The sequence below is a fragment of the Theobroma umbraticum genome, unplaced genomic scaffold, assembly GCF_002168275.2.
Source record: "Theobroma umbraticum cultivar Fairchild unplaced genomic scaffold, ASM216827v3 scaffold_95.0, whole genome shotgun sequence".
NCBI classification, from domain to species: Eukaryota; Viridiplantae; Streptophyta; class Magnoliopsida; order Malvales; family Malvaceae; genus Theobroma; species Theobroma umbraticum.
The window spans coordinates 8341931-8478220 of record NW_018397257.1 but is presented as its reverse complement, the minus strand read 5'-3'; the positions used below and the strand labels follow the sequence as shown (position 1 = coordinate 8478220).

The following is a 136290-nucleotide window of genomic DNA, read 5'->3' as shown; positions in this document are numbered from 1 at the left end:
AGAGAGAGAACAAAAGGGGCGCACCAATTGGGTACAAAAGTCTACCACGAGTGCGCCACCATCTAATGACGTTAAACCAGCATTTGATTGGACCAAGAAAATAGTTGAAGAAAGTGAAAGGGAAAGGGATGGATTGGATGATGGGCATCGAGCCATCGATGCTTTTGATAAAGACGAAAACGTTTTCAGGAAAAAAAAATTAGCTCCACCCTATCTTTACTTCAAAGGAAGCTAATATTCATTAAGTTGGTAGTAATTAAATAAGCCGAAATTTTGTGGCTGAGAACTGATTTGCGGTGGGAAGAAGTGGACACTTGTCGACTGCGCAATGCACTCTGCTAGATATTTTTCTGCCGATGTTCCATTGACATTTCTTGCTATTATAATTCTAGTAAACACCAGTATATTATAATTAAGCTTACTATTAGAATGTGATTGGGGCAGGACGTCTTTGAGCGAGTGCGACGCCCCTTATCTCCATGGAGCCATTTTTATTTGACGCGTACAGATAAGGTTTCTTTCACTTTGGCACTCACAACCCTTTCGCTTTTTTCTCGTCTAGTAACCCCGTTTATCGGAACAAAAAACACGTGGATTCTTTTATTTGAAAGGGCCAACTGTCGACGTACATTTTCATTTCTTTCAGTCTCGGATCATTTAGTATGAACCTTGTCGAGGGACGATGCCGCAAATCATAGAAGGCTGAACCCCAGCGCTACAAGGATTTCCGCCCTCGTTGGGGGTGGACGAGCCATTTGGGCCGAGCCCTAAGTTGATACAAGTTGAGATTTCATTACCCTATTGTCAAACATGGACACTATAAGAAAGTTTTCTATGTTGTTTCGCCCTTTTTTTTTTTTAGAGTATTCGTGTTTAATACATGATATATAAGAATGAAAGTTTGATCCTTTAAATATATAGGAGAATTTTAAGAAGAAATTGAAATATTCATATTCAAAACTCATTCCCAGAGTTGAGTAACATAAGTATTTCACAGGTCTAATATTTTTAAAAAATTTAAATTATTTTAAAAATATAAATAAATACTTATTTTTTATTAAATTTAATCAAAATTTTATATTTTTATTTTACATTGTATAATTTATTTTACATTAAATAAACTTTATAACTAATAATTAATTAAATATTATTAATTAAAATATCACAAGTAATTTTTATGTCACATAATGTTTACGTAAAAAAGTAAAAATATTATAGGGTCACGTACTTATATCATATCAACATGTCACATTATTATTTGTTATGATATGTCAACATGTTTCATCAATATTATGTTACATAAAATAACAAGTGACGTTTTAACTAATAATTTTTAATTAATTGTTAATTAAAAGGATTTATTTAATTTATAATAAAAATATAGAAAATTTTCAATTCTACTGTAATTTTTTTTCAGGTAGAGTCTTACTATCGTGGGACTCTATTTTATTAATAAATTCCTTTTGCTATTCAATATATATATATATATATAATTGAATATAATAAAAAGGTATAAACTTATTTAAATTTTTTTGAACAATTGAATACTTTTTTCAAGTATTATGCTTATTTAGTGTTGAAGCAATTGACTATAACAAAAAACCAAATCTTTGCATCACCATAATTTGGCATAAAAGTGCTTTAGAGTAAACGTGTGTATATTCTCCCCTGCATTTTAATTAACTCTGATGCATAAAGACAGTCTTTCTGTAAAATCTAAATTATAAAAAAAAAAAAAAAAAAACTTCCACAATCAGATATGGTTCTGGAGTGGAGATATAAGCACATGGCTGTTTAAGAATTTTACTTGATAAGGAAGCCTTGGAAGTAAGTAGGGTCCTTTTTCTCCTTCTATTCTGAGTCTGTAAAGAAACAGTGAACAGGGCCTTGTGGGATTAAACCACCGGACAGGAGTCAAAGAGATTGATTAATTAATAATCAAGTTAACTTAGCTGACCTAACAAGAAACATATGCACCGGAGAGAGGTTTTTCGTGACTGGTTACCTAAAACAACTTGCTGCATACTGTTTTGTTACGAGTTGGAATATAGTATTAGTATCATTGGAGTTTTGCTCTTTTGGAAAAGATGCAGCACATATATAATGGCATTACATAAGTTAGCTTGGTTGTCTCTGCCATGAAATAATATTCTCAGAATTGGGAAACTATTAAAGAAAAAAAGCATTGAAATGTTCCTTGTTAAAGCAAACAACCGGAAACCTTCATTTTATGTTTAGACTGGCTAATGAGTAATGACCTTGCAACCTGGTGGCAGGTCTGGGATTCGTGTCTAGGCATTAGAGAGACGGTGATGAAGAATCAGGAATTTTGTAACTCAGATTATGATTTCCTCTTCCCTGTTTGGCAGGTTGTACTTTATCTTGACACTAATGCAACCAGATCTTTACTGGACATAATGTAACAGCACAACATGTCAGAATTGGATTAGGAACTGGATGAATCAAAATATGGACCTAGTTGCAAGTTTCTGACCTCTGAGTGGGATAAATTGGAATCGAATTCTTGAAATTATTGACCAAATTTTTATGGTGGCACATCTCTTTTTTGAGTTAGATAGGTGGCTTGCTGACAAACACATGAGCAATTCACTATGCAATGGTGGCTGAGCAAGCATATCCATACATTCAGTACAAGAAAGTTGACCTGTTCAGTGACAAACCTGCTCAGTGACTACTTTCCTAGATCAGAAAACTTCCCATGAAGAACCAGTGAAAACATGGACAGAAACAATAAATGTACCAAACATCAGAAACCTGGGTCTAATTACAGCACACAAAGCAGATCATGTAGTTGTAGTCAGCACAATTTAGTGAAGGGTTTCGATATTTTTGCTCAGCTCGTCCAGCTTCTTCATCCTCAATTTCTCACTTTCACTCACCAGCTAAACCAGCATTTGACAGAAAGGAGAAAAAAAAAAGAAAAGAAACATGTTAATTAGAAATTGTCAGAACAAGATTTGATCAAAGTAAATTAATGCTCCTATTGAACCGTTAAGCAGAACAAATATTCACCTCCATTAATTTGCTAACCAGTTGAGCTTTCTCCTTATTCTTGTCATTGAAGGCTTCAAGGGCTTCTTTGTATTCTCTTTCCTGTGATTACCAAAACTCTTGAGGGGCTAGGCACCAACTATATCTACTTGAATATATATATATATTGAACTGTCATGCTGTTCTTATAAAATGATAACAAAAATTGCAGTCATAGAACATGTAAATTCTCAGCTTCAAGAAGCATTTAGATGTCCATTTGGTTGCATCAAATGATGAGAGGTTATACCAATAATCATCAAAATTATTACTAACTAAGCCCTCTATTGCCATTTGATACACAGTGTAATAGTTCATAATGAATATAATATTTTTCACCTTCTTCTGGCAGCTCTGTCCCAATGGTTTCAGCTCCCGGTTAACGGTGTCTATCTTCTTGCGTACATTTGCAACTTCCTTCCTCATTGGATCTATGAGTGAATCAAGCTCCTGGAAGATTTTATCAATTCAAAGAATCCACCATGTGTCGCATGAACAAGTATAGTGCAATAACATGTACCATATAAAAGGAAGATTGAGTTTATAGATATTATAATTCTACTTAGATTCTCGAAACCTTCTTAGAACTAGTAAAAGAAGAGATGAATTGATGATCAAAAACAACCATTTGAGCCAACTTAGCTGTACTGCTTCACTCTTTTTCAGAAATTAAACAAAAGTATTCTAGAGCTAAATCAAGAACAACATTATGGGATGTTGTTCCTGTTCAGATTTCTCCATGTTCTAAAACAAAATGTCATGTTGTATAATATCATATAGATTCACTGTTTTTTCGTTAAAAACTGTTTCTCTTTTAGGCCAGAGTAAATATATACAAGATGATGATCTCATTCGAGTTGCTAAACCATGATCCGATCCTTTTATTTTTTTTCTTTTTTCTCAGGACTTACTTCTCGAATGTCAGCCAACCGCCTAGTTGCTTCTTCGACGCGTCCCATGTAAGCCTGAACCTTGTCCCTCACCTCCATCTTCTTTCTCTCAATCTCTTCTTCTTTTGCTCGAAACGATGCCAATGCAGATTTCGCCATCTCCTCTTCCTTGTCATCTTTTATCGGACTCCCATTGCAACTGGTAATTCCCGAGTTCTTTACTCGCTGCATCTGCGATTGCTGTTGCTCCCATATCTGCTTTGGTGTTGCCATTGATGACTCCTTGCACACCCCCACCCTTCTTTTCTTCCTGCAATTCTCTTTTACCCCTCTCTTTTCCTTGCTCTTTTTCTTTAGAATGATGGCTCTCTTTCCCTTGCAATAGGTTGTTATATGCAAGGCTGGCTTTAAAGGCTTGAAACCAACTAGCTTACTTTAACACAAAACAAATTAGAATTATAAAAGATACAAAATGACCAAAATGTCTGCTCACTTTATAATCATTAAGTTAGAGAGGATTTTTCACCTTTCTTCAACAAAGACTTTAATCAAATGTTCTTTCCATCTTCACTTTAACCCCCACTTAATTAACTTCAGTAAATCTATTTTTTTGTATTCAAATTTTAGCTCAGAGGTAAGTTATCAGCAATCCCATATTGTAGAATACATTCTTGTGCACCTTCTTTCCAATTGTAAATTTTTTAAGCTTGGATTAGAGGAGGATCTAGGTGGATCATGGGCCTCCTTTGGTAGGCAAGCTATTTGCTTAAGTTGGTCTATTGACAAGTTCAGTTAACTACTGCTTTTCTTCTCACTTGTGCACCTATTTTTTAAACATTTATGGATAAAAAATACAGATGAAGTATATAAAACTTACCATCTGCTAGTGTATATATGAAGAAATATATAATTATTGGTGCACAAATCATTTTCTCACATTCCAAAATGTAAAGTATATATAATAATATTGCTATCATTTAAACTGATATATATTGGTTGAAAGGTCCTAAGGAGTATTGGTAAATCTTCTTTTTCCTTGACGAGGAGTGCTTGGAGCAGAAGTCTTACTTGAGGAATGGACAACAAGTGGTCACCTTACACAAGACATGGTGGGGGGAAAGCCTTGAGTGACAAGACAGAGCAGGAGAGATTGGCAGCAGCCTAGCTGCCCTTATTATTATTATACATACTATAATTACCCTTCCAGCTTGGACTTCTTTTAAAAAAAAAAAAATAAATAACAAAATCTTTACTTTTAATCTTCTGCGTTTTCCTTTCTTATTTCACTCTAGGATGAGCAGATGAGAGGTTGAAAGGCTAATGTTGATGTTAGGGAAAGACGTTTGAGCACAATGACACCATATGCTCATTATTTCATGTCAAATTCACTGGTGTGATATCTGAATTGTAGGCTTGAATGCACTGGTCAGGAAAAATAGTGTTCATTGTTGATTTACTTGATACAAGTATGGGTTTAATATATAATATATATTGTCTAATTGCTGACCTTCTAAAACAGTTGATAAATTGTTATGGTGCATAAATAGGATAGATTCTTTTCTTCACCTTACAGAAACCAATTTGCTGCTAAGCCCCCACATGGGTTTTTCTAGTATTGATTCCAATTTCAAAATCCTTTCATTAAATTTCTGCAAATGTCAAAAGATTTGGGTTAAGGTTGGGGTGTGGCAAAATGTCAGAATCATATGCTTTGCTTTGTGCTTTAATTTGGTTTAGGGGGGGCGTAATGTCTTTTAGCGCATCCTTGATTTTTGAATTATTTATTTAATCTTTTTTGCATAGTAGAATGACAGGCCAGCTTGGTCAGTTAATGTACTCAAAATCTAGGCCCTTTGGCCTTTACTAGTTCAGCTTTTTGGGGTATGTTCGTAGGTATAAACTCTAAAGGCCCTTTAGAAAAATTATTAGGTTGGAATTGGTCAGAGTTACGGCGGGCTGACTGGCCCACTTTTGCCTTGTTGGGCCCCCAGGTGGAATCATTTCAAGTCAAGGAGTCGCCTACATTTCTTGAATAAGTAATTTAAAATAGAAAAAATGTTTGAAAAATTCAAATGTGAGAGAGAGGGAAACTAAAAATGATTCCAGTATTTGCTTTTTATAGTTATTTCTCATGTTTCATCTTAATTTTTTTTATAATTAGAGAAGAGAAATTCAAACTATATTTTTTAGATAATAAATTTATGTATTAATCAATTATCTAAATACTCGGATGAAATTTTAATTTATTTTGATAAATAAAGAATTTTAAAAGTTATTATTATATTTTTATAATCTTTGGTTAAAGGTGAAAATCTTAAATTATGAGTTTTTTTTATAAGTAATGCCTTTTTTGCTGATAAGTACTAATTTAATTCCAATTTGGTTTTTGTGCTCATTTGAAAAATGTAGATTTTTTTTTAATTTTGGTCTTGGTAGGATGGATGGTAAAATTTTGTTGGTTGATATTCTTTTAAATGAAAAGGAAGTTTATATATATATATATATATAGAGAGAGAGAGAGAGAGAGAGAATACAGTGAAAGAGAACTAAAGAGTTATATTTAATGTATTGTTAGTATATAAATTTATAAATTATCATTAAATAATAAAATAATATAGTTTAAACTTTTAAAAAATGGAATATTTTAAAAATTTAAATTTAAATTTATTTATAAGCCAGATGATAACAGTTAATTTATTAATATAAATAGATGCTATACATTATATGACATCAAATATATGTTTCATAATTTAATAAAAATTAAAATTTTGATTTATGAGAGAATAACTTACGTTCAAATTATCTAATGGAGATAGGATAACTAATTATCAAAGTAAATAATTTACTAAATTTATTTACTGCACATAATGGTAAACGTGCCACGTGTCACATCGTTCTACCTCCGTTGACACCCAAATCTCAGACCTGATTCCCCGCCCAAACTCCGTGGCGTGCTCCACAAGCGTCTCCAAAATTTTATGACTTTCTATGTCCCCCGTCTCTGTTTTCCCTACGGTTTTAGACTTCAGAATCGCAACTTTTCCCATGAAAGCTTAAGCCCTTTTTTCTTCTTCTTTTCTTTTCCATAAACCCTTCCGTTTTGAACTCTCCAACTTTCCCGCTTCTACATTAAGGGTTCTTTCGTTGTCTCCTAGGTTTTCTACGCGCTGTTTGGGCCACGTTTTTTTTTTAACTGTTTCTAGTCATGTCCTCGTCGATGAGAAGGGACTCAACATATTCAAAGACCAGAGCCCGGTCTCCTCCGCGTCGTTCGCGAATTCGGGACCGGTCTTCTGGTTCGAAACGGTCCGAGGCGGAGCAGTTATCTGGGTCGGAGGATCAACAACAGGGCAAGAAGAGTAACCATGTAGACGATGACAGAGAAATCTGCACGAGAAAACTGTCGGAGTTTAACGAATCATTGCGGCGGCAAGGACGGTCAACCTCCACCAAGTTCCAGTGGGACCATCTTTTACCCTATAATTCCGGGAAGGCCGTGGCGGCGGCGACTACTTATAAGCAGGAACTAGCCGTGCGGAATGAGAGAACCACGAGAACTTATTCGATTAGTCCAGTGGGGATTGTTTTAACAGAAGAAAACCGGTTCATCGATTCAAAGCCGCCACCTTTGAAGGAAACGAAGTGGGGTTTTAGCTATAATGGCGAAGATTTCCGGTATCCAGAGGTTGGAAACAGGGGAATGACAAATGAGGCGGTTGGTTTTAGTGGGGAAAAATTGGGTTTTGATTCTCCATCTGTGATAGCTGAAATGGCTAGGAATAAGATCAGGAAAACTGAGAGAGTTACTGAACTTGCATATAGGAAGATGGAGAGTGTGAGATCCAGAACCAGTCTTGTCGATTCTATTATCGATAAAATTGATGCTGCAGGGGAAAACAGGCCATTGGAGTTGGCCCGACGTTTTTCTTTACCTCAACAGTATATGACAGAACAAAAGAGAGAAGGTTTGCATGGGGAAAGGCATCAGCCGAGAGAAGATTGTAGCCGTCATGCTTTTACTAAACGATATCTGGGTTTTAGTGGACAAGGAGAGGACGTTGTGGGCTTTAGGATGAATCATTCACAGAGCGCAAACGGCGCTTTTTTCCATGGTGCAAGGGAGCAGTTTGAAGAAGATTGTGGCCATCTTTTACCTCAAATTTATCCTGACTTAAAAGAAAAGTCACATGGGAATGAGACGGAGCAAGGAAATGAGGTTCTGGGTTGTAGGATGAATCATGCTCAGAGCCAAAATGGAGCGGGTTTTAATGGTAAAAGCCAGCAGTTTCAATATTATGTTCATTTAACTGGAAAATCACATGAGATGGAGCAAGAAAATAAGGATTTGGGTTCTAGAATGAATTGTCAGCAGAGCCAAAAGACCGCTCCTTTGCTTGGTAAAAGGCAGGAGTTGCCAGAAGATTTTGGCTGTTCTTTACCTCAAAATTATCTTAATTTGGCCGGAGAATCACATGTAATGGAGCAAGCAAATGATGCTTTCAGTCCTAGGAGGAATCGTCCTCAGGCCCAAAAGAAGGTGCTTTTGACTGGTGAAGGCCAGGGCTTAACAGAAGATTACGGCCGTACTTTACCTCAACATGATCTTGATCTTAATGTTGAATCACAGGAGACGCAGCAAGAAAATGAGCTCCTGGGTATTAGGATGAAGCATCTTCATAAACAAAAGGAAGCGCCTTTGCATGGTGAAAAGCCAGAACCGCTAGAAGATGGTGGTCATCCTTTACCTCGAACTCATTTTGGTTTAAGTGGGGAATCACTTGTGATGGAGAAAGAAAATGAAACTATGGCTTCAAGGATGAACCATCCTCGGGACCAAAAGGGAGCTAATTTTAATTGTGAAAGTCTACAGTTGCAACAAGATTGTGCCTTGGAAAGCAATTCCCTGCCAAAGCAGGATGATTATGTATATACAACTGAAGGCAGCACTGAGCAAACTTCAGTAACAGAGGAGATACGCATCAATAGCCGGTCTTTGAAGACACATCCTAAGAAACGTATTATTGACCTGAGAAAGATTACAGAGAGTCGAATATGTGCATTACCCCGGAGTTCGGATGCCTCAGATGATGAGATTCTTGATATTGGATACGGAGGTGAACAATGGAGTAATGAAGATTTCGAGCAAACATTATTGCTAAGAAATTCAGGACCTGAGCGCCCCCAAGATGGGAGGGCTACTCTGCTTGATGAGTTGCCAAGTCAAAGGAACGTTTTTGACTGTGACTATCAGTTTTCCTCTCCTCATATGCAAGAATTTGCACAACCTTCTAATAGGACAAGTGTAAAGCAGCGTTTGGGGCCGCCTTCTCATGTTCATAATCCATATCCTTCTACTAGGAAACGTATAAAGCAGCGTTTGGGACCGCCTTGTCATGTTCATAACCCAAATTATATGCCTCGGACTCAAAGACATAAAATGAGGAAGCTCCTGAAGGAAAATGTTAATGATTTTCATGAAGGGGTTCAAGCTCGAGATGTTGATTTGCGTCATGTGAAACGTGGAAGGACTGAGCCACCTGAGGACTCTAAGGAGTTTGAGCAGCAAATACGTGGTGCTTTTGTTCAATATGTAAAAATATTGAATGAGAACCCAGCTCAAAGAAGGAAATACACAGAGAAAGGAGAAGCTGGTACCTTAAAGTGCTGTGTATGTGGCAGGTATGCCATATATCGTCAGTATTTGCTTTCGAAGAGAGCCTCATTGAATTTAATTTACTGTTTATTCCATGATCAATAGAATAATATATAGGTTAAGTGGTTAAGTAGCAGTCTTAATGACATGTATCTCTCTCTCTCTCAGAACCAAGTTTATCCTTTGACCTTCTAATACATTTCCTTGGGAGCTCTCTTGAGCAAATTTCTTGGTTATATGTATTTATTTTGAGCTACGTGTTTCACTATATGTACATCTCTTTGAACTTAGGATAGTGCCCTCATTTAGAAGTACTACCCTCTAGGAAAGTATTTATCTATAGCATAAATTTCTCAATGCCGCTGCTTTAGTAGCTAACAGAATACCCCTAATCTTTCCTTATTTGAGCTTTAGAAGTCTTTTATAACTTTATGATCTGCTTAAATGCAGGATTAGAATGATTTCTTTTCATGGGCATATTACAGATATAGGGACAAATGTCTATTAGTACTGTGCTAAAAATGATTGTCATTTTATTTATATGCATCTGATTTGTGAATAAACTTTTACATGATTTGACACAAGTATTGACTCTTTTGTCCTCTTAACTCCCACAAAACTTGTTGAAATGATGCTTTCATTATTTTCTGTCTTCTGATTTTTGTTTCAACATGCTTCTTTAATGAATTGTTGATTTTCATGTTTTGTCAGTAAATCCGAAGAGTTTGTCAACACACTAAGCTTGGTAACGCATGCTTTCACATCTCGAATGGTTGGGCTTAGAGTAAACCACTTGGGTTTACACAAAGCACTTTGTTTTTTGATGGGATGGAACTCAGTGGCAGCTTCCAATGGTTTATGGAGGCAGAAGACATTGCCTGATGTTGAAGCCTTGGCTATGAAGGAGGATCTTGTTATCTGGCCTCCAGTTGTTATCCTGCACAATAGTTCTATAGCAACTACTAATTCCGATCATCGGATTATAGTAAGTATTGAAGAGATTGAGGCATTTCTCAGAGGTAAGTTAACCTTAATGATGATGGTGGGTGCCACTGTAACTGTGTTTTACTGATTTTAAAATACCCTTTTTGGTAGTGGATGCTGCATGTGCATGGTTTCTGTCAGTCCTCATTTGACAAATAACATTTTTTTACATCACAGCTCTTATTCGACTATTTTCTTTACAAATTATTCTGGAAATTATTGTTCAGATTTGTACTACCTTTGTTTTTGTAACATTTCATCATTTTTTCCTTCTTTGTAATTTTAGAAACCAAATATTTGGATTTTTTACTTGATCACTGTGATTTTATCTTGAGATGTCCAACAAAGAATTTGAAGGATGTGTACTCTAGGTCCGTATGCACAACCAGTGTGCTTGTCATTTGGCAGGTCATATGGATCTCTTGCTTCAAAACTCACTTATACTTCTCCCCTTAACAAAAAACTTGCCTTTCAGGATTACCCCAAATTGTTGGGGAAGCTTTTGCAGGATTTATTTGTTTTTATGTGATATGCTGGTTTTTTCCTCTCTGTTTCCTGCCTCTGTTTAATTGCAGACATGGGATTTGGCCGGGGAATATCCAAGGTGTGCCGCGGGAAACCTGCAAATCAGAGTATTATGACAGTGATCTTCCATGGAACCTTTTCAGGGCTGAAAGAAGCAGAGAGACTTCACAAGCTTTATGCTGAGAACAAACATGGGAGGGCTGAATTCCAGCAAATCAATTGCAGCACTGGAGAAACGAAGAAAGTGCCACTAGACAAGGTTGAAGATGTTCTATATGGCTACTTGGGAATTGCAGGTGACTTGGATAAACTTGATTTCGAGACAAAGAGTCGTGCCTTAGTTAAAAGCAAGAAGGAAATCTATGCCACTGCCGATGCCCTTCTCGACATTGACTGATAAATTTAAGGGAAATACAAGTAAATACTTAGGTGAACCTTCTCTCTCTTGCTATTTTGCAAAGGGCACAGGCATATGTCCAGGCCTACTAACTCATGCTGTCACGTTTGTTAATGATGAAACTAACTCCAGTTTCATCACTAAGAGGTTAGGGTCTGTTTGTTCACCACTAAGAGGGTAGGGTCTGTTCTAGGAAATGTTAGTTGGTAGAGAGTTTGTTTTCAGTACAAACTGCGTATGTTATTTTGAGATTAGCTGTGTATGTTTTATTGTTTACCTTGCTAATCAACCTCCATGCTGATGTTACCAGACAATGTAGACAAGAAAGAATAACTTTAATATATCAAGCATTCATATTACCAGAACAGATTGCATTGTGCTAGGTTCAAGTTCAAAAGCTTGTAACTTTCATTTATTTTTAAAATAAACATACCATAGTAACACAACTATGCTCAGGTGTTAAAATAAAAATGTATAACATAATAATATAAATATTAGGGAAAAGAAAAAAAGGCAAAGCAATGTTGTTTTGGTTTATACCTGCTAGAAAGTAGAAGTGAGAAGGTCAAAAGAGTTGGGTGTAAAACAAAGAAAAATTTAGATGGAAAACTAATAGAAGATTAAAGACAACCATTTTCACTGCAAACTTGCAGACATTACAGGGAAAGAATTTTCTTTCATATATTCTACAAAATACAAAAGGAAGCGTAAGGGGGACCCAAACGCACCAAAACCTACTGAGCATAACTAGTAATTACCATGAAAAACTTGAATGTTGAATGAAAAGTGGCAACAGTTCTCTGTTTCACCCTTACCATATATATATAAAAACATTGCAAAATCAACAATTTCATATATACATCTTAACATTCCAAGGGTTGTCCACAATTCAACTAAACTTCTCTCATCTCCTTTGGAAGTTAAAGCGTTTAATGGCATAGGCGAAGACGAAGAAAAATACCAAGACCCAAGCAAAATGGCCAAGGACAATATATTTGAGAAAGTCCTCCTCAAATCCCAAGTTATCCTTTAGGAATTTATTCACCGGCATTGTTGCATCATTGGAGAGCTGGAGGGGGGTGTCCTTGTCTCCGACTTGAGATGTGAAAAGACCATAGATTGTCCAAGCAATTGGAGAACCCCAGTAATACCACCTCCACCACACAGGGATTAGCTGCATTTATTTCCGAAGAAAGGTTCAGATATTAGAAACCATCACAACTAAACATTTAGGGACTAATATTGATGCAACCTTGCTTCATGGTCATTGGAAAATTTGTAGTGTTAAATTTTTATCTACTGTGTCATAAATGGCATTAAATGCCATTGGACAACAAGAATTATTGTGCTGAAATGTACATACCGGTCTAGGGATGAGGAAACCAGAGAACAAGTTCCAGAAACTGAGCAAAAAGGATGAAACAATAGCGGCAATTTGATGACCAGGAGTAAGAGCAACAACCATCATCCCATACATTGACATGTAGGTGAAACACATGAATATGAAGAAGTAGAAATAGAAGAATTTGTCTGCCTGCCATTCAAATCCGATCATCGAGTACAGAAGAAGAGCATATACAATGGTTTGGAATGCGACATAAATTGTCTCTATGGCGACCTGGCAGAAGAGAAAGAAAGTACACGTCAATGTGAGAAAGAGAATAGCTAGCTTTTTGCATTCACCTGACATTGTAAAATGATGCACACAGGCTTATACTAAGAAGGATAGAAACTGAAACAACCAGAATAATTTGATTTCCTGTCTCACCTGAGCAAATGCATAAGGCAATTCTGAGTACATCCCGGCTGCTCTTTCTCGGTAGAAGACCGTCCTTTCAATTGACACTACAGGCTGCACAGAAGTAGCATTGGTAGCTCCTAGGAAAAGAACAGCAGCATAGATAGCTCCTAGAAGATTCATCAGGTCCTGTTGTTGTTGTCTGTCACCAGCGTAAATATGGCCATGTTAGAAGGAAATTAAATGTTGGATCCTTTTTCTCTGCTCCAAAAAACTTACGCAAGAAAGACATGTATGGAATATTGGCTCAATATAAGACACTCAATGACTTACAATTTCTCTCCTTTGTTCCAGAAGATGACACCAAATAAAATACCAATCATAACTGTCATGAAGAATCGGACAGCATTATACTGTGAGTTCCTCCAGTATGACCAGTACTGTTTCCAGAAACAAGCCTTGCATTGCGTTACAAAGTCCTGGGAATATTTAGTGGGGAAGTAAAGATCCTTGGAACCAGGTTGTGGAGTGCTAAGCTCTTTGATGAGCTCCTGATTTCTCCTGAGAAAGTAAGAATGAGATCAAGAGAAGGTCAATCTTCAAATGATAATTAAGGATTTGTGAGGACTTTGTAATTTGGAAACAATTTTGTCTAGTGCTACTAACTGGTATAGGTCAGAGTTGGCGTAAATGTCAGCAAAATCAACATTGAGCTGAGTCTCAACTGCCGTGGAGCTGACTTCCAACATCCAAGTAGCAGGATTATAGCCTTCTTTGATCTTGGGAACCCCTGGAACAGCCTGCACGTACTTTAGATGTTAACCAAACTGTGAATTTGAAAGTATTAAATATTAAATACATTTTAGGCCTAACATATATGTTTAATACAGAAAAGAATTTTCAGAAGAAAGTGGCATGGGCGGTGATGTGCAAGTATAAATCCTGACCACTAGAACTTCTGGTTTTAAGGCTCAAAGCAGAATAGAAGTCCACTAATGAATAGAGAAGGCACACCTCAAAATATTCAACAAGTTTGTGAGAATGGTGGCCAAGAGGTCCAGCATATATCACTTGTCCTCCTCTTTTCATCAACAAGAGCTGCACATGGAAAATTATCACAAACATATAGCTCATTAATAATGACCTACAGAAAAGCATGTATGAGAACATTATACAGGTTTGAAATTCAGTAATACCTCATCAAATGCCTCAAAAATATCAATACTGGGTTGATGAATTGTGCAGACGACAGTTCGTCCTGTATCCACTGTGTTCCTCACAGTACGCATAACAATTGCAGCAGCTCTAGCATCAAGGCCTGATGTTGGCTCATCCATAAAGATGATAGAAGGATTAGCAACCAGCTCTACGGCTATGGTTAGCCTCTTTCTCTGCTCAGTAGAAAGACCATTCACTCCTGGAAGTCCAACTAGAGCATTCCTCAATGGGTTAAGCTCAACCAACTCCATTACTTCCTCAACAAACATCTGTAAAAAAGAATGGTACAGTTAGTTGCATTAACCAAGAGGCCAGGTATTCACAGAATCTAGTAATTGTGATAAAACGAAAATTACTGATTTAAACGATAAACAAAAAACAATATACATAGAAGAACAGTTTGCATAGGAATTGCATACATCTCGTGTTTCCTTCTTCACACTTGAAGCTAGACGCAACCAGGCAGAATATAACACTGATTCATAGACGGTAACATGAGGTGAATGAATGTCATTCTGTTCACAATAACCACTGACACGAGCAAAAGTTGCTTGGTTCTTTGGGTAGCCTGAAATGCTTATACTTCCTTCAATGTACCCACCAGTCTTTCTTCCGGCTAAGACATCCATCAAGGTCGTCTTTCCAGCACCACTAACACCCACCAATGCAGTCAGAATACCTGGCCTGAAAGCACCACTCACATCTCTCAGCAGCTGTAATCTGCTTTCTTCAACCCCATGACTCTTCATTTCCTGGTAATTCAAAGTAAAAAATCAATCAGTTAAATGTTTGTAGGCATCTAAATAGATATGTAAAAAGGATGCTGAGAATATTAATTCTTCAAGAGAGCAACTCACTGCTGGCATATCAACGTAGTAATTTATATGGTTGAAAGCAAGTGAAAGGGGCTGGAAAGGCAAAACCATTCCCTTTTTGGATTGACTGTTTGCAACACTAACAATAGAGCCAGAACTAGCCTGAGCATTTCTCACTGGCATATCAATCCCTGCAAAATACAATTAAACATTGCAGGATCAGCACTTATTACAATAGGAGAACGTAGATAGAAGAGAAATGCTGCATTAGTGGAAGAACAATAATTTCTTTTGTGAGTGCTCCCAAGCTTGGAAGCATGCTGTGTACCCATATTTGGCATATGCCTAACTAGCTAACAACAATTACGCAAATCATGCACTTTTTGAAAAAAAACTTTTGTTAAAATTAATTGATGAAAATCAAGCTTCTGAAATTGATTCATATTGATAAAACTACTAACCTTCTGCATTGGAGGTTACATGCCTATTCTGATTGCTTTTTGAATCATTATCTGAGATTACAGGTTTAGAATCTCCTAGAGCTGAAATTGAGTCAAAAGAAAGCAGGAGTTCAGTATATTACTTCTTTTGCATGAACCAAGATACTAAATAAGAAATTTGAACTTACGATTCAAAAATGTGAGTGCTGCAATGAAAAGAACATTGAACAGAAGAGAGAACCCTGCAAGTGCTCCCACGCAAATCCAATACCAATGTTCTTCGGTGTATAGGCCTCTTTCCTTGAGAAGTGTCTTTCCAACAGTGGAGTTCAGGTGAGGCTGCACCAAAAATATTAGGATCTTTAGTTTATATGATTGAGCCAGGATTCTTAATCTAAAGTTTAGGCTTCTGTAAGGAGATGTACTGTGCTCCATCTGTCAGAAAGAAACTCGTTGATGGCAATGGCATTTTGACCATACATCATAGGCGAAACATAATAACCCCATATCATCCATGGTTCAATGTCACCTGCATGAGGAAAAAGGTGTTCATCTTAGTTTCATAGATTATCCTCTAAATGAGACAAGAAAATCGAGTTGCTTATCAACATACAGATTAAGACCTGAAAATACAAATGCATAAATCATCAAACGTAAAAGTCCAATTAACTTGGAAATAAAATGAATTAAACAGGAAAACAATATTTTCACCTTTGGCTACAATGAAACCTCCCAGCACAAATACTAATAGCAAGGTAAAGGAACCAAAGGTGTTTGCAACCACTTCTGTTCTGCCCAGTGCTGCAATGAAACGGAAGAGGGAGAGAGCCACTTGATGAATACCAAAGAATGCTAATAACTGCTTGAGGAACCTGTACATGTGGTAAATCTGTCAACTGCTGAATCTCTCATACTTGATGCATTATTGCATTCTACTATGATATTAGAACACCATCAAGCATCATCAGGCAGAAAAAGTGAACCATGCAAGTAAAATATTCACTTACCTACTGGCAGCAGGTGCAAACCCAATCGTGTAATAAGTAAGAATTATCCAAATTCCAGATTCAATCAGGGAGACAGGAATTCTTGTGAGCCAAATGGGCAGGGCAAAAGCCCATGCAGGGTAGAACATGAAATCCCTTTGCTTAAAGAACACAGGAAGCCTAAAAACTGTCATTGCCAGCTCAGCCATCCCATTAAACATAACGTTAATCAAACTGAAAAACAATGCTCCCCAATATTTTGATGCATCCTCTATTTGACCAGATTTCATTTCTGTTCTGAGGAACACTGTAAGGGCAACTATTGCCATAAATGTTAGCTGGAAAGCCTTGAAGATGTAAACAAAGGAGTTGCGCTTCATTAGAAGCCATTCCCTGGAAAGGCAAGCCTTGAAGAGTTCCCTGTTGGAAATACCATACTTCTCAGTCACTAAAGCAGCTGGATGAGTTTTCGATTTATCATAAGGAACTCTAAGAGCTTCTGAAAGCTGTTGGCCAATGTGAAAAGAGTTGAAGGCTTGTGCAAATTCAGTTACCGAGACATATCTATACGGTTGGTTCTCTCGGAACCAGTATTGTTCTTGGTCCTTTTTGGAAGTTACTTCCTGCAGAAAGTCTGCTACCCCTTTCCTTTCAGGGCATTTGAAGCCCATATATTCAAAGAACTCAAGAATGTTCTCACGAGGTCCTTGGTAGACAATTTGACCCTCAGAAAGTAAGATAATCTCATCGAAGAGATCAAATGTCTCAGGTGCAGGTTGCAAGAGGGAAATGATCATGGTTATGTCCATAATATGGACCATCTGCTTCATAAACTTGACAATTTGGAATGTGGTGGAACTATCTAACCCTGTTGATATTTCATCCATGAAAAATGCTTTTGCTGGCCCAACCAACATTTCTCCTACACTCAGACAAGCAGTATAATTTAAGGTTTTGAGAAAACATTATCAAAACTGATCCATCTTTATAATGACTGCAGATGTAACATTTACACATACCAGTTGTTACACGCTTCTTTTGTCCACCTGAGATGCCTCTTCTCATATCATCTCCCACCAAAATATCAGCGCATATATCCAGTCCAAGTATCTGTTACAAATCCATAAGATGATTAGGTATGTTCATTGAATCAAGAGAAAAGACATGACATCAAAATAGAGTCGAAAACCTTGAGGACGTAGTCAGTAATCAAACTAGTTTCCTGGCCAGCCATTGCTGTGGCTTTCATGAATGCATCAATCTCCGGATCCGGCTTAATGCCTGCTTCCTTCTCTCTTCTTGATAGCTCTGCCAACATTTCATACCTTGTTCCCACTCCCAAACACCGTCCTGAGAAATCTAATGTCTCACGGACAGTCATCTCTCCATTGTGAAGATCATGCTGGCTAATATAAGCACTTGTTCTCTGAGGTATAAATTCCGAAAATTCACAGCCACAGTAGGTGACTTTGCCAGTTATCTGTTTATTATCCACAATCCATCAGTACGTGGAGATGGTAAAGAAAAGTTAAACGAATTCATGACTAATAGAAACAAACCCTTAGATCATCATTTGGTTTCGCTGCAAGTGTCTGCAACAGTGTTGTTTTTCCGGAGGCAGGAGGCCCAAGAAGTAGTGTCATCCTAAAGTAAAAAACACAACAATTAAATCATGTGAAATCAGTTCCAAGCAAGATATAGCATTTATCCATTAAGATTTTATTTGTAAGAATGTACCTTGATGGTTTTAGTGCTCCAGTCACGCTGTGAAGGATCTTGACAACCCTTTTCTTTGAAGGGGAGAGTCCAACATATCCAAGAATTGCCTACTCATGTTTGAAATTGAAACAACAATTAATATTCAGAATCTTCGAAACTTGGATATTAGATGATATGGAAACCACAAAGATCACATGCTCTTGATTATGTCGATATCAGTTTGATAATAAAGACAAGGCACTCAGTTATGCTTTTCTTCACCCATTTCCAAGATCTAAAAGTTCATCAATATGGAATTTGATTAAGAAACAAAAGGTTAGTACCTCGATTGCATTTAATGTGGTATTCATCAAAGTTGGAAGTGCTCTAGTCCCAACAAAAGCATCTCCTTCGACTGATAAATTCTGAAATCTAACTTCAATCTTAGGGACTTCAATTCCCACCCTGTTTCCACCAAAGCATACAAGTTGCAAGATTCAAACTCAACATTCCTTTCATAATTCCTTCTATTCTCTCACATATGTACCCAAAAAGAAAAGCATTCTATAAAGAAAAAAAGAATTTGTATTAACCTGTCAGTTCTGTTCCTCAATCTCGTCAAGAACCTCTCATTATCATCCTCAACAACCTTAAGTATACTCTCCATCAACTGTTTCTTGGCTTGTGGTCCAAGCTTTGTAACATCAACCTCATCACGCACAACATTACCGTTGCTGGTGACCTGCATCAGCATCCCTTTCCTCAGCCTGTCATAAGTTGGCAACCTCTCTATTGCAGCCCATCTTAACTCCTCTTCATCATTAACCTCCTGCTGCCTGCTGCTCCTTTGAAACACGTCTGGTGCATTAAACATCTCCCTAACACTCGAAGCACGCCAGCTTCTCCTGCTACTCGTACTCGTCTGCCTCGACAAGTCTTCTCCGGCCAACGAAGCCGCCATGTTGGCAACTTTGCTAGCGTTCTTATACCAACAAATATATCTATATATATATAGCAAGATTATGCAATGAAAAAATTAAATGATTCTCGGAAGAGTGTTATAGGCCAGTATGCAACGTTTGATGAAACCAGGATATCCCGGCTCCCTGAAGAGAAAAATGCTAAAAAGAGTGATATAGCCAGTTCCTTTATATGGAGTTTGAAGATTAAGAGAAAAAAAATAATATTGCACTTGACACGAAATTTCTCTTTCTTTCACTGTTGTTGTTGGTCAAAATTGACTACTCGAAGTTATTCCCATATTTTCCAATGGCTCAGCTTTAAATTTTTGTTGAAAGTTCAACGTGTTATGCTATGCTTTGCATTTTTAGCATGATTTAACTAACAAACTGAGGGGCCGACAGCCAAAAAAACGGTAAGTCTCATATGGCATACTTCTGTTTTGCTGACCAAAGGTGAAGAAAATTCCCTGGACGAGGATGCTTCTATTGGAGGACAAATTTTTAAGTAAAATTCTGGTAGTTATGACAGTAAATTCTTGTTTCAGACTTTAACCAAGCAACTGTAAAATACCATCCACGTTGACTAGTTTAATATTATCTTTAGCTTCTTTTAGCAATGAAGCCTCCACAAAAAGTTTGTATGTCCAAGCCAGTTGTGGACCCACTTTGCCAAACGTGACAAGGAGGAAATTCCTGGAAAATTGCTGCATTAACCCTCCCTCCTTTAGAGTCATTTCTGTTGGTATGAAAGGAGAGAATTTTGAAGCGTTTCAATATACTTTCTACCTCTTCTAGAAAGTCAGCTGCCAAGAAAATCATTAGCTCTACAGTTGGATTTTTTTCTCTTGTTTTTATTTTGCTTTCCATTGAATTATTCTTCAAGTTGAAAATTTTCCATACGGTTTGCATCAGGTTGATGTGTGTCTTAATTGATATTTATCAGCCTTTCACACAAATTTGCTTAAATATCTTGACAAAATGTTAATCATTGTTCCTAATTCTCCAACAATTGCATCCCAAAACAGAAAAATTAAACAAAAAATACAAGGAAGGGACACAACTTTTTAAGATCATCATCAAATATGAAGATTATTTTTAAGGAATGATATCAGTCTTGACAGGGCAGTGCTTGCTTTACAGGCAGGGGTTCAGCCACCAGGCATACTCTTTAAAATTTATAGGCCATCTTTCATATAAAATAACTCAGAAAAGACCATCTTCTTTGAAGTTTATAGGGACACTTGACTCACGTTTGCTTAATTCCATATTTGCTTTATCATTAACTTATCTTTTGTCAACAATCCCTTCTGTACTTTCCCCTCGTTTTTCTTACTTTTTTCATTGACCGGAAAGAGAAATCAAAGCAAAGGGCTTCAGCCTTTCTATATATGATCCAGAGGTCTTCCCTGTGGACTGTTCTTTTAAGGCCCCATTAGCCTCAAAAGTCTTTAACTTAGAGCACGGATCACCTGAATTCATACTTGTTTTCAGTTCCATAGTTTTCCCATTCGCAGAGTGATTCTAGAAGTGCGGCAACCTTAAACGCAATTTAAATTGGTTTTGTTCAAATTTTCAAGATTCCATAACCGGTATTAAAGACCAAATTTGTAACCCCAACCCTAAGACCAATACTACTTCTAGATTGGCTTGCCTTGGCTGGCTTATGGATCATATTTTTCCTCTCTGGTAAAAGTCATTGATAATGACATAGGTGGGACATCTCCCAACTTGGAGGAGTTGGGATTTCAACGGCACTATAACATTGGTTGGAATCCGATACCCATGTCAAAAATTAGTAGAAATCCGACCAGTAACTCGTAAAATCCAAAATAATTGCTTGCAAGCATTAATAAATTGGATAACAGTCTTCTTGGCGGAATTGATCATGGAGAATTAGCTGTCAATGAATAGCTAGTAACATATTATTACCTTATTCTCAAGTCAAGCCAAACGATGGTTGGCGTTTTTCTGTTTTTGTCATAGTATCATATAAACAATATGGCTTTTTCTTCTTTTTTTGGCTTGACCTTTTTTTTCTTCCTCTTATTTATTTATCCTTACTTTTATGGTCCCTGGCCGTTGCAAGTAGACGGCAATCTTTGAATATTAGTCTGGAATTGATTGATGGACTAGATAGGCAGCAAGCAAGAATTTGAAGCCCTGGTTACATCAGGCAAATTTTCCAGCACCTTACTCACTTGGGCCCAAGAAAAATTGAGGTAGAGTGCCTAAAGATCAAACTTATAAGGTGTATAATCAATGTCCCAACATGCAAGACCAAAGGGCTGTTTGAAAATTGAATGAATGGTACACTAACATTATACATGTGAAAGAGAGAGATTGAGAAGGGAAGAAAGGGAAAAGGAGAAGACCACCCATGGCATCACCAGTAGTCACAAACTCCCAAATCATGTTGCTACTTCTAAACCAGAATCAATCTGCAAGATTGATGATAATTTGATTTACTGATATCCAACAACATAGAGTATAGCCGTTATGATTAATAATCCAATTCTTTGAATGAGATGTCTCCAAAGATACTTTCTTAGGCGTTATATGAGAAAATGAGGATGTTCAGAATTAGGATGGTTTTCACAAATAGCTGACTAGATATTTGATGTATCGAGTGATCCTTAATGTTTGGATAATTCGTACATAAATTCTACGCATGCACAGTTTCCGTTGAAAGTAAGCTTGAATGCAATCCCTGGTGGTCATAAGTCAGAAATACCTTTCGTATTATAGTTCAGTTGAATGTAACAAACATCCATTCTACATAAACCACAAATAAGGTTTGGGTACAAGATATGCAAATGCTAAGTTCTCGCAAGAGAGAAATATTATACCTGGAAAAGTCAATCAATCCCCACTAGCACAGCCCCTACATCCACAATGCACACACTCCACTACTTTCTCTTCCCTTAAATGCTGAGGAACGCGGCAAACACAAGTTGTGCTGAAATTGTGATCCCGTGGCTGTATGCAACGAAGGCAACAGAGACGTTCATATCCAAGCTGCATTAACAAAAGAAGAGGGAAAAGAGATTAATGAAAAGTATCTGCAGATACTGCTTTCTCGTAGCATGTATTTATGAACCATATATCAGAAGGAAACAAAACCTTAAGAAAACAGAAATGTCCAGCTCATGCATTTTTGGAGCTAGTAAAAGTTTGAATAAAGTAGCGATGAAAATAAAGACCTCAAAAATGCATTGACATCGTAATTTCATTTGAAGATTATCTATAGTCACTTGGTGCTCTTTTAACTTTAAGGCTATGAAAGAGGAAATTAAAATCAGAAGAGTGAAGGATTGGAGAGTGATAGGAATTTGGAAGATGACGGGGTTTTGGTTGTAACGATCTGCAAAGTATGAGATGTCAAAAGGACTTGCAGCTCACTTCAAATTATTCAACAACAAAAATTGTGGCCCAATGCCCAAATTATTTTGTAAGGGACAGTTATGTTAAACCTTTTTCCACTTAGCAATTAAGTTGCGGTCTGCATAGCCTTGTTCCAAGCAGAACTCATACAGCTCTTTAGATATTTCGTTTCTCTTATAGTGAAGGTCGAAAATGTAGCGGCTCCTCTGATGTGCAATTTTGAAAATAGGCCACAATCCTTCACATTTCCTCTTGCCATCGTGTGGATCAATTTCAGCTGCCAAGTGCCAAATGAAGATCAAATTACAGCAAGTTCCTTATGAGAAAGCTTAAAAAGAGAATAGTAGAAAACTTAATTAATCTTCAATATTGCAGCCCCTGAATATATTGTCATTTATAAACCTTCTCTCATTTTGGCATCCAGCTCCCTAAGAGTAGGCTCAATCAATTCCCATCCATCTGGATATTTGATCCGATTTGTCCTCACCTTAGGCATTTTTAAACTGCAGGAAAAATTCAACCATGTCAGAAAACCAAAAGCACATAGCTTTATATCAAATTTCTTTGCCACCGATGTTAACTTCATAATAACGCTTTGTGAAAGTGACATGCAGATATTCATGATCAACATTCAGTACGCAGCTTTGACATCAGTCTATAAGGATCTGATTGTTCAAACTCCTTCAGGTACCCTAAGAATTTTGTTATATTTCAGTTGCACAATCCATGTCCTATTTGAGGAAGAAATGAACTCTTTATGTTTTATTTATCCTATTAAAACATGCAAAAACTCCTATAGGACAAAAACTCATGCTTATGGTGATGATAAAGTGAGACCTTTCTTTGTCATAATGCTTATAGTACCATTCCAAGGCCTGCTCCATCATTAGCATCAACAACCCAAAAGTTTGCCAAATGCATTACCATGGTGCATGTACAATGGCAGAGACAATAAAAACCACAACACCTAATGCCAAACTAATATATACGAATTCCCGAGTTAAAAGTTATACCTTTCTTCTTCTTCTTATGATGCAATAAATGTGCTATTCCCAAAATTTTTCAAATGTCAAAGCAAGAGACTAATCCAAGAGACATTACTCAGCAGCAAATAACTCTTTTAATAATCAGTACAATTATACTACCCCTAGCACATCTCGGACAATTTACATGGACGAATGTGACAATCACGCAGGAAAACAGTAAAACATGCATTGAAGAAGTAACTAAAGAAGCACCAAAAGGAGCTTCACTGCCAAAACCCCAAAGCTCGTGTCTTATCTTCAAATAGGTTCACAAATTCCGCTCTTTGAGTCTCTCCAGCATTTAGCTTTGGACTTCCAACCTTTTTTTTTTTCCTTTTATTTCAGGCCAATGGCGTCAAAGGTCGGAAAATAAAAAAGCTTTTAGAATTTGGGGTTCTTAACTGGACCAGTTATAGTCTATAAGAAGCCTCGAAAATGGCAATAAGGTTTTACAATGGGATTGCCTTGTCTTCCAAATCCATAACCAAACTTAAAAAGAAAAAAGAAAAAACAAAGGGTGAAATTTCTTTCTGGGTTTCTAATCTGAACTGTGCTAAAGCGGCAGAGCATTATTTCAGAAGTAAACAAAAAGCAATTAAAGAAAGTGGAATGAAAAAGGAATGGCATACCAGCTAAGTACCCTTGTCTTGAGATGAGTGAATGTAATGTAAGTAACTCTGCAAGAGAACCTCCCAAACTACGCTTCCCACCAACTAGGGAAGAAAATTACGGAACCTCCGCCGGCCTCTCCCTAAAACCCAGCAGTCGACCCGACCCTTTTATAAATTACAAAACATATCGTGGTTTGAAATAAAATAATTTATTTTTTAAAATTTAAAAATTTGATATTTATTTATTTTGTCTATTGAATATTTTTAATTTTATTTTCAAAATTTTTTAAATTTTATTACTAATATTAATTTTAATAAAATAAGTGATGTTCCGATTATTTTGTTTTTGACAGTGTCAACAAAATTTAATGAAAAAAAATGCAGATTAATTAATTAATTGTCAGACTTTAAATTTCATGGAACAATTTTATTTTTCCACAAATTACAAGATACTTTTTTCGTTGTTTACTTTTTTTTAATACTATTTTTAAGGCCAAATCAAAGGATTAGTGCTATTTAATTATTTTTATCAAATAATAATTGAGCTATGAGTGGCTGCACGATATCATTATCCTTTTATTTTCACTTTATAAATTCGAACCATCTAATATGTCCTTTACTATTGTCACACCCCTATTGAAATCAGAATAATAAATAGCTGCTTATGGAAAACCATATTAAACTTTAAGGTTTGTTGAGATTGGCAAGATATCGCTAATATTGGTTCCTCTACAAAGACCAAATTTTTACAAGGAATATTAAGGAACACAGACACCAAATTATTGAGCATAGAAAACATTAACAGCTTTGCTGAATCCTGATATCACATCATGTAGCTTTCAAAAGAATCAAAATCAAACTGAGAAAAGCCCATCAAGGTAGCTTTAAAATTTCCATTGGCAGCAAAAATGTAAGCAAACCAAACAATTATTAGAGCTAATAAACAAGCCACTTCATGCTAAAAACCACAGAAGTCCAGGAATACATTGTCTCCCAAGCATGAGTAGCCTCATTCTTTCTTTCCGATCCCGTGAGACATGTTATAGATCCCTCGTCCCTGGAAAATAACAAGCACAACGTGAGCATTTGTTACATCACTCAGATGCCAAAAAGTAATTTCTCAAATCTTTTCTTTTGACAAACAGAATCTGAAAATTGCTGAAGGAATGTTTATAAGTAGAAACAAACTCACAATTAAAAACAAAGAACTTGCAGCCAAAGCAACAGGAATGGCAACAGATGTGATCTTATCATAAGGTCCTTTCAGGTAAGTGTGTTTCTGGATGCTTTGAAAATATTTCTGCTTCTCCAGAAGCTTCTCCCTAGGTCTGAATGGTGGCTCTGACATCCTGCATCACAAGTTAAAGATCCAATTAATGATCATCTAATCAAAGTAGCTTCTCAAAGCTCCCAAAACACCTCAACCTCACTTCTTCTCTTTTCTCAAAATGGCATATTCATGTGCTTCCTAGTTATTTCATGTCTCACTCCCTCTATTTTTTGGTCCAATGGCTGCACTGCCCTCCCCTTTTCAACAGACATGTCCCGCCCCAACCCCCCAAAACAAGAAAAGATGGTGTAAGTGGGGTTTGCTCCTGAATTATTAGTACAACCAGCGAAACACAAAACGAGCTAACATTTTCTTTGTTAAACAAGACAACGGTTGAAATTTCATGCTCCGCAGAATCCTACATGCCTACTATTCTCCCACAACCCATAACTTTGAATTTGCATTAACAAGCAGACGTCACTTGCACCTACAAGATTCATGATTTCATGACAGTTCCCCTTTTCTATAATATCTCCATAAAACATGGCAGCTGATCTTAACACAATATCAGAAAGAGCAGTACTGATCATTTTCAGCAGTTAAATATATTTTCACCACAGCACCATGGTCTATGAAGTGAAATTTAGCTTCAGTTCAAATATAGAGAAAAGAATTCTAACTCATAGAAACTTCAAAAACCTATAATACTCCTAATAAACCTACTCTTTTGCATAAGAAAAGCGAAAATGAAATGAAAAAACAAAAGGAGGAGTAACTAAACGCAGCTGAATCTCATTCTACATTACATCAACAGGATGATGAATTTTATGAATCTAGAACGTAGCTTAGATGGTTTCAATAACTCGTACATCTATAATCTTAATCAAGATTTCAAAGGGCTCTAAATAAGATTCATTTTGCGCAAAAAGCTAAATCATTTCATTTGTTCTAAATAATAAAACTAATTAACCAAAGAACCCCAAATCAGGAAAACACTCCCCCCTTCCCCTCCCCCAAAGAAAAAAAATCAGCAGATTCAACCGACAGCTAAACAGAAAAAAAAAAGAAATTTTCCAGATTAAATTAAACATCTCTCAACACCAGATTCAAAGGAGGAATCAGAAAGAGAGTACCTGAGAGTAAATTGATGCTGCTTCTATGAAAACCCTAGAAATTCTCGACGAGTATGACGCTATCGGGATTAAAGTAGTACAGGAAACGGTCTTTATATAATTCCGGGAAGACAACGAAAAATAGCCCCCTCAATAAACAAAAGTTACACGGGCCGGATCTATGGGCCGAATTCGGCCTGCTAAATGTAATTTTTAGTCGGAGTTTGTAGCTCGTAAAATTAGAAAAGAAGCCCATATAAAGCCCAATGGATAAAAGGGAATTTATAAGATTATTACTCGTATATTAAATTATTAATTAAAAAATTAAATAATATAATTATTAAGTGCAAATCGATATGCAGTAACTCCAATATCGATGTGTAAGACAATAATTTTAAGACTGCATTTGAATATCCCTGATTTAATCCCATTACCCATATCATTATAGAAAGGCAATAACAAAATAGTTGCTATAATAGTAACATATACTAGTACTAGCAATATTCTCATCAAACGACAGCGTTTGCAAGAAAGTGCTACATGGTCCCAGACCACCATCGGATCCAATGCAGGTCTAGCTACATGAACCTGAGAAGCACACAACTATTTCTCTTGTCTGCTCTCTCTCTGTCTCTCTATCTGCAACTCTCGAGCTCTAACAATGGCGAAATCTTCGTAGCCAAAGACTTCACTCTCCCTCCGTACTCCCTAGCCTTTTATTTCTTTCTTGGTCTCTAAAATGCGTCCAAAGGACAAAATAGCCTACTTCTACGACGGTACCATCCTCTCTCTCTCTCTCTCTCTCTCTATTTCTCTCTTTCTCTCTCATATTCACAATTCATCTCCCCTTTTTCTTTCTTTTCCTTTTAATTTTCTCCTAATCAATTTACACTTCTTTCTTTAATTATCTCCTTAATTTCCCTATATCTTTAAAAACCTAACTCTTTGGTTAACCCAGAAATAGATTTTATAGTAATTTTTTTTTTGGTAATTTTGCAGGAGATGTAGGGAGTGTATACTTTGGACCTAATCACCCAATGAAACCGCATCGGCTTTGTATGACTCACCATTTGGTTCTTGCCTATGACCTCCATAAAAAAATGGAAATTTATGTTAGTTCCTCAAATATAATCAAACTTTCGTGTAAATTTCTTTCTTTTCTTGATGATGTTTTGATTTTTCCTTTGTTTAATGCAGCGGCCTCACAAGGCGTACCCCGTTGAGCTAGCTCAGTTCCATTCAACTGATTATGTTGAGTTCTTACATCGAATTACTCCAGATACGCAGCACTTGTTCTCGAATGAATTGGCAAGATGTATGTATCACATGTTTTTGCTCTATTCTTCTTGTTAAATCCCTTAAAACAGATAGGTTTACTATTACTAGTTACCCAATATATTCTATAATGAAAATATAGATTGTTTAAGCGAAAAAGCTTGTCAAGGTAGGTGTGCAGTCTGGGAAAAGTTAATTACCTAGACTATTTTTTATGAATGTTTGATGCTTGGGAAAGTTCTGGAGTTCAACTTTAGTTGGGATATGATTTTCTGTGTGTTGTGCTATCAAATTTTAGACTTAGGAATTATTTTGTGAACCTATTTACTGTTTTTAGTGCTCTGCTCATTGTTGTCTTGTTTTTCATTTGTTAAATTAATGAAGGCTAGATTTGAGTTGATATGGTGCCCCTATTGTGCGGTTGGCTAAGTGTCTTGTCTTGTGTAAGTAAGTGTGAGAGAGAAGTCCCATGAATTGCATTGCTTGAGATTGATGGTAGAACTGGTCTTAAGATTAAAACATATCTATTGATTTGGCATGAGTGATAGAAATCATGTAGTGTTTCTAGCAATGATTTTGTTTACTTTTCTCATTTCACTCTCTAGTCAGCAAAGCTGTTTGCATTTTTTTCTTACTTATAAGCTGTAGATTGCCATTGATTATATACCATCTGGTTTCATACACATGCAAATGTCATTCTAAGAAGGACTAGGGTTCAATTTAGGTTTTACTTTCATCTGATGTATTTGGGTTTTATACTTTCATATTCACCTTATTCTCTTTTCTTCTTCCCCAGACAATCTTGGAGAAGACTGCCCTGTCTTTGAAAACTTGTTTGAATTTTGTCAAATTTATGCTGGTGGAACAATAGGTAAACTTAAATTTGGTAATCTGTTGCTGTTGAACTCAGTCTGTGCTTTTTCAGCCCTAATTGATTGGCATTGCTGGCAGATGCTGCACGAAGATTGAACAATCAACTATGTGATATTGCTATTAATTGGGCTGGTGGTTTACATCATGCCAAGAAGTGCGAGGCTTCTGGCTTTTGTTACATCAATGACTTGGTTTTGGGAATCTTGGAGCTTCTGAAGTATCATGCTCGTGTTTTGTATATAGATATAGATGTACATCATGGTGATGGTGTTGAAGAAGCCTTTTATTTCACTGACAGGTAATTTGCTTTTGTTATTGGATTATGAATTTAGCTTAGGAACAGGATTATACATCAATTCAAAAGTTTGAATCTCATCAAAGGAGCCAAGATGCTTTTGTTGGTGATTCACTGCTAGAAGAATTATATACTTAGTGGGTTATGTTTGTATGAGCATTCGCAATGGTTAAATCAGCTTTGCAGACTGTTTCTTTATGATGCCAAGTTTATGAGTCAATGCATCTCTTAGTTTCTCCAAATGTAGAAGAGATTTAGTATTTTCATGTATTTCTGAAATTCTATTTTAATTATTGAACTTTCAGTAATATGGGTCGATAACTGCTATCTCTAATCAAATTGTTGAAACTCTATTATGACAGGGTGATGACTGTTAGTTTTCACAAGTATGGGGATATGTTCTTTCCTGGAACTGGTGATGTGAAGGTTATTTTCAATGCTTTGCTAGTTTTTTTTTCTTTTTTGCAGTAACGGTGGGTAAATTTGTTTGTTAAAATAATTTTTTCATGGCTGACTCTGATAGCTGCTTTTACTAATATTCTCTCAAACCTGAATTTATTGATTTTACCTACTCTATTTCCTGATTTATAGTTTTCCACTCTTTTTAAGTCCCATGTTCAAATAAATATTTTTAATCCTTCGTATATATCGCCTTGCTAAGAGGATTCAGCCCTCTACCATTATTGTTCTTCAGAACGATACAATTGGTCATTGAAATTTTGAAATGAAACTAAATCTTGAAATTTATTTCCTGGCATTTTTCTAAAGTAAATGATCTCTATTAGTAAATTACTTATCATATTGTTCTACATATGCTCTTATTGAGGAGCCAGACATTCATTGTACTAATCTTCTTCTTTGCTTTTGCATTGCAAATTTATGTGAGACCATTACCTACTGTATCGACTTTCCAAGTTAAACCTGTTTATTAGAGAAAGAAAACTATTATAGTTGCTGTGTTCCTTACTGTTATTCTCACCTATTTTTTTTTTAATGCAAGGAAATTATTATCTGCTTCACTTACAATATCCATTCCTCTGAATAGCGGTTATTGATAAATGCTAGTATTATGCCCAGTTGAAATTGGGGTGAAATACTGATACAACTTGTATTGAAGGATATAGGAGAAAGAGAAGGAAAGTTTTATGCCATAAATGTCCCACTCAAGGATGGAATTGATGACACTAGCTTCACTCGATTGTTTAAGACAGTAAGTTCTGAGTTGAAAAAAAAGAAGAACATGATAGAAAGATAATTACTTTGTCTGCCTCTTTACTGTCATAGTATCTAAACATTGTGTGCAAATATCTACTTTTTGTAGATTATTTCCAAGGTTGTTGAAATGTATCAACCAGGTGCGATAGTTCTTCAATGCGGGGCAGATTCTCTCGCTGGGGATCGCTTGGGCTGTTTCAATCTCTCAATTGATGGTACATGAATTGATTTGCTAATTAAGGACTGTTCTCCCCCTTAAATTATTGATGAATATTGAAGTTGTGATGTTATTTGCAGGACATGCCGAATGTGTTAGAATTGTCAAGAAATTCAATCTACCTTTACTGGTATATTTTTTGTTTGATCTACCTTTTAACTGCTGCAAATATGTCATGTTTAAAGTACCGAAAAGAATCTTTTATCCTACAGGTTACTGGAGGTGGAGGATATACAAAAGAAAATGTTGCACGTTGTTGGACTGTTGAAACCGGAGTTCTTTTAGATGCAGAACTTCCTAATGGTATGCTAAGATAATCCCACTTTCTTCTTGACATGCTATGATGAATTTGGCATTTTCGCACTCAGCTTGGCATGAGAACTGGGATGATATAATTTGGTTTCGCAAAGCATCTAAACTTTGATATTTTGTGCAGAAATCCCAGAAAATGAGTATATCAAATATTTTGCACCAGAATGCTTGTTGAATATTCCAAATGGGCACATAGTACGTTATTGCACAATTAAAGTTCATTCAAGAAACTAAATTCCTTATTTCGGTCATTTGATTGACAATTGTCAACTTCAATGCAAATAAATTGTCTCTGATATAGTATTATAGGTAGCATTGTGCAACAATGACCTTGAAGAAGTCCAGAGTGCTCATAGAGGCCTTTGTGTTTTGGTTGATTATGCAGGAGAATTTAAATAGCAAATCATATATTAGTACGATCAAAATGCAAGTGTTGGAAAATCTTCGTTGCATCCAACATGCTCCGGGTGTACAGATGCAAGAGGTGAGTAGCACACAACTAGGTGCCAACTACATCCGACTCTTGATGAGCCAGATACTTGTCTAGGTGGTTGGTTTCTGATTTTCGATGTTAGTTAGAACCATGCCCCATCCCAAGGAGAAGGGACACAGAGAGAGGGAGCTTGTGGTTTTGTTTGAGGGTAAACTTCAGTATACAATGCAGTCAAAATATTGGTATTGTAATTGGCTATCCTTTCTTGCAGGTTCCGCCTGATTTCTATATTCCTGATTTTGATGAAGATGAGCAAAATCCTGATGAGCGCATGGATCGTAAGTAGAACTCGACCCAGGAATAACGTGTATCCTTGAGCTGTGGCTCAACACTTTGGGCACACTTTCTGCCACTTGATTTCTGGTAAAACCTTTTCCTTCAGCATCTAATACTGCTTCATTCTGCATTTTAAATTACAGAGCACACCCAGGACAAGCAAATCCAGCGTGATGATGAATATTATGATGGAGACAATGATAATGATCAAAACATGGATATGTGAAGTTACTCGTAGCATTTTTGTTAGGTAGAATTAGCTTTTAAATGTGCAGAATTTGCTGTACTCAAAATTCCAGACGTGTGGCTAACACCTCATCAAAAAAAAAAAGAGGCAAGGAACGGCACTATGATTGCTCATACATTGTTTCCAAAACTGTCTGTAGCTGTCATCTTTCACCTCAAGGTGAGAAAAATTGGATCAATTACAATGTTTAACATCACATCTTATTTTATACTGCAAGTTTAGATTTTAGAATTGTCTTCAAGGGGATATTTTAGAGGGTAAAATTAATGAAATAAAACGCTATTTGTGTTTTCACTAACACCAAAAACAGAGGTTTTATGAGGACATTCTGGTATTCGTCGTAGGAACCTGCCAATCAGTGCTTTTTTCTTTTCCCTGCAGAATAAACAAACTATTATTTCATTCTCAACATGGATATGAACATGTAGCTGTGTTTTGCTTTGCCACATTGTCTCAAATTAACCCCCCACCAAAGGCCATGAAAGTTTTAGATTCAGCATCAGAGTTCAGCCTCTTTGAACCTCATTGAAAAATAATCAATAATAACAACAAACTCCCAAGGACAGTATTCCAATGGTTCTCGTTCGTGTTTGGAACTGTATTATGCTGCAAAAGAGTCCACCTTCCAGTCCTAGGGAATGCGGTTGAATACACGGTTCCTTGATTTCCAGCCATTGATGGGATTCTCCGACTTAATTCTTATGATTAATTCACACCGTAAATAGCCGAAAATTAGGTACAGATTTACATATAAATACCCACATCATTGTAAATGTTTTTTGTATCGCAGAAATACACCATTTTCAGATACTTCTTCTCTTTCAACTTACATATGTCCCAGTTAAACTATGCATGGACGAAATGATAACTTAAATGTGAAATTAATCCAAATATTAAACAGGCATGAAACGACGGACCAAAATAATTAATAATCCAAATTTGGCAGCATATATAAAGATTCTCTCAAATCAAAAGAAATGGTATATTTTATTACAATAAAGGGTCGAAGTCAGTTCTTTGTCTCTGGAATCAGTAATCGCAAATCATAAAGCAAATAAAGCAATGTAAAAAAGTCAAGAAGCATCAAATTTGAAATGTTCCTCTCCTGTGTTAGAAGGAAGGCTAGCACAGTTGGCGTAAACAAATATCTGGTGCACGGTCTCACGTGTTTCACATCTCCACTTCTTCACAGGTAAAGCCCAGAATTCTTCAGCTTTACAATTTCACTCCCCAATTCGTTTATTTGTGCTTTTCAGCTTTATAATGATGGAATGATAATTTCCTTTCAAAGTACAAGAATTAAGCTGAAGTCTTTGTTTGGATTGTTTGATAGAAGCTTTTTAGCGAAGGGTTTAAGGTAAAGTTGGAACTTTTGGGAAAAAGAATCTACTTTGGAATTTGAGCACACCAAGAATCTTGGAATCCTCGGTTTTTCTTGGAAAAGATTCTATTTTAAGTTGAACCCAATTTAGTTCTTGGACTGAACTCGACATTAGTGGAGTTATTATACACTGTAAAAGAGCAGCAACGAGAATTTCCGTTGCAGCAGGGGAACACCGTTTTACCATGTTAAGGTCTATGCATCAAGACCCAAATGTCATTTTTATTGTCAGATTGTGCTAGAGTTTTTGTTGATTATCATGCTCTGTGAGAGACTGAGAGTCCATGTTTTCTTCCTTCTCCTTGTGTAGATAGATGTGCAAGTATTATCCAACATAAATATACTTATGATTGCACGATGACTAGAATTTGGTGGTTTCCTGCCCAAACTGTTTTATTTGTAGCGCCTGATGAAACAACTGTCATTACATACCTGATGAAGATAGTTAAATTTTGTTTTATGGCAGCCTTGGTTCGATTTTTCAAACTTTTTTTCCAAATAGCAATATGTGTTTTCTTTCTGTTATGATATTGTGTCTTGGCAGACTTATCCCACTTCACATCGCTTTCTAGGTAGACGTAGTTTTCTCTAGTCTTTGTTGCAATAGGCAGTTAGGCATTCAGTTAAGCAATAGTTTTCTCTAGTGTTTGTTACAATAGGCAGTTAGGCGTTCAGTTAAGAGAACTGCTTCAGGAAATTTTGAGTGGATAAAATTTATTTCAAATTGCTTTATCTTCTGATGTTCTAGGGTATTTTGTATTTGATTCGGAGGTCCTTCAGCAGCGCAGATATGTCTTTGAAGGTGGAGAAGAGAGATGTGGACAACGACAAACCCATCACTCGTGTTCTCTTTTGTGGACCGCATTTTCCAGCTTCACAGAATTATACTAGAGAATACTTGGAGAAGTATCCTTATATCCAGGTACTTTCATCTTATGCACTTATTTGCAGATTGATTCATACCTATATAAACATTAAAGCATTATCATTAACCAAACACACAATAACAAACATACGCTAAATCCCTCCAATTAAATGCAATTTGTCAAAAGCGACCTAACATTTTTTTAGGAAGTTGAAGTTTTCGTATTTCATATTGAGCTTCTCTAGCAATTGAACTTCTTGTAGGTTGATGATGTGCCCCTCAAGGATGTTCCAGATCATATTGGGAACTACCATCTTTGTGTTGTGAAGAACATGCGGTTAGATTCAAATGTCCTATCTCGTGCAAATCAGATGAAGCTAATAATGCAGTTTGGTGTTGGCCTAGAAGGTCCTCGTTCTTTTATATGTTAATACTCCGTATAATTTCAAGTTTTTGCTGCTTTACATGTACTAGAGTAAATTTTTCATTTTTCGTACTTTTGCATGAAGGTGTTGATATTGATACTGCTACAAAGCATGGGATTAAAGTTGCCAGAATTCCTGGTGATGCAACTGGAAATGCAGCATCTTGTGCTGAAATGGCTATGTATCTAATGTTGGGCCTTCTCCGGAAACAGGTATATTTATTTAATTTAGAAACTGAGAATTGCATTACTTCTCTAATATGCTAATACAATTATAGCTAAACATGAAAGGTAGTTGACTTTATGTTAATTGTGTTTCCTTCGCTATCTTGTTAGTTGTCTTAGTTGTGGCATAAACTTGAGAGCTTTATCAGGGTTACAGAAATAAAAGAGACCTTGCAATTGACTTATTTATCAGTTGAATAAATCAATGATCAAAATGTGGTAGAATAAGCAATTTGTGGAATGCAAGGATAGCATTTAAAATTGTTCTGAGATCTAAGGCCATTTAAGGCTAAACTATCCTCCAAGCCTAATTGGGATAGATAAGAATTTTTGCCAATGAAATCCCCCCAATCCAGACCCCATATTATAAATGGTGCTGCAGCACAAGTGTCCTGTCTTTATTTCAATGTCCAGAAATCTTTTATCAAGCCTAGAAATTGATGTTGTATCCCTAATATTGTAATGTGCATCTTTTCTTAATGCACTCATATGGTGGTTACTGCAAATTGTAGGTGAGCTTGGTGACACATTTTCTCTCCCCTAATTTGAATCTGATGAGAGAAATTATTCCTGTCATTCTAGCATTTTGACTACATTGTAACTCGTTTTGGTAGTATTTTGTTAGGTGAATCCCATATTCAAAACTTCACCAAGTTTCCTTTATAACCATCGTGACTGGGCTCTTATCATCTCTTCTCATCAGAATTTTGTCACTTCTTTTGGACTCACTTTAGCTTGGCCTTTCTGCATATTGCACTATTTCTCTTTTGTCTACCTGCATCTTAAAACATTTGACACATGTATCTGCCTTACACCTTAATTTTAACATTCATTGTCTTTTTTGTCATTATGTTTGATATGTTCATGACCAGTTTGATTGTGGTGCTCTTGCAGAATGAGATGCAAATTTCAGTAAAGCAGAAAAAGCTTGGAGAGCCTGTTGGGGAAACACTTCTTGGGAAAACAGTGAGTTTCACTTCTTTGATGTTCTTGTTTTAAAATCTTTTCATGAAAATAGACCTGTGCTTTCTTATTTCTCTTTTGCTTTTCATGTGACTTTTGCCAATAATATGAGTGACGAGTGAATGCTTGAACTTTATAGTTTTAAATATATACAACTTGAATCAAGGATAAAAGCTTTATTTCATTCTGCATAACAAGCAATACAAACTAGCTGCTTACATCTGTAGTGAAGGAAGACAACCAGACAGCCAATAATTTGAACTGGATTCAGGCATGAAAACAAATACTGTCTGTGATCAGATATTCAATATTGATTACAGAGAAAAATCTGTTTCTGTTGCTGTGCCCATTTTCTCATCTTTTACATTACTTAGAAATTGCAATGTGTTAGAGGGGACTTCATCTATCGTACCTGTGCATATATCACCTCACTGCATTGAGATTTTGCATGCAAGGAAAGTAGAAAAACACTTAAGGGTGGATATGGGAATTAATACATTCAAATTGTTTATTCAAACTGGTGTGTTTAAGAGTCTAAGTCTTACTTAGACTTTTTCCACTAGCAATCAAATGTTAGTTTGATGATCTTCTTTTCGATGAATTCTGGGCAAGGCAATCTTATTATCTTCGCTCAAAAAATGTACTCCTTTAACAACTATTTATTCACCATTAAGTGGATGGTCTGATGTGACAACATAGTCTCCACTATTTCATATCTTATTTGATTTTTTACGAATTATACCCTGGTTGTGCAGGTCTTTATAATGGGATTTGGAAATATTGGAATTGAATTGGCAAAGCGCTTGAAACCATTTGGTGTTAAGATTATTGCTACAAAAAGGAGCTGGGTGTCAAATTTGCAAGTTCCTGTCCTAAAAGGTATAGAGGATTCATTAAGCAAATAGTGAAACTCAGTTGTGAAGGCATTTTCATTCAATGTGTTTTAAATATTCAGCTTGCCCAATTCAAAATGGGGTCGATGATGATTTGGTTGACAAGAAAGGCAGTCATGGAGATATTTATGAGTTTGCGCACAAAGCTGATATAGTTGTTTGTTGCTTGAGTTTGAATAAAGAAACAGTAAGGCTGCTCTTTTCCTTACAATTGGGATATTTCTGTTTGGTAATCTTATCTCTTACATCTGCTACAAAATTTATACTCCATCACTCACTATTCAGATATTTCACGTTTTCAGGTTGGCATTGTAAACAAGTCCTTCATATCTTCAATGAAAAAGGTTTGTTACAAATTCGCTACGAAATTGTGGAGGGAACTCTCCTAAATTTTAGTTGCACTCATAACTATGAAAATAGATAATTAAACCAAAAAATATTTTCTCACAACACATAGTTTGTTTGCATGTATGCTATATTGTGTTACATCTCTTCAAAACAAGCTTTCTTTGTTTAATTTTCTATCAAGATAATTGCACTCATATTGTGTTACATTGTTGGATGTTTATGTTAATAATGTGTGTCACTTCAGGGAGCCCTTTTGGTAAATATAGCTCGAGGCAGCCTTCTAGACTATGAGGCTGTTCTGCATCATCTTGAGTCTGGACACTTGGGAGGCTTAGGAATTGATGTTGCATGGACAGAACCATTTGACCCTGATGATCCAATTTTGAAATTCAAGAATATTATAATTACACCTCATGTTGCTGGGGTTACTGAACATTCTTATAGATCAATGGCTAAGGTATGCATCTGATCGCATTTTTTAGGTTGTTGAAAGTAAAATGAAATGAAATTTTTTAATTGTAAAAGCATTCTCTTCTAGTCAGTCTATCATAAGCCTAGATTTGTTCCTTCTGCTTAAATCCTTGTCTGCTATGAACTGAAATATTCCAGTAAAACCTTGAATTCTTGTTTCCATTTTAAGGAAACTGTTTTTATTAGAACTTCTAGCAAAAACTACTGAACAAGTTTTGCAAAAACAATTATATTACTTTGCTCTATAAAAAAATATCTCCGAAGTGTACACATGCAGAGTATCCTGACCACTGGGGCTCTTTAAGGTTTGTCAAAAATATGAAGAAAAATGGAAACATTATAAAAATTATGTCACTTTCTTATCTTGTTTAAATGTCTGAAAAAAAAAGAAAGATTACGAAGACTAATTTATCCAATGAAAAGAAAGGGTTTAATATTTTTGTTTACTTAATCATCTTCTATTTTTTCCCTCATTTTTCTTCACATTTTTCATCTTCCAAGCTCTGCCTGGGGTTTCAGATCCTCAATGGATCATAGGGCTTTGTGTACATTAATGTATGATATTTTTTCTTTTTAGCTTGTTCTGTTGGTTGTATACTTTGAATTTCTAAGTATGATTGTGCCTCTTATTTTTGCCAATTGCAGGTTGTGGGTGATGTTGCCTTACAACTTCATGCTGGAACTCCTTTGACTGGGATAGAATTGGTCAATTAAACCTATCAATCCTTTTAGGGTTCACTAGACTTATCCTGAGGTTGGCTCCTGCAAAATCCAAGGTATGTAGGCCCTTAAAATAATGCCTAGCTAAAGGAAGTTAAAATAGGTTCAGTAGATAGCTCTGAGGATCCTCCTAAGATATGTTCCTCTACTTCCATATAAAAATAAATTATTGATTAAGTTTGGGCTATCCTGAATATCCAAGTATAATTTAGGAGACTGGTTGACATTTGATCTTAACATTGGCATGGTATGATGAGACCATTATCTTGATATGTGAAGGAGTATGTTAGACGGTAACAATCTTTACATTTTTATTCAGGTGAAGAGTGGTTCAAGTATAATCTAGCTCTTATCTGTATAATATCTGTATAATCAAGTATAATCTAGCTCTTATCTACATTTTATTCAAGTATGATCTAGCTCTTATCTGTATTGGTTCTAACATGGCTTCTTCTAGAACTGGATGATCTTTGCATGATAAACTTACTTATCCAACCTATAGACATGCATGGTAAGAAGGTCCGGGGATGTTCAAAGGAAGGTTTGTAAATCTGCCTTTGTTTCCTATGGATTATTTCATCATGGTCTGCAGGACTTTGAAACTATAGCATATTTCAATATCAATGTACTCAGACCATAGATAAGGCAAATAAATACTATAAATCTTGTCAAATGCATGCTTTGAACCATTAGCTACCAAAATAGATCCTCCATTTGGTCTGATAGTAGCCACCTTATCTCCAAGGTGGTTGAGTAATGCCACCTATTGCAATTTGGAGATTTTGTCATTTTAAAGGCAATGGAGCATATAAGAATTGAGAAGAGAACCAAAATAAAATTTAAAAAGGAAAATTTTTTATACACAATACAAATCGGTAATCCCAAAATCAATTAAACCATTGGTGTTAGGTTGTTCGCAACAATTTTGGACTGTAGATTGGTCCATGCCATTATATAAGTTAAATTCATGAATAATACTATAAGAAGATTTGGACATCCACGTTACAATTCATATTATAATTTATCTATTCATTTATTGTTAAATTTTAATGATTGTAGGGTTGTAATGCTTTGTTTAGCAAATATTATTAGTAGGTTTTTATAAATTCATTTAATATTTATATTAGATATAAACATTTTAAATAAATAACTCTTTTAACTTAATAGTTATTATCCTTAAAAAAAAATCACCCTTTCTTAGTGTTCCTTTTTTACAATTAACAAATATTTAACTTATATTTTATATAGTTTTCAAATGATCATAAATTAAGAATCGATCCTTAACTCGGTTCTACAGTCCGATCTTTCAACCTAAGATGAGTTGCCGAGTTGATTAAGTGTCTAAAACCATGGATTACTCTAAAAATGTCAATCTTAAAAATTTTAGACCATAAACCATCCATTTAATTATAAAATTGCCTTAAATCGACTTCAACTCATCCTTCCCTGAGGATTAGTGGGTGATTGTAAACTGTTGCTAATCCCCACAAACCTCGGTAAATGTGGTCCGCGTCTCAAATAATAATTTGTTTATTTTTATTTAGGTAAAAGTCTTAAAAATTAAATTAAAATTTGTACTTATTTTAGAAATATTATTTTTAATGATTTTTTGTCAGTATTATGATTTAGTTTATTTATTAATTTTGTATTAGTTAATAAACAAAAAATTCTGTGTGATTGTATAAGTTCTATATAAAAAAAATTGTATTGATTTATCATTACTTAATAAAAATTTAAAAACACAACAAAGAAAACAAATATGCAAATGAAGAGGAAAATTAAGCAAAACCGATGCGACCCGAATCCGGTTTGCTCATTTAAACAATGGCCCATTTTTATGATATTATTTATATTTACCCCTAATGTATCATAGACGTGTCTGTCCATCTCTAGCTGTTACACGAGACAATATAGAAATGCTCAAAAAAAAAGTAAATTTTAATTAAGTTTAAATCCTAAAAGAGTACTCTTAATTTTAATGAAAAATTAATTATTCTAATTAGTGGAAAGAGGAGAATGAAAAGATTTTTTTTTTTTTTTTGTGATTTTGGTGTTAATAAGCAACAACAATTGATGATTGACGACAAAGGCAATAATTGTGGTTCCTTGGATTTTGATTTTTGGTTTTTGGTTCTCCTCCATATGGTCACGTTAAGTAATATGTCATGTGGGTAAAAAAAAGACAATAACATTAAGTCTAAAGATAATTATATTTCCATTAAATTAAAAAATTTGTTTAAATTAAAATAAAAATTTAAAAATTTCTTTGAAGACAATGAAAAATTAGGAGCTTAATCATATAATCAAGTATAGCATATGGGCTTTTTCTAAGGATATATGCCTTTTAATTACAATCGTACTTAGACCAAAGAAAAGGCAAATAAATCCTGCAAAATTTGTCAAAGGGTTTGAACCATTAGCTTCCAAAATATTAAATATTAAATACATGATCCCAAACACATCAAACCTATAATAAACATTTAAAACAATTTCAATAGTAAATATGTATAGGATGAACCACCCTCTAAATTCATAGGACCACCTTAAAATTATTAACTCCAATTCTAACTTTTTAAGTAAAAATTCATGAGCATTCTACCAAAAAGATCAGAGCCGTTCATAGTAATGACCAAAGGAATCCAATATATATATACTTTTCAGACTTAGTTGGCAAAAAAAATTTTTAAAAATAAAAATAAAATTTCATTTACTTTTATTATTTTTCCGTAAGTAATAGTTTTACTATTTTTTTACCAGTATTATGATTTAGTTTATTAATTAATTTGTATTAGTTAGTTAATTAACAAAAAATTGTGTGATCGTATAAGTTTTATAACAAAAAATCATATAAATTTTATTATTAATCTAATTTATATAATTGAAAAAGAAAAAATTTAAATTTTACTTTTTAAACAAGAATTAATATATCAATTAATAAATGAAATGTTCGGATATAATTTATCTTATTACTTTAACAAAGAAAAAAAATATACAAATGAACAAGAAATAAAGCAAAACCGGTGCTAATCGTGACCTGTTTGCTTATTTAAATCAATGGCCCATTTTTGTGTTTGTCATTGTGAAGTAACGGATTGTTATTTACGTCATTTTTGCTTTATATATATATATGAAAAAATACAGTAAACGATGTTGATATTATAATTAATAATATTAATAATAGGCAGTTAAAAAGAAGCTTTTTTTTTTTTTCCTGTTTGCAGCTTCTTTTTGGGTTAATTCCTTTGATTTGATTACAGAATCTGATTCTCAAAATGTTGTCGAATGAATCAAATGTCCTAATGATGCTCCATGGAGTTTGAGACACATTATTCTTCTGACTGGGTCTTCAACATTCCAAGTTGGTGTCTGGTCGATTGTTCATACTCCCCCTCGTTCGGGTAATTCCTTGCTGTGCTCAACCTCTCATTCTGCTCTCGTAACTGTTTGGGTTCTGTCCTTTGTTTCTCTTTTCTGCCTCGGCTGATTTTGAAGTTCTCTGATGCTCTGTCTCCTGCTTTCTCTCCTAAGTTCTCTATGCTTTTTTGATCTTGTTCTTTGTGTTTCTGCTGCTTTGCTGATCTGCGATTGCGTCTTTGCTGCTCCTGATGTTTTGCCCTTGGGACTTCCTTCTCCACTGATTCATGTCCATGGTTGCTGGCTTTTGTTTACTGCCTTCTGGCTCATTGCTTCTCCTTCGCTCTCTTGTTATTCTGCCTCCTACTTTCTTTGTTCCTCCTGCGGCGATTTTTTTATTTTTTATTTCAACTGATGCTTGTTCTCGTCGCTGGCGAGAAGCGCTTTCATCTCTTTGTTTCTCCTTCTCTTCTCTGTCTTGCTGCTTGTTTTCTGATCTTTTCTTTGATCAGATTTTGTGTATCCTGATGCTTAATAAAATTATTTTGATTTTTACTTTTCAAAAGAAAAATAAAGCATAATACTAGAAAAAGTTTTTATATTATTTAAAAAATTTTAAATAAGTTTTTATTTTAATCTTTTACATTCAATTAACTTTTTATATTTTTATGTTGAATCAAATAAATCATTATCACTAATGGTTAATTAATTATTATCATATCATTTTACATTTATATGACACTAACATAAAGTTGATGTGTAAAGTAAAATATGTTATATAAATTTATTATCATGCCACATTAGTATATTATCGTGTCACATTAACATGTCATGTCATTATCAATTATGATATATTAACATGTCCTTATTATCAATCATAACAAATTAATATGCCACGTCAATATCATATGGTATACAATGACAAGTGACATTACAACTAAATCAATCATTAGTTATAAAAGTTTATTTAACTCAAAATAAAAATATAAGAATTTATTTAACTTAAAAAAATACAAAAAGTGATTAAACATAATAAAAATAAAATTTATTTGAATTTTTCTTAATATTTCAATATTTTTTAAATATTATATCTATTAATAATATATTTATTGTATTGATTGAATAAGAAATTTATGATTTTAGAAGACAAAAAATCATATGTAATAATGGTTACATAAAAAATTAAAGAGAATGAAGTTAATAATAAAGTTTAAACCTTTTATCGGAAGAGGGAAGGTCCTTCCAAGCCCCACTTACATTGATCTAAAGTTGTGTTTGGTATTTTATTGAAAATGTGATTATTAAATATGTGATTGTTGATAAGATAATCTTCTAACGTTTTATATAATAAGAGAAAATGATGATTGTAAATAACGTAATTACATTGTAGAGTTCGATTTAGAAACGCTTTATTGAAAATATAAAATAAATTTACAAAATTATCTTTCAGTATGAAAATATAAAATTAAATCACCTATATTCTTTTTAAATGTAAATTTTTAATTTTTTAACTTTATTTCTTAAAATAATAAATAATAGTATAAAAAATAACATAATATTTTAAAACTAATTATTTAAATATTAAAAAATATAAGATTATTAAATTTTTATTTTTAATAAATTAATTAAATTTTAAAAAATTAAATTAGTTAATTTAAATTATTTTATAAAAATATTAATTAATTAATTAAATTCCCACACAATCCATTACTTTCTTTTTTTTTCTTTCTTTCATTTTTTTTTCTTTTATTTCTTCCTGCACCCATCGTCCTTCCCAATGGCCTCTTCTTTTCCCATTTTTTCTTCTTTTTCTCTCCTTGTTGCTCTCTGGTGATGGGCTCTTATTCTTTTTTCTTTTCTTTCTTTTTTTTCTCTGCTTCCTCCTTGCCCTATGATGATGGCCTCTTCTTCTTTTCGTCCATTTTCTCTCTCCTTCCCCTTTGCTCCCATCACCATATTCGTATGGCGTCAATTCGGGGGATTTTCTGTCATTTTGGTCTACTTTACTTTCTCACAGTCAAGGGAAAGTAACATTCCCTCTAATCCAAAAGGGAATCACCTTCCCTTTTATGATTGCAATATGATACTCATGTAAAATTACATACTCCATAATTTCACGTATCAAATGATGCAAAGTCTTTCCCATTAATTAAAATCTGAATGAAGTCAAGTACCAAACGCCTTTAAGTATTGAAACTTAAACTTAATCTCGTAAGGCTTTCAACTCTGAAAAATAGAACTCCTTGGCACGATTGTGGCATTAGGTACGTACCAAGTTTTCTGTGGTGCACACTGGCTGATTTTAATTGCTACAATTTAAGCGAAAGCAACCGGTCAAACCGGTTCTAGTAGAAAAAAACAAGAAATGAAATGCTTTCTCACACTCTCACTGGTTTCACATCTCCACTTCCTCACAGGCAAAGCCCGGAAATCTCCAGCTTTGTCACTGGCGACTCACTGCACTCCTCATTCCTTTTATTTATGTTTCTTGTTAGAGTAATAATGTAATAGTAATGTCCTTTACATATAGTAATATTTTAAATAGCTTTATCTTCTCCTGTCGTAGAGGTTTTGTATATTGATTTTGAGGTCCTTCAGCACAGATATGTCTTCGAAGGTGGATGACAAACCCATCACCCGTGTTCTTTTTTGTGGACCGCATTTTCCAGCTTCACAGAATTATACTAGACAATACTTGGAGAAGTATCCTTTCATCCAGGCACTTTGCTGAAATTCTCATCTTATGCACTTATTTGCAGAAAGATTCCTACCTATATTAATTTTAAAGCATTATCATTAACCAAAGACATATTAACAAGCATATGCCAAATCCTGCAATCAAATACAAGTTGTCAAACGCAACCTAACAACTTCTTTTTCTTCCTTCTGTGGAGTTGAAGTTTCTGTGTTGAATATTGAGCTTCTCTAGCTATTTAACTTGTTGCAGGTTGATGAAGTGGCCCTCAAGGATGTTCCAGATCATATTGGGAGCTACCATCTCTGTGTTGTGTTAAACATGCGAATAGATTCAAATGTTATATCTCGTGCCAATCAAATGAAGCTAATAATGCAGTTTGGTGTTGGCTTAGAAGGTGTTTTATGATTATTCTTTTATAAGTTATAATGTCCATACAACACGTACCGGTATAAAACTTTTCCTTTTTCCTACGTTTGCATGAAGGGGTTGATGTTGATGCTGCTACAAGGCTTGGCATTAAAGTCGCCAGAATTCCGGGTGATGCAACTGGAAATGCAGCATCTTGTGCTGAAATGGCTATATATCTAATCTTGGGCCTTCTCCGGGAACAGGTTTACTTATTTATCTGATTTTTAGTAACTGAAAAAATTGCATTACTTGTCTAATATGTCAATACGATTATAGTTAAACATGAAAAGTAGTTGACTTCATGCTAATTGGGAGGTCAGTTCACTATCCTTTCAGTTGTCTTAGTGGTAGCATGCACTTGAAAGCTGTATCAGGTTATAGAGATATAAGAGACTTCGCAATATTGAAACTTTTTTATGGACTGAACAAACCAATGTTGATGACCAGAGTGATTATGGTGCTTGCAAATTTCTGTAAAGCAGAAAAAGCTTGGAGAGCCTCTTGGGGAAACACTTTATTCATTTTCCTCTGCCTCGCTACTTCTTTCACATTCTTGTATTTAAATATTTTCACGAAAACTGGACCTGTCCATTCTTATTTCTGTTTTGCTTTTCATGGTGACTTTTGCTAATATGGTCGATGAGTGAATGCTTGAACGTTATAGTTTTGATACCATTATACCAAGTTGAATTGAAAATAAAAAGCTTTATGTCATTCTGGCATAACAAGTGACACAAACTAGTTGCTTAGTTGTGTAGTGAAGGAGGACAACCAGACAGCCTTTAATTTGACCTGGATTCAGGCATGAAATTGAATATCGTCTGTGATCAGACATTCAATATTGAGTACAGAGCAAAATCAGTTTCCTGCTGCTGTGCCTATTTTCGCAAGTTTTTCCTTGCTTAGAAACTGCAATGTGTTAAGAGGACATCAATTACGGTAGCCGTGCATGTGTTATTACCTCACTACATTGAGATTTTGGATACGAGAAGAAAGCAGAAAACAGTCAAGGGTGGATATGAGAATTAATACATTTCAACGTGTTTATTCAAACACTTGTGCTTAAGAGCCTAAGACTTATTTAGACTTCTGTGTCTAGGGATGCAATGTTTGTTTTCAATGAATTCTTGGCGAGGCTGTCTCATTATCTTCTTTCAAAAAAGTTACTTCATTACCAACTATTAATTCATTCACCATTAAGGTGGACGGTCTCGTGCTCCAAATCTTTGTCTCCATCATTTCATATCTTGTTTGATGTTTTACATATTATACCCTGCTTGTGTAGGTCTTTGTAATGGGATTTGGAAATATTGGAATTGCTCTGGCAAAGGTCTTGAAACCATTTGGTGTTAAAATTATTGCTACTAAAAGGAGCTGGGCCACATATTTGCAAGTTCCTGTCCCAAAAGGTATGGAGGATCCATTAAGTAATTAAATAGTGAAACTCGGCACTTGTGAAGGCATTTTCATTCAGTAAATATTTCAGCAGTTCAAACTCAAAACGAGGTCGTTGACAAATTGGTTGATAAGAAAGGCAGACATGGAGATATTTACGAGTTAGCGAGCTATGCCGATATAGTTGTTTGTTGCTTGAGTTTGACAAAAGAAACAGTAAGGCTGCTCTTACCTACACCTGCTACAAAATTTATTCTCCAATCACTTACTATTCGGACGTTTCAAACTTTCAGATTGGCGTGGTAAACAAGTCCTTCATATCTTCAATGAAAAAGGTTCAGTTCAAATGCACTACATTATTTTCACAGCACATAACATGTTGCATCTCTTCAACAAACTTTCCTTGTTTAATTTCTATCGAATTAGTTGCACTCATAGTTTGCTACTTGGCTGGATGTGTGATTCCAGGGTGCCCTTTTGATAAATATTGCTCGAGGGGGTCTTCTAGACTATGAGGCTGTTGTGCATCATCTTGAGTCTGAACACTTGGGAGGCTTAGGAATTGATGTTGCATGGACAGAACCATTTGACCCTGATGATCCAATTTTGACATTCAAGAATGTTATAATCACACCTCATGTTGCTGGAATTACTGAACATTCTTTTAGATCAATGGCTAAGGTATGCATCTTATCAAAATTTTTAGGTTGTTGAACTTGAAACTAAAATGAATTTCATTTGTCATTGTAAAAGAACTCTCTTCTATTCAGTCTATCTTAAGCCTAGAATATTTGATCCTCCTGCTTAAATTCTTGTGTCTATGAGCTGAAATATTCCAGTAAAAGCTTGAATTCTTGTATTTATGTCAAGGATTTTTTGTTCTCTTAGTTGTATTATTTGAATTTCTAAGTATGATTGGCCTCTTTTATTTTGCTAATTGCAGGTTGTGGGTGATGTTGCCTTACAACTTCATGCTGGAACTCCTTTGACAGGGATAGAATTGGTCAATTAAACCTATTAGGGTTCAGTAGATCTGTCCTGGTATTGGCTCCTGCAAAATCCAGGGTATTTATCCCCTTTAAAAGATTGCCTAGCTAAAGGAAGTTAAAATAGGTTCAGTAGATTGCTTTGAGGATCCTCCTAAGACATATGTACTTGATCATATCTCCATGATGAAAATAAATTATAGATTTAAGTTTGGGACATCCTCTATATCCAAATATAAGTTGGGAGACTTGTTGACAATATTTGATCTTAACATATATAGATGTCTTATCATAAAGTTTGATACGATAAAGCAAACCTGATTTCCTATTTGTAGTATACATGATGAGCCCATTATCTTGATATGTAAGTCCTATATTAAGTGAGATGTGTGTTGTTCTTACACATGAAGGATGATGTTAGGTGGTAACAATAAAAATAGATATCCATAAAGTTTAGATTATTTGGAATCCCTGCATGCATATAGGTAATGGAGTAGATACAGCAGTCTAGCTGTTATTGACATGAGTTGTTCTAGAACTGGATGCTCTTTGCTGGAATAAACTTACTTTCAAAGGCACTTATATGTTGACCTAGCACATCTCTATAAACATATGTGACACAAACATGTTTTCCATCTTTTGCACAACCCAGGTGATCACTTTCTATAGAAATTCTAGAAATCATGATTCATCAATGCATTTCAATATCACTTCTCAATAACGTTTTCCATTTGCATTTTCTTTCTGATCGTGACTGATCAAGAAACAGTTTTCTCTTGCAAAACATTTTATATAAAGCCTAAGACAGAAGAGACAAGAAAGAGTTCCATGGAAAAAACGAGGTTGGTTGATTTCTTGTTTGTTTTCATCCTCAAACACCTATGTCGTCCATCCCAAACTGCAAATTCCAAGACACAAAACAAGGGATCCAGATCAGTGTCAACACCATAAGTACTGATCTAGATCATCTCCATGATTCATTTCTTCATCAAGGACGTGAAGAGGAGGAGGAGGAAGACGAGGAAGAAGAGCTTATCAGGGTGGTATTGAGGCGAAAGCCATCGGGTTTATCAACATGTTTTGATGGGTTCAGGGCAGAGAAACAAAACTGTGAACTGGATGGCAAGGTGAGGAAAACGTTTTCAATGAGAGCTGCTCAGGAGGAGAAACAAAGTTCATCAGCGGTTGAGAGGGCTGTGAGGAGAGCCTTTTCAATGAGAGCTTCAGCTTCGGTTAACCAAGTTTATCGCAGGATGGATCACCACTATGATCCAGTTCCAGTTGGAGATGAAGAAAACAGAGTCATGCTCCAGGCTGAAGCAGAATCAGATAAGAAAAGAAACAAGATCCTTGAAGCTTGTAGGCGCTTCTTTGGTTTTTAGCTTGTAATATGATCTTATATGTATTCCCCCATGCACGGCAGAGGCCGGCGAGCTTCTCCTTAATGAAATGGTATTGTACACGTAAATACATAAGTATTTTTACAATTAAAATATTGGAAATTATTTGGTGATGTAAATTCCATGTTTGTCCCTGCATCAGATATAGTTTTCTTCCCCTTTCCAGGTGATGAATCAGCTGAAAAGCCACAACGATGACGCACAACCTCATCCCACACGTGCAAACCTCACGTCCACTGCTCGCAATTATTTATTCTCTTTTAGAGAATAAAATAAAAATTATCCCATTCTCCCCCTTTTTGTTTTTAGTGAATTCCCTTTCGGATCAAAACGGTGCGTTTTAATTTGTCTCCTCTCCTCGTTCCGTCCAGGCATAGTGTCATAAGCCAGACGTGTAAAACCGTTGTTTGGATGCCCAGAAAATTCTAGCAAACCTCATACAAACCCTGCATTTTTCCAGAGAAAAAGCAGGAGATGGTGCTTTCTTTGGCTTCAAATGAACTGATAGAAATCCTTTGATGATGCAGAGGTGAGTTTAATTCACCATTTACGCTAGCTTCACAAGGAACTGAGACAATCCTGCTTTATTTTTTATTTTTTTATATTTTCAATTTTCACTATCATAGAAAGGAAAATGATTGATTCTTTACTTTAACTTCATTATAAGAAAATAATTTTTTTATTACTCAAAGAAAATTATTCTATGCTGTAATTTTCCATCATTAGTTGTATTACTATTATTATTCATTTTACTTCATAGTTTCTTTTCCTTTGGTGTTAATTAGGTAGTTGGTTGAAGAAATTAATCGAATTCAGTTTAGAATTTAAGACCGATGGCTGTGTCAGAAGCATTTCTACATTTAGATCCTATGCTTTTATTTAAATCTGGTGCAAATTATGGAAAACAAAGAAATTTAGGGTTGTTAGAATTCCATTATAGTTTAGGAACATCGCGGAATGGAATAACGAGCTATGCTTTTTCGAGCGTTGGTTATTATAGTACTGCAAGAAACAACAGAACAAAAAGATCATGTTTTTCGAGATGCAAATGCCAAAAGGCTGATAGTATAAGTGACGTAACAGCGGATGATGGAACACCCACTTCACTCTCCATAAATGGTAGGACTAATGTGAATAATGCTCAAGAGTTTGAGTTGAACCAACTCTTGAAATCTGATAAGGAAGGGTTTGCCAATGGTAACACAAATGGGGTTGGAACAGTTATAGATAGTAGGAAGTCAATTGAGGAAGAAGCATGGGATCTGCTGAAGGAGTCTGTTGTTTACTATTGTGGTAATCCAATTGGAACAATTGCTGCAAGTGATACAAGCAGCTCCAGCATTCTAAACTATGATCAAGTCTTTATCCGTGACTTCATACCTTCCGGGATAGCTTTTCTTTTGAAGGGAGAGTATGATATTGTTCGGAATTTCATTCTATACACACTTCAGTTGCAGGTAACATAATGTTTCTGATCTTGTTACCCGATTAGGCATTACTGTTGGATTACTTGTCTGAAGCATGAATGTCACATCTCCACTGATTTACTTATTAAATTGACAGAGCTGGGAGAAAACCATGGATTGTCATAGTCCTGGTCAGGGACTGATGCCTGCCAGTTTCAAAGTGCGCACTGTTCCACGTGATGGTGATGATTCTGTGACTGAGGATGTCTTAGACCCTGACTTTGGTGAAGCAGCAATCGGCCGTGTTGCTCCAGTTGATTCTGGTAAGGGAATGTTGCAGTCAACTATCTCCTGAGTTACATCTTGGTGTACGTTTATTCATATTTAACCTAAGAGATTAATGGTTCAACTTTGGATTTCACTTCCAGGATTATGGTGGATTATACTATTACGAGCATATGGAAAATGCACAGGAGATCTTTCAGTGCAAGAGAGGGTCGATGTACAAACTGGGATCAAAATGATCTTAAAGCTCTGTCTTGCTGATGGCTTTGACATGTTTCCAACTTTATTAGTGACAGATGGTTCTTGCATGATAGATCGTCGCATGGGAATCCATGGCCATCCTTTGGAAATTCAGGTTTAGTTCCTTTAACATATTTGACTTGGATTTTTCAGAGTTGCTTTTTAGAAGAATGAATGATGTTATCTGTAGTTTCAAAACTGCCAAGGAGTAAATCTATAACCTCTCTATACTTGCACATAATCCAGGAAGCATGATATATTGATATTTGTGTTCTTTTCTCAACTGTGGACCTCCACCTCTCCTGTTTTCATTTTTTTAGGGTGCAAACACTTCTTTACTCTTCTACACTTGATAGGTTTTTAGGGTTTATCAATGCTTTTATCTTACAGAAGCTGAAGCTTTGTGATTGTAGGCATGCTCATTGTTACACGGAGATATGAAGGCACTCTTTTGCATAAAAATTATATGTTCTTGCAGGCACTTTTCTATTCGGCATTACTCTGCGCACGTGAGATGCTTGCTTCTGAGGATGGCTCAGCTGACCTTATAAGAGCTCTTAACAATCGTTTAGTTGCATTATCGTTTCACATCAGAGAATATTACTGGATCGACATGAAAAAGCTTAATGAAATCTACCGTTACAAGACAGAGGAATACTCATTTGATGCTGTTAATAAGTTCAACATCTACCCAGATCAGATCCCTCCCTGGTTGGTGGAATTTATGCCTGCCAGGGGAGGTTATTTGATTGGAAATCTGCAGCCAGCTCACATGGATTTTCGTTTCTTTTCACTGGGAAACTTATGGTCTATTGTAGGCAGTCTTGCAACAGTTGATCAATCACATGCCATATTGGATCTTGTAGAAGCAAAATGGTCGGAATTGGTGGCAGATATGCCATTGAAAATTTGTTATCCTGCTCTTGAGGGCCAGGAATGGCGAATTATCACAGGCAGTGATCCCAAGAACACGTATTGTCTTTTCCTATATGATTATGATTTCTTACTTTTAAGTAATTTACCATGGCAACTCATTCCTAGTTCTTCCACCTATGCTTGACATTATTTTTTAATTGCAGTGCCTGGTCATACCATAATGGAGGTTCTTGGCCAACTTTGTTATGGCAGGTTAGTTTATTCCTTCCAAATGTCATTTACTGCAGTAATGAATGAGCTTATGCCATTGTTGTACCAGTTTCTAGCAATGCAATCGTCAGTTACCTTAATTGTACTTTTGGAGGTACCTGAAAGGTAAATGCCATTAATAGCAATGTGATTTTTGTGTGGCCTTATTCTGTCTAGCCGCCTGTCTTTTTCTGAAATTTATCTAAGAATGTCTCATGTGTTAATCGTGAATCCGAAAAGGATGAATGGTTCCATTATTTATATTACCAGGCGTCAGCATGTATCTTTGTACCATACTGTTATCTTGACAGTGCTGTATATTTTGCTGCACTTTCATCTTGATATATGAAAATTTTATATACCTATACAGTATGTTGTAGTATGCAACAGATTCATTGACCTCCCCTTCCAATCTGAATTTGACTTTATTAAAGTGGTGATTAGAACTATGTTTCTTGTAATTAACATAATTATGGTGCTGTTCCAGCTCACTGTGGCGTGCATAAAGCTGAATAGACCAGAGATTGCTGAAAAAGCCGTCATGCTTGCTGAGAGACGCATATGTAGAGACAAGTGGCCAGAATATTATGACACTAGAAGAGCAAGATTTATAGGAAAGCAGTCTCGGTTGTTTCAAACATGGTCTATTGCTGGATACCTTGTGGCAAAGCTCCTCCTTGCTAACCCTAGTGCAGCAAAGATTCTTATAAATGAGGAGGACGCGGAGCTAGTAAATGCGTTTTCTTGCATGCTGAGTGCCAACCCAAGGAAGAAACGTGGCCAAAAGGGATTCAAACAGCCCTTCCTCATATGAGCTTGAAGGATACTTTTAAAGTTTCCCATGGAGAATTCAGCTCTCTGAATCTTTTGAAAGTGATATTGTTCCATACCTAAGTAAGTTCATACGTTGTATTTTTATACTATACAGACATTGTACCATAGTTCTGTTTTGGCAATTGTAGTTGCTGTAAGCATGTCCTGTCCACTCTCTGGTTTTCAGGTATTCGTATATAATTATACATATGCAAGGTCACACTTCTTTCCCTTGTTTGAATATTGTGGATAAACAAAAACAAATGAATGCTACCTTTTTGCTTTTTTAGGCCAGCTGCTCTGGAATTTGCAGCAAAAACATATATCTGTATGTGGATCTGTGTGAGGGTGTCAAAGGATTAAAATCTTCAATCTGTATCTTCGCATTAAAAGTAGATCTCCATTGAGAACTATTATTTATTTGAGCTTTTATCTAAATATTGTGAAACAATACAGGTTACAGCAAGAACAAGACTTTCCGCCATTGAGAAATCTGTGTAAATCATGAAATCCAACATTGTTATTTAACAATCTCTCCCTCAAGGCTCAAATTCGGATGTTACTTTTCATTCATACATTTTGGCAGGTCAAACACACACTAATAATATACATACAAACTCCAATTTCACGTATTGGCAACGGATGGAAGTCCCTTTTCAAGCCACATAATAGATACTGTGGGTATATATTGACATTTTCCAGGCCAATGTCAAGGCCTGGATTGGATCAACCAGAGCTTTTAAGTAGAAGTTAAGAACCACGAATGTCACTGTTTTCTGCCAGGATGTTGTCCAGTAATGATTCACACGCATCTTCAAGTAAGTCTAAAACCTGCTATGGTAACAGAACTCATTAGCTTTGCCATGCCAATTTATATGCAGAACACAATTGCCATAACATGCCGAACAAAATCAAAACATGCGAGGCTCGGTCGAATGTAACTAAAAGATACACTACCCAATTTTGTTTGAGCTCATCAAGAACTTTAGAGTACAAAGACCTATATCCCATTTCAACCAGTAATCCAGCATAATAGGAAATAGGGGGAAATTCCTTTTTTTTTTCCAAATAAAAGGTTGGTTGTCATAAAAGGATGAATGCACCAAAACAAGGGGAGTTGAAATGAGTTGATTACACAGATTGGAGAAACATGTCTTCTTTACCGAGAGAGACATGTGTTAGACAACTGGAGGTAACATTACTAGGTGACAAGATGAAGGCAATATTAAAAATGTTATATCACACAGAAAACTAGTACTTGTTCCAGCAGAGAAGATTGTCAAAACTCCTATGAAGCAAATTGATGCCGAATACACTGTGTAGGGAGTTCAAGGGCATAATTGAATATTTGATAACAAAGAACAGAGAATAATGTGTTAAACAAAAGGAGCAACATAATAAGGTGGCTGTAGCACAAAGACTAGTACTTACTGCAGCAGAAAGTCAGTAAAAGCCATAGAGCACATCCTGATGTATACAAGAGTTCAAGGATGACAAGAAAGAAAAAGGAACCAAGGCAGGAAGCTTTCTAACTTCAAAAGATAAAACCATGAATCAACTGTATTTTATCAGACTGAAGCACCAAATGCTACTACATCTTTCAAACACAATGACCCATATGCAGCATTCAGCAAGCTCATTTTGGTTGACATTTTTAGTATAACAAATTAGGTTTTCCTGCTTATCAAATAGATTACTATGTGGGGCATGCCAGGAGATGGCATAATTTTTATAGATCCAGCACATTAACCTCTTTTCCTCCTTGCATTGAACAAAGTTGTAATCACAACCATTGCAACCCTCAGCACTGCCATACCAAGCCATCACTATTACCACCGCCACCAATATTCAAATCTTGCCACCACAGCACCAGTTCTTCCTCGCAGTTTCTCCCCCTAATATTCTCAATTTGGAAATATTGGTTTTGTAGGCCCAAGAGAATGTCAATTTCTTCTATAAGCTTCCCTACCCAACATAAATGTTAAACATTTTCCCCCTTTTCCATCATTCCTTTCCATCTTTCCACTTTTCTTTCCTACTAAGCATAGCCTAAATTTTAAGCCATAAACGAGTCCTTGGGTAATGAAAATTAGGCCACAATTTTAAATGGATCTAGTAGTTTCTAAAACTTTCAAGGCTTTATGTCTTAGCCCTAGATAAAAGTTTGGGACATATAACCCATTATTACAAAATGTAATTAAAACACAAAACTCACACCTAACAAAAAAGAAGTGTGAGAAGATACTTTTTCCCCCTTGTTTTTAAGGTGAACTTCGCATTGACATTGCACGTCCCTCATTTATTATTCCTTCCTCCTTGCTTCTTTCTTCCTCACAATAAGATGCTGCTTCTCTCTCCCGGGGTTTGACTATCATTTGCAGATTGAATTTGAATTTCCAAGTTGGTTTTGGTTTATTAAACACAAAGGTCCAATAGTTGTAAGAACACTGGTTGGAAAATTGGCCAAAATTTTCCATTACCCAAACGAATATTTGTATATGGCTGTCAATTTTATGCCATGCTTAGTAAGAAAGATAAGTGAGAAAATAAAGAGGGTGGGTGGAAGAGAGGGAACAAAATGTTTCTCCTTTAATCCAGAACCAAAATCTTTGAAAATTCATCCCAATACTGGAGGTAGAATTAACAAACAAAACCTAGGCCAGAGAAAATTAAATAAAACAAAGAAAAGAAGTGGGAGAAGACCTTTTTAGACAGAACTTCCCCTTTCCTCCCTCATATCTTCCATTCTTCCTTCCTCATCTTCTTTCAAAATCACAAAACATCTGCATGCTCTCTCTATCTCTCCCTCCCTTCCTTCCAGAAGAAGAATAAGAAGAAAGTTTTGTGCAGAACTTCCCATGTTCTCCCTTGTTTCTTATCCTTTCATCCTTTTCTACCTCACCACACCCACATGCTTCCTCCCTCCCTCCCTGCCCAAAACAAAGCCCTCTGACCTAAACAGCTCATGGTTCAACAAAGTCCATGAAACATTCCCCTGATTCCAAAACTATGCAATGGGAAACTTATTAACTGATTCCCATGTCAAGTTTAGAAATCCACCTTTAAAAATGAAAATCCTCATACTTTACCTTCTCAAAACCTTGCGGTCCGCCATAGTATGGATCTGGGACTTCTGTTTCATCATGTTTCTTACAATAAGAGCACATCAGTCTAACCTGCATAATTAGTACAAACTTCACTGTCAAAAACCACACAATAGACAAATCTTCACCCTAAATATTCTACCAACCTTTTTATGTGCATCAGCAGGAAGTGTCTCTCTAAATTTCCACCTATTGAAAGCCTTCAATATATCCTCTGCATGAAACAAAGAAAACTAATAATGTGCGATGTTTAATACTATTCAGTACATTTACCTAAAGCTGGACAATCAAAAGTGACAGAGCACCAACAAGTTCAATTAAATTAATAAGACATCCGGAAAGCTAAATTAAACAGGCAACCCATGAATAGTACCTCTATTTTGCTTGTCCATTGCAAGAATAAGATCAAAATCTCTAAAGTCAGATGGCCGGATTGGCCTTGAAATAGACGTTATCTCAATACCACGCCTTTTTGAGGCTGCCCTCATTCTTGGGTCTGACAAATTTCCCTTCACAAACAACAAAGTGACTAATCAAATTTTTTTTAAAAAATCCCATTTTCCCCTCTGTATAAGCCATTGGTTGCTGACAATCAAAAGATTAGAAGGCCAAAAAGAAAACGGCCTATAATTTCATTATTCACATTGCTTGGAATCCTAGAAAAGATCAATATTTATCATCATCATTTAAATTCCTTGGTATCCCAGAAAGCTTCAATCTTAACTTATACTGACCTATTACCAAAATCATAATCAAAACAGGCAGATATTTTTCCATACATAATGTAAAAAAGTCACTCCAAAATACCATTTTTATTTGCATATCTAAAGTGTATATACCTCATGGTAATTAATGGTGCCAGCAGAGTCAATGTTAAACTTGGAGTCAAGGCCTTTCTTTTTGACAATATCTCTAAAGACACCTTCAGCAGCTGGACTCCTGCAGATGTTGCCTAAGCAAACAAACAGAACAGAGAAAGGTTTGGTCTCAGTGGCAGCCCCCGCGGATGGTTCTGAAGAGGCCATTGATGCTTTTACCAGTGACCCAAAAGCAGGAGAAATACTGGGGTCTTGGTGGGGATATGAAGGGGATTTTGGGTTTTGGAGAGTTGGGTATTTGGTTGATGGAAAGAGCGGAATAAAACATGAGGTTTTAGGAGACAGCAAATCAGAGTGGTGGCAGAATGGTAAATATGGAGGGACTGTGGATGACGATGGTCTAGTGGTGGCATTGTTCAGAGATGGCCTCATAACTTTCCGCAAGCGTGGAGGTGTTGGGAGCAAAAGGCATTTTGTTGGAACTGGATTGGCTCTTATAAGAGTTGGGGCTATGGTCGAACTGAAAGTAAAGTAATAATAAGATAGATATTTGAAAAACAAAAAAGAGATTATGGATATTGGTTTAATGGATTGGACTTACAGCAATGGGTTGGGTTCATACCTTCATGGAGGTGTTTGAATGTACATTCCCAGGTGAGAGAATTTGGTTTAGACCGTTAAGACAGTGTCCTAAAGCTGGTTGGACAGGCAGCTTGAGCTTGCTTAGCTTTAATTTTTGAAAGAGAATCGAGCTACAGAAGCTAGTAAAGATCAGGGTAAGTGCCATAAAACTACAGAACCTAACAATTGTGAGACCCGCGCCCATGGTAAATGTTGAAATATTTGGTCTATCCATGAAGCTCACTACCATATAAATTATTCAACAGTATATCATTACCAAAAGGATATCATTTTTTACAAAGAGTGAAAACGAAAATGCCGTTTGATGCAATTTCCCATGTGGCTGTCATACCTTCTTGTGGAGAAATGAAGATCATTACCTTTTCACACCTTTGGTTGAAGTAAATCAACAGACAACTTGTGAAATCGATGAATTATGAATATGCAAGTATTCCATACAGCATTCAGTTTAAATATAGTGGTGCTCAAGCTTGAATGCTATGAAAATCAAGAATCAAGATGCTGCTGCACTTTCTCAAGACTCAACTAGCTCTACCCGTATATTTATATCATAATAACTTGCCGCCAATTTTCTGAATTACATTTACACTATATATGCTATATATATATATGTATCAGTTACAACAGGATCAGAAACCTCAATGTTGAAAAGAGAACCAAAACATCTTCCTTTGCCCACATCAGAAAAGCTATAGCTAAAACATATCAAACTCCATATGGTCTTCTGTGCCCTGCAATTCTTCGCCCCTGGAGCTGTCTTTTTTCTGCAAAGCTGCGGTTGGCACACAGATACCAGTGTCAAAAAACCTTGGCATCTCAGGTGGTGTTGCACAACGTATCAGAGCCCAATTCAAGCCTTCAAAAAAAGGATGCTGTTTGATCTCTGCAGCTCCTTTCACTGATCCTAATCGATTCTCAGGTTCCTTAACTAAAAGCCCTCTGATCAAATCTCTTGCATGAAAACTAACTATAGGGCTACTAGGAAACCTAAGGCTATGGGACACCACATTGGATAGTGTTTCATCATTTCCTGTGCCCTTGAAAGGCGTTTTACCATACATAAGCTCAAACAGAAAGATTCCAAACGTCCACCAATCAACAGCATTCCCATGACCCTCACCCTTGATGATTTCTGGAGCAAGGTATTCATGCGTTCCAACAAATGAGTTTGACCGGGCACTAGTTGGCTCCACTACAAGCTGTGGCATGGGGCTAATCTGAGTAGCTAGGTCAGACTTTATCTTCCTTGACTTGGAAGCAAGCGATAAAAGCCTGGGAGTGAAGCATGGGACTTGAAAGGATGGATTGAGGCAGAAAGGCTCAATACAGCTAGATTCAGAGCACGGACTTGACATCTTCTCTGCAGGCTCAGTAACAGGTGAAGCCGATTTAAGAAGCACTGGATTAACAGCACATCTGAGTGACAAGTCAAAATCTGTAAGCATGATGTGACCATCTTCTCTAACCAAGATATTTTCTGGTTTTAGATCTCGATATACAACACCAAGCATGTGTAGGTACTCCAATGCAAGGAGGACTTCAGCAACATAAAACCTGCATACATGAAAGCATGAGTTAAAGACATCAGAAAAATAAGCTGATAAGAAACTGTGGATGAATAAAGCATCCAGAAATTCTTCAATTTTATACAACTAAATATAGACAAATTGGTCCTCTCTTTGCGTTGAAGTCGTCAATCAGGTCCAATTAGAAAGATAAAAAGCAAAGGCATAGGAACAAAGCAAATGGAATTCAACACCTGCTCAAAGCACACAATTCTAATGAACTCAGTGCTGATCACAGCATCAAAACTATCAAAGTATATTGCACCTTCCACCACATCCCGCCTAAATTTGGCCATTGCAAGGCCGAAAAAGACCACAATAATGTTCATTCACATCTAATTCCAATATACTCACAGATATCAATTTAATTATATTTAAAACCTCTTATATCTATTGTTATGAATTTGACTTCAAGCTCCATAACTTGCACGATCTTTTGAGGGACATCGAAAACAAGAAAATGGCTCCGCATAAACATTAAACCAATATAAAGGAATCTCAAGTTGAGAATTATAATTAAGATTTTACTCCCTATAAATTACTATCACTTTAAATGTATAATGTTTTCACTTGAGTGGAACATTTCTTTCCTTTCCTGTGGTACATGAGTTCTCATGATGGCAATTGCCAATTAACAATCATCCTAAGATATCAATGCAGTCTGACAATCATTTCTTGCATTTTTTCCTTCTCCTTCTAGGTTGTGACTCCTTAAACATGAAAGGTAAATTTATGCTGAAATTACAAACAACTAATGATGAGAAGAATGAGGACTAAGATAAATGGATCTATTTCAGACAAAACAACAACAGTATTTTCTCTTCTCTATTTTACCATAGGGTTAATCACACATTGGATATCCAAACTATAGTCAAAATCTCAATTTGGTACCTAAAATTTAGAAATTCACAAAACTTTGCTTCCATCCATCAGTTTGCTCATGATACTTAAAACTGTTAGTTTCATGGTGATGTGCTCAAAACATCAAATATAATTATGACATGTGGCATGTTGATGTGGTATTTTCAGACACATAGCATCTTTTTATTGGTTGCTTTTGGACACATCATCCATTTGAATAATGGTATTGTCTCGTGTGCAAAATGATGGACGGAAGCAAAGTTTGAGTACCTAATTACGAAATTCTAAACTTTAGGTACCAAATCGAGAATTTGATTATAATTCAAGTAACAAATGTGTAATTAATACTTTCCCATATGTCCTGTTAGTCGTACAGAATCAGAAATAGATAAAATTAAAAACAAGGTAAAATAAACACCACAAATTGTCCACCAAAACTAAAAGCATATCTGAACATCATTAAGAGATAGATTTTACCTTGCTGCTTGTTCCGAAAAACTCCTGCCAGGTTGCTTCTGTCGCAACACATGCAAATCTCCACCTGGACAATACTCCATAACCAAGCAAGAAAGTTTTTCTGTAGCAAAATAGGCATATAGAGTAGGAAGAAAAGGATGATCCAGCATTTGCATTATCTCCTTTTCTGTTTGTGCCCTAGGCATCTTCTTGCGGCTCAACAAAAAATCATTGTCCATCACCTTCAAAGCAAATAAGCAGTTTGTACCAGTTAGCTCAGCAAGATAAACAGTCCCAATGTCCCCACAACCAAGCTTCTTGAGGAGCTTGAAGTGCCTCAAACTCAAGCTTCCATGCTGCTTCTGAACAGTGCGAATAGCTTCCCACCTCAAATCTTTTGACATGTGAGGTCTGCTACCAGTTCGACTAGATCCACTCATATTGCTTTCTTCACTAGTGGTTGTGCTACTACTATACTCCCCAATGCTACTTTTCGAGCTCTGGGAAAACTCACCCTTTTCCCTTGATCTTGATCTGTCATCAGCTTTGGTCAACATGGCTTTGGATTTGTTATTACAGTTTGAACTCAAAGTTGATTTGGAGCTTGCACCCACAGTGCTTGAGTTAACTTCAATGCTGCGATTTGTAATGCTGGAAACAGGAGAAACTTTCATACTTTCTTTCCTTCCATTGTCTGAAGCATGTTTCTGTGTTTGGCTATCTGAATAACTAGTACTAGGACCAAGATCATTGCTGACACAACCATTACAGGAATTGGAACTGCTGACAGCAGAAGTTGATTCGTGCTTTGCTTTCTTCCTCATAAAGCTCTTGTTCCTAAACACTGGCTTGATTAGACGAGGAGTTTCGCAAACAGATTTCACCTTACCAGCAGCACTAGAAACGGACAGAGAAGATTCAGCATGCAACTTGCCCTTTGGCTCCTTATCAGGCACAGGAGTTTCAACACAAACCTGGATTGAGGAAGAACCAATTTCCACATCCTCGGCAGCATGATTAACAGAAGAAGAATCTATAGAATTTAGTTTTTTGAGTTCTGCTTTTGATACTTCACTTTCAGACTCAGTGACCAAAGGAACAATCTGATCTGGGGACGGTAATCTGGTGATTATTGCCTTTTCTGCTGTTGCACTATCTGAAAGATTGGAATTTTGGTTGAAAATCTCCTTGTTTGGCACTGGCAAAGATTCAGGCATCTTGTCAGAAGAATTGGATGTAATCTTTTCAGGAACAAGGGAGATTTCCACTACATTCCCTTTACCCTCATTTAGTGGAATGCCAGATCCATTTGCTTCAACTACCACTGCCCTGTACAACCTTTTGATAGTTCCTGCTTCTGACACCCCTGAAGAACCAGCTGGCTTTGATAGCCGCTTCTTCATAGCAGCCATCTCTGATGCCTGAGAGATGCACAACCCCCTAAGTGCTTGCTTCAAACTCACAGGTTCAGAAATCCCAATCCCTGAAGCTTGAGAAGAACCAACTCTAACTGGTCTTTTCATGGCACTCTTTCGTAAAGCATCTCTACCAATTTCGCTTGAGAAACCAGAAACCCTAGAAGATGTCCTAATGTCGATTGCTTCAAAAAGACGATTAATATCATCCTCTATAGAATACTTATTTCCTGATTTTGGCATACAGTGGTTCTTAGCATGGTCACTCATTTTCAATTCAGCATCTAATTCATCAGTGGATTCAACAATTTCAGAAGTACTAGGTACAAAATCCATCTTTTCTGCGATTCAACTCAAAGATTACACAAGACAGATATGGCTTTGCAAACTTACTCTAACCCATTTCTGAAGAAGTATTTCGGAGATAGAGTAGAGCTGAGCAATACGACAACCCCACATATCGCCCCAGATTATTTAGGAACATACTGGTTCTCAAATTCGAATGGCCAGTCAAACCCCACTTTTTAATTTCAAACAAAGCATTCAAAACCCTGCACAATTTCAAAAAGGACGTGAATGATCCAACACTCACTCCCTTTTGCACTAAAAGCAATTAAGGAAATGACTAAACTTCATCAAACGAATTAAGTTATAAGTACTATCAAGGTTCATGTTCTTCTTTGAAATTAAAGACCCATAAGACCTACTGAAAATTTTGTAGAATACATTAAAAGCCATACAACAACTGACTTTATATCATCAATTAAATTCTATTGGTAGCCCAAAAAGAGAACAAACTCTTAACTTTGAGTTCCAACTAAAACTCAAACCCCCATCAAGGCTTTCGCTTAATGAGCACAACCCACCAACCACGTGCTGAACAACAATTTGTTCATACCTAAAAGGAGCATAAACACTTAAGCTTTTAAACCTCTAAAAAAAAAAAGCATAACTTTACAGAATCAAATAACTTTACCTCCTCAAAACTAGCAAGAGCAAAAAAACCCAGACGCAAAAAATTCTAAAAGCATTAAAAATTATTTTCATGGCAGATGAATTTCCATCAAAAAGTAAAGCACAGTAACAGTTCAACTCAAAAATCCCAAAACAGAAAAGTTTAAATAAATTTAAACAAAAAAACAGAGAATGTTCAAAAGGGTACCTATGAAACTGGGAAATACGTAGAACCCAAAAAAGAGTTGGCTTTGAAGATACCAAATAAAAAGAAAACGAGAGAAAGGGAGAAAATTTTGGGCAGCTAGGGAAAGAGAAGTGGTATAATTAGGGTTAGTAGAGAGGAGGGAAAGAGAAAGGAAAGAAGAGAAAATTGTGAATTGAGTGAATGAAGAGAGAGAGAAAGAGAGGGCGAGGGGGAAAAGAAAGGAAAAGTTGGATATGCAAATCACGAGAAGTTTCCCTTCTTCCACTACTAGACTACTGCTGCTCTACTGTTTCTTTTCCTCTGTAATGGCGGAAAAATAAAAATACTTTGTGTTATAAGTACCAAAAATTCTGATTGTAACTTACATTATTACTGATCTAAAAGAAAAGAGAAAACATTAAACAAAGCCTCCAATTGGAAAGAAATTGTGACATGAACAACTTTTATTACCAATAGTAGCTTTCTTGCTTTTCTTTAGCCTTAATTCAAATTTGTTGATAATAGTTTAAGCTTAGTTTAGCATTGTAATGGTGATTAAGAAGAAGAAAAAAGGAAAAAAAATCCAAATAATGAAAATTGAAAAAAATAGTGACCATGAATGTATTCCCATCTGTACATCAAATCAACTATACAAATATAAAAAAAAAAACAAGACAACATTGTGCATGAAATCCAAAGTGTACGAGCAAATACAGGTCTGGTTCGGTGATTGCACTTTGATTCAGAAGAAGCATGATTGTCCCCCTACGAGGCTAAGAGACAAAGCACGTCAAAAATATGCAAAATCAATCAAAACTCCTTCACTCCTTGTCCTTTGAACAATGGGTATAGTCAAAGCTGATGCAGAGGTTTTATAATTTTCTTTTTTCACTTTTCCATATAAAGTTGAATTGTTATCTACCAGTGCCAACCACTTTTTCATTTCAAACCCATATATCATGTTATTATACTGTTTGCATGAAGTTTCCTTTTGTCCATTTTCTTTTTTTGTATGTGAGTAATAATTTGGAAAAAAACATATGTTGTTCCAACTGTTTAATTAGAGTCCATATATTGAAAATTACTTTTCCTTTTATCGAGATAATATCAAAACAAATAGTAAAATAAAACTTTAAATTCATAATAATTTACGTCAAAACAAACCATTTTATTAATTAAATTAAGTTATTGTAGATGATTATTCGGTGTTTTTAGCCAACTTTTGAGTAATAAGGGTAATTGCCTAGACCATTTAGGTCAAGGGTTATACTTGTGTTGACAAATTGAAATTTTCTTCTTTTTTGATTTTTTATTTTGAATAAATAACAAATCAAAATTTTCATTCAAAAGAAATGTGAAAATTTACTAAGTGTTTTCATAATAATTTGTCATGTCTTTAAATTATTTTTTCAAAATAATTTAAAATTTTATAAATAATTACGTCTAAATATTTGATTCATTGATTAACGTATAATCTCATATCTAAAAAATAAGATCAAAATCCTTTTGTTTCAATTAAAAACAAAAAGCTGAAACTTAATATGTTGGTAAAAGAAGTTATGGCAAAGTTTAGGAAGTTTTAATTCCAGGGCCATGGCAATAATGGACATAACTTGAGTTAGGACTTGGCCTTGGGTCTTTGGATACATAAAGAGATACCAAAGACCAAGGCCCCCTTTTTCATGATGTTCGGTCATACATATCGGCATATGGTCCTAGACCCATTCATTAAACCTTGGCGGCCCTTTAAAAGGTGTGGTTTATACATGTAATAGTAGAAACCTAGAATATAGTATGTTAATAACCTTTTTTGTCTCTATGCATTATATACTCTAAAAAAAATCATTAATTTTGTATTAAATAATAATTAAGAATATGTTTTGGATCACGTGATATAAAAATCCATCTGTGTGGGCTTTTAATTATTTTTTTATATGAAAATTTTAACGACTTAGCTATAATCAGCCTCATTAGATTCTTTTTAGTGCTATGACTTCAAAATCAACCACTGTTTCACATTTGACAGTAAAATTCTCCTTTTCTTGCACTTTTCGAGGTGTTATATTTTATTATAATAAACAAAAAGTTGATGAAAATTAAGTGAAGGACATGTGAGTGGGAAAAGGTTAAAGGGGATCACAAGAAAATTTGTCATGGATTGGTGCTCGACCAAATGCATTACGTTTGGAGGCAATGATACTTTACAATGAAAAGGACTTTGATTATCTTCTAATAATGATAACACCACCACCACTACCACCACCACCACCACAACAACAACAACAGCAAATTAAAAAAACAAAAAAGGAAAAGAAAAGGAAAGGAGAATGTTGCTTTGGATGGAGATTTAAAACGTAAATTCAAGTGTGGGTTTCTCTTGCTTTTACTCCTTTGGTAGATAAGTCTTGTTGTTTTAACCATCATCATGGAACTTTGACGGATGATCAAGCCAAGAATATATTGGTTTTATGTGGTTTGAATGGGCGGCAATTTCTTTAAATGGTGGTTTCCCAAATGTTTTGGGTTTTTGGCCATGTACCTCCAACTATCATGTGATGATTGCTTTTTAGGTATAAAGAAGATGAAGAACAAATCATCAGTCTGTCTCTTTGATGGAGGATCAACCGAAAAATCTAGTGAAATGTTGAATTCTTATGAGGAGATTGAACAAGAGTTCATGTTCGGAAAAAGATGACTTAATTTGGATCACTCATGCTGCTGATGGGGCATCAAATAGATTAAGATCCAAGTTCAATGTTTGGCCTAGAAGAGATTACCAGTAAAAGAACTTATTGCCCCAACTTTCAGGTTCCCACCTGAACCGTTCCTTCATTAAGTTGGTTTCATTTTTGGGGTGGGAACACACTTGCATGACAAGCAATTGCAACGATAACTACATTATCAAATTAATTAAGTCAGGTTGAGAGAGCCAACTCCCTGCAGCATTAATCCAATAATTAAGGCTGCTTGCTTCAGATCGGATAACATTCACCTCCTCATATAGTATTATATATCAGCTTATTATAGGCTTTGATTATGTGTTTAAATACTTCCTTAAATAAACCGTCAAGCTAGGTATCCCAAATCAACCATACCATATACATATGACTTGCAGTTACTGGTTGAACCTTTAGCCTATACTTCAATCTCGCTAATCTTCTAGAGAACATGCACTTGCAGGAAGTGTGGTGGAATACATGAGCTAAACACTGTGTAGGAGGCAAGGAGGAAAGGAAGGAAAAATTACGTACTTCAATTCTTTCCATCATTTCCTTCCTTCCTACTAAACATGGTGTGGTGTAAGTTCTCTATTATCTCTCTCGCTCCCGTGTTTGACAGAAACCAATGGATCACCAGAATTCAGTCAGTGTGATCAAATTAACATGTAGGTGGAGTTTGAAAAGTAAACTTCTTTGATGATCGTTACCCTTTTATCCTTACGCGTCACCATAAACTCTACCTGCATTTTTAGATAATTAAGTCTGAGCTTGAGTTATAGAGGACCCAAAGATTGAAAGCCTGCCTCTACATAAGGGGAGAAGCCCTCCTTCACTCAATTTCTCTTGGTTTTAATCATAGCAGCACACCTGAACTGTTAGTAACTCAGATACCGTCCTATATCAGTTGACCCGGGACTTCAAAAAAGGAAAAAGAAAAAAAAAAAACCATAGCTAACAGTAATGCGCTGAGGAGCACACATTTCGTTGTTAAGATGACTAACAACCAGAAAGCATAAACTTTAAATTCCATGTTGCATGACAGCAAGATGGAAGGGCCCTTTTGATACAATGACAAATGTGCTATCTTTCTTCTTCTTGGTTTTACGAGTAGTGTTGGTATTCGACACGTTAATTACTCGTCAATTACAGATATCTGATCGCTTATCCATACGTTAAATCCGATTACTTATCACGGGTCATTTTCATACACAAACATGAATGAAAACAATAGGGAAACCTCTGCTATAAATGCTGGGAAAATATTCCTGAGGGCAAGATAAGCCGAGCAGATCAATCAAAGTATTAATTCGACATGGACTATTCAAGCTTTTCAATCCACAACTGAGCTCTTTGTCCTGGTATGTTTGTACTAATCATACAGTCTACCCCGCTTTGATGTGAAACATGCTAGGTCTGCAGGTGATTGTAATCAAGGAGTGCTGGTGGTGGTGTGAATAGTGTGGCTGTCGCTTCCAAATCAGAAAAAAACATTAAAAAATAAATAAAAAGGGTGAACATGTTAATTAGTAATAATAGTGAAGAGGATGCTTATCAGACTATCAGTACATATATCTCTATCGCAGTCAACAACTCGCTATTAGTGGTGCTGGTGGTAGCGGTGAATAAGCAGATAATCAAGAAATAGCTTTCTAGAAGACTGTCCTTGTCGGTACATTGATGCTACATTTATATACAATTTATGGACAAGCAAGTTTGCTAAAAAATTGTTTAATTAAGAAGCTTCCATTTATAGATGGTAATTACACTATTTTTATATCTTTTAATAGTAATTAACATGAAGAAGAAAATGCATAATTTTTTTTTGATTGAGGGAATGGGGATTAGACGATTAATTGGGTAGGTGAGTTTAGTTATTGACATTCTAAAAGAAGTTATTTATTACTAACACAATATCTCAGTTTGTAATCCCAGTGAAATTAATGAATGGTTGTAATTCACCTCATAAATTGGTGAGCAAGGCAGAAGTGGAAAAGTACAGTGGGGGAACAAAGGATTAGTTGAAGGTAGTAAAGGTTCCATACGATTGAAAAGGAAAAGGAAGGTGAAAGATATAATTTGCACGACGGTGACGCTACCTCTCACTTAATTTCTGTAGCAAAACCATAACCCAATTACACAATTATTAACTTGAAATTTATGAAATTTGTGATTGATCATATAAAAATTTGTTAATATTTTTATTAGCCTTACACCCAATTACACAATTATTATTCTATTCAATTTGTGGAAGGGAAAGGGAAAGAAAACATTTTCTCAATTGAAATTAACAATTTAGAACAAGATAAGGAGAATTGAACTGAACTCTCTTTTTTTTTTCATATTCCTATTTTCTATCTTTTGTACTTGAAAAAATGATTTTATTATAATGAAATTAATTAATTAGTACAAGTTTTTAATTCCAAGTTTAGATATTGAATATTGACTGAGGACCTAACTTAAAAAACCATAAATTCCTAATTATAGTCCCTAAAATAGGGCTGTCTATACAACTAAGCTTCACGCTCGCAGCCAATCATGATAATTTGGGACATAAATCCAGCATTAATCTCATCCTTTCTCGATTTTCTTTCCTTTTTTATTCATTATTTTCCGGGAGGCAAAAAAGAAATTACTTAAAAAAATTAAAGGTTTTTTAATTTCTGTCAAAAAATTATTTCTGAAAAAAGAAATACAGTTTATTGACTTTGACCTATTTATTTGATCCCCAAACGGTGCCTTTAGGAGGGCCCCCATTTCGGGAGGAGGCAGCGAATCAAGATCCAACCTTTAATCTGGGCCCCTTATCAACCCAATTCCCAAGTCCAAACCCGACCCATCAGCCCTTCAAATATCAAACACAGTCCTCTGTCTTTCTCTCACTCACTTCATTTCTTCCCCCCTCTAACTCTCTCTCTCTCTCTCGCTGTAAACAATGGAGCCTTGGCTCGACGACTTGGCCGACGATCTCCAAAGCCTAAGCTTCACCTCCACTTCCACCGCAACCATAAACCGCAGCACCAGCTCTGGCTCCGCCTCAAACTCCGGCTCTTCCTCTCTCGCTCCCTCAGCTCACGGGTCTTTTTCTTCCAAACCCCTCCGCTCCGGCTCCCTCTCCCTCGCCGACCTACGCTTTTCGCTCCGCCTCGGCTCCGGCGACATCGGTTCCGTCTACTTAGCCGAACTCAAATCGCCACCCCCACCTCCCGACACCAATGCCACCAACTCAAACGAAAACAACGGCAACAGCAACAACAACAACAACAACATCAACAACAAGAAAAGCGAAGTCGTTTTTGCGGCGAAAGTGATGGACAAGAAAGAGCTAGCGTCCAGGAGTAAAGAAGGGAGAGCCAGGACTGAGAGGGAAATACTCGAATTACTTGACCATCCTTTTTTACCCTCGCTTTTCGCCGCTATTGATTCTCCTAAATGGCTTTGTTTATTGACGGAGTTTTGTCCAGGTGGCGACCTGCACGTCCTCCGTCAACGTCAACCTCTAAAACGTTTCCCTGAATCCGCCGTCAGGTACAACTTCTCCGTTAGCCGTTAACGTCTTTTTTATTTTTTAAAAAATATATTTTTTTTAAAATTTTCGTTTATGGATTTTTGAGAGTGATTGATCGGGGGGGAATGGGCTCACAACCTGGTGGACTGTCAGGCGGGGTGGGGTCCAGTTGACTGTTTCTCGCTATAATTCGGATCAGATCATTTCGTTATTCTGGTTATGACAGACGGTAGATCCGGGTTGGCTATTGTGGTCAAAACGTGTTATAGATTTGACCATTTTAGCATGTTAGCCAATAATTTGGGGACGCGTATTTTAATTACTGATATGGACTCTAGTGCCTAGAATATCGCATCCATGCCACCGTTTGGTTTTGGGGTACGAGGGCCAATTAATGCACATGTTTCCTTTCTCGTGCCCAAATGCAAAATGGTGAATTTTGGAAGGAGTTCAGTACTTATTTAAGATTAGATTTGTCTTCGAGAGAGCTAGCGCAATCACGCGGCAGGGTCGTATGATGAGCCGATGATTTAGCTTCTTGCTAGATTAATTATTACTCTTGTACTATGTGCTAGTACGATTATTTTTTGGGGCTTAACTTTGGTACTCCTTTAAGAATATATTAATTAAAATAAATGTTACCAAGGTTTGCATGTGTAGTACTTATTAAGAAATTAGGATGCACGTTTCTAAAATTTATAAATAAATCGTCCGAATTGATTTTGGTTAAAATTTCGGAAAAAGAAGGTAATATTGCAGTAGTTATGTTAAGGAAATTGTTGCACGAATGATATGGGGTTGGACTGTAATTAGTACTATTTGGTAGTCTAGAAAATGAGAAATTAATGAGAATAGGATTACCACTAGAGCAAGTTGTGCATCTTATAGTAGTATTATCCTTAATATGCATTTCATGATAAAAAAGTACCCAGCAGTTTCTCTTTCGGCGGCTGTGTTAGTGGGAGTAACTAGTGACTAGTGAGGCCATACATGCATGATGCATGTCTGTTAGTTGTGATCAAACAAGAATTTTTTCCCCTTTTGTTTGATCCCAGGAAATCTGAATCAAGTAATCTGAATTCCCTTTTCTTTTGCTGGATTTCTGGGATTTGCTTTTGTAAGTTTAAGCTTTGATGACGGTAGACCCTGTTTTTTTCATATAGCTCTCTGGCCTTTCTGACCTTTTCTTGTTAGTCTCCTGTCCGTGCTACCTAACCATTCAATACTAGTAATGACGACGATGATAAGATGCTTATATAAGCACCAATTGTTAACTGGACTTTTAAAGGATTTATATTCAGCAAAATAAGGTTAAAGAGAGGACAACAAATCTTCTTGCATATCTTTTCGCTTTGATAATGAGTAGTCACATGCATGATTGATAGCAAATGTTTGGGTATGCATTATACAATAATACATATGATTGATAAGGAATAATTCTTTATATTTATACTGTAATCTTATTTACCATTTATTTCCTAGTTCCATTTCCAGTAGATTCATAAGTAAATTCAATTGTTATTTGATACTCACTCCCGCTATATCTTTTATTAGGATTCCACTGAAAACGAATCAGATTCAGATATGTTCTATACTTTTGTGAGCATTATGTCATTATAAGACACACGCAAATACTAGGGAACATCTAGGAAGAGAGCAATGTGAATATGCTGCAAGATAAGGACACAAGTTAGAGAAACTTGTCATTGCTATATATGCTTCTCCATTCTTGATTTGAAAGATTTTTGGCTCATACCATTTATGTGTTGCATGAAAAGATTCTGAGGGGAGCTTGAAAAAGAGACACGTAGGTCCCTTGTAGTATGCATAATGCAGTAGAGGTAGAAGCAAGATAATTTCTTGTCTAGTTTAGTGTGTAAATCAAGTTTAAAATCGCAGTGGATAAATAATAGTCGTAGTTGGTCCTTATGTCCCTTGGCTAATGTGATCAAAAAGTACATGACACTCTGAGCATCTCAATTGTTTTCTTGTCTGCAATTGTTATCGATAAAGGAAAAGAAAAAGGGTATATCTCTCTCCTAATCTCCAGGTATCCGTGGACCCTGGCTCAAAATTGTAGTATCATGAGGTTGTTGATCTTGATTACTCTAGTGAAACAATGATGAAACTGAATAAATTATAGGTAGTTGGTTGCTTTTGTTGGTTGGTTCTGATATTTAATACAAGATTATATTTCCTGGTGTCTGCAGGTTCTACGCATCAGAGGTGTTGGTAGCTCTAGAGTACCTTCATATGTTGGGGATTGTTTACCGTGATCTAAAGCCTGAAAACGTGCTTGTTCGATCAGACGGTCATATTATGCTGACGGATTTTGACCTCTCGTTAAAATGCGATGATTCCACACCAACACCCCAGATTATTTCTGACCAGAAACCACCAGTTCCAGCTCTGCAAAGCGACTATCCTATTGACCATCCTCCTTTCACATCCTCTTCATGCATTATCCCAAATTGTATAGTACCTGCTGTGTCATGTTTCCACCCAAAACGCAAACGCAAAAAGAAGACTGGCCACCGCGGTGGACCTGAATTTGTGGCCGAGCCCATTGATGTCCGGTCCATGTCTTTCGTCGGGACCCACGAGTACTTGGCACCGGAAATTGTGTCCGGTGAGGGCCATGGCAGCCCTGTGGATTGGTGGACGCTGGGGATCTTTATGTATGAACTGTTTTATGGGGTAACACCATTTAAGGGTGTGGACCATGAATTAACCTTAGCTAACATTGTGGCTCGAGCCCTTGAGTTCCCTAAGGAACCCACAGTTCCTGCGGCGGCTAAGGATCTAATTTCCCAGCTACTGGTCAAAGATCCGGCAAGGCGGTTAGGGTCCACGATGGGTGCGTCAGCCATCAAGCACCACCCATTTTTCCAAGGGGTGAACTGGGCATTGCTAAGATGCACGCACCCACCATATGTACCACCACCATTTAGTAGAGAAGTTGTATCAGACGAAAGCTGTCCAGAGACCCCGGTGGACTATTATTAGGTGAAGTAAAGAAATGAGTAAATAAGAAAAATTCAAGAATCCCGATAGCATTCATATAACCGGTGATAATGATTTTTGGAATCATCCTCTTTTGGCAAAGCACGTTGCCAACTGCTCATGCCGCCATTTGGGGGCCATCTATAACGCAGGCATTTGTAAATTCACTTATATATTATATATGAGATTAAAAGACTGAAAACTTCATCTCTACTAACGTGGCAGGGTATCATTGGCTAGGGGGACAAATGATTCAGGTTTGTAAGATTTGTTATCATGACAACGACCCCTAACATATTCATCAAAACTCTTTGTATTGTTAAATTGCGTTTTGTATCCGACTTTCACTCGCAGCATTGTCCCATATTTCATATTTCATGGCAGCTTATTGACGGATACATACAAATGAGATAATCTTATAAATCCGTTTTAAGGTCATCTATGTGTTGAGGTCAATGCCGGAGCATTGGATCCCGACAATGCATATGAACACAAATACCCATATTGACTTGGGGAGGGGAAAGCCAGTGGTGCAGCGTGATAGGCTGTCCACCGATCACGGGTGGGGGGACCGGAGAATGGGCATAAGCATGAGGGAGGAGAATTGCTGCTTTGTTTGTGTGTGTTTGGTTGTGAAAGAGCATTGCCCCCACCATGTGATCTTGTTTACAGCGCAGGGAAAATGTGGGTCTTTGGCATGAGGGCAATTTCAGTTTTCCCTTCAGATAGGGCTCTCTCACATGATCCCTGCGTACTTTCCATTACATGATGCCATCAAAAGGTTTAATTTTTCTCCCTCGTGTTACTTTTTTTATTGGCATATAGTGCAATCGAGCCATTCTGGGGTATCTAAGCAGTTAATAGTAATACTACTTTATCTTTACAACTTCGTCTGAAAGTTGGACATATATCCTTGTCAGATGTTTTTAATGAGGAGATTGCTTTTGTCTTTTTCTTCCGTCACAGCAGAATTTAGTTTCAACTTCAACCTTCGGTTTAGCATTGTTCATTTCCAAATACCCAAATTTTAAGCATGACAAATTATCTAATGATGAGGGCTCTTTCTAATTATAAAATTTAAGATGTGTGTAATGGTTATATAGCATGAGTAGGAAGCATGCATGCCTAACTCTCTCTCTTTTTTCTTCTTCAGCATGTCAGAATTGTTTTTGTCGTATTAGGCCATGCAACAAAACTCCATTCACTTCAAATTAGGAAACACTCACCTCAAGAAGAAAAATGAGAGATGGAGGTGACACTGACATCTCATGCAGATTTGTTTCCTGCCCTTACGTCATTTCATTTTTAACCTTTGATTGGTCGTTCCTTCGGATGGGCTTTGTTATTCTTTTCTTCAGCAAAGTAGTCTTATCTTTGCTATCATCGTCGACAATGCTTTTCTAATTCTTGTCTCCCTGGAAGTTTCTACCACGCAAGTCAAATCAATGCCCGCCGCACAAAATTAAATGCTTTTCTCATTTCAAATTCCCGTTGGGCTAGTTTCTTTCGAGCAGAGAACATATGGCCTAATGTTGAACCCATTGGGCTAAGATTTGACTTAGCGGATCCTTGATTTGGGCTCATTAGTTGAGCCCATTGACCTAAACTCCCTCTTCTTCTTCATCTCTCTGTGTCCCTCTACGTATCTCAGAAGGGAAAAAAGAGGAAAGGGTGAAGAGGAAAAAACGCAGATGGAAGAACCACAAAACGGCAACGCGAATTTGAGTACAGCCGGGAAGGACGAGGAGCCGGTAATAGGACCCGGGCCCGCCACTCGTGCTCGACCCAAGCGTCCGCTCCTGTTCGAACAAGCATATCTCGATTCCCTTCCTTCAGCTAACATGTAACTATCTCCATTCTCCGCGTCTTCAGTAACTCTCTCTTTTTTTCAAAGCAATTATCTATTTATTTGGTGCAATTTTGAAGTTTTATCATGGATTAATTAGTGTTTTATAAATTCCGTATTATTTTCATTTCTGTGGGGTTTAGGGTTTTAGAATTCGAGCTTTGTGCTTTTTGTTTCCTGAAGTTAAAAAGAAGAAGAAGAAGCAAATAGCAAGACTTGATTTCTTACTAGTATAAGGCAAGTTAATAGATTGAAGTTGTGAACAGAGGTAAGAATTCTTGATTTATGGCTTTATTGTGCTTTGCAGGTACGAGAAAAGTTATATGCATCGTGACGTGGTTACACATGTTGCTGTATCATCTGCAGAGTTTTTCATTACTGGAAGTGTTGATGGTGAGTTATATGATGTCAACATCGATAAACAATGTCTAAAAGACCCTTTTCTCATGTTTACTTCAAGTAAAAATGTTTCCTCTTTTGTAATATAAGTTTTTTTGGTTTAATTTTATTAGTAAAATTTGAGGGTTTCCCCATGTAGGGTTTTTGGGTACTAGTACTAATATTAATTCCTCATTGATTGCTGAGATAAAGAATTTAGCTTATGCCTTTGCTGATTACTTGGTGATTGGCCTTCAAATTGTTTATTTATTATTTTAAACCAGGCCATTTGAAATTTTGGAAGAAAAAGGCTATTGGGATCGAGTTTGCAAAGCATTTTAGATCCCACCTGGGTCCCATTGAAGGTTTAGCGGTGAGCTTTTCTCCTTGTATGACTGTATGAATGTTTTGTTTAAACTTTCTTTCTTTCTTTTTTTTCTTCAATTGATTCACGCTTTAGTTAATAGTATTTTTGCATGTAGCTTAATGTAGGTATATTACATGGACATTAATAATTGCATACTGCTGATTGGCCTGCATCATTGTTTAGTCTTTATTATTATATAGGACTACTACGAAAAGTTGAACTAAACATTGGTGTTAATTTGATCTGTTATGGCAGCCACTATGAATTGCATTAAGTAATTTCTAATTTCTCTGTCTAATTTCATTTGTCACAGCTTTCTTATTAAATAGTGAATCCTTATTTTGTGGATAACGTGCCCATGGTTACTTTAGGTTGCAAGTCCACCCAGGCTTTGCATGGTCTATTTATTATCTTCTGTAATCCTGTGACTTTTGCTTTCTATAGGTATGTTGATCTTTATGTTGGTCCCATGATTGTTTTTTGAAGACATTTTCAAAATACTCAATTTAGAGGACTATACTGACTTAGTTATTGTTTTAATCGTTCATTTCTTCAAGAGCCATGAATTTATCAACAACTTCAGGCATAAGATTTTTAAGTGTTATGTTATTATAACATGAAAGCAAATGTTGCCTCAAAATTCAAAACTACAACAATTAAAGACTTTTAATCAGTATGGTTTAGTTTTACTCACCTCTCTTTCAATAGTTCCTATATATGTGGCTTTGATGTGAAAGATAAATTTCTCCAAAGTGAATGGTTGAATTCTATGGATGTTTGTGCATTCTGTGGTTGTGGTTTGCTTGATTTGTTTTATCATTCAAACTTTTTTTCATTTGAAGCTGCATATCCTTTAGCTTTCTTTAGTCTTTTTCATTATTTATTCGATTTTCTGTTAGCTTGTTGCAGTCATCAACCATGACTTGTTCAGCTATGCAGGTTAGCGCAGATGGTTTGCTTTGCTGTACAATTTCCAATGACCATTCTGTGAAGGTATATGACGTGGTCAACTATGACATGATGGTGATGCTTCGCCTACCTTATGTTCCTGGTGCTGTTGAATGGGTCTACAAGCAAGGGGATGTTAAAGCTAAGCTCGCCATTAGTGATAGAAATTCATCATTTGTTCATGTATATGATGCACGAGCTGGTTCAAATGAACCTATCATCTCAAGAGAGGTATCTGAACTATGTTGAAAGCATGCGCGATTTAGAATTTTAAACTCTTCCACCTTTTATTTAATTTATCATCCATGAAAATGTCTATATAGCCACACATATGCACACATTTATTATATGTTTACATTTATTTGTATGATTAACAATTTCTGCTTTGTTTTCTCTGTTTGAACTCATAATTTCCAGATACACCTGGGCCCAGTAAAAGTAATGAGGTACAATTCTGTATCCAACAGTGTAATATCTGCCGATGAGAAGGGAATTATCGAGTATTGGAGCCCTGCCACACTTCAGTTCCCTGAAAGCGAGTATGTGCTGATGTTCACATATTACCATTAGCAATGTACTTTTATTACAGGGTTGAGTTACATTTTTCAACAACCATTTACAGATGAAGTTCTATGTTTTGTTTGGATTACTCTAGAAACTTTCTTTCCATTGCTAAAGAGAACAGACCAATGCTGTAGTCTGATTGTGGTATAGACACGTTGAGCATTTCATTTGTAGGTGCACATTAGTTTTCCATTTCTTGATTTTAAGATGTGGTGCATGCAGGGTCAATTTTAGATTAAAAAGTGATACTAATCTCTTCGAAATTGCAAAATGCAAGACGACCATTTCTTCGATTGAGGTACAATCTATACTTATGATTGAAGTTGGTTTTCTGTGGATTTTATGGCTATAATTCTTTTTTTTGTATGTTTTTGTAAAGTTTCAATTTTTGATTTTAAAATCTCATTTTAAAGGAGATTGCTATGAATACTGTATTTTATTCCTGTTCAGGTGAGCCCAGATGGTAAGCAATTTTCTATTACCTCACCTGATCGTAGGATACGAGTCTTTTGGTTCAGAACTGGTAAATTAAGGCGAGTTTATGATGAATCGCTTGAGGTAAAATTATTGAATGGTTGTTTTTTCATATAGCTGCTTTTGGAATTTTTTATGATGTTTAAAACTCTTCTTATTAGGTGGCCCAAGATCTTCAGAGAAGTGATGCTCCCATGTATCGGCTGGAAGCTATCGACTTTGGTAGAAGAATGGCTGTTGAAAAGGAAATGGAGAAAACTGAAACTGCACCACAACCCAATGCAGTTTTTGATGAAAGCTCTAATTTCCTCATATATGCTACCCTTCTTGGGATTAAAGTAAGAAGTTAATTTATTGATAATGGATTCTACATAAAATAACTAGCTGACCCATTTTTTGTAACCAGCAGTAAGTATAAATGTTTTATACTCTCTTCATTCTCTTATAATTCCTTGTTTTTTCCCTTGTTTATCATTTTTGATAGATGGTAAATTTACACACCAACAAAGTTGCTCGAATACTTGGGAAGGTGGAGAGCAATGACAGATTCTTGAGAATTGCATTATATCAAGGAGATCGAAGCAGCAAGAAAGTAAGAAAAATTCCTGCTGCAGCAGCAAATGTCAATGAGAGCAAAGAGCCATTAACTGATCCAACACTCTTGTGTTGTGCTTTCAAGAAACATAGGATCTACTTATTCAGGTATAGGAATATGCTATAAGACTTCTACTGACTGATAACGGCATGTTTGAATTTAGAATTTTCCTTGTAATGTATCATGCTGCAAAGGCTGAGTTCTAAACACTACATGGTTGAATCAGCGTAGAAAGATTCATGTTATTGAAGTCTGAATTGATGTTGGATTATTGATGTCATAGGCTCATAGCAATACGTAAATTTGGATAACAAATTAAGCTTCATAGTGTATTGACATCTATATTGAAAACATTGTAACATGTTTGGTTTGTGTGCCTTTGTAATTGTTGTTTCTTTGAAAATAAACTTCACCATGACAGTTGAGGTGCCTGTTTACGTTTTTCTGGTTAAAGTTATGATTTACCTTTTGAATACATTTGATTAACTTTGATGGTTTTTAATGGTTTATATAGTCGACGAGAACCAGAAGAACCTGAAGATGCAACAAAAGGAAGGGATGTGTTCAATGAAAAGCCACCTGCTGATGAGCTTCTGGCTGTATCTGACGTTGGAAAATCAGTTACAACATCTCTTCCTGACAATGTGGTGAGTTTTCTTTCTGTAATGTGCATGGGATGGGCAGACAAGAAATGCTTATGACCTCCCTAGTTCCATTCATTATGATAACAATAAGAACGTTTAAAAAAACAAAATTTAATAAAAAATGAGAGAGTGTTGTTTGGATCTTTGAGAGCATAAATAAAATGAATGACATTCAAAAACAATTTTAAAGTTTATCTAAGAATGGTTTAGCTTGAAAACTCTTTAAGAACAATGTTATCACAGTGGACCAAAGGAACTCCTTCATAGCCCTCCCTCTCTTTTTCTTCTCCCTTTTCTCTACATGGACATAACCAAATCATTAGTGTCCTAGAAGTTACAAGGTTATTGGCATGTAGGAAACAGTTAATTAGTAGAAAATCTTTATTGGATAGTGTCAACATTTTCTAATTTTCCTGAAAATGGCCAAGAAAAATAATTTAAAATGAGGTTCGAAAATAGTTTTTGCCTAAATCAGTGCTAGTTTTACCATCCTTCTCTTTTTCTTCCCTCTTTTTTCCAGGGTAGGGTTAATTTAAGGTTTCTCATTTCTGACATACTTTAGTTTATTTTATCTACTTTATGTGCATGTCTTGCATTCTTTCCTGATTAGCTCTGTTCTTCCAGATACTGCACACCACAATGGGTGATGTTCACATGAGACTCTACCCAGAAGAATGTCCAAAAACTGTGGAGAACTTTACAACACACTGTCGGAATGGCTATTATGATAATCTCATCTTTCACCGTGTAATCAAAGGATTCATGATACAAACAGGAGATCCATTGGGAGATGGCACTGGTGGACAGTCTATTTGGGGAAGGGAATTTGAGGATGAGTTTCACAAAAGGTAACCATTTAGGTTTTTTGTGACGCAATTGGCTTTCTATAGATGTTATTGTAGATACAGTTGATTTGGCATTAGGCTGGAATTTATATGATAAACAAGGATGCAAGTATCTTTGAATTTGTAGACTACCTGCCTGTTTAATAGTCATGTTACTCTTAAGGTTATGAGGATCACTTAGTCTCATGGCATGCTACGGTTGGCATTATATATTTGATTTCTAAGGTGCATTATATTTCAACTGACTGTTGGATGAAACATTCTGTCCCTGCAGCTTACGACATGACAGGCCTTTCACTGTGTCAATGGCTAATGCTGGCCCTAATACAAATGGTTCTCAGTTCTTTATAACCACGGTGGCTACTCCGTGGCTGGACAATAAGCATACGGTATTTGGGAGAGTCATTAAGGGAATGGATGTTGTGCAGGTATATACTAGAGCATACATCTCTGCAGTGAGTATTATATGGATATTGTCACTGTTGTAGTTTATTACATTCATCTTTGTGCACACATGGGCACACATGAGAGGAGGATTCTATATGTTTTATTGACTCTGCTTTTCTTGAAAAGATGAAAAAATTATAAATTGGAGGCTTAGGGTTAATAGGCTCCATATGTTGAGATTTGGAACCTTAGGATGCACAGTGTCTTGGTATGTTTAATATAGATTTACCAACATACGTGATTCTCATGCACTGTTGGCAGGCTATTGAGAAAGTGAAGACAGACAAAGCTGACAAGCCATATCAAGATGTAAAAATCTTAAATGTTACTGTCCCAAAATCCTAAGAGGTCATGTCTGTGGTGAGTCTTTCTGGATATTGTTGTGACCTGCATTGACAATATTGGCCACAGGAGACTGTCTCAGGCAAGGTTTTTGTTTGTTTTGCTGTTATTCCTTTTACTACTGATCCGTGTTAATTTTTTCATTTCTCTAATGTTCATCTTCCATGTATATACATATGCTAATTTGTTTCAACTAACTCCATGCTAGCACAATTTATCAGTCCAAAATTTTGCTGTTGGCTCACATTTTGTGTTACATTGCCAGGTACATCAGGCTCACACATGATTGGAAATTGAGGTTTTTCCCCCCGTTATGTAATCATAGGATCAAGAGCTCTTGATCTTCAGTGTGCTGTAACGTGTCTGAATTTTGACTTTTGGTCAATGTACAATAGTTTCCCTGTAGAATTGATGTTCAATGTTTCATGGTATTGGTACCAAATTTGGGTATAGGTTATTTTTAGCCTGGTAACAAATTCCTTGAGTTAAATGGAGGAATTTAGTTGTCTCTTTCTAAAACTGACATGATTTTGCATCTGATATGGTATACTCTTCTTTTCTTTTTTTTTTGGACATTGCAATTATTGTTTCTCGGGGGCGGGGGTGGGGTTGTGTAGATAAATAATGGACTAAAAGAGAGGAGAGTGTCTGTGTACAGATGGAACTGAAGAAAAATAAGTGACGTTTCTTCCGAACCAGTCACTAGTTAGGCATTCAGTTTGTTGTCACTATTGTTATCTGACAATGGTGAGTTCAAGGCAGGTGCAGAAGCAGAACTGGCGTTTTCAATCATATGCAAAAGTGTAGAGACGGGACAGGCTGAGAGCTATTATTCCTCTAAATGCGTACAACATTGGAATTTTTGCGTATCAGCAATACTGTACATGGAAAGACAAAATCTCCATTCCAAGCGCCAACTGCAACTATGGTTGGAAATAGATGGTGGATAGATTTTTCTTGTAAAATGGAATATTATTAGTATGAGAGAGGTGAGTGGGGAAAAGAGACATGCAGTCGGCTCGTCCTAACCTCAATAACATTGGACAACTTCGGCTCACTACACCTTTTCATTCCGATTAACACTTGAGACGTAAACGAAAATTGTTCCTATTTTTAGGTGAGGTCCAATTGAACCCAACCCTTAGAGGATAAGCTTTGAATGGCAAAACAAAACAAAAAAAAAAAAGAGACATCATTTTCAATTTGACTAATGACTTATCCAACCAGCCAGGGAGACTACTCGCTGGCTGTCCATTTCATTTTCACCATAGGACTAGAAGTGCCAAAAATTAGAGGAATTTAGTTGTCTCTTTACTAGGACTTTGGCATGATTTGGCATCTGACTAACATATAATATATATATATATATATATATTATGGTGTACTTGTGCCGTTTAAATTAATTAATTTATATACCTTTCCTTTAACAGAAGCAAAATTATTAAATTACAAATTCTACACACTTCTCTTTGACCATGCCAAATATGGTAGCTTATCTGTTCAAAAATTAATCACTTACCTTTTTATTCAATGTGAAACTGTCCAAATAATTAATTATAAACATCCTTTTCATTTGCTTCGAGCCGTTTTTCTTCAGTTTTCTTTCCTCCTAATTCAGTATAAATTGGCATCAATGTGGAAGGTTTTTTATTAACTGTATGCTGCAAAGGGAAGAAATTATGGACAACTAATGATTGAACTACATGACTGCTTCTCCGATACTATTTTTCCCTTGACATAATTGCATATATTTATCTACCTCATATACACACACATATATATATGTATATGTTTTATTCCAACAGTTAAATGTGCTGCAAAGACATGCATACAACTAAAATGCATTGTCAAATTGTTAATTTACCTCTTAATTTCATTATAACTTAACTTTAGAAAATAATGGCATACATAATTCTAGTAATTGCCCCAAATGCTTTCTCTCCCTCCTCTTCATTTACCCCATAGCCTAGAAGAAATAGCAGGATAAATTATATGAGGAGGGTCGTTGGGAATGTTTTATTTGTGGCCCCAATACTAGTAGGCGTAGGCTAGGGTTTTAAGGGTGCGTGGTGCCGATAATCCGTGTACAGAGGCGCGTGGTTATTGTTTTTGTTGTCTTATCTGTCATTTTGTTTGTAACTGATCTGAGTATTAGTGCAGCTATGACTGCCAAACCAGGACGACGCTGCCAGTTTAGATTTCAGTATTCTCACTACAAATGTCCCTGCGCCTATACGCTTATACATGTATGATCCTCTCTTTCTTCATGTATATATACCCTTAATACCCTCACATAGTTCCTCAACCCTCTGACAAATGGTGTGTACGTCGTTGAAAAAGCAAGAGAGAGACTGAGCTTAGCTTTACAGAAAGAAACGTTTACGCTTTCTCCCTATATTTGTCTCTTCTTGCCTTTCACGTTTCTTTGTATCCATCTCTTTATCTCTGCAAAAGAAGAAGTAGAAGAATAAAAAATGGTGGGGACTACTCTTTCCCAAGAGCTTAAGAACTACATCCAGTCCATGCATGATCAGGTTGTGTTTCTGTTTTCCGTTTATATATATATATTCTGCTAGAAAATGGTTCAAAAGTGTTTTTTTTTCCCTTTTTTTGATGTGTTCTCTTCATTGATTTTCTGTTTTAAAAGATGTTTTTGGGTTTACTTCACTTTGCTTTCGTTTCCTTGTTGAAGAAATTAAGGGATTTGCCGTTGCATGTTGCTCTACCTTACACAGCTGTGTTCTACCATGGGAAAAAACATAGACAAAGCGAAAACAAGGCCCCAGAGATGTTTATGTTTCTAACCTTTTTCCATTGTTTAGGTGTTCTTTGGACCTAACTAGATCGACTCAAGGAAGTAGTAAATATAGAAATCATTAATGAATCAGGCTGGTTATGTTAATGATGTTAATGTTAGGAACTGAAGTAAGATAAAGAGTAATAAACTCGTTTGAAAGATCTTCACTTTGTTTTAATTTGTTTTGTTTTGGTTCCTTTTAGGGCGTGCTTGATCATCACTTCGACCATGTGAAGGCGTTGCAGAACGAAGAAAATCCTCAGTTTGTTATGGAAGTGATCTCCATGTTCTGCCAGGATGCTGAGATTGGCATCGCCGAAATCACCAGATTCCTGTATGTTTTACTTCACAAATTTCATCGTTTTTACAGTAACTGGTTTCGATCTATATATATATATATATATATTTATAACTAATATGCACTTGATCTATATATGAACAGGAATGCACCCGTTGTGGACTTTGCCAAGGTGATCAACCTTGTTCACCAGCTCAAAGGCAGTAGCTCAAGGTATCTCAGATTTATTCCGTAAATGAGAAGGGATTTTCATAGCTAATTATATTATGCCTTTTTTTCATCTCTTTAGCAAAAAGAATCTATATATATGAACGTGATAAGGAATGTAACTATGATCATGCATCCTAAAGAGAATATTTACGTGTCTATTCATATGATCATGCTTCTTATCTAGAATATTTACATGTCTATTCATAATATGAGGTATATCTATGTAAAATAACAATGACATTCATATTTAAATATATATATTTATATACGCACACATAAAATATAGTAAATTTTCACAAGGCAATCACTAATTAGGTATATTTTTTTGAATTTGGACGTGTTTGTGCACGAAGAGTTTCATTAGACGTTATAAATATCTCAACAAGATCGATCTTTTAACAATTGATAAACATGTCATAAATGATTTAAATCCAAACTATTTGGAATTAAAAATCTTTTTAAAAATTTAAACACGCGCTTATAGCGCGTGTGACGCATGTATTATTTAAATCATTAAAAATTTAAATGAAATCGATCATTTGTAATTCGTATACACGTGATATAATTAATGACTTAAATCTAAAAACATTTGAAAGTAAGACTCTATTTATATAAATTAAATACTTATTATCATTACTTATAAAACAAAAGGTTACGAAGATCTACAATGTTTTTCCTTTCATGTATATTAACTGGTCTCATCATATTTTTCTATGGCTAATAATTTAATTACCTCTTATAATATACGATGCATTTTAATCGTATGAATTACACAGCATCGATCTTAACTTCCACTCCTGCAATTTTTGCCCACATAGAAGTTCCTTACTAATCCATTACATTTCTCAAATAATTATATACACTGAATTTATTTAATGGTAAATGTATGTATTAATATTATGTTATGCATGAAATCATACAGTATCGGCGGTCAAAGGATGGCCCTTGCTTGTCGCGAGCTTCGACAAGCCAGTGAAAACAGGGACAAGGAGAGGTAACAAGTGTTAAATTAATTTGTTAACTTACCAAATTGTTATTTCAATTATATATATATATATATATATATATAATCATAATCTTTTTAATTAAGATTTGTGCTATGTATGCTTCTATGTAGGTGCCTGGAAATCTTTGAGAGGATGAAACAGGAGTACAATACACTGCGGGGATGCCTCAATGCCATATCCCAGGTAATGCGTAATTATAATGTGATATATTTGGTAAAAACTTTGAAATAATAATAAGCTGTAAAGAATGTACCTTTTATCACCAAACAAAAGGGGAACAATAATTTTCATCCCAATTTTTTTTCTTTTAACAATAGTTTTTTTTTACCAAATTATGATATTTGTTAAGAGACTATGAGGTGATATGAGGATTTATTTTAAGTTTGGCTGGTTTAGGTGATAAGCTTTTGGATTAGGGTTAAAAAGCATCTCTCAAGAAACACACGAGAGATAAAAAAAAAAAAAAAACTATCACTAGAGGTCTAAATCACAACATTATTCTTCATCATCAAGCATACTTTTGATAAAGTCAATACATTTCAATCCAGTTAACATGTTTTATATATACATATATATATATATATATGTATATGTAGGCATCTACGTATGCATATGTATCCTCACCCTAACAATGGTTTTTTTCTTGTTAATAGATGGAGAGAACCATCCTCGAGAATGAGACCAGACGCCGTAACCCATAGCAAGCTCCTGATCTGTGCTTGCTGCTTTAAGATTTAGGTACCATTTTAGAAGTGGGAGATGGTGTCTTTTAATTTCAGACTGCTTTTGCGGGACTTGTTTTATGCTTTGTTTAAACATTATCTGGTATTGCGTGTTTGCTCTTTATCATGTCTTTTATATATGTGGCTTTGTTGTGTTGGTACCTAAATTAATAATAAACTAGATGTCCTTTTTGTTGTATCAGTTTCTGATATCAAATCCACGCTCCCTCGCGAACATGACTGACTTGTCCGCACCTACATATTATCAGAGCAACTGGTTGTAGAGGTTAATGATGAGTCGTAAAGGTTAGAAGTAACATTTAATTTGCTGAATATAATAGACATGTAGTCATGCACCACGCTAAAGTTGACACCAAGTTCTTAGCCTTCTTCTCTGGAAAGAAAGACAAAGAAATTCCTTAGCCTTCTTCCGTTAAAAGAAATAAAAGGAGTCCTTGGCCTTCTTGGCTACGTCTAACCGGAAACACCCCCATCCTACAGTAATTTTCACATCCTTTAGAATAGAGGACCAGATTTCCATTGATGATCTTATCAAGTAGGCTTCTTCTAAAAGCTCCCTCAACAAATTGTATGAAAAATCAGACTTAAATTTGGTTTAACAGCAAAAGTTCCACTACGAGTTGCTCTTATACATAAGTAAACGAAGATACAAGGGGGCCCGACGGGAGTTGCGGGGGAGTCCTAAGAACTGCGGAAGGTAACATCATTGCTCTCTTCTCCGGTCCCAATGGACTCTCCGATGCCAACAGTGCTGAGGTATGTCCACTGCCTTGGAATTATTCTTTAAATCACCATGGATAGGACACAAACATTTGATTGTAGAGTCTGATTCTAAAAGACTGCAACTTCACGAGTGCAAAACCACTTGAAGAGGCCATGGAAATGCTGGAAATTAAATAGTTCAGTACGTTGATTTATTATGTGACGCAATCGGGAGTGTAACATTTAAGCGTGTTTTCTCGGAGGGTAATCATAATGCGCCGATCAGCTTGCAAAACACGGTGTAAACCGCTTTAATTTGTTCATTGCATGGCTGTATTGTGCTATGTGTTTATGGCTGTAGAGTCTTGGTTTGTGTTATGTGTTTATGGCCGTAAGATAAAACGGTTTTTACATGTTGGTGAGGTGTTTTTCTGGGTCGCCTACTGAAATTTACTACTGTAATGATAAGCAAAACTCCTACATCTTTGTATTTTACAGGGAGGAGTTTGCTGGTGTTGTGTTGCGGCTTAACTGGTTGTACTTGTGCAATTTCATCAATGACTTAACAAAACAAAAATATCAAGCATAATAAAATGAATCCATAAGAAAATCATTTTTCTTTTTTTTTTTAAAAAAAATCAACTAGGCACATTGCGAGGATGTTGTTGGTATATGCCATTGAATAAATTAAATTGGTTAAAAAATTTATATTGTCATTTAATACATATTTAATCGCATAATTATAGGTGATAGAGATTTTTCTTCATGTTAGTACAATAATAAAGAGTTATTAAGTACTAATTGGATGAAGCCCATAAACATAAAGGTTTTGTAAGAGAATTGTAAAATTGTTATAATTATGAAATCATTATGCATCAAAGCAATGCCCCTAAAATTATTGCTGGTCATTGTATTGTCAAGATAGGGCATTGACAATGCTCAAAGACTAGTACATGTTAAGCCTTTTTACTTGGAAAGTAAGCAATCGATCTTATAGATTGAAGGATATGAGATATTTGAGAATAACATGCGGGTGCTTCTTAAAGAACAAGTTCACTGAACATGACCAACTTCATTTGGTATTTTACTCAAGTGTTTATGGAATATATTTTTATGTGATAATCGTGCAATTAGTCTTTAAATTTGAGACACCAAGTCATCTTATATACAGAATGACATACTTTGATTTCACCTCTACGACTCTAGACATGATCAGATGCTTAAATAGGGTGTTTTTGGGTATGCTATAAAGCATATAAAAGTGAATGGGTGGTCAAAAGAGGATTTATCACCCCAAGTAATATGAAGAGATGTATATCAATTGTTCTTAATTCTTGATTAATTTGTATAAATCTTTGACCAAAGCATGATAAATTTAAGAAAAGTTAGTTTCCTAAATTCATAAGGTTTGTCATGAATTATGATAACTAATATAGAATGTCATAAGTAGATACAGAGTCATGCTTTGTGACATATCTGGGATATTTGATGAAAGGATCGTATCGCACTGAGAGGCTTATCACTGAAAAACTTTGTTAAATTTTTTAATTAACTGCAAGATTTAGGCTATAGGATTTCACATTGATTTGTTCTCTTTTCGGGTTACTTGCTTCATTATAAGCTTTTTGGATTTAATTGACTTTTGATTACGATATCTAAAGTAAGGTATGTATATCTTAAAATTATGAATATTCATAATTTATTTAAAAATTACATAAAAAACATAAATATTGATCTTGTAGGATTCGACTATTTCTTTGATTAAATGCATATTTTATTTTTTCACTGCGTTATATTTTTAATTTCTTGATGAATTTCATATTTATGTATGAGGTCAAATACCAGCAGCGGTATCAAAGCCTTTGTTTGATGTTTTCATGTAATTTGCGTACTTGATTCTTATTGATAATCAATAAGATTGATTTGTATGTTGATTTGGTATATACCGATTTTGAAGACTTTCTTTAAAATCTGTTTTTCTGTTTTAATTCAAATCTGGACTATATGTAATTAATTTATTAAAACATGTTTGAAACAGTTTAAAATCATATTTAGTTGTAGAGTTAATGAATGGATTAAAAGGCTTGTAAAGTCATGTTAAAATCAAATAGTTTTGTGCTGTTTTAGAGATTAATATGTCGATTATTTTAATAATATTGAGCAAGCATTATGAGCAGTTTTTAATTGTTAAAAATTAGATTTATCAAATTATATTATTGCATGTTTTAGCAAAACTTGATTTATTATGAAAAGAATCATAAAATCATGTTTTCGGGTTCTAAAACAACAAAGATTCAGTGTAGAAAATTTTGAGCAGCTATGATCAGTTTTGGTGACTTAATTTTTCACGAATTTTGTGTTTAATTGTTAAACACACTGACTGAAAATTTGCAATAACTTTTTTCATGAGTTTGATTCGTACTTTAAATGAAATTTCTAAAGTCGTGTGATAGTATTAAACTTATTTAAAAGTTTGGTTTGACTAAAAGTTTTTAAAATTTGTTCAGTTACTATTTAGGTAACTTGAACAAGATACAATTTAGAAAACTAATTCATGTTCTAAATGTTAGAAATTAAAATATTATCTTAGATATATTTTAGGAAGTTTACCAAAAATAAAGAGGTTTCTAAAATTAAAAGGAGTTTAATTATGGAAAGAATTAAAATGAAAAGTCTTAAAAAGGAAAATTTCATTTCAATGAATTTCTAATAAGAAATAAGAGGCAAAAGGTTTACTTGAAGTGTTTTGAAAATGGAAATTTCTGAAACACTAAATTGAAATAATATAATACCAAATAATTTGAGTCTAGCACTTTAAGCGAATTAATTGATGCTTTGCTCAAATAACACATAAGATCATCAAGTAATATTGAGTTGGCATTTATTTCTATACTTTTGATTGTGATTATAAAGCATGAGGATGATTATGGACTTAGACCTTAAAAGATTAGGTCATGAATGGTTAAATTTATTGCAAAGGATATTTATTTTAAAATAAGGTCTGCGCAACTTGCTTTATTTTTTTTTTCTCTAGGATATAAACTTCTTTTCTCATTTAACTCCCCTCAAATATAACTCAAGGTTTCTTGATTATAAAATGTAATTAGTTACATCAAAGTGTAAAACTAGGGTTAGATAAAAAAAATTTTATAACTTGAAGATGGAGATCTAAAGGTGTTATAGAGATTCAAGTAGATTACAAGCAAAGCTTGAAGATGATGTTTATGTAAATCCCCTAGGAATTTGACCACTTAATTTCCTTAATGGCTAGAATTAGTAAAGTTCATAATTATCCTAGTAGTTGGCATGTAATAGATTTATTTTTCAATTTATATATATATATATATATATGATATATGTGAAATGTGCTAAATGCAATGCAAGTCAACAATGTGAAATCAATAAGACCTTAATTAATAAATTACTAAATAAAATCCCTATTAATATATTGCATCAAAAAGTTACTTTTCACTATATAACAAGATAATTAGGCTATTCTTTTAATTGAAGGCTTGTTGAGATACGCAATGCCAAACTTCTACACAAGTACGTTTGAATTTTTGGTGGATCTTGCTCAACTAGTACCATGTTGTTCAGATGTGTCACACATGTTCGCATATTATTAGAGGCATAGTTAAGTACAATGTACATGATGAATCTTGACAAGGAGTTGTCACCTAATTGAGCTAGGAGTTGTATAAGATATAATTGGTAAGCTAAGTTAAATATTTAATTAGTGTCATTATGGCTTGTTGAGTAACTCAAAGTCATGGTGGGATGAAAGGGATCCTAGCTTAATAAAAAGTTTTGAAGTTGAATTTCTCGAAATATTAGAGAAAGTTATTATTTTGATAAAATATTGAGAATAATCATATAAGATTCTAAAACCTTGTCTTTATAATTACATAATTTGTGTTAATGACTAAGCTTTATATATGTTGATTTATATAGGATCATGGCAAATAGTTTCTCACTTAGAAGCATACTTAGTGCAAATAAGTTGACAAGTCTAAATTTCACTAACTGGTTTCACAATATAAAGATTGTCTTAAAATAAGTGAAAAAGGCTTATGTCCTAAATGTTCCTATTCTTGAGAAACCTAACGATGATTCTACAAATGAGGAAAATGAAGCCTATAGAGTTTATATGAATGATGTCAATCAAGCCACATATATGATGTTGGCTAGTATGGCTTAAGATCTTCAAAAGCAACATGAAGCTATAAATGCCTTGAATATTATCTTAAACCTTAGAGAAATGTTAGACAAGGAAAGTCACATAGAAAGATTCGATATTTCAAGGGAATTGTTTCGATATAGGATGTCTGAAGGAAGCCATTAAAGCCTCATGTGCTTAAGATGATAGGATATATTGCTCGATTTGAGCAGTTTGGTTGAATTATGGATCATGATTTGAGCATAAACCTGATATTTTCTTTGCCATTAGAGAGCTATTCACAGTTTGTGTTGAACTTCAACATGAACAAGATTGAGGTAACCTTTTCAGGCTTATTGAATATGCTCAGATAAGTTGAGAACACCATCGTGAAGGAGAAGCTTTCAGTTCATCTTGTCTTTTCTAAGAAAGATAAAGATAAGAAAAGAAAATTTTATAAAAAAGATAAGGGTAAAAAAACATCAACTTCGAAAGGTATAAAGCCTACTGGAGGAGTAAAGAAAAATAAGGACAATGAGAAATGCCATTTCTGTGGCAAACTAAGGTATTGGAGGCGTAATTGCAAGGATTATCTTAAATCTATCAAAGGGAATAAATGGAAGCTTCCACATTAGGTATGAATCATATGATGATTTATTTTTCACTACTTGGTATATGATACTTTATTCTTTATTATTGATTTTAAATATGTATGACATATTGAAGGAACTAATGACAAGGAGTAGTGAAGAATAAGGTTATGAAGGGAACAACTTTAGTTGATGGTGATCAAGCTTGTTGATCTAGATTAGATTGTGAAACAATAAATAATTTTAAAACATTGAATGTTTTCATGGCATGATTATCAAGATGAGATGTTTTAGTTTTGGACTGATGGCTAAATATTTTATTTTATGTTTAGGAAATATAATTTATATTTTACGAGCATTGGATGCTTAGTTTATATATATTTATATATTTACATAATATCTTATTTTATTTTGAAATTATTTTAAATTATTTATCCTTAAGGATAACTTTGTGTACATGATAATCAATACTAAGTCATAATAATAAGATCATTGTGAGATTATATTTCTTTTGATTATGAATCCAAAAGGAAGTTAATGAGATGACTTAAATAAAATTGAGTCATAACTCAATGAATTCATAATAGGATTATGAACACTTGTAGTTAAAGAGTATTCTTGTTGAGATAAAATATCTAAATTAAGATTGCTTAGAATTAAAAAATAATTGATTATCATATTGAATTCATAAGAGATGAAACACAGAGCATTCCAAACCCAGTTAATCACATGAATTAACTTTTGAGAGGATTTCATCCCGTAACAAATGATAAACAACTTATAATAAGTAAGTGTACAAAAAGTTATGGATATAATGCCCCAAAAGAAAGTAAATAAGTTTACTTAGCAATATTTCTATACATGATAGAAATTGTGGGAGCTAATGACATTTTAAAGGTTAAGAGTTATGAAATTATAAACTCTAATAGATAATATCTATGCACAAAGATTGATTTAATGGTATGTATAATTCATGAGATGAATCTATTAAATACAAACCATTAGTAGGATGTATATTGATGCGCTACTCATATAAGATGAGTCTACTAAATGATCTAACATGAATTATTGGATAATAATCTTTATTCAATAAATTTAAAGTAAGTGAATACATTGAATAAGATAAATATATTTTGTGCAAATTATAAGGTTACTGAGAGTAAGATAAGTTACTCATTAAAAGTGTATAATATACATTTGTCAATCTAAGAAAAATAAAATAGGATTAATGAGTTAGAGCTTAAAAAGGGACTCAACAAAAGAATTTAGGATGACAGGTTAAAAGAGTTTAATATAAAGAGAATCCTAAATGTTAAAAGTGACATAAAGTTATAATTGAGTACATTGGAATGGTTCCAAAATAAGAGATAATTGCATGATTATATCTATAATTGGATACAAACATTTTGCTTAAACTAGAAAAAAGGAGAGATATTTTGATCATTGGTTTAATAAATCAATAAATGATTCCGAGTTGTTAAAGTAACAACAAAAGTCATAATAATGGAATCAAGGTCTTGTTGTGATCTAAATTAGTATTTCGATTATGACAATGGAGATTATCAAACATATAAATTAACATATTTCCAAATATTGCAATTTGAGTTATCCTAATAGAAACACTGTCACTAAGTAAAAGAGTTTGATATTGGATACATTAGTAATTGACTCAAGTGCAAGTGAAAGATTGTTGGTATATATCCTTGAGCAAATTGGATTGATCAAAGAATATATATTGTCATTTAATGCATATTAAATCGTATAATTATATGTGATAGAAGTTTTCTTCATATTAGTATAATAATAAGGAGTTGTTAAGTACTAATTGGATAAATTCCATAGAACATAAAGGCTTTGCAAGAGAATTGTAAAGTTACTTCAATTATGATATCACTATACATCAAAGCCATGTTCCTAATTATTGTATTGCAAAGGCAGGGTATTAACAATGTTCAAAGACTAGTACATATTAAGCTTCCTTACATGGGAGGTAAGTAGTCGATCTTATGGATTGAAGTATATGGGATACTTGAAGATACATGTGGGTGCTTGTTAAAGAAAAAATTCACTGAACACGACCTGCTATAAGAACTCTATTTGATATTTTACTCAAGTGTCTATGAAATATGTTCTCATATGATAGTCATGCAACTAGTCATTAGACTTGAGATATGATGTCATTTTGTATGGAAAATGACATACCTTGATTTCATCTTTATTGGTTTGAAGGCGATTATATGCCTAAATAAGGTATTTTTGGGTATCTCATGAAGTATATGAAGGTGAATGAGTGACCAAGAGAGAATTCATCACCCCAAGTGATATGAGGGGATGTATCTCAGTTATTCTCAATTTTTGATTAACTTGTATAAAGTCTTTGGTCAAAGCATTATGTATTTAAGGAAAGTTAGTTTCGTAAGTTCATAAGATTAGTTATGAATTATAAAGACTAATTTAGGATGTCATAAGTAAACATGAAGTCATGCTTTATGACATATCTGAGATATTTGATGAAAGGACTGTATTGCACTTTGGGGCTTATCACTGAAAGGCTTTATCTAATTTTTTAATTAACTCCCTAATATTTGGATGGTCATGGTGTATTCCTAGAAGCCGCTCATAATTTATATATATTTATACCAATATGTTAGAAGCCTAATGGGTCACAAATTTTAAATAACATGATTAGGATTAAATAAGGATGATCAATTAAGTTAGACTTAATTAGAATAGGCTAAAATAAAGTGAAAAAATTAATTAAGTTCACAAAGACTTAATTGAACTAAAAGAAAACTATTGTATCTAAGGCTACAACTTATATAAATATGTTATGTTAGGAAATTAAAACTCTACACCTTTAGCAGTTTCCTAAAAATAAGAAAAAAATAATAATTTTTTTATCTAACAAAAATAAGATTTGAGAAGATATTTTAATATTTTGTTTTAGAAACAAAACTTGCTAATACAAGTAAAATCTTACCTTTAAAAAAGTCTTATTCAGTTATTGTGTGGATTACTGTTAAAGACCAAACACTTGGGTGACTGAAGATTTGACAAATCCTAAAAGCTAAGAGGCAAGGATTTTAGCTACTTGATTTCACAATGATTTGTTCTCTTTTCCAGTTACTTGCTTCATCATAAGTCTTATAGATTTAATTGGCTCTTGATTATGATATTTAGAACAAGGGATGTAACTCTTAAAATTATGAATATTCATAATTTATTTACAAATTACATGAAAAACATAAATATTAATCTTATAAGATTTGACTGTTTCTCTGATTAAATCATATTTTATTTTTTTATCGCGTTATATTTTTAATTTTTTGATTAATTTCATATTTCGGTATAAGATCGAATCTCAGTAATTTTGTACAACAAAACCTAAATGAGTGGGAGTTATAATAATTGAAAACTTTACAAAAGTTATCCTGCATAGATAAAAGTGATTCAAACCTAGCAATTAATGGGAGATAGCTGCCATGAACATCAATCTTTTTCCATTGGTCCTTTTAAAATATTGAACAAGTTCAAAACAAGTGATATCAAAGCTTATCAATTTTTCACTGATATAGAATCATTTATAAGAGATACCATCAAGATCAAAGTAGACCAAAACTAAAGTGTGTTCCACTTCTTTATGAGTGAAAGATCCATTGTAGAATTAAATGAGGAAAAATATCATAGATCTCACATTGGAAAGAGATAGGGCAAGTCTTGAATTTATAATAAAAACCTTCCTCTACTTAACAAGAATGTCTTTTAAGAATTTGTTTAGCTTGCCTTTTCTTTTCTTTTTTTTTTTTTGCTTAAAAAGCTATTATGAAGTTATTATAAAAAATATTAACTTTTAAAATTAAACTAAAACTATTTGATGAATTTAATTTTATAATTTTTTTTATAGATAAGTTGTTTGGTAAAACAAATGAAATAAATTTTAATTTTTATTTAAATTACTATAAAGGATATTTAATGAATAACTTTCTATTAATCATAAATTACTTTGTTAACAATGAAAACAATGGAAAAAAGTTAACTTTATTTTTTATCTATTTAAAACAAAGTTTTGAAAATATAAAAACCATTCTCATATAATATAAAGTTTATAATTAATAATAAATTATAAAGAAAAGAATTTCACAAATAATTTATAACTAACATAAAATTTATAAATAACTAATAAATCAACAATTTTTATTTTCTATCAATACAATAGTTATTTGGTTGTAAACTTTACTCATGTAACTATTATCTAATGCTCTTCTATAAGTATATGAATTAATTTATAATTGAGATATTATATTTGTTAAACTCCTCATCTATAATACCACATTATCCAAAGTAATTATGAAGTGCTGTTGTTGAAACAATAATCTTTTCTTGTTTTATCAGCGAAAATGACTTCATATCACATAAAATATATCACTTGTTCTTACAAACTCCAATTGTTCATTCAATGACATCTTTTAATAAAGAATGTGTATAATTAAGTGTTTCTTCTACAGTTTTTGGTTGATTACAACCTCTAAAATGAAAAGTGTGATACCTTTTACTTTTGTAAGGTATTAGATATCTTTTTATATTAGCATAACCAGCATCTACTTACATAATATTTACTTAAAAAAAAAGTTAAAAGTTACAATATTAGTTCATTATAAAAATTCAAGAGATAAATATATAAAATAAGAAACTTTATTTCATAAAAATTATAAGTTATACCTTTCCAAAGAAAAGGGAACTCGCTCTTCAATTTTTTAAGCACAGTTGAAAAGATACCAATATCATATGCAGTACCAAGCCAACTAACATCCACAAAAGTGAATAGCATGCTCGACTAACAAAAACAACACCATTTAATATGGATCTGCACAACTTGCAGCCATTCTTCTGCAGTTTGATTTTGCCTGTAGTGACTCATGAACCATTGAAGCAGCTTCGGAGTATAAACTTAAAAGAGGAACTGGAGAGGAAGCCAAACCAGCTCTCGGCAACTAGCATGATTGTGTAACTTGATGCGTGCAAGAGCAGCTTTGCTTAAGCCCTAACCCAGGAACAAAATAAATAAAAACAAAAAAAAGAAGCCTCAAAGTCATAGGTTTAAACACGCCATGTAATCATCAATATCTCAGCAATTCCCAAGAATATACAGAAAAGAAGACAGCATTTTACAGTTACATCTCAAGCCTAGAAATTTTTTTGGGAGTTACGCCTGATAGAGTTTAAAAACAAAAACTACCCAAGATTATAATACCAACCAAAACGCCATCAAATTACTGAAAAAATCACAATCCACCACATTATCTAGCTAGAATTGTTAAGTATTAGAGTCATTCAGTCGAACTCAAGCATATGTAGTGGTATTGTGGGGTAATCCAAAAATCCACGATTATAACTGAAATGTTAGCACCTTTTAACTACATTGTCCAAACAAAACTTAAGAATCCAAGAAGATCTAAAAGCATGTCCAACTACAGACCAAAAACATACAATCCCTTACAACACTCAAATAAAAGCACTAACAGCATATCACAAGCCTTGGTATTTGCATTGCTAGCTTAGTCGAAGAGGCTGAAACCCATATCCTGCATCATTTAGAAATTGTATTAGTAGAGAACACATCAATAAAGAATGGATATGAATCAACTTCAGGGTAAAAGAAACAATTACATCATCAGACTCTTCCTTCTCCTCAACTTTCTCCTCTTTCTTTGCCTCAGCAGCGGGTGCAGCAGCAGCACCACCAGCTGCAGGAGCAGCAACGGCAACAGCACCACCACCAGAAGGAACTGAAGCCAACTTCTCCCTTCCAGCTGCAATTAACTCGGTGATATCTTTACCTTTGACTTCAGACAAGAGTAACTCTATCTTATCATCATCAGCCTCAGCTCCAACTGCAACATATCAGAAAAAGAATGCCCTTCCTGTCAGAACGCTAGACAGTTTTCCAAGTATTTAATTCAATGTCCTAAATTTACGTTTAGTCTCGTTACTTGGGTACTTTTGTTGCTATTTGCGAGTATTTACAATTTCAATTCATACAATAAAATATAATGGAAAAATGTTCATAAACCAAATAGTTACCCACCAAAATTTGAGAGTACACAATTTCGATATGAAGATTCCCCTAAATTCCATTCAAATCCCACAAAAGATAAAAATGACAGATAAACGAATCATAACTAAATTAACCATAAGACATCTAAGCGAAACACCATCGCATCAAAGATACAGTTTAAAAACACAAATCGAAGAAAGAAAAGAGTGAGAAATGACCTGATCCGAGAATATCCTTCAAATCATCCGCGGAAGGGCAAGTGTTCCCTCCCAAGACCGCGAGCAAGTAGGCGGCGATTACCTTCATTTCTGCTCAATTCAGAACTTGCGACGGCTGCGGCGGATGCTGAAAGCTAGGGTTTTCCAGAAAGAGGAAGATTCTATGCGTAGTTTAGGGTTTTTTGTTTTGGGCCGTCGTCCGATTACAATGGTGGCGGTTCATTTTTATTTTATTTAACGAGTTCTAGATATTAGCCTTGCTTTCTTTTACTGTTTGGTTACGTGGGGCTGTTAGTTCTTGTCACGGTCAATGAGTAACATGCTGTGAAGCCATTTGCCCTGCATCCGGAATAAGAATAGGATATCCCATTTAGAAAGATTAATATAAATTATTCACCTCTAACTAAAATGATTAGGGAATAAAATGGAAGAAGTGGTAAGTCAGTATATTTTTATTGCAATTTATCCTTTTCTCTTTATTTATATATGATATAGTAATAAAATATTGTGATTTTTATTTTTTTTGCAGCATTGAATTTAACAAAAAAGGATAAGATCAACACTTAATTGTTTTGGGCATTCTTATCACTTTGTAACTAGTTTGATTAAAATGTCTAATACTCTATTGTAACAATGTTGACATAGTGCAACAACTGAAGCTCAATATACCTATTAACAATAGTTTCTGTGTTGGAAGATATAAAGTTTGGATTTAAACCACCTTAATACATTGACTTTGTTCAATTGTAAATTTGGAATGCATAAACACTGTAACACGAGTACCCCCTCACCTTTTCCAGCAGATAACATGGTATAATTTATAAGTTTATTTCAGTACCTTTAATTCATTTCTTGTTCTATATTATAAGCCCATCTCCAGGTTGGACCCAAAGCTGACAACGCAGGTGAAGGCCTTAGGCAATCTTACGAAATATCCCAAAAATAGGGGATTTGCATCATTTAAATTTTTCACAACAAAGAGGCCCTAACGCAAGTGAAGAAACATGCAGGTTATACATGAATCCACCCACAGAGGAGATATACATTCATCAAACATTAGCTAGTACCCTGGTATTCGTTGCTGATAATATTGTTAAAGAAAACAATTGAGCTTGGCTATGCCACACTCAATAATACACCATCTGTAGTTTTAACGTGAGCAGAAAGCATTTTCAAACTTTAACCAAGCAAGCACCACAAGCATCAAGATTCACCTAAGCCTCCTGGCGATATGTTGGAATCACAAAACAGATGGTATCAGCTCAGATGATTAATATAAGGAAACAAAGTAGCAAAAACTAAAATCAGCTCCCCAAAATCAATTGTGTGAATTGATGCATCAATGTATTAAGGGTAGCTTGTTTGCTTAATAAGCCCTAAACTGAGATCGAAATTCCTATAGGCAACAGATATAAGCCAGGCATTGGCTAATGTGCCAACAAAAGAAAACAAACAAATACATTAGCATAAGAGGTTTGGCTGTCAGATACCACTGACATTGCCATCAGCAATACACCGGGTAAGGACATGACACAATCATCAATGGCTCAACTAGCATTTCCCATGTCTACAGAGAGCATAACAGGATTTCCCAATTACTCTTTGACATCAAATACTGATGCCTAGGAACTTACTAGTCACTAGAGAGCTTAAGACAAAATCAACTGCCATTAAAACGTTTTACATCAATATACCAGAAATCATAAACACTGAATTGTTTAGCAATAATCAAACTCATCGAGCCAAATGAACAATAAGATCCAGAAATTCACAATTATAATTGAAATGTTAATGTTTTCTAAACAAAACTTCCAGAGTTTCAAGCTCTAATTTCAACAGACCAAAACAAACATATAAAATATTGTAGGACTCAAAATAAAAGCACTAACTGCATATAACAACTCTTGAATGCAAACACGCCTGCATTTCCGGCTTTTAGTCAAAGAGGCTGAAACCCATATCCTGCAACAATGTAGAAGTTATATTAGTAAACATTAAACAACAGGCTAACAAAGAATAGACACAAGTCAACTTTAGGGCAAAATAATTACATCATCAGACTCCTCCTTCTCCTCGACCTTCTCCTCTTTCTTGGCCTCAGCAGCAGGTGCAGCACCACCGCCGCCACCAGCAGCAGGAGCAGCAACGGCGACAGCACCACCGCCACAAGGGACTGAAGCCAACTTCTCCCTTCCAGCTGCAATTAACTCGGTAATATCCTTGCCCTTGACTTCGGACAAGAGCAACTCTATCCTGTCATCATCAGCCTCAGCTCCAACTGCAATATATATTAAAAAATCAATCCCACATCAGAAAAACAAACAATTTCCCGAAGTTAGATATAGTAGTAGTAAATTATTAAATCACCATGGCAGATAGTTGGTGAAAAAAGAGGGAAAATTACCTGATCCCAGAATATCCTTCAAATCATCGGCAGAAGGGTTAAAGTTCCCTCCCAAGACGGCAAGCAAGTAGGCGGCGATCACCTTCATTTTTATCCGATCAAAAAAATTAGAGCGCGAGAGAGGAAACAGAAAAGGAGCCGCGGGGGAAGCAAGCTAGGGTTTCCGAGAAAGGATGATAAAATGTCGACGTAACTAGGGTTTTTGTTTTTGGTAGGGGCCGTTTGATTTCAATCGTGGCCGTTCATTTTCCTTTTCTCATAAAAAAAGGCCCAAATTGCAGAGTCGAGGCCATACATGTTAGTCTTTGATGAGCGCTCAATTTCAACCCAGCTTAAATGGGCCGAAGCTCATAGGCCAAGGGCATTTGGGTCATTTAATTACTCTCACCAAAATCAAAGCGCGGGAAAACTCTTTATGCCTCCCCCCTTCACATGCCTGCGGGTTTTGTAGAAAACCTCTCTCTCTCTCTCTCTCTCTCTCTCCTTTCCTCTGTCTTGAAATAAAAAAAAAGGAGAGGGAAAGCTAAGAAAAATAATAAAATTCATTTTTGGATTACTGTTTTGATATCGGTTACTCGCGAAATCTAAAACTCCACGGGGCAAAATGAACGGTGGAGATAACCGACGGCGGGACCGCCGAGACCTTCGAAGCTCTAAGAAGCAGAAGAAGCTGATCCGCAGCGCAGAAGAGGAGCTCGAGTCCAAGCTCGGCTTCGATCTCTTCTCCGAAGGGGAAAAGCGCCTTGGATGGCTACTTACTTTCGCTTCCGTAAGTCAATCTCTTCACCATATCTACCATTTAAATAAATAAATTCAACATTTTATAAATATTGCTTTTTTGTTTTAAAAAAACTCATAATTTTAAATTTGCAGTCATCTTGTGAGGATGCGGATACAGGAAAAGTATATAGTTGCGTCGATCTTTATTTTGTCTCTCAGGTGAAAATGAAAATTACCATTTGGTGATTATATTCATTTCGAAAATTGTTTCTATTTTGAGAAATTATTCATTTGGTTAAATTTTAAATTTTGTTGAAATGTAGGATGGCTCTTGTTTTAAGTCAAAGTTCAAATTTCGTCCTTACTTTTACGTGGCTGCGAAGGTATACTTTCTATGTCTTTCTCCTCTTTCTAGTGTTGTTTACCTATCAAGAGGTGCTAATGCTGTGGTGGTGATGATGAGTGATTATGTTAATCTGACAGGACAAAGCAGAAATGGATGTGGAAGCATATTTGAGAAGACGATATGAAAGTCAGATTGCAGAGATTGAAATTGTGGAAAAGGAAGATCTTGATCTTGTAAGTTATTCTGTCACCTATTGCTTTAAAATTAGCTTTTCCAATAAAACTAGTTCTTAAAGTTCAAATTACAGTTGTAAAGAAGTCATAGCATTCAATTTGACAAAAGAGAGCATTTGGTTCTATGGTGTTTTGAATTTTTTTTGTTTAGTCAGATCAGATTATCTCATTTGTTTGGTCTAGTTGTGGTTTGAGTTTAATAAAGTAAGCATTAGATGCTGTGGTCTTTTTTTATTTATTTTTGATTACTCTGCTTAAACTTTCATCTGGTTGAATTAAGGTTGAGATTGTTGCATTATTTGGCTTAAGCAGATTGCTAATAACTTGTTTAATACTTTCCCATAAATCAAATTCTTTTATTTATATGCTGCCATATTAATACCTCAATATATTATTTACCGGCGCTTTATTCTAGGGTTCCTTCTGTTGGTTATATGAATTACCATATATTTGGCGAATCAATATGCTTGTTCATGCTTGATTTGGCATTTCATTAGATGTTGTGTTTCTCCATCTAAATGGGTTCTGATTGATTCATTTGCTTATGGACAGAAAAACCATTTGTCTGGTCTACACAAACGTTATTTAAAAATAGCTTTTGACACTGTTCAACAATTGATGGATGTAAAGAAAGATCTAGTGCATGTTGTTGAAAGAAACCATGCAAAATTTGAAGCTGCTGAAGCATATGAGTCGATATTAATGGGGAAAAGGTAAGGTTCCATGGTCCTCTGGCGAAGTTCATGTTGGTTTTTGTGTAGGTCAATTCGTTGACAGCACTATTACCCATTTCTTGATCAACCTCTTATTTTTGCCTTGCATTCACCGCTTACTTCTGATTGGAGTAGAACTTCCATGTATGTTTTGATAGTGTAATGGTGCTTGCCTTGCAGAGAACAAAGACCTCTGGATTTTTTAGATTATATAGTTGATCTCCGTGAGTTTGATGTTCCCTACCATGTTCGCTTTGCCATTGACAATGGTAATTTCTTTCTTTATTAGTCTGGGTCTTGGAACTTATTCTTGTTAGTAAGAAAAATGACTTCCATAATTATAAACTTGATATAAACATGTGTATTCTAACTCTGAGGATTTCATGGAACTCAGATGTGAGATGTGGGCAGTGGTATGATGTCAGTGTATCCAGTACAGGAGTCATTCTGGAGAAGAGGACTGATCTTCTGCAACGTGCTGAAGTGCGTGTCTGTGCATTTGATATTGAGACTACAAAGCTTCCTTTGAAATTTCCTGATGCTGAGTATGATTTAATAATGATGATATCATACATGGTTGATGGACAAGGATATCTGATTATTAACAGAGAGGTATTTATGATATATATTCATATCGTTATTCATTTGTTAAAAAATTGTGGTTTGTGATTCTTCATGTCTATCACTTGTATGACTTGTCTGTTTTTGTAAGTCCATATTTGGCACCAAGGGTTTTCTTAAATCATGTTTTGAATATATCCATTGCTTAGTTGTTTTCATTCATCAATGAACTATAGTTAATTATATGTCTTGCATCACACCAAAAAATTTCATTGTTGTAGTTTCTATTAGTCATCCATTGCTTTCTATTTCTGCTAGCACCATCTTATGCTTTCCAGTTTGTTATCTATTTCCTTCTGGTGTAACTGCATTCAATGTGTTTCTAGAAATATTAATTCTTCATTGAGCTTTTCCTTTCAATTTTAATTCATGATTTTTCACTTGTCCTCAGTGTGTAGGGCAAGATATAGAGGACTTGGAGTATACTCCAAAACCGGAATTTCAAGGGTATTTCACAGTCACAAATGTGAAAAATGAGGTAGAATAAGTTTCATAAATTTGTTCTCATGGGGATTTTCTGATGCTGATTCCCTTGCTATTTTTTGTGATGTTTCTTGCAGGTAGAACTTCTCCGGCAGTGGTTTGCTCACATGCAAGAGGTGAAGCCTGGTATTTTTGTCACATATAATGGTGATTACTTTGACTGGCCATTCATAGAAAGCAGAGCTGCTTATCATGGGTTTAAAATGAGTGATGTATGTATACTTTTCCCATCAGTTCATTTCTCAATCCTGAAGCAATTATATTTGCCTCTATTTGTTACTTTTCTTTTTTGGTGATTTTTGTAGGAGGTAGGATTTCGATGTGACAAGAATCAGGGGGAATGTCGAGCCAAATTTGCTTGTCATTTGGATTGTTTTGCTTGGGTCAAACGTGATAGTTATCTTCCTCAGGGGAGCCAAGGCCTAAAGGTTCAGACCTGTAATCTAAGTTCATTTGTTTATTATATTTATTCTGTATTTGTTGGTAATCTTTTAGTTGAATTGAAGGTGCTTGTTTTTCATGTTTCTGCATGAATGAAAATATCTTCATAATTTTTTCAAGGAATGAAATGGCTAATATACAAAATCTAAAATGGTAGCCTTGAATTTCATATTACAAGCAGCTGCATCTCATAATGTTATTGGCAGGTGACATACATTATTTATTCAACCAATAAGTATAATCTCTTTAGCTCATGGTACATTTGCCTCTAATGTCATGCCTTAGTAGGAGCAGGTGCAATGCTACAATGTTATGCACAACATATCTAGGTTTAGGTTCTTGGTCATATTTTTTTTAAATGCAATGAATTTAATATTTCAGTGATTGTTAGTGCTTAGACTTTCACATGATAGATTATTAGTCCTTAAATTAAAGTTATGTTTCATATTTGAGGCAATTGGATAATTAATTTGGCAGATAAAATTAAGAAACTTCTCAGTCATGTTCATAGACATTTTTTCAGAGTTAAAGTCTAATAGGAGGTTCAGTAAAGTGGAAAAAAAAGTCTAATAGGAGGAAATGTTAAATGGTAAACGGAGTAGAGCAGTTGATTGGTCATGACTGATGAAATCTTGATGTACTTTGAAGATTAATGAAATATTGGCTTATCAAAAAAAAAAAAAAAAGTAGAGCAGTTGATTGAAGGATGCATTCTGAGCGGCCATCATTACCTGTGAAGTGCTAGAATAGGCTGTAGTAAATAGAGGAAAGAATTTCAATGCTTGATAATAATGCATCTAAGCTTTGGGAGAATTTTCTGCTAAAATTCACTTTATTAATTGTAAAATATGTTGAAAAATAATCGATCTTACTTCTCTGGAAAGCATCCTGGTTTTTCTGAAAGAAAAAGATACACTTTTTTTTCTTGGACAAAAGTCATGCAACTAAATATTCAGGTTCTAAAACATCATCAAAGGCATTTAACCACCTGGTTTGTGGTGTAAACAGCACTAGTCATTCTTTGAGCATTGAAATCACTATTTATTAGTCATTGAAAAGTTCAATATAGGGAGAATGATTTCAGATTTGCAATCAAATATGATCTTATATGTTTCATGACACTTGAGATGGGTTACTTTTCTTGTGATTCTCTTAGGCTGTTACAAAGGCAAAGCTGGGTTATGATCCACTGGAGGTGAATCCAGAGGATATGGTTCGATTTGCAAAGGAAAAGCCCCAGGTATGAGTAACTAAATAATGTATATGCTGTTTTCTTTCTTGTTTGGATTGTAGAATTGAAGACGGTTTAGAACTGATGTTGGAAATCTTGAAGAGTAGATAAGCTATTGTGATAATTTAATTATCATGCAGGGAGAACTTTACAAACTTTATTTGCTGTGCTATTGTAGGACAAGAGTGAATGTTTTATTCTTGTGCAAACTGCTATGCTGTGGTTGCAATGCTAATGATATTGTAATCATATTGACGATGAGCCCTTTCATTTGTTAAGTTTTTAGCATACATCTTTACAAACACATAAACTTTTGCCTACCTTGCATGTCCTTTTCTAGAGTGCTTCTCACTGAATTTTTTGTTTGCATTGCTAACAATATTATGACAGATGATGGCCTCCTATTCTGTTTCCGACGCTGTTGCAACTTACTACTTGTATATGACCTATGTTCATCCCTTTATTTTCTCTCTGGCAACTATTATTCCCATGTCGCCTGATGAGGTTTTGCGCAAAGGAAGCGGGACACTTTGTGAAATGCTTCTAATGGTGCAGGTACTTTATGTGAACATTTGTACTAAAAGCATTGCTACTACTTAATTGAACAGAGGCGTTTTTATATTTTCAAACTTTTATTTTTATTAAGATATCACATTTTCACAGGCTTACAAGGCAAATGTTATCTGTCCTAACAAACACCAATCTGACCCTGAGAAGTTCTATAAGAATCACCTACTTGAGAGTGAGACCTATATAGGTGGCCATGTGGAATGCCTTGAAAGTGGCGTCTTCAGATCTGATCTTCCAACTAGTTTTAAGACTGATCCATCTGCCTATGAGGTTTGTTGTTTTCATGGGTCTTGTATTCTGCTGCTGTGGACCATAGTACATTTGAATTAGTTGAATATGGTGTAGTAGCAGCTTTGATCTAGTTGCTGCTGCTTTGATTTTCTGGTCATCTGGTATCATGGCTTGGCTGAAGTCATCTTTGATCATTTACGCATTGAGTCTTATATGGTATCTTATATGCTATGTTCATTTTGCTAGCTTTAACATTCATATGCCACTGAGCAGTTTACATCACTTGGTTTATCTTATTAGTGGTTGCTGTTGATTTATTCGAAACTGTATTGATCCCAACTAGTTGAGTTGCTAGATATATTGAACTTTTCCTATTCAAGTCTATCTACATTGGTCCTATTAAAGAATAATGGAAGCTCATAAGAGTTGAAATTGTGATTTTTCTGATTAATGAGATGAAATTGGTTGGGATTTCTATATATTAGTAATTTCAACAGTTTATTTTATAAAAACATTGAGAAATGCATTTCTTTTAATGTTGTTAACCAATTTGTCATGTGTGGTTAGTACATAATGTTGTAAAAGCTTGGAGAAAGAAACCAATGTTGATTATATCATGGATTTTTTTCAGCTACTACTTTGGCTCACCACCCTTGAACCAAAATAAAATAAAGGGAATAAGATCACAGTCTAGTATTTTTCTTTTATGTTCATATTTGTGTCACAGAGAACTTTAGGAGAAATGAATTTATGTTGAAACTCAAAAGGGGTAAGATGTATCCCCTATTGGCAAGACAAATGCATTAGTCTATCTTCTACTCAGAAGTGCTGATTTCTAATCTTTGCTGTTATGTGATTGTGTTGGTGAATAAATTGTGTTTTCTTCTGGCAAAATCTTAGTGTGAATGTGTTACATATTGGAACATGCCTGCATCATTCATACAGATTTAATTTTCATATCCACAACTATATGGATTCTTAGTACCTGAGATATAAACTTTATGAATCTAGTTGACTTACATTGGTGTACTTTCACTGCAGCAACTTATCAGTAATCTTGATCGGGATCTACAATATGCTATTAGAGTTGAGGGGAAGATGGATTTGGAATCAGTCTCTAATTATGATGAAGTAAAGAATGAAATAATAGAAAAGGTGAAGATAATTTGTTGGTTGAGCCAGAAGTTCTTGTTTTCTGATTGCCTTGATACTTCTGCAACTTCCAACTTTTATTTTGCTTATATTTTATTCCTTCCTGCGGTTTCTTCCAAGTTAACTTTTACATGTTGTTAGTATTTTCTAAATGGTGTAATTTTGATTTATGATCCTGTATATGGTCTAATTTTGTAAAATGATTCATTTATATTGTGTATTATATCCAAGCCTTCACTATTGCCATTACAGATGTATTAGCTTTTTCTTTTAAATCTTTCTGAATGTTTTAAAGTCTTGCAGTTTATGAATAACATGAATATTAGTGAAAAATGTGGATATAATTTGAGTAAGATAATTTTATTTATCAAGTATTTCTTTTTATGCAGCTAGTAAAGTTGCGAGATGAACCTATCCGTGATGAATGTCCTCTCATTTATCATTTAGACGTGGCTGCAATGTACCCAAATATTATTTTGACAAATAGGCTTCAGGTTTGCTACCAATAAACTGCCTTTGGTGCATCGTGATACAATGTCAATGATTCTCATTAATTTTAGGGGATCCTTGCTCTGACTTTCAATTTAGGTAGCATGGAAGGAATTTGGTGAGGCATTAAGTATGAACTATTTGGGGCCATGACATTAGAATATAGATAGCACATACACATGTGGATATACAGTCTATAACGTTTGCACTAAACACAGAGTGTCTACACAAATTTGTTCATTTTAATACTAGGGACTTCAGATGTAAGATAGTTGTCTCATTTTTTTTAGTAAGTAATCTTTTTCCTTCAGAAATTCCTTGGTAATTAACTTGCAATGGGGGTTTCTTGTTGAATTCCAGCCACCATCAATTGTTACAGATGAGGTCTGTACTGCATGTGATTTCAATCGCCCAGACAAGACTTGTCTCCGGAAACTTGAATGGGTTTGGCGTGGGGAGATATTCATGGCAAAGAAAAGGTTTCTTTCTCTCACTTAGTGGCTTCTTCGTTATAGTATTAGCAAAATCTAATTGACACCTATACATTGGTAATGCTGAATGGCTTCAGTGATTATTACCACTTGAAGAAGCAAATTGAGTCTGAATTTTTTGATGGTACTGAGAGTCAGTTGTCAAAATCTTTGCTTGACCTGCCTAAGCTGGAGCAACAATCTAGGCTGAAAGACCGTTTGAAGAAATATTGTCAGAAGGTAAGATAACTGTTGCCTTTAATAAACATGTTTGCCTGAGTAATGATTACCATAATGGGTTGGTGCCTTCCTTAGGTATATAAACGAGTTTTGGATAAGCCAGTTACTGAACTTCGAGAAGCAGGGATCTGCATGCGTGAAAACCCTTTTTATGTTGACACTGTCCGAAGGTAAGCTATTTATATTTTCCTGTTTCATGCATTTGATATGCTAAATTTTACCACTAGATAATCACTTCTATTTTGTTAGTAGTGTAATATGTTATGATATCTCGTGGCTTTTTTCATTTTACGGTGATAGATATCTATCACTTCTCTTTGTGGATAGATAATAATGACTGAACATATGTTCTTCAAATATGCATGATGTTGAACTATTAAAGGGACCCTGAATAAATTGATTTCTTATACTAAATCAATTTTTTTAACCTGAATCCAAGCTTTCGAGATAGAAGGTATGAATACAAAGGACTTAATAAAGTTTGGAAGGGGAAGTTGTCAGACGCCAAGGCTGGTGGAAATCCTATGAAGATCCAAGAAGCACAAGTATGCTAAATGTTCTTCAATTTGTCAAACATTTTAGTCAATTTGTGATCATCTAATTCACTTCTCATGGGTTCTCTTTTTCTTCTCAATATTTTCAGGACATGGTAGTGCTTTATGATTCCTTACAACTTGCCCATAAGTGTATTCTGAACTCATTCTATGGATATGTCATGCGCAAGTAAGCTGTGACTTTTTTTTATTGTTCTTTTCGGGTGGTTGGGAAGAGGTTTCAAAACTTCCTTTCAGTTCTGAAATCCCACAATTTTGGAATTGGTTGTCTACTTGTTTTAAACATACTTATCATGCTTTTTTTTTGTTGGCCTAGAAATATACATTTCATGCTTAGAATGGTGTTTTAAATGTTTCTGCCACAGAGGTGCAAGGTGGTACTCGATGGAAATGGCTGGTGTAGTTACATATACTGGTGCTAAAATTATTCAGAATGCTCGCTTACTTGTTGAAAAAATTGGGAAACCACTTGAACTAGACACAGATGGTATCTGGTGTGCACTTCCTGGGTCTTTTCCTGAAAACTTTACTTTCAAAACTAAGTAAGCTTTTTAAATAAGTGCACTGAAGTTAAGACTTGTGATTGGTTAATTTGCATAATTTATATAAAAATGTTGATCATCATCTGCAAACTATGTTTGTCAGAGACTCAAAGAAGAAGCTGACAATCTCTTATCCGTGTGTAATGCTTAATGTTGATGTGGCAAGAAACAATACAAATGATCAATACCAGGTTTGCAGGGAACCTCGTTCTTTATCTATTCTCAAATTGTTTTCTTCCAAATGCATTCAATTCATTCTCTTCAAGCAGTTTTGTAATTTTGAAAGGATTTTATTTCTGTTAAACTTCCTAAGTGATAGTTTTTGACAGACACTTATAGATCCTGTCAATAAAACATATGCAACTCATAGTGAATGCTCAATTGAATTTGAAGTGGATGGACCATACAAGGTAATTTGGAAAACTAAATTGCCGTTGAATATTAAATTTGCATTATTTTTTCAAGTGCTCAGATTGGTTATTTGAATATAGGCGATGATTCTACCTGCTTCTAAGGAAGAAGGAATTTTAATTAAGAAAAGATATGCTGTTTTTAACGATGATGGAACCCTTGCTGAACTTAAAGGTTTTGAGATAAAACGTAGAGGTGAGCTGAAACTCATCAAAGTTTTCCAGGTACCCTCTCTCTTCGAGATACTCTCTTTACAATATGCATCCTGAGATGGTTTTTGCCAATGTCACAAAAGCTTGGCCATTGCTTCGACCATTGGAATTATTATTTTCAGAAATTTAGTTTGTGCCTGTCATAATTTAAAGTTTATTTGCTAGTGCAGTCATGCATTTGAGTGTGTGCATGTTGTTAGAGAAAATTTTATGTAATTTCTAATAAGCTTAAGATGAAAGAAGGTTCCCACTTGTTCATATTTAAAAGCTTTAGGTACGTGAGAACCCAATGATGGCTGTCTTCCATTGTTTGTGTAGGTACATTCCTGACCATGAATGAGTGCATTTTACTACGTCTCTAATTTAAAATCTAATATTTGTAATTTCTGCCACAGTCTGGATTATGTTAATTACAGTATATTGTGCGTTTTTATATTCTTAGAATTAAATTGCTGCCCTCTAAACTGACATTTTCCATACATGAAATACTTTCTCTTTTGCAGGCTGAGCTTTTTGATAAGTTCCTCAATGGGTCCACCTTAGAGGAATGTTACTCAGCTGTTGCTGCTGTTGCAAATCGCTGGCTTGATCTTCTTGACGTATGCAAAAATTTATTGGGTGTTTTCTTAAGCTCCAATATTTGGTCTTCTATCATTATTTTTTACTCCTTTATCTGACTGAAAAATGTTTTTTGATTAAATATGGGGTCGAACATCATGTTTTATTTAATATAGTCTTTCTTTTTGTCATTTTCTCCCAGAATCAAGGAAAGGATATTGCGGATAGTGAGTTACTAGATTACATATCAGAATCTAGCACAATGAGCAAGTCTTTAGCAGACTATGGTGAGCAAAAGTCATGTGCAGTGACCACGGCAAGGCGTCTAGCTGATTTTCTTGGTGATACTATGGTTAAAGATAAAGGACTGCGTTGCCAGTATATAGTGGGATGTGAACCAAGAGTAAGTTCTATCATTCAGTATGTTATGAATTTTTCGGGTATTTAATCTCAAATAAACATCAAATGGACTTATGTTGAACATTCAGGCATAAGATCATGGTTAATGTGGAAGTGGAGAAACAACGAGAGTTATTTTCCAATACTAAAAGAAACAAGTAATGGAGTCAACAACCATGGTTGTGATCTAAGAGAAGAGAGCCATTAGTAAGATACCTTTTTATCTCTTGATGCTGCCTTAGCATGAGAGGTTTTTTGCATACCATCCAAAAGTATCAAACAGTGTCATGCTAAACAAGCAAGCAAGATCACTCAAGAAGTCTTAATTAGGAGCCAGTTTACCATGAAAAACCAACCATAAACCAATAGTAATTCCAGTTTCTACCATTAGAGCCTTGTGATACCCTTTTCATGACATATCTATTCTGCGAAATTGTTAAAATACTCACCATAATCTATTCTACGAAGCTTGCAGCTATACATTTCAGAAGCCATATTAATCCAAATACTTACGTTATTGAGGTCTTGCACTTCTATTAGGGAATTTTTGTATAGGCAACTAGTTTATTGCTAATGCAATGGTTTAGCATTTTCTTCTGCTGTTGTTACTTGTAGATCTTAATTATGTATTATATAGTCAACACGATGCACTTGGCATTTAAAAGAATTTTTCCCTGAATGTTCTGTTTTGAATTTTTTTACCTGTAATTTATGCAGGGTACACCTGTTAGTGAGCGTGCTATTCCTGTTGCAATATTTGAAACTGATGCTGGTTAGTTCTGCTATTTTTAATGTCAATTTGCTTTTCCTTTTTTAGCACACTAAATGGAATAACTAACTGCTTCAAGTTTACAGAAATAATGAAGTTCTATCTACGCAAGTGGTGCAAAACTTCTTCCGATGTTGGCATACGTTCCATTGTTGACTGGTCATATTACAAGCAACGGCTTAGTTCAGCGATTCAGAAAATTATCACTATTCCTGCTGCAATGCAAAAGGTTCCATTGTTTGTTTAGCATCACTTCCCAAAGTAATCTTTCATTGTGCAGCCTGCTAAAAATAATTTTCAATTTTTTAGGTTGCAAACCCCGTCCCTAGAGTAGCTCATCCTGATTGGCTGCATAAAAAGGTTCGTGAGAAGGAGGATAAATTTCGTCAAAGAAAGTTAGTTGATATCTTTAGCTCATCAGGCAGAGATGATATAATGAAAAAGGCAGGTGATGCTGTTACTGCCAATCATGTGGTTGTTGGAGATTTAGAAGACTTCCAAAATAAAAGACGAAAGTCTGAAAAAGCACCTACACCAATTGTTCGTTGTTATGAAGTCAATGATGATCAACATCCTGTCAGGGAAGTCGTCCAAGCCAATTCTCTGCAACACCAAACTGAACATAGAGGAAGTGCACACCAGCTTTCATCGCCATTGTTGCCAAATGTTCAGTCCACTGAAAACATTGACAGAAATGTTGATTATCAAGGATGGCTTGAATTGAAGAAGAGAAAATGGAAGGATAGTCTCGAAAGGAGGAAGAGGCAAAGGTACTTTTTGCTGTTACTTATGGATAATGGCTATGTTAATTCCATGGAGCTCCTGAATGTAATTGGTATTTAGTGGAGGAAATTGTTCATAGATCCAACAATTACTTCATACATCTTTCCTCATTCCTTGCTCCCATTAAAGGACCCTTGTTTGGTGATACCAGCTAAAAGTTGCCTAATGCAGTGTTGGTGCAATAGGGAAGCAGGCATTGTTGCTTCTTCTATCTACAAGGACTGAATCTATGGCTTAACTAAAACTTTAATTTAGGAACATGTTTTCCTTGGTATATATATAGAAGGGTGTATGATTGATTTTGTACATCTTTAATTGAAGCAAATTCATAATTTTTGTTGTTGGATGTTACACACCAAACTCAATTGTTGCAATCTTGTTGCATAATTTTTAAGTGTGCCTCATGTTTTTAGTTGCCTTTCTTTAGGAGTGTGGGGATTCTACTGATGGTACCATTAAATTCTAATGTTATAATATATTTTTGTTGCTTTGGCAGGTTGGGTAATCAAAGAACTTCACAGCATGCCAGTAGCACTTCTGAGCTGCTGCGTGGTGTGGAAAACAATAAAGATGCCCGGGGAAGAACTGGTGTTGGTTCATATTTTAGGAGGCATGACGCATCTCTAACAAATACCCATTGGCAGGTAGTGTAGTTTTCTTTCATTGAGAAAATTTGGCTGGAATGAACTTGACCACTTTATCTTCTTCTTTTATGTTTTAGATTATACAGCTAGTCCCAGGTTCACACAATGGCCAATTTTTTGCTTGGGTTGTTGTTGAAGGAATTATGCTTAAGGTTCCTATAACTGTTCCAAGAGTGTTCTATTTGAACTCTAAAGCAACCGTATCAGAAAGTTTTCCTGGAAGGCGGGTAAACAAGACTCTTCCTCATGCAAGGCAGAGCTATAACCTAATTGAGGCAAGCATATTGTTGTTACCCTTTTTAAAGTTATATCCCTTTCTTTAGTTGTTTTACAGTTAAAAAGCTTTATAAGATTTAATTTCATTGGTCATTTGTTTGCATTTTAATAGGTTATAATTGATGAAGATCAATTTAGGAGGGAGAGCAAGAAACTCGCAGCTCTCCTCTCTGATCCAGAAATTGAGGTAAGCATACTATTTCCTTGGATATCAATCATTTTGAGACACAATGGATACACAGATACATCCAAGCTTGATTTCCTTTTTTGTGCATCTTATGTGAAATTTATTATGTTGCTAATGTTCATTTAGTTAGCAAACTTCGTACTGGTTTCAAACTTTTGGTTTTGTGATTGAGCTATATTTTTCATTTTGTGCTATCCTAATTTATTTCCTTTTAATAAGAAATATATTTTCGGTTGTATCTAATTTCTTTTTCTTGTTCTTGCTTATGAGAGGAAGTTTAAAGTGCCTGTTGTCTTGGTTAACAGCTAATAGCATCAGTATCCTTATGCCACCTTGTGAGAAAATGGACAAAAGTATTAACAAACAGGCACAGAGCAAAAAAAATTTGCCAAATCAAAAAGTATTTCTATAATGAAACCCAAGAAATCTATTTTATCCCAAAGACCAAAGACTTGTAATGTATTTTGCATCTTTATAGGCAGTTCCTTGGGCAATATTGCTCCTTCCCTTGAGCATGCCAATATCTTGTTGGTAATCATATGCTATATATGTATACGTGCAACTAGGCTATGGTAGAATTGAAAAGTAATTTGACCCAGAACATCAGTGTGTATGGGGAGTATTTCACCTATAATTATATTTACTTAAATCCTGCAATTATCCAATCAAACAAAAATTTATGTGAGGTCCACCACTTATAAGTCTGAGGTCCATACAATAATTTGATGGACCGTACACAATTTATGATTGTAATTGAAAAATTGTATTGCAGTAACTGTAGGTGATATGCTTCTGTGTGTATGCTACTATCAAGAATCTAGTCAACAATGGATTGCAATACATTATGGTATAGAACTTTACTTGCTGAGATCTAGCACCATGCTTCTGTCAGAACGCCATTAAGGTATATTAGAGATTTTCCATCTTTACAAAAATTATATAGGTAACTTTGTGTTAGGTCAAGAGGTTTATGAACACAGTGTGGTTAGTTCCCCTTCTTTTCTTTTGTGTGCAAAAAGAGCTAAAGTTATTCATCAGTTAACTTCCAACTCTTGATGAAAATATGATGCAGATTATGACTTGGTTTATCAATTGTTTGAGTTGCATCAAACCAGTAAATAACAAGTACGACAAGCTTTCTACTTTGAAACTTCATCAGCGGATGAAGGATTGAAAAGTAAATCGCAGTTACTTTCCAATATTGTGGTTGTGCCCTTGAAACCTGTTATCGTTTAGCTTATTTAGAAATGAGTTAGTCTCCTTGTCCATTTTTGCTTGAATTTGTATTCAAATATTCTTGACATGTTCTTGTGAGGTATTCTAAGAATTGCTTCACAGAAAAATAAAAAGCAAAAGAATTTGTAATGTTCTTGGTGAAGGTTAAACCATTGAAATTTAATTCTTTGGTTGTGATTAAAAAAATTGTTATTTGTACTCTTATCATCTCAGGTTTGTTTGTCAGATGCCTACTTAAATGGCTTAATTATCTCGATATCTAGTTGATAAGAATCAACTTTTTGATCAGGGGATATATGAAAGAAAGGTGCCACTGGAGTTTAATGCTATTCTCCAGCTTGGTTGTGTTTGTAAAGCAGATAAGACAGCTAAGAAACGAAATGCCCAGGATGGTTGGAGTCTGAGCGAATTACACATGAAGACTACAACAGAATGTGCTTACCTGGAGCAGGCAATCTCTTTCTTTTACTTGTATCATAGGTAATTGCGGTACCATGTTTCTAAGAATGACACTTTATTATAGGCAGTAGAGAAGTTGCTCTAATAATTGATACTCATGGTTTAAAATTCGCTCTTCTCTTTTCTTTTCTTTTTCTTTAAATCATTTTAGATGTTCTACCATCTTGAGTCAAAATATCAATCTATGAGCAAAAGATAGAAAATTTTACAAGATTATAGACATTATGTTATAAATGTTGATGCCAAACATTATTTTTTTCAGATCACATATTTTTCTTATCATAGCTTTCCCCAAAACACATTTATGCTTTGTATTAAAGCTACATAATGGGTTACTATTAAAACAGACAAATCTTGTAGTTATAATGCTCTCAAATGACAAATTGGTTCCTTAATGCACTTGATTGTACTTGCACCTATGTGCATGCCTTTTTGTGGTGGATATGCCCGACTTTACAAGCATCTTCTCTGAAGAATATTTCGTCAACTCAAATAACTTTTCAATTTTAAATTTCTTTTGTTCTATAATTTAGGACAGTTTATAGCTGAACTTTTTAATTAGGAAAAGCCCAAAATCAAATAGTCTCAAGCTTCTTTTCCATTCTGCATGTCGTGTTTTCATGAAAATGAAGAAAAGCTATTCTTACATTGTTGATTTTGCTTCTTCCTTCAGTATCTGTGAAGGCCGTGCCATCTATGCTGGCTATTTTTCTTCATTGCAAGCAGTACACGTGGTGGTAGTTAATCCTCACCACGAAAATGAAATTTTATCTCCATATATCCTTGAGAAATATTTTCATGAAGCTTGCCAGGCATTGTCTATTGAACCACTAGCTCGTAATGGTATAGCTTTCAAGGTAAGTTTATAATTTCTGACTATAAGTGTTCCTGATGTTTTCTCCCAGTTATTATGTCTCTTATCTTTCTTTTCTTCTCATATTTACTCATCTCAGGTGAACTATGTTGAATATGTCAAGGATGCTGAAAAGATTTTACAAAGAGCTATAAGTGAACAAAGGTTTTACTTCATACTGATTATGTTTTTACCCTGATTTATGTAGCATATATACCTCTCTTTTTCTATCTTCCTTTTTTAAGAGGCCTGCTCTGATTTCTCCATTAAAGAAAAAAAAAAAAAACAAAAACTGTCCTTACAGTAGTTGTTGATACTGCTGAAATATCACTGGGGATATCAGGAATAGCGAGTCCTGATATAAAGTTTACTTTCTTTTGTTGTGTGAAGTTATTGGATGGTAGTTTAGAATATTGAGCATTTATTGCATAATCTCTTGATATTAACATTTTGCTAGTAATTTAGGAAATCTGGAGTCTCCTACTTGTATTGAAAACACAAAACCTCAAGTTGGAAAGAAACTGCAAGGGCCAACCTAACTCGTTTTCTTTGATCCTATAGGTCTTCAATATGCTTATTAATTGCTGATTTTTTAGGCCATTCATTAAAAAATGTTTCTGACTAAGTAATGCGAGCCTTTATGTCGAACCTCTTGTAGCTAATAGGTTATATCAACTTGTTTACAATCATTCTTTGGTTTTTCTTCATTTCTTTTGTTTACACAAGCCTGAATGAATTTCTTTTCACTATGATTTTGCATGACAGACATGAACATCAAGGACCTACTGTTGCGGTCATTGAATGCCCAAACACACAATCAATGAAGTCAGGCATACGAGCTCTCGAAGATTTCCCTTGTGTGAGCATACCTTCCAATGCTCGTGATAATGATTATCAGGTAGTGGGGTTCTGTGTCAATAGCTACTTCATGTGCATATGTTGCTTTGCAGTTACTAACTCTGACTTTGTCTACGTTTAAACTCATATTATCGCTTAATTTTCATGATCGGTACAGCTGCTTGTGTGGCAACAAACAACTGCAAAAATTGGAATGCAGCGGTGTGCTGCGTCATCTCAGTGGTTGAGTGAGAGGATCTCTCTCTCAAGATATGCACATGTAATACTTTTACCTCCATGCCAACTGTATCTAGTCTTAAATATGCTTGTTACTATGGGTGTAACATTTCAAATTTTCTGGGGCAGGTACCATTGGGCAATTTTGAACTTGATTGGCTATTATTTACAGCAGATGTCTTCTTTTCTAGAGCTCTACGTGATCAACAACAGGTTTTTTTTATTGGGTGCTCTTTGATAATTTAAATGTTCAAAATTTTCGAAATTCTGTTCCTTTTGAACTTTTCTGCTTTTTTGGTTAGGTGATAATTTTACTTTAGATAAGATTACTGGTTGATGTCTTAGGCTACTCATAGCCTTTTCCATTTTATTGATGCTTGCCTTTGTTGAATTTGCATTTTTACTAGCAGTTTTCTCATTGCAACTTAATCAAATATTGTTTTCATAGGTACTCTGGATATCCGATGATGGTGTTCCTGACCTAGGAGGCACTGGTGAAGAAGATATATGTTATGCTGATGAGGTTAGTTTCAACAAATGTTTAGGCATAGCAGGGTTGTAACCCTTGCCTTTTGGGCTCACTAAAGAATTTATCGTAATTTATGTTGTTAATCTCTGGGAATAGATTGAGTTACTCTCCTAACCAGTCCTTGGCTCCACTTATTATTTGAAATTTCTCTTTAACATAATATTTGTGCATTTGAATTCTCTTTAGTGTAAATTTTTTTGTTTGGCCAATTTCTTTCAGTGAACTTACTTGTTGGCTACTTCCAAATAGGTCCATCAACCTGTTGTTACATACCCTGGAGCATATAGAAAAGTTTCTGTGGAGCTAAAGGTTCAGAACATATCTATATTATTTACTTCTACTTTTCTTTGTCATATACATTGCAACATATGTTTTTATCTATATTTTTTATGGGCGGGTGGCATAGTCAGGTTGCATCAGGTTTTTAATCAAGTTGATTGTAAGAAGCACATGTATTGTCTGTGTTCAGATTCATAACCTGGCTGTGGATGCTCTTTTAAAAAGCAACCAAATCAATGAAATGGAAGGAGGAGCTTTATTAGGATTTGACCAAGATGTGAATTCCGGAAATGAACAGTGTGGTTTTGATGAAGCTACCTCATCTGCAGCTGCATTTCGAGTCTTGAAACAACTGATACAGAGGTGTCTTGCTGATGCAGTTTCGTCAGGAAATGTGTTTGCTGATGCAATACTGCAGCATCTATATCGGTGGCTTTGCAGGTAAATTCTTACCCTCTTTCATTTCCCACTTGCTGTTGTTTGAGATGATTATATTGTTGTTCTTTCCATATTGCAGTCCTCAGTCAAAGCTTCATGATCCAGCTCTTCATCGTATACTTCACAAGGTATGTACCATTTGAATACTGGGCTTTTAGTTCATCGGTAGAATATTTACTGGCGGGAAAATTGGACTAAAATGTCACTCTGATCTGATATATTTGTTTTCTATGTGCTTGATCAAGAATTTCATAACTGCCTTCCAAAAGCACTATTAATTTGAGCAATCTTTGTGAAGAATTAGATTCCCTACTAAGATAAGTTGCATTGAGCTTATCACAATATGAAAGCTGCTTTCTTTTATATAATAATATCAAAATTGCTTTCTCGTAGTTGTTATATTGGAAAAATGTGGTAACTCTTCTGGTTTGTGATTTGGATCTTCATCGACGTCTGCCTTATTGAATGGTTTATATTTCTTTAAATTGTTTATAAAATCTGCAGGTCATGCAAAAGGTGTTTGCTTTGCTGTTGGCTGAATTTCGCAAATTGGGTGCAGCAATTATATTTGCAGACTTCTCTAAGGTTATCATTGACACAGGCAAATATGATATCTCAGCAGCCAAAGCTTATTCTGATAGCTTGCTGAAAGCTCTGCAGAATAGGTTGGTATTGGCCAAGAAGCTTCTGAATAGACCTTTGATTTTGTTGATTTTTTTTTTCTTTTTTTTGTTTTTGGTACATATATGTATATATTTTATTTTCTGTGGTGGATTGGTAGAGAACTATTTGAATGGATCGAGCTTGAGCCAATTCACTTCTGGCATTCCTTGCTTTTTATGGATCAGGTATGGTTTCTTCTTATGGTTTAGTAGTTTCATTACAGCACACAGGATACTTGTATGCTATGTTTATATATAATTAGAGGTACATCTTCACGTCTTAGATCTTGAGAGTATTGCCTTTTTGAAATTTCAATGTCTTGATAGTCTCAAAATCAGATTAGTTGAATTCTCCACTAGACTTTATTTTTTTTAGCTGTATTTTCTGCCATATTGGAGAATCGCCAATCTGACCCAGCGGTGACAAAAAGATGATCATAACTCGTATTGCTGATGACTTATTATAATGCCTAAAGATGTATTGCTTTAAATTTAAAACTTGATGCCAAGTCTGGAATAGAAAACTCACCAATGAAGTGGTTCAAGTGCTTTCAATTTTGAATCATACTGCATTGGTAGTCAAGATAATTTTATGTTCCTTTTCTGCTTGTTCATGTAAATTTATGATAATCTTGCTTCATCTATGATAGTACAACTACGGGGGAATCCTGGCGGGATCTGATGAAAATTCACAAGATAAGTCGGAAGTGGATATTGTTTCAAGCTGGAATATTGCCCAGTATTTACCTGAGAAAATTCAGGTATGCCTGTTCTTGTAACCTTTCCCCCATCATAGATAGGTTGAACTTTTCGAACTTCATTATTGCAAGACAATTGACTTTACTCTGTTGGTGTCAACAATATCATACATACTTATTTTGCCACATATTTTACTTCACTCGGTTATCGTCTGGGATTTTGGCAGGATCATTTTGTTCTAATTGTCTCCGAGTTTTTGCATACCCCCTGGAAATATGCACAAGACCAAGCTGCAAATAGAACATCCTCGCTGGATGGTAGTTTATGCACTCCATCAATCACTATCACAGCTGCTGAGAGTTTTGAAGCACATATTGTGAAATATCTCAAAGAGCAGGTATGGATTGGGAATATAGTGGTCAAGGGTGGTTTAATGCCTTGACTTCTGATTGCCTGTAGGTTCTCAATCAGATTAATTTACTTGTGCGCATGCCTTACAGATTAGCTCTTACTTCACGGAAAAACTTCTAGGAATTGTTCGTGATATTGTTCTTCATATGAAAGGGTTGAGCAGATCTGAAAATGATAAACAGGGTGCACATAGGGTTCTTCAGCTTGCTAGGAATGTCAACAGAGGGGATGCTGCACTGGAGTTTATTAAGCATGTCTGTGCTGTTCTGGCCCTTGACCATAATGTTCAGCATGATGTTCTGGTGAAGTTTTAACACCTTGCCTCATTATCTAAATCATATCACAGAGACACTACTTGCTAATTAGCATGCTTCTTCAGTTTTCAGATGTGTGAATTAATTGAATTGATATTATATTGTCATACAATAAGTAATAGTTTCATTCATGTACCCTTATTATACAGGTGCTAAGAAAGAATCTGCTGAAATATGCACGCATTAGGGAGTTTGCTCCAGAAGCTGAGTTTCATGATCCATGCCCTTCTTTCATCTTACCAAATGTGATCTGCAGGTATGCAAATTTACTATAAATATCTATATATTCGACGGCACTCATCTAGATGGTTGTTCCCCTAAATTTTAATAAGACTAATTCATAACTTCAATTATTAATGGTAATAGGCAATTGCTTGAGTTTGATGTTTTGGATGGAATGCTGTTGATTCTGTAGTTTCTTAGTTAGAAGTTTCTTCATGCCTTATGAATGAGGATCTGCATCGTCTTTACCATGAACTTTTGTTAAGGCTGCACATCTAACATGCTTGAGAAGTTTTTGATATCTACTTTATCATCTGTTTACTACTATTTCTGTTGAGATTAAGGTTTCCGAGTAATAGAAGGCTTTGGATTGATCAAGGTTTAGGCAATGTTACTTGAGTTCTTCTTAAAGCTTATCCGCACATACATGAGAGAAATTTTCATCTGTGGATCAGATTAAACCTTATAATCTTCAGCAGTGCCAGGATCAATCATATCACTCAGCCCTTTGCCTATCAATCGTTATTCAGCATTGACTAGTACTTTAACGTCAAAGTTTCAGAGTCTTAAGTTTGTCAGTTTTTAATAACCTTTCAAATTGACATTGGAACAGAATTCCAACAGTCCACATATCTTTACAAGTTAAATAAATCTAAGAAAGGAGGAACATGTTGTTTATAGTTCAAATTTTGAAGGGATGCATTTTTCTCTATATGACCTTCCATTTGTTGTGCCCTCTAGAGCCTCTTTGACAGGTTTAAGGGTTTTCTCCAGCTTTTTGTACGTTTTTACCCATTACTCATCTTTGACTGAAATTCTTTTTAACTTGCCTGACTTACCATTCTTCTTTTAGAGAGACACTTTTTCACCATTTCCTTCATTCATTTTGAATATATGAAATTCTACCATAAAAAAAAAATCAGGTTTACCTTTGTTTGAAACTCAAACTTGTTGCTGATGCACGTTATCTTTTGACAGCTACTGCAACGATTGCAGAGACCTGGATTTATGCCGTGACTCAGCTTTACTGGCTGACGAATGGCGCTGTGCTGTGCCCCAGTGTGGGCAGCCGTATGATCGCGAGGTGATGGAGAATGCTCTTCTTCAAATTGTACGTCAAAGAGAGCGTCTGTACCATCTGCAGGATCTGTTGTGCTGTAGGTGCAGACAGGTGAAAGCTGCACATTTAGCGGAACAATGTTCGTGTGCTGGCTCATTTAGATGTAAAGAAGATGTCTCTGAATTTCGAAGCAAAATGCAGATATTCCTGAACATAGCCATCCAGAAAAAGTTTCAACTCCTCCAGGAGTGTACCTCATGGATTTTAGAAATCAACTTGTAGTCAACCCGGCCTCTCTTATATCACATATGAAATGTATATACACATATATTCATTTATCACATATGTTTTTTTTTATTATTAAATGTATATATTTGAAATGTACTAATATACACGTATATGTCATAAGTTTCGAGGCTATCCCAATTAATGAAATTTGGTTCACATATTCTTTAAGAGTATTTTCATTATTATCAAGCAATCTAATATTGATATGGTATATTGTTAATAAGTGTGGCATAACTATCAAAATTCTCTTTCCTGGATGAATGCTGATGTGCTCGTTAATTGAACTAAAAAACATACGAGAACCAAAAGAAAAAAAACAATTCCCGTATTGACGTCTTGCGTTTTTCTGTCTAATCAGCACTTGTTACAAAGGACATTTTTTGTGGAATAACCAAGGTAGAACGTAGACCAACTGTCCCCATGGTTTAGAGATAAGCATCAGATGTTCGATGAAGTTTGCAGCCTGGACCAAAAAACTCATCCCCATCACAATTTTCTAGTCTCATAAGGCAGTACAACATGTTTGACCTTGATCTGCAACCTTGAAGCAGGGTTGAGAGTCGAGAATCAAGAATCAATCCTCATTGCATAATTACCACAGCTTGACTGCTGGGTGTATCTTCTTGTTATAAGCTGTTGATGTATGCTAATTTGAAGCACCATACAGATGCAACACCTATATTACCAAAAGAACCATCTTTTCCTAGTAGGACTTTTGCTTGGTTCATCCTCTTTTCTGTTCTCCATTCCCAGCTTTAAAGACTCCAGCCTTCCCCTGCACAAACTCAATGTAAGACTTACTGGAGGGAAATAGAGAAAAAGAAAGGGGAAATGACGGGGGTGGGCGTTCAGTGAAGACATTCTTTCAGGTTTTAATGCTGACTAATGGATCTCTGCAATTAAAGCTAGAGAACATATCTTTCGCTAATTACAAGAAGAAACCCACAACGTGAAGAAGAAAAATAGATACAGCAAAACAGAGATTCTACTAATAAATATAAATTGTGAAAATAAAACAAGGATTTTCATATATCAAAAACATTACTTGGTATCTGTAAGGCGTCCATGCAGGCTCCATCTCTGACGAAATCCTTCAATGCCTTCAATTCCACTGGCCAGAATCAAGCGCCTGCAATGGAGATGTAAAACATAAATTAACTACAGAAATGGTCAAATTATTCTATATGACACTAAGGTAAAATACTACAGTTGGTTAAAGGGAAATACGAAAAGGATTATAATGGAAAAAGGTAAACTAACTCTTTTAAGTTCTGACTAGCGACATAAAGGTTTTTTCTACAGGAATGAGCTGTACTTTCCCTGCCTTTTCTTTGTTCTTCTAAGTTTGATTTTCATACAAGATGCTGCAATTGCAGAACAATATTCATGAAACCAAAAATATTGGTAAGGTACTTCAAAGAGTTGTACTTGGATCTTTTATTTTCACAGAGCTAGTAGCAAAACATCAATAAAGGAAGGTTGTTTGTGACTTCCACTCAAAGTGTTAATAATATTGAAAGCAATTTAGTGCTCAAGAATCTTGACAGAAGCTAATGGAAAACAGGCTTGAGATTGTTGGAACTGAACATTTTATGCTACACAAACACATATAAAGATACAACCCAGTAACATAAGAGGCAGCACCCAAGTAATGCATCATCATTCAATTTCACATGACTAGATACAACCAAGCAACAAGGGCACAAAAGACAATGCTTCAGGGCTCGTGGAATAAAGATAGAGGGATTCTTGCAAAAATATAACATCAAGGACTTCATGACTGAAGATGCCCTTCTTTGTACATCTACACACTTGATAGATGCCAAGGAGGAAAAACACAAACATAGAACAGCTTCTACAGCACATCACTTGCATGGATGAAATTCCATGTATAACTACAACAAAATTTAAGGGAATAGCATTATATAAGTCGATCTTCATTACCCAAAGAAAATCATCACTTCTGACCAATTACCTCTCTAATGACGTGACTTCCGATTCAACCTGACCAGCTCTTTCCTTTGCCTGATCTAAAGGCATTGACAATCCCAACTTTCTCTCACTATCTTGAAGCCGTTGCCTTAGTTCCTTGTCCTGGAACCCAGATTTGCAAACAAATTGGTGAAAACTAATTTTTAGTCCTGAGTCAAGCATTCAAAAAAGCCTTTAGACATCTTACTCTCTTTTCAGCACATTGTCGATATAATGCAAGCTCATCTTGACAGAATGGCTCTATATCATTAATCTGCAGGCCTACAGCATAAAGCCACAATAAATTAATGTACGGCTATACACAAAATGCATAAAAAAGAATTTGATATATCATTTGGCATAATTGAGAAGATGATCAATCATGTCACCGATAAGAATCTATATATAACATCAGCCAACAATACCATACATAGTTTATATAAGATTCTCAAGTAAAAACACAGGACTTACACAAGAATAAATTGCGTAAAATCCCATCACATAAATCAACACCTTGAAGCACATGAGATGCAATTTCTTGTGGGATGACAGGAGATGGTAGCCCCATCATTAGATCATCGCCAACCAATATAGTTTCCTCCATAGTTGGTTGTGAATCGACTGAAATGCACAACAGAAAACAACAAACTCATTGATATTAATCAGTCATAAGTTTGAAAAGATACCAAGTACTGTCAGCTAGCAAAATGAATAAGGAATTCAAAATTGTATTGGATAAGTAAAATATCACAAACTTAATCTACATCGAACTAAACAAGCAGAATTTTCTATTATCTTAGCATAGACGTGTGTATGCATGTTTATGTTAAACAAGTAACTATCACCATGGATACATGTTTCAACTGCTAAGGGCAGTTGATTGGTGCACTTATACAAATTGTGTGCTGATAAAAGCCAAGTTTTATAAGGAGAATGTTAAAGGGTAGAACTGTCTTCAGTCATGCTTTAGCATTTGACAAAAATGAAAAATCTTTCACGCCTTCCAGTAAAATCCCAAGCAGAAGTTAGTTCCTTTTATCTTTAGAAACCACAAATCAACAACATTTTCAGCGTAAATGCAAAAACTAACACAGCAAAGCCTTTACATACCATCCATCGTCGCTTTCCAGTTAACTTTCCGACCACCCAAAAAACTCAATATCCAATTATTTCCAAGAGTCAGTTAAAACCTGTGAAATAAAAAGATCAGAAGAAAATCAACAAAAATTTTAGAAGAAGTGGTCTCAAACATTTGAAACAACAAAGCTAGCGCCTGATAGATGCAAAAATGGCTTCCAATGTTGGCATCTTGTTGAACAGGTCAAGAGACATATACCCGGAAGAATATTTTGAGTAATGAATCAGTAGAGGCAAATGGGTTTCTTAGATTTCCACGGAAAAAAGTGGCTTACTTGAGACTTTTGAGAGACCGAGAAAGAGAGAGCACTAACAGCAAGGTAAATAAGGGGAAAATTATAGGGACACTGTTTCTATTTTTTTTTTATAACCTGTTTGGTTGGACTTTTCTTTAGAAAACCTCCCATCAAGCCAGTACACCTCAAAACCACAAAAATGAAAAAAAAAAAAAAACTGAGCCAAAAATATAAATCTGCCAAACAAGTCTCAATTGAACTTTGTTTTCGGGTAAATACTTGAAAGTTTTGTATTTTATAAAAAATAATTAAATATTCATTAAATTAAGGATCAGTAAATAATTGTTTACTACAAATTTAGACCATAATTCACTTAAAGCTTATACTTGTTTTTGTTATTTGAAAATAAAAAGTAAGTGATAATATATATATATATAAAACAAAAACATTAACTAGTTGGAACTGTTCTAATCTACATATAATTGAAGTCAGTTTGATGGTTTAATGTTTGAACTTTAAAGAAGATGAATTCTTCAAAATTTAAAAATTGAATTTTCTGTAAATTTTTTTGATGCAAAATTATTAAATATGCAAACATTGACAAAAATAACTTTAAAAAAAAGGAAATAATATTTCTGTCATTTCGAGTTCAAAAATGAAAACGAAAATTACACCTTAATATGTCAATCCCTTATCCATGGAATGGAATGGATGATGGACCACCAATGCAGGGCTCCTTGCCTGGCTTATTGCTTCAACACTCTTGGTCCTCAGCTTTCTCACAACGTCACTGCCAAAACCCCAATAAAACTTTGCCTGAATTTGTATTGGCAGCGATCTGTGACTTACTAAAACCTACGAAAACTATTCTAACTACCACAGAAAAATCCCCATGCAATCCCTGCTGAAATGCTCCTCCGTTATCCCATCTTTCCCTCCATTTTTTCTTAAAAACCAAACTCCCAAAACAACCCATTTTTCTCAGTGTAATATCATTATTAATCACAATTTAAAACAGCTAAAACCAACCCATTTGCTTAAACCTCATGCTAATCCAAAGCCAACCCTTTTTTACTTCAATCTCTACCTTCGGCTTTATATAAATGCAGGTTTCATGCAAGAAGCGCGTGACCTCTTTGATTCAATGCCTGAAAGAACTCTGATTTCTTGGACTATCCTCATGTCAGGCTATGCCAAACATGGTCCTACTAAGGAAGCCTTGGCATTGTTTAAAGAGATGTTATCTGGTGATGAAACGGTGCGTCCTGACTCGTATGTTTACGCGGTTGTGTTGAGAAGTTGTGGCGAAATACGAGAATTGGGGTTTGGAAAAGGAGTTCATGGCCAAGTTTTGAAGAAAGGAGAAGCTTTTCTTGATGGGTTTTTAGAGAATTCTTTGGTGAATATGTATTCAAGTTGTGCGGTATTGGAAGATGCTGTTTTGATTTTTGATGGGATTGAGAAGCCTGGTTTGGTTGCTTGGAGTTCAATGTTAAGTGCCTATGTGAAAAATGGATTTGGAAAAGAAGGGTTGAATGTCTTCTTAAATATGGTTTTTGAGGGAATTGAGTTGGATGCTTTTGTGTTTTCAATGGTTATGAAGGCATGTTCCAATTTGGACGACTTGAACATGGGAATTCAAATTCATGGTTTAATGGTTAAGAAAGGTTTTGGGAGAGGGGGTTGTTTGTTTCTGGACAATAGTTTGATGGATTTTTATGCAAAATGTAAGAATTGGAAGGGATTCAGACGAGTTTTTGATCAGATGCATGAGAAAGATTTGGTTTCTTGGAACACATTAATTATGGGTTATGTACATAGTTTTCATTACCTTGAAGCTCTTAGGAGTTTTAGACTTTTGATGGATGAAGTTTGTTATTGTGATGATTTCACCATAACAAGTATTCTCAAGGCAATTTCTAGTTTACATGACATGGATTATGGTAAGCAGGTTCATGGATATATAGTTAGGACAGGTTTAGCGTTAAATAACTATGCAATGTGCTCACTTTTGGATATGTATATTGAGTGCATTGAGCACGAGAGCTCAGATCACTGCAAACAAGTTCCTCTAAAGTTGTATGTTGGCTTAGAAAGAGGAGAATCTAATGGGTTTATTATTGCAAGCATGCTAAAATGGTGCTCTATGTTATCAAATCTTGATACTGGGAAACTATTCCACTCCCTGGCCAAGAAACTTGCTGTAGACTCTGATCCATATGTTATAAGCTCATTGATTGATATGTATTCCAAGTGTGGGATGCCAGTGGCTGCTTTAATGGTTTATGAAAGAGTAGAAAGCCCTGGCACTGCAACGTTCTCAGCTTTGATTTCCGGACTTTCTTGGAACGGTTGGTTTGTCAAAGCACTAGAGTGTTTCCAAAAAATGCAGTTTAATGGTATTGAAGCAAATGAGTTCACCTTTACTTCTGTTATTCTAGCTAGTATGGCTTTAGGTGATCTTAGGAAGGGAAAAGAATTACATGGAAAGATACTTAAAACTTGTTATGGATCAAATGCTTCTGTTGTTAATATGCTTATTAATCTCTATTCAGAATTATCAGATCACCAACAAGCACTCAAGCTATGTTCCTTGATTTTGGATGCTGAGATATCGTGGAATTTATTGATACAGGCCTGCCTCAGGGCAAATGACCATGAAACGATTCACAAACTTCTCAGGAGGATTCAATCGTGCTCTGGGTGCATTGAGCCAATCTCTGTTTGTGATATTTTCAGCTCCTGTACCAGCCCAGTGCTTTTGCAAATGGGGATGCAAGCTCAGGCTTACATGACCAAAAGGGGTCTTCTCTCACATCCTACAAGTGGCAGTGGTCTCATTCAGATGTATTCTGGATGTGGACAAATTGCAGAGGCAGATTTGGTCTTTGAGTTGATTCCAGAGAAGAGTTCTCTGTCTTGGACATCCATCATCTCTGCAAAAGTGGAGCATGGCCATCCATCCGAAGCTCTGGCCTTGTTTAATGAAATGAGAAGAAGGAATAAATCAGTGGACCGAATTACTTTAAAATCAGTCTTGAAGGCTTGCGCCCAAATGGGTCGGGTCGATGAGGCACATAGTTTGTTAATGTCCATGGAAGTGGTTTATGGAGTTGAGCCATCAGAAGAGCATTATTCCTGCATTGTTGAAGCTTTTGCACGAGCTGGAATGCTAGAAGAAGCTGAGAACTTTATCAATGAGATTGTTCCGGAAAAAGTAGGCACAATGATTTGGAGAACTCTTCTTTCATCTGCCCGAATTATTGGAAATATGGAGGTGGCAAAATTTGCTTTAGAGAAGCTATTAAAACTAGATTCAAGTGACTGCTTTGCAAGGCTACTGCTTGAGAAGGTCCTGGTGATGTTTGGTAAGTGGAAAGATGCATCGAAGACTGAAGTTAAAACTAAAAGAATAGGGCCAACTTCTAGCTGGATAGAAGTGCAAAACAAAATATATGAATTTGTCTCAGACCAAAATCCAACTGAAAAAGTCTCTGACAAAATAGCGGAACTAGGAAGAGAGATGGAGGAGCTGGGATATGTAGCAGATAGAAACCATTTGCTGCATGATGCAGAAGAGGAAGAATATGATGGTGTGGGTCTTGCTCATACTGAGATGAAGGCCATTGCATTGGGGCTCATATCATTACCCCATGGAATGCCTATAAGAGTGATTAAGAGTGTTAGGATGTGTGGTACTTGTCATTCAGCATGCAAGTTCGTGTCAACCTTTGTAGATCGAGAATTGGTTGTCAAGGACACTTTCACTTTTCACCACTTCAGAGATGGAAGATGCAGTTGTCGAGATTCATGGTAGCAGCTATCAATGAAATATACAACTGTAAATGTACATTCTTATATACATATATATATATATATATAGGCATCTTCTTGGTCTCGTGATCAGTGCACAAATAACACTACTCATTCATTGAATAGTATGGCAGAATTGTATTGGAATGTAACTTTAATTTCATAAAATGTAATACAAATTCCTCATTGAAACACACCAAAAGCTTTGAAGTTGAGATTTACATGAGGGCTGAATAGAATTTCTTCATGACAAGAGATAATGTATTGAAGTGATATGCATACAACTGTGGAATTCATATTACAGCAGATGACAGCAGCAAGAGACCGGTAAAAGTTGCAAACTGATTTTTACTTTGGTAATGAAAGGATGAACTTAATCAGAGACAAAAACTGCAATATTTGACTTGATTACATATGGATGGACCCCGGCAACTGCTCTCTACATGTTCCAATAAGTCTGACCTGGAAACTGCTTTATGCGGTAGATATACTACAATCTGTTTTCATAAGAAGGTTTGAATTAAAAACTCTCTCTCAACTAAGTGTGAATCTCATGCACGCCGGTACTCATCTCCACAATCCCCAATCACTCCAAGCAGATCTTTCCCTCTTTCTGAAACTTCTTGTATACTGTTGACATCTTCCTCATCAAGAACAAGTGAAAAGATAGCATTCGAGTCTAGGATATGTTCCGACAAACCAAGTCTGACACCTATCATTGATCCTGCTACTGCTGGCTGACATTCAGTACATCAAACATATATTTGAATACATCATAAGTCACCGCAACTCACAAGAAAAGAGTAAAAAGAAGAAACCATGTAATTACCTGATCTAGTATATATTTAACAGCAACAGTTGGGATTGAGACTCCATGCTTAGACGCTACCTTTTTCAGAGTCTTAAGTAAAGTTTGGAATAAACTCCATCCTCCCCAAGCATCAACCATCTGCCACATTTAGATTAAAATAGAAAAGAAAAAGGCAAAAGAATATCAAATGTTCACCCTCACAAGAGATAAACTACAACCAAGATAATTTTATTTATGTTTGCAAACCAGATGAAATCTTGACAAGAAATGACACACAGAAGACAACTTACACCTATGCTTTCCTAAAAAAAATTTTCTTCTCACAATTAGCTTCATCCTCATATTATTGCACAACGTAATAAAGTGAGAACTCCAACTATTTAAAGGATTTGTTCTCCAGTTTTCACAAAATTCCCAACTTTTTAGGTGTTTCTAGATAGATCCCTAATTTGTAAATGGGTTTACAGCATTCAACAATTTCCAATTAGGTAACATGTCATTGAATTTAAGATTTAGAAATTCAATCTTCAGAACAGAGAAAAGAAGAATAGGGGAAAAAAGGAAAAATAATTTGTACCCTTTTGTACTTCTGGAGAGAGGGGGTATTTAACAGAGGGCCAGCAAAGGGAATGGCTATGTTGGTGTCAAGGAACTTCTCAGATAATAGACCACCCATTACTGTTCCATACCTGCATTTGAACCCTCATCAAATTCAGTAATAAGATAGAGCAATGCCTAGTCATCTAACAGGGATCAGTGAATATAAAATCAGAACGAGCAAGAAATTTGGCATCATCTAAGAAGGCCATATTGACTGAGAATATATTTTGGCCTCAAATTCACTACTTGTCATTAGAAAACTATCCTGGTTGGCTGGTTCTATCACTTTGAGAACATTGTCTGCAATGCCTGAGCTAAAAGCAGAGATGATGTGTGTGGTGGGAAAATTTGGAGAGAGAGAGAGAGAGAGAGAGAGAGAGACGTTATGAGTTTGACTCCTGTAAGCTGACAAAGCTCTGCCATTTTTTGCTGAGGGCGCATGTCAACAATTGAATGTTGCACCTGATGGAAACCACTCAGATATATCATCAGCAACATCGCAGACCATATAGATTAGCCAAGAAAAGCAATAAAATTAATGACTCCATTACTGCCTGTCCAAAAAAATAAATATATACCTGATTACTAACAACAGGAATTCCATTCTCTAGGATTATTTGCAGCCTTTCTGTATCAAAATTTGTCAAAGCAACTGTTCTAATTTTCCCTGCACATGCTCAGTGAAGTAGTTTGATCAAATCAAGAAATGTGAAATATTGAATACCAAAGCTAAAATAACAAAGAATGAATTCTAACCTTCTTCTTTCAGATCAGTAAGGTGTTTAAGTGCATCAAGGTAGCCAGGATTGGAATAATCCCACCTGTTTCAAATAGGATACAGAAAATTATATGCATATGAAGTTCAACAAGGTAAGTGTGATTAAATAATGGAAGAGCTTTCTGGTTGCATATTGAGAAAATGAAAAAAACTAAATATCATGGTAAAAACTAGCTGATACCTATGAATGAAACACATAAAATCCCATCTTGCCAGCATAAAGCTAATGAGGTTTGAGCAAAAAATAAATAAAGCTAATGAGGTAGACTTATTTTGTATAGCTCCCTTATCAAACAAAAACAAAATCTTCAAGAATCAACAGAGGATTTGTTGATGTTCAAGGTTCATGAACATAATTTAAAAGTGAGTGCTATATGAAACATGATAATACTAGAACATAATACATAGTACTCTAAGAGAGAATATACTTGGAACAAGACTAAGGTAAATTAAGCAAATACTTTCAGCCAATTCTATCTTCCTTTTTAGACAACATTGATGAATTCTAGAATATATTCTGTAACAAGTATAATGAGCTTTTCCCTAATGTCAATCCTTATCAGAACAAATAAAAACCAGAAAGATTTTAGAAGCTTCTAACTCCCTATCTAAAGCTGTATGGTTCTCCATGAAATTAAGAGTTGAGATAGCATCATTGTATCAAGTTTTAATGAAAGGCCTTATTACTCTAAGTTGACGGAAAGTGTGACAGATTGCACCACTTATTAGTACCAGTGAAACTGAAGCATGTCCAAGGAAGGCACATCCATCCTCTTTCGTGAAACATTGATGCTCTCCCTGACATAGCTGCTTGTCATCTTTACCGGTGGAGGCACCCATTTAGTGAGACTGAATTTATAATAAAACAGGGTAAGGAAAAGCAAAAAAATTACTCTTCCCAAACTTTATTCTTTAATTAAAGGTTATTAAATAACTTATGAAGTAGACTAGCACATACAGTAAACTAGCGTAGCGGCAAACAAAGCTAATCTCAACCAACATCTACCACAAGAACACATGTATTGATATCTGATATGGCTATAACTCACCCTCTAACCTTATCCAAGTACTCTGCTGGACGCTCTCGACGAACTCTATCGATAAAGATGCCATAAAGATCTTCCGCAGGTCCATCTGGAAAATCCAAGGAGCTCAATAATGAAAGAAAAAAATAAATCCCACATAATAAAAGACCAAGACACCTCACATAAACTGCAAAAAAATGCAAGAAACTTCAATTATTAAAATTCGCATAAAGACCTTCCACTCACTTCCAATACTAAAAGAAGAATAGTTCCTCAATCCACTAAACTTGTCTGGACTCATTCAAACAACTTTACTCCTGGCAATTCGGGTATCCTAAATTTCTCAAACAATCATTTCCACATTATAAAGTTTCCTACTTTACCAGAGCAGGTGCAACAAATGTAGCAACAAGCATGCGCATGCACACATACACAAGCTCAGGCGCACAGACATTTCAAAGTAAGACATTGATTTGCAAAAGGCAATAAGTGGATTACACATATCAGCCATATCAAATGTGGTAAGTCCAGCATCAGCATATCGAAGCATAGTATCGACAGCATTGTTTCGATCAATTCTACCCCATCCCCCACTTGTCTGCCACAACCCAATCACAACCTTACATATTTCCAATGAATCATTCCCATTCTTAACTATGCTACTTCTGTTATCTTCAGTAATGACACACTGAATTTGGTTTGAATTGGATTTTCTTATTGCAGTATGGCCAGTTTCTGTTTCCCATTTAACTGAATTCAATGTGAGGTTGGTTAAAGAACTCTGTAAGAATTTTGCCATTCCAAATGTTTTTCAGATATTGATAGGATTGACTTTCAATTTTGTATAATATGAGCATTGCTTTTAGTTACCCCTTTGTCCTTTCCAAAGTTTACCAAAATACCCTTATAGGCCGATTTGTTAATAACTGAAATCGCCAAAATTTTAAACCTTTTATGTCAATATTGCATTTTTTCACAAAATTCACATAAAAAAGTTTATTTCTTTTCTCCAAAAAAAGCCTTCAATAAGGGCATTTCGGTAAAACCAAATATAAAACTTGGGGCGTAAGAAGGTGCCAAGTGAAATAATTTGACACGTGGATGTTACCAGCCTATCTTGTCGTATGGTCACGAAAATTAATGAAACCAACCAACAAAAAGATGCCACGTTAACCAAAAAAAAAAGATGAATGTACAGTGGTCGGCCATGTCGAAGGTGGAGAGACCGGCGTCAGCGTAGCGTAGCATAGCTTCGACGGCGTCGTCTCGGTCGATTCTGCCCCAACCTCCACTGGTCTGCCACATTCCGTTTAGGACCCTACATATGTCGAGCGAATCGTTCCCGTTCTTCAGAGTGACTCGCCGAGTAGTATCCTCCTCCGTTGTTGCTGTGGTTGTTGTTGAGCAACATTTCACTGAGTTGGGGCTGAGTTGTTGTCTGGAGTCAGAGAACCGAGTTGAAGTGGTCAGTTTGGTGGATTTTTTGGATTTGAAGAGGTTGAGACCGGTGAAGACAGTAGATGAGGCCATTCCTGGTAAAAGGAGTTAAAACTCAAAAAGACTGGCAAAATTGTTGCCAGACCACACGGATAAGGGTTTTATTTATTTATTTATTTATTTGAAAAGAGTAAAAAGACTATTATACCTTTTTTTCTATTTTTATGAAATTAATATAAAATTTTTCTTATAATCATGACTTTCTTTGAAGGTTTTTTTTCAATACGACAGCCACCAATAGTATTATTTCAATGATGTGAAATTCACGCCTATGTAACAGACTATGCTTTTATATTTGTGCTTGGAATATTCTTGTTGTTTCTTTACTTGAAATCTCTAGGACTATGTTTGGAAACGTTGTTATGTGTTTTTACCCTTGAAACGAGCTTTCGCGTTTAGAACACAACTGAACGCTTTCGCGCTTGAAACATTCAGTATTTCAAAAAAAATAATTAATCAAAATTGAATGTTTAAACCTAAAAGGAAAAAGCATTCAGCTTTCTTCCTCATTCCTGTGAAGGCCCAGTCATCAATGAACGACTTAAAACTGATTTTCCTTGTGTTATGACACTATATTTTCCATGTATTAATTGCCCACAAATTTCATAATATGTTCCTTGTTCCTCTCTCCCAATCAATCAACTTATTAGATGGTTTGGTCAAGCCAGGTTGAAGCCCTTGGTCTTGGCATTAAGGTAACAATGAAATAACAAGGCAAGGCAAATGAAAGTTCTGCATATGTATTTAAGCTCCTTGCTTCATTTGGACTTCTGCCTCATGGAATAAGGAGAAAACAAAAAAACAAATGGAGTATTATGCTATTGAAATTGAAGAAACTAACGATAACCCAAAGAGAAAATCGCTTCTGAATAAGGAGACTACTTCAAGCCAGGGCCGAGCAAGTGCATCATGGCCGAAGCTAACGCCATTTCTTGATGGTAACATACTTTCAGAGTTTCTGGAAGTCGATGAGAGGAAAGCAAGAAAGATAAAGCTAGCTGTAAAAGGCAAGTAAATGATGCACTGAAAACGAGGAAGAGAAATATCGAAATAGTTTTTAAAATATTAACTGTCGTAGTAAGTGAAAGATAATAAAAAAAAATTATAGAATAAAAGAGAATTAAAAAATAATTTAAAAAAAACTTTAAAGAAAAATATGTTAGCTCTAGGGAAAGGGTTTTTTGAATGAATTGTGAAAGTTTTATACATAATATCAGAAGTAACGGTTACTTAAGAGAGCTTCAAGGTATGTAATGAATAATATTAAGAAGAGTTTTAATATTAAAAAGAGTTTTAATGTTAAGTAATTATTATTAAAAGTTAATATTGAATAACAGTTAAAAACTTATTATGTAATTATTAAAATAAATAAATAAAATACACACGAATGGGTAAAAGGAAAAAAAATATATGTGAACAACTATAAAAAAACAAGGTAAGAAAAAGAAACATTTATATTTCATGAATTTCGTATCTAAGTTACTGATAATTTCGTAGAACTTGTGACAAAAGAAGCAATGAGGGAATTGTCTAAAGAAGTTGATAATAAAGAAGTGATACTTTTATAGAAGAGGGTGTCGATGAAAATGAGAAATAGCAAGTCACTTTACTTTAGGATATAAAAAAAAATTAAAAAGAAAAATTCTTAATTATCTTTATATCTAAATTACCAAGTTAAATTTTTCAAAACATTTTAAAATGAAAATAACTTATAACCTAATTACTTGTTCCATATTACATTCACTATTATTTGTATGAAATGATTATTTTAATAATATTAATTATTCCACATGAAATCGTATTTCACTTATTCTAATCGTTTTGTGTTTCATTTATAATTGTTATTTTTATTATTTTTTATATAATATTATGTTATAGAATAATTTATTAAAAAATAAATATTAATTAAAATCAAATATCTACACTAACTATAAAAAGGGAGCTTTATCTTAAAGCTATTTGACTCTTATTGAGCGTCACCTCGAGAATAGACATCAGCGGGCAAGAGGCGGATAAAAAATAGGAGTTCCTCCAATGTCACGGTTAGAGTTTCTTAAAGTATCCAGGAAAACCATTACCAAGGTGAGCAACCTGGGTTGTTTCAACAGGGCCTTACCATCGAGGCAAAGATCATCTGCTCGGATTTGAACAGCAAAAATGGTCCTGCCTCGAGAAATTCTTGAGTCGAATTGGGAAGGATTTAAGTAGCTGTCTCCATGCCATGTGGACGTTTCAGAGTAGAACCAAAATGTTCTACTCGAATGACGTCCTCGTTTCAAGATATGACTTTCTTGAAATGATGCTTCTCGATTGCTGCTTTGTTGTTGAACTCTTGCTGCATCTCGGACGCAATGAAAACATTGTTGACCAGGATGATTCCATCTTCCCAAGGCCATGGTTGATACGAGTTCTCATAAGAGACCTTCTTAGGGAGAACAACCAACTTTCTTCTCCAATCATTGTTTCCATGGTCCCAATGTGATGACGGAGAAAGTGCATATACTTAACCGATACTAGCATTGAACGTTTTTGGTCTATCCTTTCCAACGGCCTTAGAAACCATTAATAAGAGCAGAAATTTCGAGGGGAAGCATCTACTTGATCTATTTCCTTTAAGTTTCCTTCCCTTTGATCATGCCAGGTGTTACTCTCCTTCACCTGCGTCTGACCGGCAACAAGACGGGGATACAGGGCACCGTGCCATTGAAACTGGTGAAACTAAAAAAGGTGCCTGGAGTGCTCAACCAAGAAGGATTTTACAAAATGGGGCAAGTTCTGACCAACTAGAAGAGAAGAAAAGAGGGGCTAACAGAGGTCAAGCATGTGTGACAATAAAGTATGAAACCACCGAAGCAAGTGAAAGCTACTGGGAAGAGGATACTGAGATAGATGAAACTAAAATAGAACTGAAACTACAATGGATTACTCATTAACTCTTATTTTGTGCAGTCTCTCAGAAAGGCGTGGAGTAGCAAGACAAAGGGGAAGAAGGAATTTATCAAATTCAATCTTCAGAATTCCTCATAAGCTTGTGGGAGTCAATGACAATGCGCAACAGCCTGAGCTTGTATCGACAGGCCGTTACCATCGTGGACATGAACATTTACTGGAGTTTGAAGAGCATAAGTGGTCCTTTCTTGAAAAATTTCTCTCAAGAACTAGGGGCTTTGGAATGGAATTAAGGGACTATCTTGAAGTTTTAAGGGCACTGGAGGAGAAAACTGGAGAATGTCACTCAGAAGTAGCCATCATGTCAATGCTTGACTTCTTGGAAATAATGCTACTCGATGGTTGCTTTCTAATTGAAGTCTTATGTCATCTTGGTAGCGCTGGAGATGTATTTGACGATGATGACTCCATATTCACAAGGCCATGGCTGATCCCTGTTCTGATTAAGGACCTACTTAAACTGGAGAACCAACTTCCTCTCTTTGTTCTCGACTCATTGTTTACAGGGTCCCATGGTCATGAAATAGGAAACCAACAATGGCCCTGTATGTTTTCAACCTTGTTTTTCCAAATCGTTGGGAATCGATTAACAAGGGTGAGGACTTGAATGCCAAGCATTTTCTTGATCTGCTCCGCTTGAGTATCCTGCCACCAAAACCAGTTGCGAGTTATCCGGTTCAACAAGAATATCGTCCATCAGATCAGTCTATATAGTGTGTCACTCAGCTTAGGCCATCAGGAATAAAATTCAATCCTAAAAAATCTTATAGCTTCCTGGAAGTTGATTTCAGATATGGGGTGCTTGAGATCACATCCATTACTATCAGCTACTTAACCAGCACTGTCCTTATCAACTGTGTTGCCCTGGAGCAATGTCTAGAAAATAGCTCCAAATACTTCACAGATTATGTGTCTTTCATGAATTGCCTCATCAACCAACCTAGAGATGCTGCATTTCTCTGTTCGGATGGAATCATCACAAGATTTTCCCAAGACGACCAGTATGTGGCTAATTTCTTCAACCACCTTGGGAAAAATATCGACTTTAATATTAGGCATTGTTATCTCTCCAAGCAGATCAGAGAAGTCGAAGCCTACTATAGCAGCAACTAGGCAACTATGATGCTAACTTATTTTAGCAGGCCATTGTCATTCATATCACTTTCTTCTGCCATCTTCCTCATTTCTCTTACCACGGTGCAAACTATCATGTCTGTTTTAGCTTACAAGTATTAGGCTAGAATGAAAGTTCATGAAAAAGTGTTCTCTGGTTAAATAAATCTCCTTGGAATCTCCTGCCTCAATTTTATACCAACAATAACCCAAGACATTTATACAAGTTTCTCACTCTAATCGTATAATAAAGAATCAAAATAGCCTGCAACATCGGCTAAACGAAAAGGCGGAAAAAGAATGTTTGCTTGGATGAAGTGACATTACATGCATCATTAGAGG

General features: G+C 35.2%; 21 protein-coding genes across 33 annotated transcripts in view; 10 read left to right on the top strand and 11 right to left on the bottom strand.

The window, feature by feature from the left end:
- LOC110411914 (protein LURP-one-related 8-like) overlaps positions 1 to 124 on the bottom strand; it is a 1538-nt gene extending 1414 nt beyond the window's left edge. The window contains exon 1 of the mRNA XM_021422277.2: positions 1 to 124. This exon is cut by the window's left edge and continues 459 nt beyond it. The gene's annotated coding sequence lies outside the window, so the exon portion shown is untranslated.
- Positions 125 to 2494: 2370 nt separating this feature from the next.
- LOC110412579 (RAB6-interacting golgin (DUF662)) lies at positions 2495 to 4332 on the bottom strand. Its single transcript, XM_021423145.2, has 4 exons — positions 3963 to 4332; positions 3391 to 3501; positions 3034 to 3114; positions 2495 to 2903 (listed from the first exon to the last, which is right to left on the bottom strand). Exons 1-4 carry the CDS (start codon positions 4212 to 4214, stop codon positions 2829 to 2831), a joined length of 519 nt encoding a protein of 172 aa, XP_021278820.1. The 5' UTR covers positions 4215 to 4332; the 3' UTR covers positions 2495 to 2828.
- A 2616-nt stretch (positions 4333 to 6948) lies between these two features.
- On the top strand, positions 6949 to 11859 carry LOC110412979 (uncharacterized). The gene is made up of 3 exons (XM_021423653.2): positions 6949 to 9620; positions 10306 to 10613; positions 11154 to 11859. The coding sequence occupies exons 1-3, from the start codon at positions 7147 to 7149 to the stop codon at positions 11498 to 11500; spliced, it is 3129 nt and encodes a 1042-aa protein (XP_021279328.1). The 5' UTR covers positions 6949 to 7146; the 3' UTR covers positions 11501 to 11859.
- A 258-nt stretch (positions 11860 to 12117) lies between these two features.
- On the bottom strand, positions 12118 to 19501 carry LOC110411795 (pleiotropic drug resistance protein 2-like). Its single transcript, XM_021422099.1, has 20 exons — positions 18989 to 19501; positions 18740 to 18860; positions 18435 to 18523; positions 18257 to 18341; positions 17887 to 18177; positions 17717 to 17807; positions 16719 to 17619; positions 16423 to 16583; positions 16137 to 16240; positions 15900 to 16050; positions 15733 to 15813; positions 15314 to 15462; positions 14876 to 15208; positions 14435 to 14725; positions 14253 to 14336; positions 13905 to 14038; positions 13572 to 13799; positions 13269 to 13440; positions 12864 to 13118; positions 12118 to 12674 (listed from the first exon to the last, which is right to left on the bottom strand). The coding sequence occupies exons 1-20, from the start codon at positions 19354 to 19356 to the stop codon at positions 12405 to 12407; spliced, it is 4359 nt and encodes a 1452-aa protein (XP_021277774.1). The 5' UTR covers positions 19357 to 19501; the 3' UTR covers positions 12118 to 12404.
- A 2572-nt stretch (positions 19502 to 22073) lies between these two features.
- LOC110412679 (protein BUD31 homolog 1-like) lies at positions 22074 to 24550 on the bottom strand. Its single transcript, XM_021423276.2, has 4 exons — positions 24393 to 24550; positions 23141 to 23241; positions 22828 to 23015; positions 22074 to 22372 (listed from the first exon to the last, which is right to left on the bottom strand). Exons 2-4 carry the CDS (start codon positions 23232 to 23234, stop codon positions 22217 to 22219), a joined length of 438 nt encoding a protein of 145 aa, XP_021278951.1. The 5' UTR covers positions 23235 to 23241; positions 24393 to 24550; the 3' UTR covers positions 22074 to 22216.
- Positions 24551 to 25132: 582 nt separating this feature from the next.
- Positions 25133 to 26884, bottom strand: LOC110412522 (cytochrome-c oxidase/ electron carrier). The gene is made up of 3 exons (XM_021423066.2): positions 26778 to 26884; positions 25567 to 25723; positions 25133 to 25431 (listed from the first exon to the last, which is right to left on the bottom strand). The coding sequence occupies exons 2-3, from the start codon at positions 25720 to 25722 to the stop codon at positions 25384 to 25386; spliced, it is 204 nt and encodes a 67-aa protein (XP_021278741.1). The 5' UTR covers position 25723; positions 26778 to 26884; the 3' UTR covers positions 25133 to 25383.
- A 456-nt stretch (positions 26885 to 27340) lies between these two features.
- Positions 27341 to 32190, top strand: HDA9 (histone deacetylase 9). Its single transcript, XM_021422440.2, has 14 exons — positions 27341 to 27532; positions 27756 to 27868; positions 27954 to 28071; positions 28828 to 28902; positions 28983 to 29202; positions 29562 to 29625; positions 30317 to 30409; positions 30521 to 30629; positions 30712 to 30761; positions 30844 to 30934; positions 31068 to 31138; positions 31329 to 31427; positions 31648 to 31714; positions 31856 to 32190. Exons 1-14 carry the CDS (start codon positions 27496 to 27498, stop codon positions 31936 to 31938), a joined length of 1290 nt encoding a protein of 429 aa, XP_021278115.1. The 5' UTR covers positions 27341 to 27495; the 3' UTR covers positions 31939 to 32190.
- Positions 32191 to 32936: 746 nt separating this feature from the next.
- Positions 32937 to 38661, top strand: LOC110412179 (uncharacterized). 5 transcript variants are annotated; one of them, XM_021422666.1, is made up of 10 exons: positions 32937 to 33151; positions 34124 to 34262; positions 34469 to 34613; positions 34715 to 34842; positions 35749 to 35820; positions 36573 to 36696; positions 36773 to 36897; positions 37013 to 37054; positions 37303 to 37515; positions 38175 to 38661. In XM_021422666.1, exons 1-10 carry the CDS (start codon positions 33054 to 33056, stop codon positions 38241 to 38243), a joined length of 1155 nt encoding a protein of 384 aa, XP_021278341.1. In that variant the 5' UTR covers positions 32937 to 33053; the 3' UTR covers positions 38244 to 38661. The 5 variants fall into 5 exon arrangements, with proteins under 5 accessions (XP_021278341.1, XP_021278340.1, XP_021278338.1 ...); XM_021422665.1 differs by having other exon boundaries at positions 34121 to 34262; XM_021422663.1 differs by having other exon boundaries at positions 34112 to 34262.
- Positions 38662 to 41157: 2496 nt separating this feature from the next.
- On the top strand, positions 41158 to 47232 carry LOC110411893 (uncharacterized). Its single transcript, XM_021422251.2, has 9 exons — positions 41158 to 41647; positions 44207 to 44322; positions 44551 to 44695; positions 44785 to 44912; positions 45995 to 46118; positions 46199 to 46320; positions 46398 to 46439; positions 46573 to 46785; positions 47048 to 47232. The coding sequence occupies exons 2-9, from the start codon at positions 44209 to 44211 to the stop codon at positions 47114 to 47116; spliced, it is 957 nt and encodes a 318-aa protein (XP_021277926.1). The 5' UTR covers positions 41158 to 41647; positions 44207 to 44208; the 3' UTR covers positions 47117 to 47232.
- A 664-nt stretch (positions 47233 to 47896) lies between these two features.
- LOC110411891 (alkaline/neutral invertase E, chloroplastic-like) lies at positions 47897 to 52653 on the top strand. Its single transcript, XM_021422250.2, has 8 exons — positions 47897 to 48542; positions 48657 to 49019; positions 49276 to 49947; positions 50054 to 50219; positions 50325 to 50536; positions 50900 to 51393; positions 51501 to 51549; positions 52034 to 52653. Exons 3-8 carry the CDS (start codon positions 49324 to 49326, stop codon positions 52358 to 52360), a joined length of 1872 nt encoding a protein of 623 aa, XP_021277925.1. The 5' UTR covers positions 47897 to 48542; positions 48657 to 49019; positions 49276 to 49323; the 3' UTR covers positions 52361 to 52653.
- Positions 52654 to 52739: 86 nt separating this feature from the next.
- On the bottom strand, positions 52740 to 56795 carry LOC110411894 (protein-tyrosine phosphatase). The gene is made up of 5 exons (XM_021422252.2): positions 56303 to 56795; positions 55837 to 55972; positions 55610 to 55677; positions 55449 to 55535; positions 52740 to 53190 (listed from the first exon to the last, which is right to left on the bottom strand). Exons 1-5 carry the CDS (start codon positions 56711 to 56713, stop codon positions 53110 to 53112), a joined length of 783 nt encoding a protein of 260 aa, XP_021277927.1. The 5' UTR covers positions 56714 to 56795; the 3' UTR covers positions 52740 to 53109.
- Positions 56796 to 57404: 609 nt separating this feature from the next.
- On the bottom strand, positions 57405 to 63253 carry LOC110411890 (serine/threonine-protein kinase D6PK-like). Of its 2 annotated transcripts, none has more exons than XM_021422249.2 (3): positions 63076 to 63253; positions 59827 to 61771; positions 57405 to 58477 (listed from the first exon to the last, which is right to left on the bottom strand). In XM_021422249.2, the coding sequence occupies exons 2-3, from the start codon at positions 61554 to 61556 to the stop codon at positions 57619 to 57621; spliced, it is 2589 nt and encodes an 862-aa protein (XP_021277924.1). In that variant the 5' UTR covers positions 61557 to 61771; positions 63076 to 63253; the 3' UTR covers positions 57405 to 57618. The 2 variants fall into 2 exon arrangements, with proteins under 2 accessions (XP_021277924.1, XP_021277923.1); XM_021422248.2 differs by lacking the exon at positions 63076 to 63253 and adding an exon at positions 62383 to 62992.
- A 4717-nt stretch (positions 63254 to 67970) lies between these two features.
- On the top strand, positions 67971 to 71810 carry LOC110411899 (Protein kinase superfamily protein). The gene is made up of 2 exons (XM_021422260.2): positions 67971 to 68606; positions 70797 to 71810. The coding sequence occupies exons 1-2, from the start codon at positions 68014 to 68016 to the stop codon at positions 71590 to 71592; spliced, it is 1389 nt and encodes a 462-aa protein (XP_021277935.1). The 5' UTR covers positions 67971 to 68013; the 3' UTR covers positions 71593 to 71810.
- Positions 71811 to 73280: 1470 nt separating this feature from the next.
- Positions 73281 to 79612, top strand: CYP71 (cyclophilin71). 2 transcript variants are annotated; one of them, XM_021422258.2, is made up of 14 exons: positions 73281 to 73432; positions 73743 to 73828; positions 74098 to 74186; positions 75120 to 75359; positions 75546 to 75667; positions 75915 to 75990; positions 76143 to 76250; positions 76328 to 76504; positions 76651 to 76868; positions 77276 to 77408; positions 78030 to 78253; positions 78525 to 78678; positions 78959 to 79121; positions 79305 to 79612. In XM_021422258.2, exons 1-13 carry the CDS (start codon positions 73281 to 73283, stop codon positions 79040 to 79042), a joined length of 1863 nt encoding a protein of 620 aa, XP_021277933.1. In that variant the 3' UTR covers positions 79043 to 79121; positions 79305 to 79612. The 2 variants fall into 2 exon arrangements, with proteins under 2 accessions (XP_021277933.1, XP_021277934.1); XM_021422259.2 differs by lacking the exon at positions 73281 to 73432 and having other exon boundaries at positions 73795 to 73828; positions 75112 to 75359.
- A 1492-nt stretch (positions 79613 to 81104) lies between these two features.
- LOC110412650 (histidine-containing phosphotransfer protein 1-like) lies at positions 81105 to 85303 on the top strand. 2 transcript variants are annotated; one of them, XM_021423242.2, is made up of 7 exons: positions 81105 to 81573; positions 82040 to 82170; positions 82279 to 82347; positions 83267 to 83338; positions 83462 to 83534; positions 84005 to 84089; positions 84277 to 85303. In XM_021423242.2, exons 1-6 carry the CDS (start codon positions 81514 to 81516, stop codon positions 84050 to 84052), a joined length of 453 nt encoding a protein of 150 aa, XP_021278917.1. In that variant the 5' UTR covers positions 81105 to 81513; the 3' UTR covers positions 84053 to 84089; positions 84277 to 85303. The 2 variants fall into 2 exon arrangements, with proteins under 2 accessions (XP_021278917.1, XP_021278916.1); XM_021423241.2 differs by lacking the exon at positions 84277 to 85303 and having other exon boundaries at positions 81109 to 81573; positions 84005 to 84272.
- An 8951-nt stretch (positions 85304 to 94254) lies between these two features.
- Positions 94255 to 96045, bottom strand: LOC110412221 (large ribosomal subunit protein P2A-like). 2 transcript variants are annotated; one of them, XM_021422740.2, is made up of 4 exons: positions 95816 to 96045; positions 95210 to 95433; positions 95063 to 95124; positions 94255 to 94583 (listed from the first exon to the last, which is right to left on the bottom strand). In XM_021422740.2, the coding sequence occupies exons 1-3, from the start codon at positions 95901 to 95903 to the stop codon at positions 95098 to 95100; spliced, it is 339 nt and encodes a 112-aa protein (XP_021278415.1). In that variant the 5' UTR covers positions 95904 to 96045; the 3' UTR covers positions 94255 to 94583; positions 95063 to 95097. The 2 variants fall into 2 exon arrangements, with proteins under 2 accessions (XP_021278415.1, XP_021278414.1); XM_021422739.2 differs by lacking the exon at positions 94255 to 94583 and having other exon boundaries at positions 94903 to 95124.
- Positions 96046 to 97562: 1517 nt separating this feature from the next.
- LOC110412220 (large ribosomal subunit protein P2B-like) lies at positions 97563 to 98420 on the bottom strand. Its single transcript, XM_021422738.2, has 3 exons — positions 98220 to 98420; positions 97867 to 98093; positions 97563 to 97777 (listed from the first exon to the last, which is right to left on the bottom strand). Exons 1-3 carry the CDS (start codon positions 98305 to 98307, stop codon positions 97751 to 97753), a joined length of 342 nt encoding a protein of 113 aa, XP_021278413.1. The 5' UTR covers positions 98308 to 98420; the 3' UTR covers positions 97563 to 97750.
- A 261-nt stretch (positions 98421 to 98681) lies between these two features.
- LOC110411944 (DNA polymerase epsilon catalytic subunit A-like) lies at positions 98682 to 120186 on the top strand. The gene is made up of 49 exons (XM_021422316.2): positions 98682 to 98988; positions 99093 to 99158; positions 99263 to 99322; positions 99423 to 99518; positions 100071 to 100231; positions 100412 to 100500; positions 100626 to 100843; positions 101244 to 101330; positions 101413 to 101547; positions 101641 to 101763; positions 102933 to 103016; positions 103398 to 103562; positions 103671 to 103847; positions 104850 to 104963; positions 105350 to 105454; positions 105810 to 105928; positions 106018 to 106159; positions 106235 to 106329; positions 106599 to 106704; positions 106803 to 106882; positions 107079 to 107255; positions 107359 to 107446; positions 107585 to 107665; positions 107747 to 107890; positions 108382 to 108477; positions 108639 to 108839; positions 109553 to 109607; positions 109691 to 109833; positions 109914 to 110374; positions 110884 to 111031; positions 111109 to 111306; positions 111420 to 111494; positions 113020 to 113210; positions 113863 to 114046; positions 114143 to 114207; positions 114808 to 114940; positions 115058 to 115159; positions 115246 to 115329; positions 115565 to 115639; positions 115895 to 115954; positions 116115 to 116365; positions 116442 to 116490; positions 116867 to 117027; positions 117144 to 117210; positions 117675 to 117785; positions 117950 to 118120; positions 118224 to 118436; positions 118598 to 118704; positions 119649 to 120186. Exons 1-49 carry the CDS (start codon positions 98824 to 98826, stop codon positions 120010 to 120012), a joined length of 6642 nt encoding a protein of 2213 aa, XP_021277991.1. The 5' UTR covers positions 98682 to 98823; the 3' UTR covers positions 120013 to 120186.
- Positions 120187 to 120233: 47 nt separating this feature from the next.
- LOC110411945 (uncharacterized) lies at positions 120234 to 123469 on the bottom strand. Of its 3 annotated transcripts, none has more exons than XM_021422319.1 (7): positions 123326 to 123469; positions 123100 to 123179; positions 122503 to 122610; positions 122198 to 122271; positions 121994 to 122112; positions 121064 to 121147; positions 120234 to 120793 (listed from the first exon to the last, which is right to left on the bottom strand). In XM_021422319.1, exons 2-7 carry the CDS (start codon positions 123104 to 123106, stop codon positions 120700 to 120702), a joined length of 486 nt encoding a protein of 161 aa, XP_021277994.1. In that variant the 5' UTR covers positions 123107 to 123179; positions 123326 to 123469; the 3' UTR covers positions 120234 to 120699. The 3 variants fall into 3 exon arrangements, with proteins under 3 accessions (XP_021277994.1, XP_021277992.1, XP_021277993.1); XM_021422317.2 differs by having other exon boundaries at positions 120236 to 120793; positions 122461 to 122610; XM_021422318.2 differs by having other exon boundaries at positions 120236 to 120793; positions 122461 to 122610; positions 123402 to 123420.
- Positions 123470 to 124083: 614 nt separating this feature from the next.
- On the top strand, positions 124084 to 127181 carry LOC110412615 (putative pentatricopeptide repeat-containing protein At3g23330). The gene has a single exon (XM_021423200.2). The coding sequence runs from the start codon at positions 124255 to 124257 to the stop codon at positions 127177 to 127179; it is 2925 nt and encodes a 974-aa protein (XP_021278875.1). The 5' UTR covers positions 124084 to 124254; the 3' UTR covers positions 127180 to 127181.
- A 149-nt stretch (positions 127182 to 127330) lies between these two features.
- Positions 127331 to 131988, bottom strand: LOC110412616 (NAD(P)-linked oxidoreductase superfamily protein). Of its 3 annotated transcripts, none has more exons than XM_021423201.2 (9): positions 131586 to 131983; positions 130414 to 130498; positions 130097 to 130213; positions 129343 to 129407; positions 129165 to 129253; positions 128969 to 129048; positions 128564 to 128675; positions 128005 to 128124; positions 127334 to 127912 (listed from the first exon to the last, which is right to left on the bottom strand). In XM_021423201.2, the coding sequence occupies exons 1-9, from the start codon at positions 131917 to 131919 to the stop codon at positions 127727 to 127729; spliced, it is 1188 nt and encodes a 395-aa protein (XP_021278876.1). In that variant the 5' UTR covers positions 131920 to 131983; the 3' UTR covers positions 127334 to 127726. The 3 variants fall into 3 exon arrangements, with proteins under 3 accessions (XP_021278878.1, XP_021278876.1, XP_021278880.1); XM_021423205.2 differs by having other exon boundaries at positions 127788 to 127905; positions 131586 to 131988; XM_021423203.2 differs by lacking the exon at positions 130097 to 130213 and having other exon boundaries at positions 127331 to 127912; positions 131586 to 131986.
- Between the last annotated feature and the right edge of the window lie 4302 nt (positions 131989 to 136290).

Bases quoted from the DNA above. Each gene is read 5' to 3' on its own strand.
- LOC110412579 (XM_021423145.2), bottom strand. From the start codon at position 4,214: ATGGCAACACCAAAGCAGATATGGGAGCAACAGCAATCGCAGATGCAG. The intron at 3,115-3,390 runs GTGAAAAATATT...TGGTAATCACAG, and splicing joins GACAGAGCTGCCAGAAGAAG to GAAAGAGAATACAAAGAAGC. The intron at 2,904-3,033 runs GTGAATATTTGT...ATGCTGGTTTAG, and splicing joins TGGTTAGCAAATTAATGGAG to CTGGTGAGTGAAAGTGAGAA.
- LOC110412979 (XM_021423653.2), top strand. From the start codon at position 7,147: ATGTCCTCGTCGATGAGAAGGGACTCAACATATTCAAAGACCAGAGCC. The intron at 9,621-10,305 runs GTATGCCATATA...ATGTTTTGTCAG, and splicing joins AAGTGCTGTGTATGTGGCAG to TAAATCCGAAGAGTTTGTCA. The intron at 10,614-11,153 runs GTAAGTTAACCT...GTTTAATTGCAG, and splicing joins GATTGAGGCATTTCTCAGAG to ACATGGGATTTGGCCGGGGA.
- LOC110411795 (XM_021422099.1), bottom strand. From the start codon at position 19,356: ATGGCGGCTTCGTTGGCCGGAGAAGACTTGTCGAGGCAGACGAGTACG. The intron at 18,178-18,256 runs GTTTGTTTCTAT...GATAATAAACAG, and splicing joins AACCAAATGATGATCTAAGG to ATAACTGGCAAAGTCACCTA. The intron at 15,209-15,313 runs GTGAGTTGCTCT...TTGAATTACCAG, and splicing joins ACTACGTTGATATGCCAGCA to GAAATGAAGAGTCATGGGGT.
- LOC110412679 (XM_021423276.2), bottom strand. From the start codon at position 23,234: ATGCCTAAGGTGAGGACAAATCGGATCAAATATCCAGATGGATGGGAA. The intron at 23,016-23,140 runs GTTTATAAATGA...GGCACTTGGCAG, and splicing joins GGATGCCAAAATGAGAGAAG to CTGAAATTGATCCACACGAT. The intron at 22,373-22,827 runs GTTTAACATAAC...TTGTTAATGCAG, and splicing joins TAATTGCTAAGTGGAAAAAG to CTTGGATATGAACGTCTCTG.
- LOC110412522 (XM_021423066.2), bottom strand. From the start codon at position 25,722: ATGTCAGAGCCACCATTCAGACCTAGGGAGAAGCTTCTGGAGAAGCAG. The intron at 25,432-25,566 runs GTGAGTTTGTTT...GTTATTTTCCAG, and splicing joins CAAGTTCTTTGTTTTTAATT to GGACGAGGGATCTATAACAT.
- HDA9 (XM_021422440.2), top strand. From the start codon at position 27,496: ATGCGTCCAAAGGACAAAATAGCCTACTTCTACGACG. The intron at 27,869-27,953 runs GTTAGTTCCTCA...TGTTTAATGCAG, and splicing joins ATAAAAAAATGGAAATTTAT to CGGCCTCACAAGGCGTACCC. The intron at 31,715-31,855 runs GTAAGTAGAACT...TTTAAATTACAG, and splicing joins TCCTGATGAGCGCATGGATC to AGCACACCCAGGACAAGCAA.
- LOC110412179 (XM_021422663.1), top strand. From the start codon at position 33,054: ATGTTCCTCTCCTGTGTTAGAAGGAAGGCTAGCACAGTTGGCGTAAAC. The intron at 33,152-34,111 runs GTAAAGCCCAGA...TTTGATTCGGAG, and splicing joins ACATCTCCACTTCTTCACAG to GTCCTTCAGCAGCGCAGATA. The intron at 37,055-37,302 runs GTTTGTTACAAA...GTGTCACTTCAG, and splicing joins TCATATCTTCAATGAAAAAG to GGAGCCCTTTTGGTAAATAT.
- LOC110411893 (XM_021422251.2), top strand. From the start codon at position 44,209: ATGTCTTCGAAGGTGGATGACAAACCCATCACCCGTGTTCTTTTTTGT. The intron at 46,321-46,397 runs GTAAGGCTGCTC...TCAAACTTTCAG, and splicing joins TGAGTTTGACAAAAGAAACA to ATTGGCGTGGTAAACAAGTC. The intron at 46,440-46,572 runs GTTCAGTTCAAA...GTGTGATTCCAG, and splicing joins TCATATCTTCAATGAAAAAG to GGTGCCCTTTTGATAAATAT.
- LOC110411891 (XM_021422250.2), top strand. From the start codon at position 49,324: ATGGCTGTGTCAGAAGCATTTCTACATTTAGATCCTATGCTTTTATTT. The intron at 51,394-51,500 runs GTATTGTCTTTT...TTTTAATTGCAG, and splicing joins GGCAGTGATCCCAAGAACAC to TGCCTGGTCATACCATAATG. The intron at 51,550-52,033 runs GTTAGTTTATTC...GTGCTGTTCCAG, and splicing joins GGCCAACTTTGTTATGGCAG to CTCACTGTGGCGTGCATAAA.
- LOC110411894 (XM_021422252.2), bottom strand. From the start codon at position 56,713: ATGAGGCCATCTCTGAACAATGCCACCACTAGACCATCGTCATCCACA. The intron at 55,973-56,302 runs GTATATACACTT...TTGTTTGTGAAG, and splicing joins GCACCATTAATTACCATGAG to GGAAATTTGTCAGACCCAAG. The intron at 55,678-55,836 runs GTACTATTCATG...TGTTTCATGCAG, and splicing joins AATGGACAAGCAAAATAGAG to AGGATATATTGAAGGCTTTC.
- LOC110411890 (XM_021422249.2), bottom strand. From the start codon at position 61,556: ATGGATTTTGTACCTAGTACTTCTGAAATTGTTGAATCCACTGATGAA. The intron at 58,478-59,826 runs GTAAAATCTATC...TCATGTATGCAG, and splicing joins TTTTCGGAACAAGCAGCAAG to GTTTTATGTTGCTGAAGTCC.
- LOC110411899 (XM_021422260.2), top strand. From the start codon at position 68,014: ATGGAGCCTTGGCTCGACGACTTGGCCGACGATCTCCAAAGCCTAAGC. The intron at 68,607-70,796 runs GTACAACTTCTC...TGGTGTCTGCAG, and splicing joins TTCCCTGAATCCGCCGTCAG to GTTCTACGCATCAGAGGTGT.
- CYP71 (XM_021422258.2), top strand. From the start codon at position 73,281: ATGGAAGAACCACAAAACGGCAACGCGAATTTGAGTACAGCCGGGAAG. The intron at 76,251-76,327 runs GTAAAATTATTG...TCTTCTTATTAG, and splicing joins TTTATGATGAATCGCTTGAG to GTGGCCCAAGATCTTCAGAG. The intron at 76,869-77,275 runs GTATAGGAATAT...TGGTTTATATAG, and splicing joins CATAGGATCTACTTATTCAG to TCGACGAGAACCAGAAGAAC.
- LOC110412650 (XM_021423242.2), top strand. From the start codon at position 81,514: ATGGTGGGGACTACTCTTTCCCAAGAGCTTAAGAACTACATCCAGTCC. The intron at 82,348-83,266 runs GTATCTCAGATT...GAAATCATACAG, and splicing joins CTCAAAGGCAGTAGCTCAAG to TATCGGCGGTCAAAGGATGG. The intron at 83,339-83,461 runs GTAACAAGTGTT...GCTTCTATGTAG, and splicing joins GAAAACAGGGACAAGGAGAG to GTGCCTGGAAATCTTTGAGA.
- LOC110412221 (XM_021422740.2), bottom strand. From the start codon at position 95,903: ATGAAGGTAATCGCCGCCTACTTGCTCGCGGTCTTGGGAGGGAACACT. The intron at 95,434-95,815 runs GTCATTTCTCAC...GATATGTTGCAG, and splicing joins GAAGGATATTCTCGGATCAG to TTGGAGCTGAGGCTGATGAT. The intron at 95,125-95,209 runs GTAATTGTTTCT...TAAATGATGCAG, and splicing joins AGAAGGAAGAGTCTGATGAT to GATATGGGTTTCAGCCTCTT.
- LOC110412220 (XM_021422738.2), bottom strand. From the start codon at position 98,307: ATGAAGGTGATCGCCGCCTACTTGCTTGCCGTCTTGGGAGGGAACTTT. The intron at 98,094-98,219 runs GTAATTTTCCCT...TATATATTGCAG, and splicing joins GAAGGATATTCTGGGATCAG to TTGGAGCTGAGGCTGATGAT. The intron at 97,778-97,866 runs GTAATTATTTTG...ACATTGTTGCAG, and splicing joins AGAAGGAGGAGTCTGATGAT to GATATGGGTTTCAGCCTCTT.
- LOC110411944 (XM_021422316.2), top strand. From the start codon at position 98,824: ATGAACGGTGGAGATAACCGACGGCGGGACCGCCGAGACCTTCGAAGC. The intron at 103,017-103,397 runs GTATGAGTAACT...ATATTATGACAG, and splicing joins TTGCAAAGGAAAAGCCCCAG to ATGATGGCCTCCTATTCTGT. The intron at 111,307-111,419 runs GCAAGCATATTG...GCATTTTAATAG, and splicing joins AGAGCTATAACCTAATTGAG to GTTATAATTGATGAAGATCA.
- LOC110411945 (XM_021422317.2), bottom strand. The intron at 122,113-122,197 runs GTAAGATGTCTA...TCTGGGTTCCAG, and splicing joins GACAATGTGCTGAAAAGAGA to GACAAGGAACTAAGGCAACG. The intron at 121,148-121,993 runs GTAATTGGTCAG...TCTCCATTGCAG, and splicing joins GAAGTCACGTCATTAGAGAG to GCGCTTGATTCTGGCCAGTG.
- LOC110412615 (XM_021423200.2), top strand. From the start codon at position 124,255: ATGCAATCCCTGCTGAAATGCTCCTCCGTTATCCCATCTTTCCCTCCA.
- LOC110412616 (XM_021423201.2), bottom strand. From the start codon at position 131,919: ATGGCCTCATCTACTGTCTTCACCGGTCTCAACCTCTTCAAATCCAAA. The intron at 130,214-130,413 runs GTGAGTTATAGC...TTATAAATTCAG, and splicing joins TACTTGGATAAGGTTAGAGG to TCTCACTAAATGGGTGCCTC. The intron at 129,254-129,342 runs GTTAGAATTCAT...GAGCATGTGCAG, and splicing joins TACTGATCTGAAAGAAGAAG to GGAAAATTAGAACAGTTGCT.